Source organism: Typopeltis vanoorti, chromosome 24 (assembly GCF_054136105.1).
Source record: "Typopeltis vanoorti isolate ZY-2024b chromosome 24, IOZ_Tvanoo_1.0, whole genome shotgun sequence".
Classification (NCBI taxonomy): Eukaryota; Metazoa; Arthropoda; class Arachnida; order Uropygi; family Thelyphonidae; genus Typopeltis; species Typopeltis vanoorti.
In genome coordinates this window covers 14,381,787-14,525,965 of record NC_143572.1, presented here as the reverse complement: position 1 = coordinate 14,525,965, position 144,179 = coordinate 14,381,787, and the positions used below count along the sequence as shown (strand labels likewise).

General features: G+C 36.3%; 1 protein-coding gene across 1 annotated transcript; it reads right to left on the bottom strand.

Annotated features, from left to right (window-relative positions):
- Window positions 1-39,137: 39,137 nt before the first annotated feature.
- On the bottom strand, window positions 39,138-135,209 carry LOC150092936 (uncharacterized). The gene is made up of 12 exons (XM_090413396.1): window positions 134,928-135,209; window positions 115,548-115,822; window positions 107,496-107,820; window positions 95,525-95,601; window positions 77,022-77,114; window positions 76,844-76,933; window positions 68,159-68,206; window positions 62,553-62,611; window positions 60,487-60,555; window positions 47,749-47,833; window positions 44,754-44,862; window positions 39,138-41,456 (listed from the first exon to the last, which is right to left on the bottom strand). Exons 2-12 carry the CDS (start codon window positions 115,680-115,682, stop codon window positions 41,164-41,166), a joined length of 1,383 nt encoding a protein of 460 aa, XP_090269522.1. The 5' UTR covers window positions 115,683-115,822; window positions 134,928-135,209; the 3' UTR covers window positions 39,138-41,163.
- Window positions 135,210-144,179: the final 8,970 nt, after the last annotated feature.

Here is a 144,179-nt window from a genome sequence, read left to right as displayed (position 1 = left end):
AGGGCTGGGGTATTATTTCAGGATCTGCTGCATGGGGACTTTTTCTTTCTCTTCTTCCTTCTGACCTCCTGAAAGCCACTGGAGTTTGAATTAGGGATGTCTTCAGTTGTTGTTGCTGGCTCGCTGACGTTGTCATGTGAAGAGCGAGGAAGTTCAGAGGGCTGGTGGTCCTCTGTCTCCACTTCAAGAACCTGGTGTTTTCCGATTTTATCGGTCCATTTTGTGTTTAGTATGTTGCGTAAATGCCTGAAAAGAGTCAATAGTTCTTTAAAACCGAGATCGTCAAAAGGCAAACCCACGTCAAGGCGAAAGCTTTAATGTGGGGGGGGGGAAGACCTGCCTTGTCCCTTCTGACCGCTAACGGAAAAATTGCGTTACCGAAAAAAAAGATTTACATGCTCTGCTGAACAAGCACGCTGCTGACGCTACAGGAGAGATCAAATCTCGCGTATAATATCTATTCTCACATTAACATATCTATCATATCATTTTTTCGAGATCATAATCAAGAAGCACATACTAGGATACTACCCATAACAAGACTTGAATCAACTTACGGTATGAACACTCAAATTATTTATTCCCTTTAGGGAATAGGAGAGGCTTTTATACCCTATCTAGCTTTTGGAGACTGAGTGGGCAGTTCAATGTCCACCAGTAGCCAATCAAAGATAGCTGGCCCATGTCTATCACTAATTATAGGCGGCCACTGATGAAGAGAACCGGCAAACAAGTGCTGCCATCTCTTAGTACAAATAGAATCAACAATAAGTTTTGTAGTGCAAGTAACTACCCTAAATAATTATTTGACTTATAAACTCTTTGATTAATTTGAAAAAATCACTCTAGTCAATATTATGTTAAATTCTAATTATCATATATATTGGAATCCCCTCCTCCCATACAAAATACACAATCCAAAGAATATGCAAATAGCAGCTATGTACAGTATATAATGTGGATAGAGTTGTACAAGGTATATAAAAAATAGGTAAGTAAGGATCGCGTGCAGTCTGAACAAATTGACACGCAAACTACACAGTTAATAGCAAGTATAATAATATTAGTTCATATACGGCTATAGTTGGTGCTTAAACCACACGTTATTTAAAAAAGTCAAATTTAAAAAAATCAAATAAAAAATATAAAGATCAAATTAATTTAAATAACTTGATCTTTATATTTCTCGGATGTTCCAATACTTTTGGCAATATAGTGTATATACGACAAAACAATGTTCTAAATGCCGATATGTTTTTCGCCATGAAATGAACCAATAATGATGAGTGAATTCTCTCTCTCTCTCTCCAGATCACCCACAAATAACGAACGCTAGGTAGTTTAGCAATATGCTAAAGTTCATCGAAGGACATCTTCCTTATTTAGATTTGTCGTAGCAACAAATTACTACCGATGCAAAATTGAATGTCTGAATAATTAGATGATAAATCTCTGTGAACACCACACTGTTTACATCTCATTATTTTCTCACAGTAAAGAACAACTTTCTTCATTTCAATATCCACAATGTTATTTATGACTCAAGCTCTGAAACGTTGGTACAGTGCAAGGGGAGAAACTGGGCTAATCAATATTCAGTGTTGCGCTAAATGTTGCAAGGTCTGTCACTCGCAATCAAGAGGATTAAGGTTTGAAGGGTTATTTAACCTCGTAGTTACCAGCCACAAGTAAACTGATGGCAGATAATTGGTGCAAATTTAATTGCAAATTGACAGAGTTTCAGGAGTGTAAACAGCTTCGAGGGATTAGGGATAAGATTATTACAGCTGGGCATCATGTCATAACTTGGATGCTACCTTTAATAACGAAAGAAAATGTTTATAAATTAATGAAATAGTTATAAGACGGCTTATATGTTTATTGTACAATAAGTTTAATATAAAAATGTTATTATAATAGTAATCCTTTCATTTTGAAAGTTTTATTTTTAACTTTCACATTTAATTATTATATTCTTAATAAACAAAATAAAAACCTAATAAAGAGCGGGGCCCTTGTAATTACGAGGATAAGCCGAAATCGAATATTCCTTAAAAAAAAAGGAAAAGGTCATAGTCTTAAATTCTAAATGTAGAGAAATTCGAATTGTGAGTAAATTATAATACTGTATGCCCTTTGACACTTCTGCGCATGTCAGAAGAAGAAGAATCCATTCCGATAATAGGGTAATCAATCTGTCTTGTGGGATGAGTGTTTATTATTGTACGTCGGAAAATTAGCTTTTCTTTTATGAAAATTCTAGCTTTTAAAGTGGTAACTATTTTGCTGGTACAACAGTTAGAAAATTTACGTATAAAGCACGTGATTTCGCGTGTTGGTGACCAATTCGTACATCCTTTATTTCTTTCTCCCCTTTAGCACGAATTGACTCTTCTTGGAACATTGCCAGCCCCGGTTCTATGAACTGTGGGAGTACAATAATTATATTTTTTCTTATTTAATTTCTTTTATATTTGTTTCCTAACGTATTCATAATTGCATTAGAACACTGTGACCTCATTATTTTGGTTTTCTGGAACTCAAGTACCCATGTTCCCCTCCCCCCCATGTAGAAACGGTTTTTCCTAAATAGTTTTTTTTAATTAATTTTTCTTTCGTCTGAAGGTGAGTTATCCGATTCATGGAGTGGTGGCAGGGTGTTCCTCCAAGAAATGCGGGATTTTCACCAATAGTAATAGTCTTATTTGTTTCGTCAATAAATCAAAAACCTACAAGCCTAACTGGAGAGCACAAAATAATAGGAATCCAAGTAATATTTGATACGTTCCCATCCTGCGTACTGGAGGCTTGAAGTGGCTTGAAAAATGTTCATGTTTGATCTCGAGAGGAAGATTTTAGAACTACGTAAAGATAAATAAAAATGCTTAAAAAATGATAAACATATCCTTGAACACGCTATAGGTTTACATTTCATGAGTAGAATGCCAAAAAAAAAGACAAATATGTCACAATTACTTAAATATCTTACAGCTTAATTGGTCATTACGTTAACATTAGAAGGATCCCCTTAGAATAAACGCTTATTTTTCAAAATACGTTTCCTTCATCTAGAAGTAACGATCTGGATATATTCTCGAATGTCTCAGAATAACCAAAAGAAGATAAAAAAACATTTCTTACTTTTCCTATTTCTGTATAAGATTCTGAATACGCTATGTAAATAGTAAGAGACAAGACGATCATCTTTTTCTTTCGGATACTTCACAAAGCCATTTCCTCTGAAATATTGTTACAAGGAAGCTTGACAGGCATCGAAGCAGAAAGATTTCTTTTTCTGCTGTGAAAACACAAAGCCACGTTGCTATCAATAAGACTATCTTTCCGTGAAGATATGAAACACATCAGTGCTTCAATCCGTTTAAGAAACTTCACTCTACGGGAAAATCGTCAAGTAGGCAGAGATCATGACGATGTCATTGTTCTTAACATTCTTAGTCAGCCTTGTTTTTTCGTTTCCGAAACTACAATAGAGAAAAGATTGATTTATATTTCATACCTTCGACAGTAGTTTATTTTTATATATTAAATAGTTTAAGGAGGATTTCTAAGTGGTTTAAGAATGGTCCGAGTGAGCATAGACTGATTCCAAGCTTACTAGGATCAGCTAAAACACTCCATCTTTAAACAAATCGACATACCTGGCTTATTTAAGTTGTTTATGTTATTGGTAATGGCGTGTTTAGACTGTCGTCTGCATGAAGAACTGACGTCAGATTTATTACTGACGTAAATGGCAATAGGAGAATGCAATGTGAATTTGTATGACCTCTTTGAAATAGTTCAGAAATAACAGTTTCCGAATACAGAATGTTTTTCGATCTCAGTTCAATAATCAATAAAACTGATGCATTATTAAAGGTCAAGGCTAAAATGCTTTAATATTTGAGAATAAGTTGCAATCCAAATTCGTTTTGTGTGCATTTAGTGTTCAACTACATCACTCCTACAACCAAATTTTAAAATTTGGTTCAGAAGCGATTCAATTTTTTATGTAATAAGCGTCATTTTTGGATAATTTCATTTTATTTTGGTTTTAAAGATCTTTTAAAGATAAAATTCTTTAAAAAGATCTTTTAAAGAATTTTAAAGATCTGCGTTTTAGGCATGTTTTGTCTTATTACTCTCCTACAACAAAAAAGTCATGTTAAGTCCGAATTATTATTATCATTCTTCTTATTAGTAGTAAGCACCCTAGAGAGTCAAGGACTCATCGAGAGAGAGGCCACACAACACCCTTTCTTGACTGTATTCATTCGCATCTTCCATGGATGTCCTCTCCTCATCCTCCATAAAATGAAAAATTCCATATTTTGATATCATGTATGAACCCTTAAGGTCTCTCTATTCTATCATCCCTCTTTCTTCCGTTTTTTATCGTCTGCATTTCGCAAATTATCAGTCTCTCCTCATAATCTCCATCCACAATCCTGATATCATTTTTAGCACTCTTCTTTGCACTCTCTCCACTGTCTGCATCATCTCAGAAACCAGATCCGATCTTCGTACGATAGTCAAGGCGAGGTGATATCAAGCAGTTGTAAAGATGCAAAATGACTTCCTCATCTTTACCTGTCAATGTTCATCTCGCTATTGCAATTATCCCCAGAGTTGTATTTGAGATCTTTTCTACATGACCTTTGAACTTCAACTTCCTGTCTACGAAAATTCCAAGATCCCTAGCTTTATCTGCGTCTTCTAGAATAATCCCACTAATATAATATTGCATTGAATATCTGTTACACCAAAGCGCACGACTGCAGATTTGTTAACATTGAAATTACAGCCATTTTTACATGCCTACAATTTCAGCCTATGCCAATCATTCTGCAAGTACTGCATGTTAGTCGCATTCCCGATTACCCTGTCTCTTTCTGTATTATCAGCAAAGCGCTGTATATGTCCTATAATCCTTCACAGTGATCCCCGGACTACACTACGGGTCACCTCAAATCTTTCAAACTCACATCTCCTACACACCACTTTTTTATATTTGTCAGTCAGCCTTATAACGCACTCCCATATTCTCCAATTAAACAACAGTCTTCCATGCTGCAGTGTGTTAAAAGCCTTAGCAAAATCCCACATTATGATGGTGTATCCGTTCCTCCTTGTCTAATTCAACCGTAATATTATAAAATGTAAGTTACTCAAGCATGACCTTTCCTTAGTAAACTCATGCTGTCCATTGCAAAGTAGAGGTTCTCTGTCAACTCATTTCTGTCCGCGAGCTCTTAAAACGTTTTCCAAAATCTTCACAACTCCAGAGTAACGGATAGGTCGACATTTGGATACCAAACTCTGTTAAAGCCATAACCAGTTCAACTGCACACCATTTTTTTAGTATTTGTGCTTACATTTCATCAGTCTTGAAGCATTCTTATTCAGTTTGTGCAATACTTTTAGAGTTCTGCCTTAAAAATTTAGTTGGAGGTGAATATTGAAGACTACTGGATTAAAGACTGCTTGAGATTGTTACATTTCTCAATTGCACGATATAAAAGGAAGAAAATATCTCATTTTAGGCGATCAGTAACAATAGATACATTGAAATTTTAAGACTGCTGCACATCTCTGCGATTTTGATTTCAGAAAATCTTGTGTTCTCTTTATACCCAGCTGGAATGATGGATTGCGAGTGGAGTAGGAATCGAATAACTGAATTAATAATTGAGAAATTTTCACTAGATGGAAACGAGAAACTGTTTTTCATAGGGTTGAATAAGAATAGGAAATAACAAGAGTTCACAGTCATGATGTCAAGATTTATAAACTGCATAGTCGTGTGGTAAGAGAAAACTGAGGGAAAAAATTGTTTGCATGGAGAGGAGCGAGGAAGTAGAATGTATTATGGGTGAGTATGCAGGTAATTAAATAAACTGAAATCAAGTGTAAGAAATACTGTGCCTATTACATTACTGCCTTCGCTAAATCATCTTCTTCGATAACTCTTTGACTTCAGGAGTATTTTAATAACAATTATTTTAATAATAATTATTATAATAATTTAGAAATATCTTAGTCAGTCTGAAGAAATCATATAAATCCAAAAACAAAACAAAAAAAACACGATCCTATAACTTCGAAGATGGGACATTTTCTTCAGTTTCATTGGTGAGCGAGCAGTTCAGTCTTTGAGATATGGAATGCCATGAAATACTATATCAGTTAAAGAATTACAGATTAAAATGTAGCTTCAGTTGCTGCTCCGTAGTGGATCCCCGTGAAACCACTTCCCAGGGTTTCTCCGACGTATATAATTAAATACGAATGCACTTCAGTATCTTTTTTGAACATTTTTAAATTTCATTTTTAACTACGTGGATTTTCCGTTGCAGCTGAACCGTTACAAACTCATTCAACGACCTTCATTCCCTGTTTAGTTGTTTAAATTCGTTACGAACCGTCAGAATTCTGCAATTACATGTGCTCTTTTGAAAGAAACTACTGAAAGGAAGAGCTGATTACAGAATGTAATTAAAACGACCTCTTTACAAGAAGAACGCACATTCTCGAGAAATGCTGAACTTTATTCTTTTTTTTTTTTATCGTTATTACCACATGATTTCGAGTTAACCTTAATTAACATGGAAAATATGTTTAACTTTCCGTACAGGTACTTGCTGACTATACATGGTCCAGTAATTAATTAAAGCATCTCCTTAATTAGTTCATCTGTCTTATAATTGTACAGTTACAGATTCTGCTTGGATGCATTTTCGTCTCTCTTTCTGCTTCTGTCTCGGGGAATCAACGAAGTTTCTCTCAAATTCTCCTAGTTCAACTGAATCACTTGCAAAGAGAAATTACATGCTTAATTCTTTATTCAAATTTGCAATTAAAATAACTAGCTGCTGAAAATAATTTTGTCTGGACATGTAGATAAAAATATAGCAGAATAATTTGGCAAATGAATTAAAAAAAAAATGAATCCTTAATAAGGACTGGCTTAAAGGGCGAAGCAAGAATGCTTTTCATCTTCCCCGTTATCTGTAGAGAACAGTGGAGGGATAAGGTGTTATTGAGCTATTAAAGCTCTGATCATGGCAGGAGGGTAACAGCAATAGCTGAGCCTCAGTTAGAACTTCATTGGCTACGGCATTGCCATCCATTACCCTCCAAGGGTATTAATCACCGCATCTCACAGTCGATCATATATCTCTCCCAAAAAAATTGAATTGATGAGATGAGATCTTCCAATCCAATCTGTAAATTATAGTCCTTATAAGGACTGGCTTAAAGGGGCGAAGCAAGAATGCTTTTCATCTTCCCCGTTATCTGTAGATGATAGTGTAGGGATAAGGTGTTATTGAGCCATTAAAGCTCTGATCATGGCAGGAGGGTAACAGCAATAGCGGAGCCTCGGTTAGAACTTCATTGGCTACAGCATTGCCATCCGTTATCCGTTACCCTCCAAGGGTATTGGATTGAATGAATCAATCACCGTATGTGTAAGTAAAGGTGATATCTCAAAAATATCGGACGATCTCTAGGCCACTCATTCGTGGGCGAAAGACCGTCCAAATCTCAGCGTTGGTTCTACTCAGTGAAACTCGAGTACCGAGCAGAACCGCTCACTTTCCGAGGAAAATAATTCACCGGCAAGTACCCCTCAGCGGGCCGTGCCGGAGAACACTTTCCCCGGTAACTCAAAGTGCTCTCTTAGGGCAAAACCTAAGAGAGCGAACTCATTTACCCAGGATAACAGCAACAGCCGAACCTCAGTTAAACTTCATTGGTTCAGCATTGCCATCCGTTACCCTATATATGGGCATCTCATATAAAACCAATCATATATGGGCATCTCATATAAAACCAATCACCGACTATGTAAGTAAAGGTGAAATCTCAAAAATACGGACGATCTCTAGGCCACTCCATAGTGGGCGAAAGACCGTCCTAATCTCAGCGTTGGTTCCACTCAGTGACGGGCTCCCCGACCACTGAGCAGAACCGCTCATATTCCGAGGAAAATAATTCACCGGCAAGTACCCCTCAGCGGGCCGTGCCAGAGAACACTTTCCCCGGAGATTCAATTGCTCCCTTAGGGCAAAACCTAAGAGAGCGAACTCATTAACCCAGGATAACAGCAACAGCCGAACCTCAGTTAAACTTCATTGGTTCAGCATTGCCATCCGTTACCCTATATATGGGCATCTCATATAAAATCAATCACCGACTATGTAAGTAAAGGTGAAATCTCAAAAATACGGACGATCTCTAGGCCACTCCATAGTGGGCGAAAGACCGTCCTAATCTCAGCGTTGGTTCCACTCAGTGACGGGCTCCCCGACCACTGAGCAGAACCGCTCAAATTCCGAGGAAAATAATTCACCGACAAAGCCCCTCAGCGGGCTGTGCCGGAGAACACTCTCCCCGGAGACTCAAAGTGCTCCCTTAAGGCAAAAACCCTAAGAGAGCGAACTCAAAAACTCATCGCCCAAGTGGGTAAGAGCAACAGCCGAACCTCAGTTAAACTTCATTGGTACAGCTTTGCGTTGCTATCCATCACCCCCAAGGGCATTAATGAATCAATCACCGCATCTCACGGTCGATTGATTCTATGTTCAATCCTTCAATCTGTAAATTATACATGTAATGAAATTATAACTACAAGTTATCTGAGAAAGTAGAAGGTGTCTTAAAAATATATTTTGCAATATTAAATAATTTTAGATATAAACAAAATGTTCACGAAATTAGAGAAATCTTTTTAGATTACAAGTTTTTTTTATGAATTATAGTAATAGATTTATCGGTAATAAATTATTTTATTTAGTATTTATTAATGGAAGTTTATAACTAATTACTGAATCTTATTAAATACAGACCTATAGTCGATGTATATTTCATTTTCGTTTCATAATGCACTCGAGTTTCCTAATAATGGAATAATAAAATCCCTTATTATGGGGCACAAACCCTCCCCCCCTCTTCACTATCACTCGCATTTAACTGTTTCTCTACAGTTGAATACCATTGCATTGTTTCTCTTTAAGTTTCCTTTTCTCACTGGTAGAAAATAAAATCTCGAGAATTTATTTCATGCAATTTCCATCTTTGGGAAGAAGATTAGGCGCAACTCTGGATAATAGGCTTATTATAAAAATTTAAACTAGAAATAAATAAATAAATACACGAAGAAGATATTACAATAAACTTAGACGAAATTGATCTTCTTTTTTTTTTTCATACTTCCAAACTGTGAGAAATTAAATATCGATCAGCTGTAAATTGGATTTGAAAATGATATTTAATATCCTTCCTATTCAACTGCATTACCTCGCGTATGCAGTTTCAGTTAGCTGCATACAATGGTTGTTTCTAATTGTGCTCAAGTTACAGCGCACCGCTTTTCACGGCTGATTTAAACGTTTCTGTATCGCGGATCACATCGACATACAATAAACTAAAATATTAAACCGCAGCGAATGAAAGCATTTTAAAGATGTAGATTTGTTAACAGGTACAACCATGATGCGATAATACAAGTAAATGAAAAAATTTTAATATATCATCTCAAACAATGCAATGGTCTTCGATACAGTCCTTCACGATTTAATAGCTTTTTTTTTTGTCGTGTTTTCTTACCTCTCATCAATATATCTCGATCATTCTCCAAAAAAAATTGAATTGATCAGATCTTCCAATCCAATTTAAATTATAAATTAAAGCTCGGATCATGGCAAGAGGGTAACAGCAATAGCCGAGCCTCAGTTAGACCTTCATTGGCTACAGCATTGCCATCCATTACCCTCCAAAGGTATTGATCACCGCAACTTACGGTCGACCTCTACTTCTCCAACCCCAATCTAAATTTTAGTCCTTATAAGGACTGGCTTAAAGGGGCGAAGCAAGAATGCTTTTCATCTTCCCCGTTATCTGTAGAGGACGGTGTAGGGATAAGGTGTTATGCGCTATTAAAGCTCTGATCATGGCAGGAGGGTAACAGCAATAGCCGAGCCTCAGTTAGACCTTCATTGGCTACAGCATTGCCATCCATTACCCTCCAAAGGTATTGATCACCGCAACTTACGGTCGACCTCTACTTCTCCAACCCCAATCTAAATTTTAGTCCTTATAAGGACTGGCTTAAAGGGGCGAAGCAAGAATGCTTTTCATCTTCCCCGTTATCTGTAGAGGACGGTGTAGGGATAAGGTGTTATTGAGCAATTAAAGCTCTGATCATGGCAGGAGGGTAACAGCAATAGCCGAGCCTCAGTTAGAACTTCATTGGCTACAGCATTGGCATGCATTATCCTCCAAGGGTAATGGATTGAATGAATCAATCCTCTGCGATCCCAATCTAAATTATGCGTGTAAACAAATTATAATTACAAGTTATGTGAGAAAGTAGAAGGTGTCTTAAAAATATATTTTGCAATATTAAATCATTTTAGACATAAACAAAATGTTCACGAAATTAGAGAACTCTTTTTAGATTACAAAGTTTTTTTATGAATTATAGTTATAGATTTATCGGTAATAAATTATTTTATTTAGTCACAGCAGCAGTGTGTCAATAGCTTTTAGTTTGAGGTACTTTATTATAGCTTTGTATATATACTTTTCTTGATAGAAACTATAATAAAACACACGTGTGAACAATAAAAAAAATTGCTTAATAAATTAATTTATAACAACAATATAATTGCATGGTTCCTGTCGTTGTATTTTTTCTGCGTGCTGTTCCAGGAATGTCAGACTAATGTTATACTGTTTGGATCTGATATAAGTGTGGGGGGATTAAAAAATGAACGCCAGGTCTAACATGGCGGTGAACTCTGTATATATGGTTGATGTTTAAGTTTTCATATGCAGGACTGCAACTGCTTTTCCAAATTCCTTGCCATGGCTTCTGCTTTTTCGGCATCCGTGTGTACAAGACCCTAATCTTATTGGAGAGGTGGAAGATTTATAATTGTTTCTATGATTTTTTTAAGAGTTTCCAGATGGAATGATCCGTAAAGGTACTAGATGATAACTTATTTTCTCATTGCCGATTTCTGTGACTTTTGAGAGCTTCTCTGACTGAGCTATGCAGATTATTCAGAGGAGTTTTTTTGTCTTTAGGGGTGCGTGTGTTATGATATCCTTTCCTTGCTTTATTTTTCTCTCTTTCTGATTTCATTCATATCTTCTGGAAGACGATTGAGCTTGAAGACAGTTCTAGTTTTTGTGACTGCTGCTAGGGCTTTATTGATTTGATTGGTGAGATTTTCAATTGCTGTGTCAATTTCATGCTTTGATCTTATACAGGGAACAGGGCCAATATATTCAGGGAGTACTTGAGCCAATTTTTTTTCCAAGCTATGAAAGAGAGGGAAGGAGATAGTTGTTCTTGATTTCCTGAATGAAGCAATAGTGGGTTATGATCTGACGATAATTCCTTTAATGATTGGAGGCTGTACTGATATTTAATATTCTGTAGACGTGCAATATACAAGTTGAATGTCGGGTGCGCCAGCAGGACTGCGATGAGTTCACTCAGTGGGTCCAGCCACAATAGCGTAGTTAGTTCCTGTGTAACTGAAAAGGATGCGGTCGTTTTTTATCGGCAGTTTTGCTATTTCAAGCCGGATGTTTGGAATTCAGATCCCCAGCGGTGATGATGGACTTCCTTATGCCAAGTATGGCATCTAAACCAGCAAATAGTCAAGTTCTTGTGGGTGAGTTTTAGGCAGCATAGATTTTAAGCTTACCAGCTGAGTTGGTGTATATCCGTGGAGTTTATTCTCTTAATTTCGGATTATCTTTAGGTCTTAGATGGGTTTCATTTATTAATATAATGTCTGGGTTGTATATTTCTGAGAATTCTTGCTAGTTAAGCCGTTGTCGACAATTTGGAGTGAGTTTGGGAGAAGATTATTTCTGTTCATTAGTGAGGGCTTAGAATATAATGTGTTTCTTAAAGGAATCTTTTTGTAGAGGTTAGTGGTGGGTTTGATTTACTAAAATATTGAATCACAGCAGCAAAAGAAGCTGTAAGTATTGCAGTTAGATTAGACTGTGCTTGGTCCTGGTGTGATACCTTCATCGGGCGAGCCACCTTAGCATAGGTCCTGTCCTGGCGGTGGTTATCCACTCTCTTTACCTCTATCTGAGCTTGTGAAGATTCTGCTTTCTTTTGTTGAACATCTTGATGTTGGGGAAACTCTGCTTCCGTTACCTACACGCGAGGTTGAGAGGTGTACTGACTATTTCTTACTGTCATCCTGTTCTTCGGAGAGATGTCCTCCCCTATAATTGGCCGTGTGAGGGCTACTGCAGTCGGCACATTTGGCCGGGGTGGTTTAGACTTGATGCAGGTGTTAGTGGGGTGGTTTCATTTTAAGCGCCTTGCAAAGCCTTTGAGCATGACCATATTTTTGACATCTGTGGAAGCTCTTTTCCTCAAAGGTTCAGGTGTGATTTTCAGCCCACAGATCGATGTTAGATATATTTTTGAAGGAGTTTTGAATCTCCACGAGAACTAGTGTGATCGGGCTTTTGTCAGCTTGTAACATTCTGCTGACCTTACCAGGTGGAAGTATGTGGTAGCAGAGATCTGCTGCTATCTCCTCAGTGTTGATATCTTCTGCACTCCTCGGAGTACCACCTTCAGATTTCTCTCCGAGCTGAGGGAGAATGTGGTATTGGATATCCAGGGGGTTAATTGTTTTAATTAGGTGACGAAAATCATCCACTGTGGCGGGCTGAATTTTAATGCCGTCATCAACTTCGCAGGACAATCGGAGGCACCTTCTCTTTGGGAGAGGTAGAGGAGTCAGTACGGGGGGGTATCCTCCTCCATACCGTGGTTCCTGTGCGTCTGTACTATTTTGCGCAGATGCACCTCTTTAGAATCTGTGGGTAGTGGAATCACCAAGTCTAAATTTTCTTCCCCTGGTCCCATGTCTTCTTCCCCTTCAGTGTCATATCCTGTCATGGAATACAAGTTCAGAAATCCTGGCCACTCATTCTCGAACTTCTTCAACAATTTTTTGAGCAGTTCTAGAACTAGTTTTCTATCTAAGTTCTGAATAAGATCATCTAAGTCCATGCTACTCATTATTATTTTTATGGCTATTTAGCCTACTTTTGTTTAGGAGCGCCTTTTTATAATGTCATTGGCTTTTTACTCAAATTTTAGGGTATTACCGATATAGACAGATATGTGAAGAATATATAGGAGGAATAATTCGGACATACCTTTGTAGGATGTTGCTGACTGTCTAATCCCGGCATGTGGAGATATACATTCATCTGCTGGCATTTATTCAGGCATTTATTCTGTATCCTCTGCAGCTTTTGAACATCTGTATTCATGCAGGAGATGCGTAAGTGATGACTGGGCGTATTGTCATCTGTATATGAGTAGTTTGTTTCGAGTATCAGTTTGCTTCTTCTGTTGATTATGGGGTAGAGCTGTGATTACTTTGGATGTCTTCGAGCTTATGTGTTTTATATGACTGGCAAATTGGAATTTTTTGTCTAGCATCACCAGAGATATTTGACTTCAGTCTGCCATGGAATCTTGACTCCTAGCAGGTGCATGTCCTCCTTGGTCTGGACCTTCTTTTTGGAGAACAGTATGACAGAACTCTTCTGGGGGGGTTTGCTTGGATCCTCCAGTTCATCAGCCACTTCTCCAGTGTATTAACACTTCTTTGGAGTCTTCTGATAGCCAGTTTGGGGCTGAGAGAAATAAAAATTCATGGGATAAAGTCCTTAAAAGGACTGGCTAGATGAGCGAAGCAAGAATGCTTTTCATAATCCCCGTTATCTGTACAGGACAGTGAAGGATAGAGTGTTATTGAGCTATATAAAGCTCTGATCATGGCAGGAGGGTAACAGCAATAGCCGAGCCTCAGTTAGAACTTCATTGGCTACAGCATTGCCATCCATTACTCTCCCAGGGTACCCATTTTAGTCGCCTCGTACAACATGCATGAGCTACACTGGGCTCACTCATGGAATATATTTCTAAATATAATATTTATATTTATATTACTTTATAAAACTACAAATGGTGTATTCGATTTTTTTTATTTCTTTCTGACACATTTTTAAAATATTTATTTATATCTAAATATATTATGATAATAAATGTTTAATTAAAGTGTTTATAGTATTTCTTTCTTTTTGGCTATAAGGAAGTTTGAGTTGAATCAAAAGCAGGCGGCTTACATAATATAATCAGTTGCATTACTAGTCGCTAAAGAAAACAATGTCTTCGGATTCCTTAGCATAAAATTAATGGAAAAGTAGAGTAAATAGCAAAAACCAAAGGATTTTGTTAAGTACGTCAGATACCACCAAGGTTTTACTGTAATGAAATTCAAATCAGCCTGTTTAAAAGCATACAGGCGAAAAGCTATTAAGTTGAAATTAGAATTAGTAAAAAATGCGTAAACAAAAAATTTTACTTAAATTTGATTAATAAAGCTTTAGAAAATCCCATTGTTGTTTAACACTGAGTAATTTTGTATTTTTTAAGACCATGAATAGGCAGTAAATTTCATAGAAACAGAGTGAATGAGTTCAACTAATGATGTCAAAACTTTCAATAAAAATTCAAATTCAATGAAGAAGGCAAAATATGAAAATTTGCCAACAATTCGGTGATAACGAGGAGAAATGCATTCGTTAAATAAAAGTGTTCTGAATGCCAAAATAAAAAAAAATAAATAATAAAACGATTCTTACGGTTGTTGAAAGATGAGAAGGAAACATAATATTGAATATGGAACAAACGAAAGAAGCAGATGGAAAATTAAGAATTCTGTGCAGTACGTTGATGAGAACAGCAACAATAGAAGAGCAGGAAAACGGAAAGTCACCTTTGGGGTGGGGATTGTTAGGATAAAATCACTTGCGTCGAGGACAAAAGCTAAACGCTGCGCGTGACGAATAATAATTTAACTTCATACTGTAAGCAAAGTAAATAATCGAAGATTTGAGAAGAATTTATTCAAGACAAGTATGGAAACGATGGATTACACAGAAGAGAGCCTTGAATTAAAGTATAAGAAAAGAAAAGAAAGTAGCAATTTCTTATAATAAATGCTATTTGGATCCTAGTGTTAATCTGTGAGAATGATGTCTTTTCATTAACACTCTCAATCTGATCTGCTTTTTACAATTCACACCACACACTAGTCAACGCCGATTACTAGTAACTAGTAACATTACTGGCTTAACGGGTGAAGCAAAAGCTTTTCATATTCCCGGCTATCTTAACAGAGACTGTGAGTGGAAAGAGTTTATGAGCTATATTGCTCGCCCTGATTGGGCTAGGAGATTAATCCTCAGTGAGGGGATTTAGGATGGCTTTAGGTCTTTTGTGCTTAGAATAGTCCGTTGCATCATAGTCAGCGGCCAGTTTGATCAGTCTGTTAGGATGCACACTTGCCTTTGAAAAGAATTTGGTTGCTATAGTCTGCATGAAGGTGTAAATATAGGGGACCTCCGTGTCGCGGTGCAGTTGGACAGTTCGGATGAACCATGGAGCGCCCAGGATCATTCTAAGACACTTGTTCTGAATGCGTTGTAATTTAATGATATTTGAGTTTGAAGTATGGCTCCAGGCCGGTGAGGCATAAGTGAGTATTGGACGAACCATTAGTTTGTATATGAGAAGTTTGATTCTGGTGCTCAGTTTGCTGTTTCTGTTTATTAGCGGATAGAGCTGGGCTATGGTTTTTTGATGTGTTTGCACAGAGAGTCTTGATATGGGAGTTGAAAGTCAGTTTACTGTCCATTACTACACCATGGTACTTGATCTCTGTTTTCCACTGAATTTTTGTGTTAAAGAGGAGAATATCTTCTTTGGGAAGCACTGATTTTCTAGAGAATAAGACGGCTACGCTCTTCTGAGGATTCACCTGGAGACGCCATTTGGCAAAATATTGCTCTATTTGCAGTAGGTTTTCTTGCAGTTTCTTGATGGCTAGGTGAGGCTTTAATGATCTGGCCAATATCGCTGTGTCATCAGCGTAAAGAGCTTTAATTGAAGATAATGGGTTGTGTGGTATATCATGCAGGTATAAGGAGAATAGGATTGGTGCTAGTAAGGACCCTTGTGGAACTCCAGCCAAGATGTGTTTCTGTGAGGACACCACTCCACTTAGTCTCACTTGCATGCGCCTATCGCAGAGGTACGTCTTTAAGAGTTGAATGATTCCGATTAGGATACCGGATGATATAAGCTTGTATAGTAAACCATAATGCCAAACCTTGTCAAATGCACTGGCTAAGTCTAGGAAAACAGCCCCAGGGCATTGGCGCCAGTTAAAACCTGTGATGATATGTTCCACCAATCTGTGTATTTGTTGTGTGGTACTATGCAACTGTCTGAAACCAAACTGCTCCTCAGGCAGGATGTTTAACAGGAGTACAGAATCTTGAAGCCTAGTAAGAATTACCTTTTCAGCTATTTTTCCGAGATTAGAAATGAGACTGATTGGTCTGTAATTCTGCGGCAGAGTGGGATCCTTTCCAGGTTTATGAATTGGAACAATGTACGCCAATTTCCAGTAAGAAGGGAAATACTTGTAGTGAAGTATGGAGTTGATTATGTTTACCAAATGAACAATAGCTTTGCGAGGTAGAAGTTTTATAACTTTGTTGGAGATGCCGTCGGGTCCAGGAGCCTTTTTATTTTTGAATTTCTGAATAATAGCATATATTTCAGCAGGTGAGGTGGGTGTGATTTGAGTAGAATGTGTGGGAGCAGACTTGAGTGAATATCTGACATTACGGTGTATCTTGTAGATATGACTAATGTCAAGGTGATCGTATGCAGGTTTGCATTGATTTTCAAGATGATTCGCTATTGCCTCAGCTTTATCAGCATCGGTGTGGATGAGACCTGAATCTGTTTGCAGAGGAGGAAGAGGTTTATTTTTGTTCTTGATCTTTCGGATAAGATTCCATACAGAGTGGCTGTCAGCGGAGATGGAGGTCAGTTTTTCTTCCCAGAGTTGAGTTCTATGAGCTGCGAGTGCATCTCTCACTGCAGAATTTAACCTATTTAAGATCCGTTTACCTTGCGGCGCCCTAGTGTTATGGTATCTTTTTCTAGCCTTATTTTTTTCCCTAATCAGATTCATAGTATCTTCAGGCAGGTGGTTGGATTTGTGGGTGGTTGCAGGGGTAGTAACTGCTGTACAGGCTGCTGTAATCTGTTCTGTTAGATTTTTGACAGCTATGTCAATTTCCTCTTTTGATTTAATGATGGGAACAGGTCCAATATATTTCGGGAGCATCTTGGAGAGCCTTTCCCAAGGAATAAATGAGTGAGGGGGTGGGGATGATTTTTCAAGATTTCCTAATTTTAACCTTATTGGATTATGATCTGATAATAAATCATTGATTGTTATTAGATTGTATTGGAGTCTGATGTGCTGCAGTATGGCTATGTCCAATACATCGGCCCTACCATAGGTGTTATGATGGGTGGGATCAGCAGGGCCTATTACGTGAAGGTTGTTGAAATCAGCATAGTTCTGTAGTATCTGTCCATTTTTGTTAGTGGAGTGACTATTCCAGGTAGAATGCTTGGCATTTAAATCACCTGCCACAATGGTAGGCTCTCCAGTGTCAAATATGGCGTTCAAATCAGAAGGTAGTAGTGCTTTTTGTGGTGGATGGTATGCTGCAAAAATTTTTAATTTGCCTACTGAGCTCGTGAGAATCTCGATGCCAGTGATCTCAAGATTGGAGGTAGTAGGAATGTTTATGGAGTGATGAGAGATAAAATTTTTGATGAAAATTGCCGTGCCTCCACCTCTGTGGGTTGATCTGTCAGTTCTATACGACTGATATCCATAGATTTTGGGATTGTCTGCTGGTCTTAGATGCGTTTCATTTATTAGTAGAAGATCTGGCCTATGTCTGTGGGCAAAATTTTGGAGTTCTAGGATCTTATTTCTTAAGCCGTTAGCATTCCAGGCTATTATCTCTAGGGCTTCTGGTTTTAATTTTTTACCGTTCATTAGTGAGCGCTGAAATTATGACTTGAGTATCTTTTAGAAATCTGTTAGTAGAACTTTGTGAAGGATTAGATCTGCTGAAATCTAATAGCATATTTACCAGGGACGCAGTAATGATAGCTGTCATATTTGGGCGTGATGTTGACTGTTCTAGGGATGTCTGTTTAGGGCGGGTTACATCCGCATATGTCCTGGGCTGCCAGCTTAGAGTCGTTTTTTGAGGGACCTCAGTTTTCAACAGATGGGCTTCTGAGTTTTTATTCTGTACTTTAGGAGACTGTGAAGTAGCCGCAGATGTAGGCGAGCTGATGGAAGGAGAGAATGGTCCCTCTTCAGATTTCCTGTTACGTGGATTGTACAAACATCCTCTGTAGTTGGATGTGTGAGGACCGCCACAATTGGCACATTTAGCAGGGGTAGATTTTGATTTAGAACAGGTGTTGGTTGGGTGACCAACCCCACACTTCAAACATTTAAATTCGGCCCTACACATTTTCTGGGCATGCCCAAACTTTTGACATCTATGGCATTGCCCAGTAGAAGCTCTCTTTCTTAACGGTTCTACCGAGATTTTTAATCCACAGATGGTTGTCAAGTCATATATGTGTTTATAGGTTTGACTGATCTCGATCAGCACTAATGGCATTGGAGTCTTGTCCCTCCTGGTCATCCTGCTGACCTTGATTGGTGGTAAATCACTTGAGTGCAGGTCTGTGATGATTTCATCGGTGGAGACATCCTCAGGCACGCCTCTAATCACAACCTTGAGATTTTTTTCCGAACCGAGTGAGAAAGTATGGTACTGAATTCCTCTGGAATTTAGTTCTGCTGTTAACCTACGATAGTCTGTGACAGTTTTAGGGTGAATTTTTACACCATCTGTGATATTCTTTGCATTGTTATATGAGATCTTTAGGTTGTTCATTATGCTCTTTAGAGTCATCCATTTGTTCTTCTCACGCAGGATAATCGGGGGGATCTTTTCCCTTGCGGAGGTAGGTGAGTCTGGGGCAGAGCCATCTTCTTCCATGACATCTATAATTGGTGTTTCGGAGGTCACAGTTTTGCGCTTTTTGCTTGCGCGAACCTCCTGGAAATCAGTGTGGTCAGTACGGGAATGATCTTCAGCCGTTGTGGTTTTTTCAGTAGCGTTGTCTTGGAGTAGTTCAAGAAGTTGAACGTCGTCCGTATCAACTTCTTGGATTTCATGAACTACTACCTTACCTGGCCATTTTGTGTGTAGCAGATTTCCAATATGCTTAAAAATAGCCAGGAGCTGTTTGAAGGTGAGTTCCTCGTACGGCAGGTCTGTGGTTGGACCCACGTTTTGTTCTGGAGAACAGGACATGCTTTCCATTTCTATCTACCGTATTGTGATAATAGGTAGTGTCTAAAATAATAACTGAAGCAATGAAACAATGGCGATGCTGATGGCAGTAGGCCTAGCGTATCGCCGTTGCTTCCGAAAAAATGTTAACTTACCTACTGAATTAGTTTTTATGAGCCTATACAAGAACCAAACCGGTTGACTATACCAGTAGGACTATTCACTGTCAGTAAAAATATTTGTTGAGTTCATTAAATCACATTTTATATCAAATATCAGAATCGCGAATCAAATGTATGAGCACTAGGCAAAACGTCATTTCTACCACCAACGGCGATTACTACAAAAAAGTCTCATTAGTATCTTTATTACTTAAGATAGTGATTGGTGTTTTTTGTTTTCTCTGCGTTTTATAAGAAGCATTTTATAAGAAGAAAATTTAAAATTTTAAATAAATATTTTATATAAATATTTAAATTTTTTATTTTATAAGTTATTATAATTGCATATTTTGTAAAATCTATAATAAAATTAGAAAATATTATCCTCAAAGTTCTCATTGATTGTCTGCAGGAGACCTAACTTGAACTTTATCAACTATTAAGGACGAGATGATCAAAGCGAGAAACATGCGTACATGGTTTCTAACAAACTCTTCAAAGGGGACTTGCGAACAATTTTGGTAAGAGTATTTTGATCTATAGTAGTCGGAGCAAGCTAGCTCATTAAATGGAACATTCTTATTAGAGTCTCTGTTTACAACTCGAACGTGCAAACAGTCCGCTCATTAAACAAACAATTCCATAATGCCAAACTAAAAGCTGTTGTTGAATACGAATCCAAATTAACAACCGGGCAATAATATTAGTTGCTCTACTGTTTAAGTTGACTCGAAAGCAACCTTTCATCAATTATTTGAAAAGCTTATGACATGTTTAACGTTCCGTTGACGTCTCTGGAGTGTTTGGATATGATGTACACATTTCTGGAGTAGCGGAAGATCGCTTGATTGAAGACATGGAACCGTCATGCGTGAGTGACTGACTGACTGACTGACTGACACAAAGAACATGATAGAGAGAGAAGCATAAATGGAATGATTTTGATAACATCTAGCGTATACGAAATATTTGAAAGTATATGAAGTGGAATTAATAGCCAAGTTACTGTCATATGCTACATCCCCTCTTCTTTTTCATACTTACAAACATAACGTATTTTATTTACGTAATCTACTTAATAGACTGCAGAGGAGTACGGTATTTCCATGTTATTTTTCAAAAGAGAAACGCAATATTGAATTCTCTTTTGAGCAAGCAGTTTTATCTTGCTCCAAAGATAAAATATTGTAAGATTTGATCTTGCAATAAAAGTTCCTTGCATCCATGTTTGGTCGCTCAAGCAAGGGTTCCGATTTCTGTCCATCCCATTCTTTTCTCATGAAGTGTGTGATGCTGCTGCCCTCAGTAACATGCCAATCACACTGCAGGAGGAGCATATACTCCCCCATTCGGGAGCACAGCAGTAAACGGCTTCCGCAAGCCAGCAACTGGTGATTGATGTGACCGAACCTGTTAGTAACGAATATGAAGGCTTCTCGATCAGCTAAAAAAACACAAAAATCCAACAAAACAAACACAACCATTAATTCTTACCAAAGAAAAATGTTGCCGTATTAATTAACCTCATCAGCATTCGTGGCGTAAACTAACCAGCCTGGCTGGTCGAGTGGTTGGCGTGTTCGCTCTCCAGTCAAGAGGCTGTGGGTTCGAATCCCGCCGTGGGCATGGATCTTTGTGATTGTCTGTGAAAATACTAGTGGTGGCGGTCGGCGGTAGATTGCGTTGGTGTAGTTGCGGTCAATTGGTGGATTGTGAGAGTCTTTGAACTCCCCGGAGATGACAAATAATAATAATAATAAACAATGTGCATCACCACTACCAATAGTGATTTAAACCAGAATTACCGTCGTTATAGAATCCCCCCCTCCACAAGCTGGCAACTTCAACAATCACTGTCCACCTTTACCAAACTGCACATTATATAGTTCCTACTGCCACAAGGGCGGAACTTGTCTCAGAACTGACTCCCGTATCAGAAATTGTAAAACCTCAAATCCCCTCCTCTTTGATCTTCTTTGCCTCAGAATTTCTCTACCAAACCAACTTGTCTCTCATTTTCTGTCTCTATCGTTTCTCAAGTTCGGATAAACATTCTGACCTCTTCAAATATCTAATGCTCAATTTCCTGCAGTCAAAATACCCTAATAGTAGTGATGTCATCCTTCTTGGGGATTCTCTTCTCCAGTTTCACCTATCAAGTAGGAAGAGATGCCGAGATATTTGCCAGAGATTGTCAATCTCCTTACCAGTGAACCTCACAAACCCCCTCCAATCTGCCAACACACTTGATCTCTTTTCAATAATTTTCCCTTCGAAAATATACTGCGGATATCATTTCTCCTTTTGGTAACTAAGACCACAACCTCATACAAGTTTCTTTTACTGTGGAACAACCTTCACCCAACAGTTCTTACTCTCATGCCCTTTGACACAGCAAGGATGCTAAATTGGAGGGGATGAGATGATCATCGTGAAATCTACTCCTCTTTCCTATGGTCCGATTCTGCTTCAGTCCTCCTGGTCCAAACACCACTCAGACCGAACAACAGAAATCATCCTGACCAGAATGACCTTGTAATTCACCCAAAATCCCCGGTCGCCATGAAAGTCTTGATTTCAAAAACAAAATGTGTCAATACTGGAAAAGAAAACAAAATTTAGTTTATCACGAGTGACTTAAGACCAAACTTCCACTTGCACACTCCACCTATATGTCAGCTGGCAACAGACATAAGAGAATCATCAAAATACAAATCAGATTTTGAAAGGGTCAAACTATACCTCCTCTCAAACTGGTAGTCGAGCTTTCTGGTCCCTTGTCAAGACCACTGGGCGCAACTTTTGTCCATCCATGTTTCCACCTCTCTCTTTCATTCAGATGGTTCCATAGTCACCTTTCCCAAAGAGGTGACTATGGTTCTGGCATCACTTTTCTCTTCCGATTCTTGCTTGATCAGCAGGGCAAAGCCTCTCCGTACTTTACTAAGAACTGTTCGTTTCATGTGGTCCACAATCTTCCGCCAGAAATAAATCCGAAAAATCCTTAATAACCTGAAACAAACAAGGCATCTGGTTGGTATCCCACTTATTGTGTTACAAATTTGTGTCCTAGAACTAACACCTATCTTATGTTGCCTCTTATGAACCCACTTCTATTCTATTCAACTGGCATCTACTCTGTGGAATGAGTTTCCCTTCATATTAGCGAATAAATAGAAAACAATCTTGGTTCAGTGACCCTAATATTGTGTAATATAAATCACACGAAAGGAGCTTAATGTGTGCGTTATAGCTACAGCTTGCAGGGTTTAACTTCGACTATATGTAAAAAAATAAATAAATAATAAATAAATAAAATAAAATAAAATAATAATAATAATAATTTATTAAAGACGCTGGAAAAGTCATATATCTCTCATTTAAAGAGAGATATGTGACATTTACAAAAACATAACTATAAAGTTGAGCATCAGAAGCATAGTTTATAATTTTCAAGTATGTATTAAAAACGTCAAGCTCATTTAAGGATTGAATATACAACACTTTTTGGTTATTCATTTCTTGTGAGTTTTTTCGTTTCGATATTTGGGCATTTTTTCCATAAGTCTGTTATATATGTGTGTATAAATTCCTTCATCCATTTTGAATGTATTTATAGTTATTTTTATAATTGCCCTTTTTTATAGAAGAACAAAACTATTTAGTCAGAGCAGTGTGCAAGAATATATTTAAAAAGTACATATTAAAAAAAAAATAGGTATCTAAAAAGGGCCTAAACTGCCTCTCTTCATGTGGATGTTTAGTCATTATTATTGAGATGGAATAAATAGGAATACAGCGAAATGAGTAGTTAGTAGATGGAGACAGACCAAGCCTTGTGTGCGTGCGTGCGTGCGTCGGTGCACGCGCGCATACGGCAATTATCTGTCCTGCCAGCATTCACATGCATCTATGTTTGCCAGTGAGATCGCAAATAGTGTTCTGGGGAATGTCGAGTTGATTACACTTCCAACTGATTTGAATACTACTTTATTTTCAGAAATACTTAAATTACACACACCTCAATATCGTGTACTCCTTTTTGATCAAGATCACACGTTCTAGACATACTCCACAAGAGTGTAATAACATGAATCAAGTCTTTTCTTGATTCATGAACTATTCTTTCTTCAGCGTTATCAACAGTTAATGCACTATTATTGAACCGACTGGGTTTGATCTGCAACTGAGTTCGCCTTCCAAAAGGAGTTCTATTGGAGTTAACATCACAACCATGTGCAAGGCAGTCAAGTTTCAGGTCATTTTCCTCAAACCATGTCGCAGCAAAAGAGATGATGCATTGTCGTGTTCATAGAGACATGGATCCCTTCCATAAAACTGCCACAATGTAGGAAACACGGTATTATCCAGTGCGAATTGCTGTCGTTAGTCCTTCCTGGCACTCTAACAGAGTCAATACCAGAAGAAACATCTCCAGTCCATTACACCACCGTTACCATTTGGGATGATGCACTTCGCAAACTTCACATTTGGGATGATGCACTGGGATATAAGATGCTCCTCAGGTATTTATCTCCAGTCATAATATCATAGCACGCAAATTTTCTGATATCGGAAAAGAGTATATTATGTTTCGCTGCTCCTTCCACGGACTTCCATTCTCCGTGTAATAGTCACGACGTTCTTGATTCCAATATAGTTTGTGTAAACTCCTAATGAAACAGAGACAATAGTACTAATTATATGAAAAGCCAAAGGCTTCAATTCGTCGACACGAACTTATTTAAGTTAAGGGATATTGCATCCCATATTGTTTCTTAGCCGAATAAGAAACTGAAGAGTTTAATGCCGAATATAGAAACTATATAAAGTTCGGCTATTCCAAGCGTAAGCAAATACCTGGATAGTGCAGCACCTGACCCATTTGGTAGTACAAACTGAGGCAACTCATAGAAAGAGTGGAGCAAGTTCCGATCACTATTCTTGATATTTACCCATAATGTGAACTTAGCTCCTAGGAGCTGTAATACTGTTCTACATTATGAGAGAAGGTCAAATACCAAGAATAGTGATCGGAGCTTGCTGCACCCTTACTATGAGTTGCCTCAGTTTGCACTACCAAATGGGTCAGGTGTTGTACTATCCAGGTATTTGCTTACGCTTGGAATCGCCGAACTTTATATAGTTTCTATATTCGGCTAAGAAACAATATGGGTTGTAATATCCCTTAACTTAAATAAGAGACAATAATTTTTTTTTTTTTTTTTTTTTTTTTGTGCAGTGTTTGCTACTAACCTGAACCTTCGGTACGCTGTTAATTTCTAGTCGATCATATCCACTTCGAAGTGAAAATAATCAATCTGTTTTTGGCTGAGATGGCATCAATACGACGAAAGGATAGGCCACTGAGAGCATCTTATGACACAACCTCCTTTGAAATCTAAAAGTTCTGCATGTGCTGTTGGTACTATTCAGGAGCACAGTCGACTCTGTGAGAAAGGTATTATCCGTTTGCATTATTTACCAATACAGTAAACCCTTGATTTTGCGGACTTCGATTTAACGGACTTCGGATTTAACGGACAAAATTTCCGGTCCGTATGTCACGTGTGAAAATTAACACCCTGTTAATTTTAAAATGCTTTTAACCATGGCTTGCTTATAATTAAATTAACAAGTTATTTTTTGTTATTAATTCCTGTTATTTTTAACAAATTTTGGTGAATACGCCATCATATGTTGGAAAAACACTGTAGTAATTTAGCCGACATAAAAGTCACCGCTCATAAAACATGTTCGGCGAATGATTAGGACGTGATCACACCAATCGGCTGTAATTGGTTCTTTTGTCGCGTGGCGTGACTTTCTACGGCAGGTTTAACGCGTGCCGACCGATGTTCCGACGTAACAGTCGGAACATCGCTAAGCCATCCCCCCCCCTCGCCCGAATTAGTCCGAGGTTTAACGCGTGCCGACCGATGTTCCGACGTAACAGTCGGAACATCGCTAAGCCATCCCCCCCCCTCGCCCGAATTATCGAGGTTTTGCTGTACAGCCATACGTTTGACTATAAGAATATGCACATGACTATGTTTTCGTTTTGATATTAGGTACTTACCGATACTCATTTCAAAGCAGTGTATATGTGAGAGATTACATGAAAATGATTTCCGAATACTATTAAAAGGTTACTCGATTGGTTTGCGGTTCCAATTAAAGGGATCTTTTTCGAATAATGATGAGCACTGATTTAGTTGTAAGCGTAAAAATTACAAGCACAATTAGCGTTGTCAGAACACGACAAATGAGTCAAGCAAATTGTGATTTATATTTGTTCTCAATGAGCATGTTCATTATTTGAGTAACTTATTATCCTGTAAGTTACCAATCATATAATAAACGGAGGATTTCTACAGATTCAAGAATTTTATGTCCTTTTTGTCATAGACAATGATGCAGTATTGAGGTATTTTCCGTTATATATTGTTAATTCTTGTTTCTATAGCTTTGGATGTTCTGGAAATGATACTCCGTTCCTAATACACGGAAAAATCAACAACTAACTACAAAGAGAAAAAAAAATGTATTGGATATAATCTGAAATCACTTCAATACCTCGGTACTTTCCTGCTATGTACTATCTTCAGAAACACTCGACGATATAGAAACATAAATAAATAAATTCCGTGTGATGATACAGCATTCCCCCTTTATACGGGAGTTCATGGTACCATCTAGTCCCCCCCAAATATTATCTGGGCTCTGGAACCGGCATAGGCTGACGAATCAGACCTAGGGCTGGGTCAGTATTCCTGACTGTAAGCCGTGTGTGTCCTCGGACCGGTTTGCCTGCTTGTGGGATGAAAAACCCCAGATAAACTGGCGGAAAAAAACCTGCTGTCCACGCCCAAGACCGGCTAACTTGGCTATGGCAGATCCTTGAGCTCCTCACGTCGTTGACGGGAATCGAACCTAAGACACTCCTTCCCTAGGCATATGGTTGCGAAGCGCCAAAGCCACTAGGCTAACCGCGCAGACTATAGAAACATAATAAAATACAATTAGAAATTTTTGAAATACTACATCGTTGCTATTACAAGGAGAAAATTTATTGACTATACAGAAATCGTTTATTCCTAGAAAAACCACTTCACATTCTGCAATCACAATTAATTTACTATACGTGTCGAATCAAGCTTCATATCTTGATATCAGAGCCAGATTTATGGGTAACAAGCAACATGTGCTGGGTAATATAAACATCAATCGAACTATCCTTATCAGTTTGTAGTATTCTGGCAACAGACTGGTGGTGACTTTGTCAGATTTTTTGTGAAACTCTTAAAGAAATCCTCTGTCACCTTCCATCTTCCAAATGAACAGAAATCACTCTTTTAGTCCACTCTTTTGGAAACCGGATGGAGGTAGACTCTACTTTTCGCTACTGTTGTACTTGAATGCATTTCTGTCACGTGCTATATAGTGAAAAATAACGAGGATACGGTAGACAACTGATACAGTATCGTATTCCAATGCGAACATATTACTGTATGCCTTTATGTGTTCTACAGTCGATTTTCCCAAGTTGCAAGGTTAAACCCTTTTTCATTAACAAATACCTGCTTACATCTTCCAAAGATGAGCTCATCTCGAGAGGAGTCATCTGGAAAAAAAAAAACAAACTACAAAAACGTCCAAGTTGATGATGGAACCAAATGGTCTTTCATATTCTAGCCGAGCAGTTGAGTTACTACAAGAATATGCAGATATTTTAAAACAAAATTAGGACTTTTAGTTACTTGATAAAAATGTGTAGAAATTTATGGAGATCTTTCCGTAATAAAAAAAGCGTGTAACATTTTAATAGTTTGCATAAACTCCTACGACATGAGCATACATCAACAGGGGAACAAGGTAGAAAGATGTCTGATATTTCTCTATTTTCTGTGCTCATCTGTACTCAAATAATAAACATGCTGAGAATTCAGAGAGTCAGAGTTGTAAAAATATTTACTTTTCCAGTCTTACTAGTAAACAGAGGTTTCTAGGATATATTTCTAGGAAACGAAGTATGAGTGAAAGAGAAAGAGAGAGAAATTTGTTTACCTTGCTAAACACCACAAGTGACCGATGGAGAACATAACGAAATTAGTAGCTGTAAACAAGCATGTCGTCCTATAGTTTATTCTAACCAAACCAAACACACCATCTGTAAACAGATGGTGTTGGAACTAACATACCATCTGCTTACAGATGGTGTGAGACTTCTTTTATTTCTTCTTCCCTCTCTTTGGTTTATATTTCAATATTTTAACTTGTTTATATGGCTAAGACATCTGGACTATTGCACATCGGTTTGGTCATCTGCGTTTCTGGGTGAGAAGCAAGCTCTGGATAAAGTCAGAGGTGAATAAAAGCAATACCGGGGTTGTGGAATACTGACTATGAAGACTGGTTGAGAGAATGTAAATTACAGACGATAGTCAATAGGCGGAAGAGGGGCGATATGATAGAATCATATAAATCATTAAGGGGTGCTTATCAAATAGATACCGAGGATATTTTTCAAAGAGTTGGAGGAAAAGGGATAGAGACAAGAGGTCATTCTTGGAATCTGTATAAAGGCGTGGTGCATAAAAGAGTGTGGCATGACTTCTTTGCATGGAGAGTAAAATTTATTGCTAAATGAGGTGGTGAGTGTGCAAACATGAAACCAATTCTAAGATGAGGTACGATAAACATTATCTCTGTTGGAATGCATGTTAGTATTGCATCCATGGATGAGTCTTGAATCCAGGTGTTTGTATAATAATAATAATTTTTAAAAAATCAATTTTTTTTATTATTAAACTTATGATTATATATTATGAATTTACAAAATATATTGTTCTGTTTGTTTGTTTTTTAACAATGAAATTCATACAAATTTTCCGGTTGAATAAGATTACATTTTTACAGTATTTATACAATAACAATAAATTATACATATTTACAATTTTTGCTTTAATGTATTTAAGTACCATAACTATCAGCACTTATAATAATATATAATAAAAATAATAATAAGCTAACGTCTTTGATTCCCTTATAGGGAGCCTTTAAACCCCACTAGCTTTTGGAGACTGAGTGGGCAGTTCAATCTCCACTGGTAGCCAATCAGAGATAGCTAGCCCATATCTATCACTAATTAGAGGCGGCTACCGATGAAGAGACGTGCAAACAAGTGCTGCCATCTCTTGGTACCTAATCCTAACAGGATATGTTACTCTCTAAAATAATGTGGGTTCTACTGTCAATACTGAGTATCTGGGAAAAAAAACCGGCTGGCCTGCCAGTGATCGAGTAACTCGAGAACCAGTCGAAGAAAGGCTTAGAAAGAGTTCCTCCAGTTCGCAACTAGACTTCAACTATAAGTCTATCTTTGGACTGCCTAGCGTAGAAGATGCAAGTACCACTTCCACTGAGCTACATAGGACTACAACACTAACATGTAATAAATGGATAAATAATTTTGTTTTCTTTGTGTTGATCTCGGTTGAGATGTAATGTCTCAGCTTGCATCCTCGAAGCTTTCTAGTAAGCTTATCTGAGGATGACACCAGTTAGTCATTGTTTATTGGTTTGATTGCTCTGATGGAAGTAGGCTGATGTTTGATAGGTCTGATATTCACTACTACCATAGGATGAGAAATTCATTCACATGCAAGGACGCGCGCGCACGCGCACACACACACACACGCACGCACGCACGCACACACACACACACACACACACACACACACACACACAATAATTTAGAATGTCATGATGTGTCACTGAACAGGAAAGCCTGAACTAATATATTGCGTTTCATTAAGTTTGTAAGGTGTGTAGGATGCATGCTTCTTGCTCATAGTATGTCCTTAAGGCACTTTTCAGGCTATTGTAGTTTGTAAGGTTCTTGTATTCAAAAGGTAGTTTATTTAACGTGTTTGGTATGAAGAAGCTTCGAGTGGCCTTTTTATAGTGATTATTATATTTATATGTGATATAATTATTTGTCTGAGGTCTTGTTATACGGTATGTATTTCTAACTGTCCTGTAGTTGGCATCGAAATAATGTTTTGACAAAGCTGCATAGTGACATAAATGTTTTGCTGTCAGTATTTTGTGTTCTGCCATTGCAATGTTTATAAGGTCGTGATTTTCTCTTTGTTCACAAAAGATCAGTTTTATCATTTTGTACTGTAACGACATTAATCTATTTAGTTTGTAGTGTGCACAGAACGCATATAGCGTATCTTAGTACATTTTGGCATAGTGCTTTGTATATTAATATTTTCTAGTTTGTGGGAACTATGCCTTTTTTCCTGTAGTTTGCCAGTTATTGTTCGGAGTTTGTTGTGTAGATGGTTTATGTGGCTATTCCAGTTCATATCTGCATCGAAGAAAATTCCAAGGTATCGTATTGTTTCAACCTGAGTGATTGTAGTGGTTTTATTGTTCTGTGTGTTTTTATGTTGGAGAGGGGATGTTGGGTGGTTATATATATATATTATCAACTGGTTGAGGAGTCAGTGGATTTCTGAATATCATTAATTTTTCTTCTCAAAGATTAGATGTATAGAGTTATTTGGTGAGCAGTCAATGAGCAGATTTATATCATGCTGCATATTTCTTTGGGCTATGGTTGCACTATTATGGATGGATATTATAGCTGTATCGTCTGCGTATTGGAATATCTTGCCTCTGAGAGGCAGCTGTTTAATATCATACCTGTAAATGTTGAATAGTTGGGGAGAGAACAGCTCCCTGTAACCCAGTAACTCCACAGATTATTGGTAGCCCTCTACTGCGGTTTGACCCGATGCGTGCGATATGATTTCTATTTTTAAGGTGGTTTCTGTGCAGAGAACAATATATTCCAACATGTCTTAGCTTTTCTAAAAAGGTTTGATGTGTATGTCAAATGCTTTAGTCAAATCGATAAAGATTACAATGACAGTTTTCTTTTTTTTATCTAAGGCTGTATTAATTGTGTCCGTAAAAAGAGAGATGTTGTTGCCTTATTTTTCTGAAAACCGTATTATGTTTTGGGGATAATATGAAAGTTCTCTGTATATGCTGTGACTTTCTTTAGTAAGATCCGCTCCATAATTTATTTGAAAATTAGTAGTTGCTATGGGTCTGTAATTATTGATTAAATTTCTGTTTTCATGTTTGTATATGTCTTCAACATACTTGGTATTTGTCCGGTTTTAAATATTTTATTTATTAATTTTAGTAGGATAGGGTATTGGCTAGTTGCATGTTGCTGATATCCTTAAGTCTTATACTATCGATTCCGATTCCTGGGCGTTTGTTTGGTTTGATTTGTTGTATTACAAGAGAAGTTCTGCTTCTTTTATGGTTGGAAACCATAATGTTTGTTTTGCTGGTGGACCGATTGAGGGATTCTGGTTTTGTGATTGGCGGAGTATTTCTGTGCAGTTCTTGGATGGCGCCTTCAAAGTATTGGTTAGAGTCATTTGCTAGTTGTTGGATAGGTTTTGCGTCTTTCATGAAGTTGTGTTTTATGGTTTCAGAGGCCGTGGTATTGGGAGCACAATCTAGCATCTCATTGATCAGATGCCAGGTTTGTTTCATGTTGTTTTGTGCAGAGGTTAGTTTGTCTCTGTAGTAGCTTCTTTTTGCATTTCTGATTTGTGTTATAAGGCGATTCCTTGTTATCTTATATTCGGTTTTAAAAGCTGCGTTATTTGGATATCGCTTTAATTGTCTCCATAGGGCGTCCTTTCTGTGTATTTCTACGATTATGTTTTACGTTATCCAAGGATTTTAGCCTGTTTTTGAACGAATTCTGATTTCTTTGCAGCTTTCTTATATATTTCCTCCAGTGTGAGTTTAATGTTGATGAATAAGATATCTGTTGAATCTGGTGATGCCATGTGTTTTCAGTCGATTTTTCTTATTTCGTGGTTGACTATTTCTTCGTCTATTATTGTTTTCTGTCGCTTTTCTTCTGTGGGACATTGCATGGGTATTGTCTTGGTGTACAGGTTTAGGGCCATGAAGTCACGGTCTGCTACTTTATGATTGCTGCAGTGTAACTATTTGGTAGCGCGCAAATGTTTATAGGATCTAAGCAATTCTACTTTTTAAAGACACTTGTGACATTATGGTTAAGAATTATAGACACGTAAACACCAGATTATTTTAATATTTGCCAAATAGTTCAGTCTGAAAATATGGGAAAGTTTAATCAGGATAATACATTAATTTTTTATTTATTTATTTTTTTAATTTGAGACTTGTAATTCCTACATTAGTCTAATGTTATTTATAAATTAAGATTATTACATGAAATTGTGAATTAATACCTATAGTTTAATCATCACTCTGATGAAATGTTTCCTCTCTTTAATACTTAATACAGTTGTATAATGTTATGGTTTTCGTTTGCAATATTTATGTTTATATCACCGATTATCATTAGGTATTCAATTGAGCATAATTCTTGGCGTGAAAGTCAGCCAGCCAGCCTATAAATAGCACTTAGTATTATGGGATGCTGTCTATTAGTGGTATTAGTGATTTCGATGCAAAGGGTTTCAGCATGCTCAAACTGATAAATGGTTTCTTTTGCTATTCATTTATGTTCGATAAATATTCCACCCCCTCTTTTTGTTTGGCGGCATGATCTATGTTGTTGGAAGCCTGGAATTTGGAAAGCAGTCGCTTCGTCATTAGTTATGGATACTTCTGTTAGAATCAATATATCAATAACACTGGTGTAATTCTTCAGATAAGCTTGTAACATTAACCAATGTTTTCGGATGCTTCTGATGTTAACATGCAGGAGGAGTCATCTCGTTTGAACAGTGTGTTATTTCCATGCATCAAGTGAGTCGAAAGTACAACTGCTGATATATTCTGGTGTTATTAGATCTGTCTGATAGTTCACATTTATTTGTTTATTTTTATTTTTTTGTTGTGGTGGTGAGGTCTTACTTTGTTCTAATTAGGAGTCTTTTGTTTTCACTGTGGCAGCCTATCTATATCTTCCGTTGCTTTTGATTTGTATCGACTTTGCAATTTGTGACTTCCTCAAGAATATCTTGGCATCCCTGATCCATAAATATTCGTAACCTTTTTCTGTTTTTGCTTTTCTTGCTTGGTACAACAACAATGATAATCATGACAGTACTCAGATAGGAAGATTGGTGTATTGTCTTGCAATGCGTTCAAGTCCTTGGCCACTGGTTTTTTCAGTCTGCTGGCTTTTATGAGATTGTCTCTTGTGGATTTGCTTGTAAGTCGAAGTATGACTGCTGCGGGTCGTGGCAAGCCTTGTTTTTTGTTCTTCCTGAGAATCCGATTTACAGTCTAAATGTCGTTAAGCTGTAGGGGGATGTTAATTGAATGGCCTAATTTTAAAACTACGTTTCTGAGATTTTCTGTGGGTTCAGTTTCAGGAAGACCACTTATTAAAAGATCTTCTTTATGTTGTTGTTGATTTAAAAATTCGTATTACAGTTTTAGGGAATTAAGTTCTTGGCAGAGTTCGGATGCCTCTTTCATCAAATTGTGTTGCCTGTTAGTTTAGTACGTTAACAGTAATTTTGATGTCTTTTACCGTTTGCAAGACTTCTTCTTCCACCGCTAAATTTTTATATTAAAAAAAATCCTAATATTCGCATATTTTTTTTTATTTGTTCGTTCCTTATCAAAGAGTTCTTGGACAAGATCTACTAAGCTGACTTTTATAGTCTCTAGACCGTTATCTAGTAGTATATATGTAAAGAATTCAAATTATAAGATTCGCCTGTTCTTTTTTTTTTTTTTTTTTGCCTGTTCAGTTCTTCTTCTGCCGCTTTTCGCACTTAAGTGGGGTCACTGTTGATGATGAGTCTCCTCCACATCCTCCTGTCTTGGGCTGTCACCACATCCAAGTTTTGCCTGTTCAGTTAATTGTCTGATTTTGCCTCAGATATAATCGGCTGCACCGTAGGTGTTTCTTTGTTGTCTTGCAGTTTAGGATTTACTTTGTCAGGTTGTTTCTGAAAGGCCAGAGCATGTAAAGTGAAGATTCCTAAGGCATTTTCTACGGGTTATATGATTTCCGTCGGACGATAGATCCCTAAGGCACTTCTTGCACTTCATGACTCACCTTTCTTCCTTGAGCAACTGTAGCGTAAAGTAAAAATTGTAAAGATGACGACGTCCTTTGTGCTTCGCTCGTTGGTGACTATGGTCCATGCTGTGTTCAATTTTCAGGACTTAAAATTTGGATTCTACTTAGCTGATTTTGTTGAATTATATATCACTGTCTTCAGCGTGACAAGTGAAATTACTTTGCAACATTTTTAAATTAAAAACGGGAGTTAGAACCACTTTAAAATTATAAAAACGGAAACTCAAGAAAATCGACCTTAGAACCCACGCTATTTCAGACATTAAAAATATTGTGTTAGGATTAGGGACTGAGAGACGGCGACACTTGTTGGGCCGCGTCTTCGCTGCGGGATGCTTGATTAGTAATAATCTTGGGCAAGCTATATCTGATTGGCTACCAAGCGGAGATTGAACTGATCACTCGTCTCCAAAAGTTTGCATTTCTCCATTACTATTTGGTTATCAGCATACGCTTATGTATTATATCAGTACTTTGGTTCTAGCTGTATTCCTGTGGTTTAAGTATGTTGCTCTTTTAACAATTTCAATAACCTTCCATAATGCTAGACCTCCAGAAAAAATGTTATGTTGTGATTTTAATCACTGATCTGGAATTATTACTAAGACTTATTTTAGCCTGTTCTCGAATTAATCGAGGAGTGTACAAAGTAGGGATTCTCTTCCCCAGGAAAGATGTTTTAACCCACAACTCAGAAAGGGTTAACTATAAGGTTGGTCGATTGGTATGCATCGATGCTGTTGCAAATGTCGATTGGTATACATCGGCAATTTTCTTTCCTATGGCCAGGAAAGAAAATTGCCGTTCTAAAAAAAAAAAAAAAACTTTAAAAATCTCAAGTTTTGCGCCTATGTAAAATTAGCACCTATGGCCGGGGTCACATTGGCCTTAGCCTCACTATGCCTCTGATGTTCAACTACCAGTGATGATAGGTGGAATTGCCTACCTTCCAGGTTTTGTATATTAAAAAGTATTGTAAATATAAACGACCCTCCCTCTACTTTTACCCAGCCTCTAGTTGATCACTTTTAGTGTTTTTTTTTTATATATATAACCGTTCTGTTTTTTTTTAATATTTCTCTCACACATGAAAGGGAGAAGAGTCTATAAAAACAGATGCTTTGTGAAGGCAGGGTCAGGAATAGAGTAATCTGTTGATATTCTTCTTGAACTTTTGAAGATTTTAGTCCTTTGGAAATGCTTCATGAAGGAGGCTGTTCCACAGAATTGAGGTGGAAGGAATAAAAGATAGCTGGGAGTAGCAGGTTTGGTGAGCATGCAGTTCGATTTTAAAACGAGTCGAGCAGCTGTTGCTAGAGTTCCTGTAGATTTAGCAGAAATGGGAGGCATAATGGATGCTAGTTCTGCTGAACAATGGCCTAATGGCCATGAAAATAAATGTAGAAGAGACACAATGAAGAAACTGATCTTCTGTGATCAGTGGCTGAAGAGTCTAAGAGAAATGTAATTTATCAATCCGACTGATGATGCTATCGATGTGATATGACCGTGCCAGGAAAAATTTGGTGTAAGAATCAGTCTGAGAAGAAAGATTCGGTCTTCACTGTTGAGCTAAGCATTATCAAAAGTAAATGGAGAATATCTGATCTGAGGTTTTTTTTTTTTTTTTTTTTACAGGAAAACAAGAAAAAAAAAAGTTTTGGAAGCATTGAAGTTGACATTGCTTTCACCCCAATCAAGGATACTGTAGAGATCATTCAGAGCACTTATATGATCTTGGAGCTTCAGATGTTTGAGCATTGCAAGGCTTGTCATATGAGTAGGATGAGCTGAGTGTCATCACAAGCAAAGCTATGAATAGAGTTTGCATTTAATAAGAGCAGGTAATTTATACAAATCAGGATGATACTGGGTGAAATGACAAAGCCCTGAAGGACACCAGCATGGACTGAAAAGTCTGAGAGGATACCATCCAAAATTACACATAGCGGTCGATCTGAGAGAAAACTGCGATCCATTTACAAAAGGACAAAGGCAGCCGAATCTACATCCTATCCAAAGCCTTGGATATATATATCAAGAGCAATGGCACCGATTTCTTCAAAATGTTCTATGGAATGGATTAAATTGAGTGACGTAGCTAGGCGATCACCTGTGGATCTAGCGTGGCGAAATCCATACTAGTGGTCACTAATTAGATCAGTTCTCAAGGTGTTGAAGTTACCTAATGATAACCTTGTCCATTGCTTTAGACAAACTGGATGTGAGAGTAATAGGTCGGTACGAGCTTGATAGTAAACATTTAAGTCGTGTTTTGGGAACTGGTTGTATATCTCAGCTTTCTTCCATGCTGGAGGGTGCATGCCAGCTGAGTACAGTTTAGAGAATAGATGATAGGTATTAATTCCAGAACACCTCTTTGGCACAAATGGGTGGAATTCCATTAACAGCGGCTGCCTTTGTGGTACCCATGTTATTCAAGATTTCTCTCATGGAAATCACTTGAGGCATGAGATGTAATGTTCTAGGAGAGGAAGAGGTAATTTGTCATGTCATCTACATAGAAGTTGGAAAAGAAGAATGAAGCCAAGACATTACCTAAAAGACATGTCTTTTAGGTGATATTGCAATGTTACCAATATGGTGAGATAGAGGATGAAACAAAGATGGATAAAAGCTGCGCCCGACAGCACTAGCAAGGGATCAGAATGCGTGACTGTCATTAGCACAACCGAGTTTTCTACATTTATCCTTTAAATTTAGACTGCGCTTTTAATAGCAGTTTTACAAGTGTTGCAGGCAACTGTGTAGGCTGTGAATGAAGCTAGTATTTAGGTCTCAAGCCACTTGTGAAAAGTTCTTTGCTTTCTTGGACAGCTCTGGCACACATCTTTAGAGGACCATCGTTTGGAGAATTAGAACAGAGTGAGCAATGTTCAGATCGTACATACACAAGTCATTTACAACTCGGTTGTGTGACTCGTACTCTCCATGCTCAGACTATTGTTTGCATTCTTCGGATCCAGGAGTGCAGTTGGCAGTTAGATTATGCACCATTTGATCAGGAAGCACCTCCTAAAAAAATGCATTAGTATCTAGTTCAGTCTCATACATAAATGGCAGCCAACCTGAGGAACTATTTTACAACTGTACCCTCGAAAGTGGCTGCCGCCTGCAGTATGTTTGGAATGTCATCGAAGAATATCAATTACCTACATGTTGAAGGTTGGGGTGGATAGAGAAACCAGAACCACTGATCTGGGAACCAAACGTGGCAGTAACCACTTCAGGTCCCCAATAAGGTATTTAATTGGGCAATGAATCATTTACCACCTATGAATATACGGCATTTACTTCAACTAGGAAGGTATCCCTTTACAGCGGGAACACTCAATGTTGCCAGAGTCCCTTTAGTAGAAACAGGCCACACCAAGAGAAGACTGGGTTGACTTGACCAGGGGAAGCTGTATATCGCGCATTACTGGTAAATTAAAGGTCTTTTAATGAATATCTTAAAAGGTTTCTTTCTTCTTTTTATTGGATCAGATTTCTCCATATTCTTTGAATATGAGTATAGTTGAATCCTTGTTTTTCGAGGATTCAACTATACTTTTTATTTTAAAATAAAAATTGAATCAATACATGATTCAATTTAGGTTTACTTCAACAAGATATTTTGTATCCCGAATCTACCAAGAATTATTCCTTCATAAAATAAACATTTCATTTATCCCCTTTCTTGGATATAATGTAATAGTTTTCCATTGCATTACCTATTTGTGGAGTTATTCGAAATTTCCGAATTTTATTTAGTAGATTTAATAGTGTCTCCTATAATTCCACGTTGGTGTTTAAATTAAACTTACCCATCATTTTGTGTATCAAAAATATGGGCAAGAGTTTTTTTTTTTTTTTTTTTAATTTCAGAAAAACGTAGTTAATTCATCCAGGGTTATAATTCTTACTTCGTGATCTTTATGTATTATGTTAAGACTTAATATTGTTGTTTTTACCATAGTACCATTGTTACATGTTTTTCAATACTGGTAGTACAAAATAAAAAATTGCTAACATTTATTATTCCATATAAGGCTGTTTTAGCTTTAACTTTTGAAGGCTGGAAGGGAAACTCAATCTCCATCAGCAGCCAATCAGAGATAGTTGGTCCAAGACTGCCACTAATTATAAACATCCCATGAAGAGAAGCAGACAAATTAAAATTTAAAAAAAAATCTACTGAAACAGTATTATGTATTCTAATAATTATTTACTTTTTCACTTTTAATCTTAATTTTATTTTTTAAAACGACTAAAAATATAACTTTGTCATTCAATAACTACAGTTGTTTGTTTTGTTACCAAACGCTCCTGATATATTCCTTGTAAGTTTTTCCATTTCATTATACTATAAATTAAAAATACGAAATTATATACTGTACTTGGTTAAAATCCTTTAAACCAAGTTTGCACGCAAACTTTATTTGCAAAATTATTCAGGTCAGATAACAACTGACATCTCTTAAGAAATTGGCATCTTTTATCCACTTCCCTTAGACCTACCTGGAGTATACCAGGTCCCTTGCAGTTGCAAACAGTCCTACTACTGCCAAACAGGCAACACAGCTAGCATCAGGATATCTGAACATAAGGGCTACATCCAGTTCCACCAATACAGCAATTCAGGTCTTGACCAAGCATTGGATACCTACCACAGAATACGCTGGAAGAAAGCCACTTTACTACACCATAGCAAATATAAATATGAAAGATTATTCCTGAATCAGCCTCAGCTCTAAAAATCTTCAACAAATTTGGGAGACTGCCCCCAAATTTTGGAAGCTTACATTCTAAGATTGTCAGCCCAACAGCCAAGACAACCCAATTTGCCCACTAGGGAGCAGCTTTAGGACTGACTTCAGATGCCTTTCTTCAGCCTCATTTGCTTAGTATGAGTGCCTGCATGCACATATCGTTTTGTGATCCCTGAAGGCAATGTAACATTGCTGAAATACAGGAAGGTATTGAGTAAGGTTTTTAATTAGTATTCTAGCATATGTTGTCATTTCCTGAAAAAACTTAACTCATTCTGATTTAGATTGGGATAGACCATTAAGCATTTTTGAACTCTCTTGATAAACAATGATGCCTATACTACTTTTGAGTATAAGGTTTTATTTCTCCAAAGGATCCACTGATTAGGTATAACTTGATGCTGTGCTAATCCAGGTTTATGAAGTTTTATTAGCTGAGCATAATTCTGGTACTTTTCCATCTTCCCTTGGAAAAGTTATTCTGAAATATCTATTATGCTATATAAAATACTTTTATTTACTGTGTTAAATGCAGTGAGAGCTTGTATTCTGTTTACTTGTGAATTGAGAAGTACACAAAGTACTATACAATAACGAACTTCAAATACATCTGTATTTCGGATTTATAATTTTACAAAAAAAAACTACCACTTTTGAAGATATTGTGTTAGCAGAAATGGATCATCACAAATATATATATATATATATATATATATATATATATATATATATAAACAAAAGCACACTGGGTTTATATGCTCAGCAATTTTATTTATTTACTTTTTTTATCATTTCTTATTTATATTATGAAACAGTGCAACATACTGTAGTCTCCAGAAATGATTTGAGATAAGGAAACTCCACAACACCAGAGAAACACTAAATATGACTAATATGGTTGTCATGAAAACAATGACATTTGGCATAAAGAATAGAGATTATGAACAGATGGAAAAATAAACTACTAGCAACATTAACATGCAGTAATGAATCATTTATATATCATAAATGCAGGAAATTTTACTTTATACATTCAAAAAATAAATTCTATATATATTTTTTTTTTTTCACCTTTTGTAGAAATGGGCAAATAAGGCCAATGATGGCAATACTTAAAATGCAAAATTTAATAATCATCAACTCTTGCAACATTTTCAGTAACAATGCTTTCCAACAATTAACAAACAAAATCAAATGGACATTTATAATCCTTTAAGAACTTTTAATTTGAACAAACCCAATAATAAAATTCTTTATTTTACAAAGAAAACAAAGCTTTCTGAGTGAGTTTAAGGAATAATATTTTAAATATACAAAAAAAGTAAATCTAATAGACTGTTGGGATGCTCATCCCCAAAATACTTTAACGAGTTGAATCATGATTCTACAATTTAAAATCTTCTATTTACACATACCTCATGATATATAGCTGGATATGGCTTTCTGGGGGGGGGGGGGGAGGATTTGCCTGACTTAATTTAAATTATAAACAAGTAAACATAATAGAAACAAAATATTTAATTATAATAAAAAAAAATCAAATGATATTTATACATTCGAAAAAATTCTCTCTATATATATATTTTTCATCTTCATCAAAACACTGAAGCCATTATAGCAAACATTCAAAACAAAGGACACTAACATTAAGCTAACTAACCGAGGCAGGTGCTATGTGATAAAGGGGAAGGGGAGGAAATGAAAGTAGAAGTCAATGACATTTAACAAAAATAAATAGATTAAAAAATTAAATCAATTACATCTGCCTATGATAAGAATCTTCCAAACTTTTAGCATTGAGAAACCATCATTCTAATATTATTATAAGACCTTTGAGACCTCCTTGAATAAATGTTCATGCTTAAAATGGCTTCTGCAGATGAGCTGTATATATCATTATCAAGGATCTTGTGTTCTGTATCAATGCCATGCTATGACAGACTAGATATCTAAGCATCACTATAAGAGATAGAGTTTAGTACTCACTAATTCTTTTCTCCATAGAATAGCCAATTTCAAATCCAAAAGCCAATTTTAAAACATGAAAAATGATAGTCACACCAGACATGACAAACTCCAAATGAAAACAGAGGTGAGACCCTAATCCATGGTAATGGGGAGTATAACATAAATATACTTAAATATTTTGTTTCTACTGTGCTTAAATGTGTGTATAACACTATAGGTACCTTTGCAAGTTCATCTGACTTAACTGAATGGAAATATTTATATGAGAACTTTGCATTTTAATGTGTTTAGAGCTTTAAATCTATTTTGAGTTCTGTAATCTGCTGATGAAACTGGAACTAAAGACCATAATGCTGCAAAATGGACTGAATATGCAGTTAGTCTTCATCAAAAAAAGTTCAACATAAAAAATAATAAAAAAAATCTGAAAATTCATCAAACAAGTAACGATAAGATTGCTGTCTCAATACTTCAGCCATATTAAAATAAATTAAATAAATAATATTTGCATAACTAATATGTTGATCATCTTGCTTGATTTGGCACCAGTAAACCAATCAAGTCAGTAAAAGAGTTTTTTTTTTTACTAAAGTGATTGATTACTGATTACAATCTTGGCTTACAAATTTAACCAGATTTGTGATTAAGTTACCAAAAACTACTTAACTGTTCTGTTTTCTACAAAGAAAAATTTGATATTTGTGATAACTCATGAGAAAATTAAGTCTAAGATTAAAAGCACTTAGTGGCCCATTCCATTATGTTTAATACTTGTTTTGCATAAACGACTATGAAAGAGAGCAAAGTGTCAGATATCTTGTGGTAACTTAATCACCACCTCCTGCTGTTTAACATAATCAGATTCATTGAAGCCTTTTTTAAATTTTTCATGGTAGTTAAAATCCTCTTTTATAGTTGCCTCTCCATTATAGACAGAATAATCTGGAATATCTAGCAGGGGCTTCTTTGGTGCCAGATGAGAGTCCATATCATCTAAGTCCAATGGAATCTTCTCACTAGATCTTGTTTTCAGGATTTTGGAATGCTGGGGAATTTTTACTCCTTCCATTTCTTTGGAATACAGAAGATTGCGAGAACGGCCTAGCAAAGATTTTAAAAAACATTAACGTGTCTGATTATACTGTATCATGAAATAATTTCTCAACATAAGAACTTATCTGAAACAAGTCCTGGCCAAATGTCCATAAAATTAATGGCATGCTAAGGAAAATTCTATACCAAACTATTTCCAGACACCCCTCTGTAATTCGTAAACTAATGTCTAGATGGCACTACAACCTCACTTATCAGTATAAAAGAAGGCATGGAGCTGTGTGTTGTTCAGTGATACGAAGTACAAGCAGAATAGGTAGGTCAAGGGAGCTCAGTGACTTCGAACGTGGACTAGTTATTGGTGGCCACATCAGTAAGAAATCTGTCAGAGACATTTCAACTCTCTTCAAGTTGCCCACGTCAATAACTGGTGACGTGATTGTGAAGTGGAAACATGAAGGCACAACCACAGTCGAGTAGGCCATGTTTAATGACAGACAAGGACCATCGAGCATTAAAGAAGGTTGTTCATGGAATGAGTGAAATAATAACCTGGGAGTTCCGTAGTGCTACAGTGAGGAATGGAGTTCCATTATCAAGCAACTGCCCATAAACCAAACATTTCTTCTGTGAACAATAAGCACTGCCTGCAGTGGTGTAAAGAGCAATACCACTGGACAATGAACAACTGGAAGCATGTGATTTGGAGTGATGAATCATGCTTTACCGTGTTGCAGTCCGATGGGAGGGTCTGGGTGTGGCCGATGCCTGGAGAACGATTCCTACAAAGCATGTGTAGTGCCAACAGTGAAATTTAAAGGAGGTGGCATTACAATGTGGGGTGTTTTTCATGGAATGGACTTGGCCCTCTAGTAATGCTACACGGAAATCTAAATGCGGAAGGGTAAAAGGACATTTTGACCTGTTACGTACTGTTTATGGTAGAAGATCAATTCGGTGATGACTATTGTCTATATCAGCATGACAATGGTACCTGTCATAAAGCAAGGTCTGTGAGGCAATGGATTTGGACAATAACATTCCAGAAATGGACTGGACAGCCAAGAGCCCAGACTTAAAATTCCATAGAACACCTTTGGTATGAATCAGAATGCCAACCCCCCCCCCCCCCTCCCAACGACCCCACATCACAAACTGCTCTGGCTACAGCTCTTCAGGAAGAATGAGTTGCCATTCCTCCAGAGATGTTCTGACACCTGGTAGAAAGTCTCCCTGGCAGAGTTAGAGCTGTCATAGAAGCAAAGGGTAGACCCATGCCATATTAATATCCACTACTGGAAAGTGTGTCACAGGGAAAATCTGATTTGAGTTTTGAGTAGGTATCCGAATACTTTTGATCAGATAGTGTATATTATATCACTTACTGAGACAGAGTATGAACTGTTTAGTGACAATTAGCATAATTAGATAACCAGAATGAAAACAACCCAGCATAATAATAAAAAAAAAAAAAACATCTCCCCTTCTGCAGATGTTACACTGCATACACATGAGCAAAACAAAATTTGTTGTAGCACCAAAATAAGTGTATTTTCTTAACAAATAAATAAATTGTCATAACTTATTTCAAATTTTCAGTTGCTGGGTGCAGAAACAAAAAGCAAATTTCAAAAGCAAATAAAGATTTATATATGTAACTTGAAATCGAAATTGCATTTGAAATTTTCTATATCATTAAGACAGTTCACAAATTTTATTTTACAAATAAAATTTAACTGAAAGCATTCAGATTAGTTTGCAGTATATATCGAACCTGTTATAAAAATGTGCCCACCTAATATGGAGAGGACATAATATACTTTCAAGCAAGAAGTGAGTTTGTTGCTTGAAACAAAACATATGCAATAATTTGTCTTGATAGTGAGTTAAGATGCCAATGCTGAGTAAAAAGAACCTGGTCAGGAGCACTGTGATTTCACCTGCACTTCTCGCACAGGTTTGCCTAATACCATCACCAATATTTCCATCCAATCATGTGGTTATGTTCACATTGAGTCACTCCCATTAGACCACCTTTGCAAAGTGAATCAATTCATTTATTAGTGTGATCATTATTTCTTGTACTTACTACATGGCAAAAACTTTCGGGAATACTTGCCTGTGTTGTATTGATCATGAACTTGATCAAATTTCTCTTTATCCCTCCACAACACAACCCCCCCCCCCCTTTTGCAGTTCCTATTTAATGTTGGTACTCATCTATTTAACTCCCACCTGATTTATCAATCCCAATCCTGTACTTGCACAGCAGGATACAACTTCTCCCAAACACTCCTTGACCATTTCACAAGAAATGCACATTTTTATTTTCTTGCAGTTTAAGCCATGTTTACCAAGCTGCCTCCTGAGAAGAATAATCACCATCTGTGTAGTTACATATATAGTCTTTCTTAACTGAAAATTCTACATGCTTAGTCACCTCCTAGGATCACTCACTATGAACACAGGCAAAACGGTTACTTTGGTTATAGCTAAATCCTCTGATACCATCAAAAGATCCAGCATTCTCAAATCCCAAGTTCCCTTTAATTTGAATTTTAGGTAGTTCTCTCTCAGCTGAATAAATTATATTGTTCTTCCCTCCCCATACATCCTTTTTGTCTTCTGTCTTCAAAGATGGTTCTCCATAATGATTACCTGTCTTACTGACAGGTAATCATTATGGAGAACCATCATTATGACATTTGCCAATGCATGTCATCTATTTTTATTTATTATTTTTTTCCTACTGACTTCTCACACCAGGGAGCCTCAAAAACTGCTTTCATACTGAACTTCTACTCTTCTTATCTGAAGTTCTATCAACACCAATACCCACCTCGTTCCCTTTCTTCTCCATGAATATACAATACTTATATCTACTTCCATATCGTTACACATCCTTATCCTTCTTTCAAAATATTTGTGCCTGACAAACTTATTTTCTGACCTTTAAAAACTATACAAACAAGTCAATGCATCCATCAGAGTTCACTTATGCCTAAAACAATCAGGTTTTATAAATAAGGTTAAATTTGCTGAAATATGAGCTAGTTTCTCTTAGCCTAAGAACTTGTTTCACAAACAATAATTGCCCTAATCTCCTGATTAATCTCCACTTTAAATGGAAATTAAGTGTTCTACTAATGTCATTTCACCAGCAAGTACCACTGAAATGTCGAAACTTTATAATAGATTTTAAAATATTATTGGTTGTGTATGCAATTCCCAGAAAAAACATATTTGGACAATCATGCTGCTAATAGTTTGTCCAGAAGATAACAGATCACTAGAAAACACCCCTTGGAAATGGGAAATGACTCTGTATTTGAAAATATTTCTTACCTGCTACAGGAGGCATTTTGTTAACAGAAGACAATGAGAGCTCATTTGATTCTAAAGAATCAGGCCTAAAGCTGGGAATCAGCAAGAGTGCAAAGGACAAAAGAAGTACCTAGAGGAGAAAAAAACTTTCATGTACTTGTGGTTACTTTTTTTCAACAAATTTAAAAAAAAATACATAAATGCAATTTAAATGCACTAAGTCATGTTTAAGTAATCTGCAAACTTTTATAATAATATTACAGCCTAAGTTAGAGGAAAAGGGATATACTATGATACTTTTGGATTTCACTAAGGATTCTAAGGATACAGCATGGAAGGCTTTTGCATAAGCTGGAGGATATGGGGATTTGATTAAAAACCATCAGCTTGGATAAGAGGATGGCTGAATGATATCAAAAAAGTGGTGTATTGGGGATGCAAGTCTGCAAGATTTAAGGTGACCAGTGGTATACCCAGTGATCAGTCTTTGGTCTAAATTATGAGAAAACGGTTGTTCATTATTAACAAATGTAAAGTTATGCACACTGGTGTGATGAGATATCCAATGGCATATTATATTGATGAGATTATGCTAGAAGAAACTGATCTGGTTAAAGATCTTGGAGTTCTACTCAATAAAAATTGAAAGTTTTTTCACTTGGTTAAACTATATAAATCAAAGATGCCAAGAAATTATATTCTTGGTTTCATCCTTTATCCAAGTGTAAGCTAACAAAGTTTGCACATGAAGTCACTTCATGACTGGGCTACTTGTACACAGTGGCTAATGACTTCACATCAGCTGCCTTAGTATCCCATAATGCAAAACGCATATCCTTATGGACATGTATAATGCCTATGCATTATGGGAAGGGCCACTACCTAAACCAGTTTTGACCTTTATTGCAAGCTGACCTGCCATGGTGCATCGATTACGTTTTGATGTTATAACCAAAAATCGGTCTTCATGTTCAATGGTTGAGTGAAAGCAACCTCTTAGCAAACATGTGAATCACATTCCACTGGTTTGAAATGGTGCCCAGTGCCTGGATACAATGCAATGCGAGATTCCAAACTCTCTGGCAATCAGTAATTCTGCGATCTTCTTCAATCTTTCCAATAATTCATCCCCGTGTGAAATCATCTAGATGATGTCTTTGAAACATTACAAGACATTCAAGTTTGCAACTTTATGTCTTCATGAAAGGATAAAAGAGCTTCCTTCAAACACAATTTGCTCAGAATAGCCGTTTGCCAATACCGTTAAGGTTCATGTTTCATAAAAAGTACCGAACTTTTTATAAAAATTATGAAAAAAATACAGGTTTATAAGAAAAATTAATAAATTTACTGTTTGCATTCATAAAATAAAATACAAATTAGTTATTCTGCTGCACAAGGAGGTTCAAACAAGTTGGTTCTGATACTATTTGTATAAATATTAAGGAATTATATTTTGACAAGAGCATTTTATATAATGCTGTAGCTGATAACATAGTACAGATTATTTCCTCGACAACAACAGACTCCTCATCCATATTTTAAAAAAATGCTTTATGGTAACATCGATAGAACTTACTGGTAGGTTCTTACTGTGGTGCTGATACCAACAGGAACCACTTCTGCAGACATCACTGTATCAGCTGTAGGACAATACACTTAATGTCTAAATTTCTGATTTCATTCTTAATTTGACATATTGTGCAGGTTTAAAATTAAAATAGTTTGCCTTTCAACTGTGAAAGAATTAGCTATTGTTAAGAAATGAGCCAAAATCCATGATTTTATTGTACAATGACACCTGTGGAGTATTCGTGACTAAACACACACATAACCACAGTAATAAGGGTAGGTATTATTTCTGGGAAAATTCCCATGTTAGTAATAAGTTTTAGTAAGTGAATATTTCATCTTAAGTATCATAGGACATCATAGTACAGTTAATTCAAACAATACTAGGAATAACATACAGTTAGGCAAACGCATGATTACAATGGAATCCCAATAAGCATGCAGTAGCATGTTATAGAATTAAATTAAAATATATCTGGAGAAAAAAATAGATTACATTAAAATAAGATAACATATATAAAAATTATTTTATACAATTTTGTATGACGATTTCTCATACTTCAGGGATAGCAAGAACATCATTATGGTTCAGATTTGGTCTGTGAAGTAGGGCTTCGGCACTTTCTTTATATAGACGTTTATGTTTATATAAAGATCTATGTAGAAGTTTGGTCTTTTTTCAATGGATCCTATAGTTTGGATTTTCAACTGTGTTGTGCGAGGCCAGATTTCTGCAGTTTGATAAGACGGAAATTCATTTATTAACAGATCTACCTGTCTGTCCATAGTAAGACAATTTACAGGAATATGGAACCTCGTACATGCCAGGTAGCATCCGAGGTGACAGTTTGTCTTTAGGAGAAGGTAAGAAGTTATAGATCTGGTCGACTGGTTTGTAGGTAGCAGCAAGTTTGTATTTCTTCATAATTTTTGAAAGACGTTCAGAGATGCCTTTGACATAAAGTATGGGAATCTTACGGGCTTGTTCTTGTCTAGGTTGATGTGTGGGAAAGTGACTGATGATTTTTTGAGTTGTTTTCGGATTGTATCCATTTAGTATGGCTGCATTTTTGATTATTTCCAATTCTTTGTTCAGAGATTCTTCAGAGGGGCAGAATCTGTGGGCTCTGGTTACTAATGATTTAATAATGCCAAATTTTTGAGATGGATGATGAGCAGTAAATATTTACTTACTAAAACATTACTGTAGTTAAGTGTGACTGTTTAGTCAAAATCCATGATTATATAAATATCACTAAGCATAATTCTAGATAGAACTATTATCCATGAAGTTTTCAATGGTGATATCCATTATTAAAATTTTTTCATTTTTCTTTTCAGATCTTAGATTTTCTTTAATGACAAAAAAATATAACCTGGAGGAAGTATATACAGTATTTGCAAACTTCACAAATATAAAAACATATTTACAATCTTTGCTTACCATTGCACAAGTACTAGTTTGAACTGATTTTACTGTGGAATTTGTCACTATGCTCTGCAGCCGTTTCAGCTGATCTAACAGAGACCTAAAAAAAATTGTTACTTCTGAATAAGAAAATGTCACTCAGTAATTAGTCACAATTAATATTAAGAATTTTCTCAATTAAGAAAGTAGCTTCATTCCTTACACAGAGCTCAAACGTTTTTAATTTAGAAAATGAAAAAACAATTACTGAAATACAGAGCTGAAAGGCTTTAGCTCTCTGATAAATTTTTGAAACTCAAGTTTCTTTCTATATTTGGCTATAAAATATGGTTGGATCCATAATTTCCTCCATTTTAATCTCATGTTTATGCCAAATTGAGGCCTTTCAGTTCTATGCCTCAATAATTGATTATGCATTTATCAAAATGTTAATCATGATGAATATAGTATTACTAACGGTATTCAATAAAGTTTGTTATTTTTAGAGATAGGCCTTTTGCCCTCTTTTTTTCCCATCTACTCTCTGACAAGAATAATAGGCCCATACACATTAAATTTCTTGCATATGGTTGTGCAAGGCTGAGGATCTTTCAAAGATCATCAATTTCAAGTTATTTTCACATGGTGTCTGATGAGAACTAATGGTTAGAAACAGCTGAAAACTAATCTACGAGGGTGATCTGAAAAGTTCTTGGACTAACAATGAAAAAACTAATTTATAATTTCAAAATTATTTTTATTTTTCAACATAATTTCCATTAAGACTAATACATTTATTCCGGCGACGCTCCAGTGCCATTATCCCATCCCTGTAGTGGTTCTCAGTAAGATCTGCAAAATACCCCTATACAGCTGCAAACACCTCGATTCGAAGAAAAACACTGACCAGCGAAAAACAGTTTTAGTTTTAGGAAGAGATAGAACTCAGAGGGAGCCAAATCTGGGGAATGGGGTGGATGTTCCAACAATTTATAGTACATATCCCTTAATTTTCCCACTGCCAAAACACCTTTGTGGGTAGGTGCATTGTCCTGATGAGATGATTTTTCTTCTGCAAATCAGATCTTTTCTCACAAATTTTTTCGCCTAGTCTGGTTAAAAGATTGGCATAATATTCCCTGGGTATTGTTTTATCCTTTTCAAGATAATTAACAAAATACCTTTAGCATCCCAAAACACCAACTCTATGACCTTTCCTGCTGATGGAACCAACTTTGTCTTCTTTGGGAGCTGAACAATCAGCTTCTGTCCACTGTTTTGACTAATGTTTGGATTCTGGTGTGTAATGGTGAATCCAAGTCTCATCCATTGTAATAAATCAAAGCACAAAATCAGTTTTATTCTTGTTAAAATGCTCCAAGCACTGTTCAGATATTTTCATGCGAGTGTGTTTCTGATCTGCTGTGAGCAAACACGGCACCAATCTTGTGCAAAGCTTTTTCATTTGCAACTCTTCATGCAAAATATATCCTACACATTCTTTTGAAATGCCTATAGTCTCATCGATTTCACGGACTTTGACTCGCCGATCATCCGATACTATATCGTGCACTTGATCAACGATTTCTGGTGTTGTTACACTTTTTGGACGTCCTTCAAGTGGATCATCTTCAAGGTTGGTACGGCTACATTTAAACTCTGCAGCCCATTTCTTAGTTGTCGAAAATGAAGGAGAAGAGTGCCCATAAACCGTTATGAACTTCGAATGAATTTCTTTTGGCGTTAAATCTTCTTTTACAAAGAATTTTATAACTGCACGATACTCAATTTATCAATTTCAATGAGATACAGACAACACTTTTGCTTCAGACAGCTGTATAAAACAAACTACTTGATAGAATGACTTGCAATTTCACATGTGCTTATGACAGATGTAACAACTTAAAAAAAAAAATTGCGGATAGCGTTTGCCATCTATGGTCGAGGCCAAGAACTTTTCAGACCATTCTCATACAGTATGTAAAAGGATTAAAGGGGAAAAAAATCTGATTTGTCCTATTTGTATTTTTTTTAAGATGAAAGCGCCACCTAGTTTGGGGATTTCAATAGCAAATAAGGATAATTTGCTATTGAAATAGCAAAGTATGATAGTCTAAAGTTATAACAAAATACATTAGCATCTAGAAACTATTTATTCTTAAATTCAACAAGTTGATGTTATTTATGAGAGCAGTGTCATCTCATTTCTGTAGAAAACATAGGAAATGACAATTTAATAAAAGGTTAAGTAAGTAAAATTCTAGAATGTTATTCAAAATCATTCACATGTGTGTTATCAGGTTTTTTTTTTTTTCTTTTTTATTAAAGAGATGTTTTGTATATGAACCAATCTTAAATTGTTCAACTATTTCATGTGTTCCTGTTGTTTAATTATTTGGAGGTAGGATCTCTCTTATTTGACATATTGACTATTAATGTGCAAGCCACTGGTGCCAATAGGTTGTTTGTATTTCTTCAAAAATATTTAATGTTGATACATTTTTCACTTCGTCACTGCAGTTACATAGTTTTAATTGTAAGTTTTCTTTATTAAAATTCAGAGCTTACATGATTATATTTCTGGTTCAAAGTTTCTAGTACATGGATAATGAGTGGCCTGCTCATTAGAAGTAATACCAATGTTGCACTAATATCCCAAATGCGGCTACAATAAGCCAATTATCAATTTGCCAACCACAGCCAAAATATCAATTATTTTCTCTTCAATAATATGTAATTCCTGTTTGTTTGTTGTTTTTTGTCTACACTGTCATTGTGTTAATGTTCTTTTTTTTCTTAGTAAAGGAATAAAAATCAAATTATCTCGTAGTCAGTGTATGGATAAATAAGTCCTTTATGTATGCCATTGTTATGTCCTATTTTTCTTATTATACATCTATATGTCGTATAGTATACCTCTCCTTGGATGTCACGTGGTACTATTGAGAACACAAAGGAATTGCCTTAGGGACGAGCCAATTCAGTTAACAAAGCCTCTGAAATTTGCTTCTCTTAATGTTCTGGGAAAAATTGTTTTTTTACTGCTGCATCACCCAGAACCTTTAGATTAAGAAAAGAGTTTCTCATCAAGAAGTGAACTTGCAGATGTATCCACTATTAAACTTTGTTTGCAGGTCTCAAGTAACCTTAACTATCGTTTATTCTCTTCTGCTTAGATTCGAATAATTTATGAGTGGTGCATCGGATTCTTAGACACAGGCAATCAAATTAAAAATAGCAAAAGGTTTATTTAACACATTAGTTGTCATACAGTATAAAGAATAATCAATCATTACTATTAGAATGTTAAACAAATGAACTTGCATTTTAAACAAATATGAATATCATAGAAACTCTTCTCTAAAAGAATCATAATCTAGCTTTCTTAGATCATAAAACAAAATTGAAACTTCAGACTTTGATAAATTACTCAATTAAAGACACTTCAATATCTCTTAAGACATAATTATCAATTAGCACATGCAAAGAACATTCCTTTTCCTTTTGTCTAATGTCTTATTCTAATCAGTCCTTAATTCTTAAATTACAGTTAATTTCTCTTCCTCACACACATTACTTGACAAAAAGGTTACAACCATACTCTATGATCCTTTATACTTGTCATTTTGATTCTTGATTCTTTTTCTCCAAACTATTTACTTTCCATTGGTTTTATGGCTAGGATTCCTGTGATCGTTGGTTGGTCCACACGTTGCTAGTATATCGAGCCTATGTCAAGAACATTCCTGGCAAAAGGTGATTCTGTATTCGCGTAGCACGCTACAGAGTCGCTGAGCTTTCCCATGAGTTGCCTACTATCTGTGTAAAACGTCTATCCTTTCATCATAGGGCTTGAGACCCGCAACCTTTCCAACTACTATATGGCATCTCCGACTGCTACTACCAGGAGTGAGAGCAGAACTCCCTGCAAACTACACGTCCAGACGATCGAGAAGAGAAAACAAAAAAAAAAGCCTCCTGGGGGTTATCAAAGCACTATAGTCCTGTCTTATTCTAATCAGAGTCCTTAATTCTTAAATTACAGTTAATTTCTCTTCTCACACACATTACTTGACAAAAAGGTTACAATACCATACTCGATGATCCTTTATACTTGTCATTTTGATTCTTTTTCTCTAAACTAATTACTTTCCGTTGGTTTTATGGCTAGGATTCCTGCGATCGTTGGTTGGTCCACACGCTGCTAGTATATCGAGCCTATGTCAAGAACATTCCTGGCGAAAGGTGATTCTGTATTCGCGTAGCACGCTACTGAGTTGCTGAGCTTTCCCAAGAGTTGTCTACTATCTGTGTAAAACGTCTATCCTTTCATCATAGGGCTTGAGACAAACAACAACCTTTCCAACTACTACGTGGCATCTCCGACTGCTACTACTGGGAGTGAGAGCAGAACTCTCTGCAAACTACACATCCAGACGATTGAGAAGAGAAAACAAAAAAAAAAAGCCTCGTGGGGGGGGGGAGGGTTTCCTAACCAACCTACGGGTACTCTCTGTAACCTAAGTTGTTCACCCGTCATGTTTTTATTTGTACACGTTTGGGTCTCGCTTCCGTAGAGTCTTCTCCAAACAGCTTAGGTCTCCACGTGCCGTATGCGTGCGAGACCACTTGGGGCAACTTCTTAATCAGATGGTTTGCCCTTGTGCTATGACCTTGTGTTCTCACTTTGTTATACGCAATTTATACAGCAATTCATTGTGTATCAATCTTAACAAGTAATATAAAATTTACCAAACTTCACTATCTAGTAGAAATATTTTTACACTGAAATATTCACAATTTTTCTTCTTATTCACTGTATCCTATATTTGTCAAGATATATATAATATATACTAGGATGCAAGCATATCCTTTCAGGGTTTAACTTGTTAAATTGTGATTGAATAAATTCCTAATGAATTTTATTCATTCAAAATTCAACAAAGTTTCCCCCTTTCTTTTAAAATTTTTTTTCAAAAAAAAAAAAATTTTCTTTTGTGCCCTCCTTTCAATTCTGGGGGAGTCTGCCAAAGTCTTTCTGTTCTTTATTCTGTCATTAGCCATTACCAAGCCTTTCGACTTCTTTCCTTCTGTCTTTACTCTCATTTCGTACTGTGAATAGCTTCGATTATAAAAATAGCGTCTCTCTCTCCTTGGTTGTTTTTATCTTTATGTAAATTGCTGTGAACAAGTTTTTATCTCTCTCGAGTCTCTCCTCTTCCCCTTACTGGTGCGAATATAATTAACTTCTAGCACAGTAGGCTGAATATCATTCAAGTTCTTGTTTTCATCAACAATATTCTCTGATGTCTCTCCGATTAGTGAAACATTGTCTGTTGGATGACCTGTCTCTTTTGACAAAGAGCCCTCCTCTATGTTCAATTTGTCACATATTGAGTAATCGTCAGCTCTATCAACCTGTTTTTCGTTATTTCATCTCTGAGACTTAGATCTGAATAAGTCCTTGCCTACCTTGTAAGATCGTGTTTCGCAATTTTCCTGGGTGACTCGCCTTCTTTCTAGAAGACGCATCTCCCTCCTTGCATAATTACACTCAAATTTATACCTTGTCAAAAAATCATTCCCTAGAATCAGCCTTATGTGTGGGAGAGAAGTTCTGGACAAAACCAGAAACACACAGCTTGAATTCAGGTAAGTACATCTTTAGATTCACTGACTTGGTCGCGTGAGTTGTGGAGGCTGTAATTCCGGATATTCTCATGGAGTTCTTGAGATAAGTAATCTTTCCTTTTACATAGAGCTCCAACAATCTAAAATAATCCCCTGAAATGATGGAGGTCTGAGACCCAGTGTCCATTTAAGTGTTACAATACCTCCCATAGACACTACCTTTTACCATCATTCCATAGGATTGCCCTTTTACTCTTTGCCCTCTGCTCCAAGTTCTATTTGCGTATATATGTGATCTTGGCTCCCCATTGTAATTCCTATTAGAGCACTTCTTACTGCTGAAACAATTGCGGGCAAGATGCCCGACCTTGTCACAATTGTAACATCTGGGTGGCTCTCTCCTATCACTTTGATTCACTGGTTCTTCTAAAATCTGATGGATGTTCAGTCATTTCCTGGGAGGTTGCCGCCATCAGTTTTTGCATGACGGTATCCAGTCGGTCAAGAAGGGGGCCATTGTAATCTCTCAACCTGTTCGCTAATTAGCCTAGTGGTATCTTCAATCGTGTTACTAGTCAGCTCTGGGGTCTTCATGGATATTGTTTCCAGTTACGGCGTCTAATCGTTCCATGACAGGTTGCTGGAGATGTTCTACTTCCTACTTAACTATAGATCTCATATTGCATGTTTCAGGTAAAGTTTCTGTTAACTTATTGATTGTTTCAACACTGTTACCTTCATTCCCTTTTTAATCTTGGATCTTTCCTTTTTCTCCCTACATTCTTTCTCCTGTTCATGTTGTCTTATTGGGTTGCAATCTCAACAAAGTTAACAAAACCAGTAGCAGTTGCAGGACGGATGCCCCCAAGCATCTGCTCCCATTCCTTAACAGCATTGTAGCACTCATCCAGATTTGATATTCCTTTGTTGAATGCTGTCTTTCCTGTTAATTTCTTAATTCTTTGTTAATTCCTATCTTACTCCTTGTCTGAATTGCTGGAAGACAGCCCAGTCCAAGTGGGGTCTTTCCTCACTGAAGACATTCAAGGTATTTGCCACAGTAAGCAATCCATTCTAAAAGTTTTTTAGCATGTGTACAAATTGTACAAATTGTACACATGCTAAAAAAGTGAGCTTTCCGCATTACAACAGATCAACAAGATCTCCAAGATGAATTATTACTGATATCTAACAACCTCACCATGAATGGCTACCCTCGGAGACTCGTCAACAAGATACTTTTTTCTGACACCCCACAAAGACAACGAGATGACACACAGTATATTTCTACAATCGTCATTCCATATGTGGGGACAGTTTCTAATAAGGTTGTAAGACTCCTCAAACCCCATAGAATAAGAGTGACTTTTAAACCTACAGAAACGATTAGGCAACTCTTAAGATCTCCAAAAGATAGCCATCCTTTCTTCAAATATGCTGGAGTTTACAACATATCCTGCTCATGCGGTTTAAATTACATCGGCCAAACTTCAAGAAGGGGTCTTGAAGTCTGGCCTCCCTTTGTCTAATCTCAAGATTAGACAAAGGGAGACAAAGGATTAGACAATATAGAAGAAAAATCTATTTTATCCTTTCATTCCTCAAGAACTAATCATATCATAGAGAGAGATAAAAGCTCCATTCCTTACATAGAGAAGGATTTCCGCTCCCGAATTATTAAAGAAGCCACAACAGTTGCCCGTTCAAAACCTTAACAGGCACCAAGGATTAATCCTGCCCGAGATCTGGAAGACCCTTATTAGATCTCTAAACATACAAGAACTGAATGATAGTGCCAATTATAGAATGTTCCTAAATAACAAGTGAGATCATACACGTGCTATGCATGTATTGTATGCGTTCTGTTTTGTCAAATATAATTGGAATCAGTTGATTTATATTATTATTATTATTCGTGATACCTCCAAGGAGTCCGAAGACTCATCGCGGGAGGACACCTATTGTATAGCTCTCCGTCTCAACCACCACCGAACCTCTACTATCAATCAACTACATCAGTGCCATCTACCACCCACCTCTACTACAACAAGTATCTTTTGTTTGTAAATTGCATGTCTTCTGAAGGGCCAATTTGTCTGTATGCAGGATGAAAAACCCAAGTTTCCGGGAGAAAAAACCCTGCTACCTCCGTATGAGATCAGCTAACTCACTTTCGATTAAAAAAGTCCATATAAATATTCCTCCCGCCATGACAAGAATCGAACTCAGGCCTTTTCCAATTGAAGGGTGCAATGTACCGTCGTTCTTCCACTTGTGCTACGGAGCCGCTATAGTCTGTAACACTTTTTATCTTTAAGTGCCTTATATCAGTTATGTACCCTGAAAATGCTAACAGCCTCAGTTGGTGAAACTAGTTGGTATAACACAGTTGTTCTAAAAAAATACTTGATCAATAAATCCCAATAGAAGTCATTTCCATAGTTTTTGTGGTCAAGAAAATAACATTTTAACAAACTTTAAATGTAATTATTCTGGACATCAAGAATATCTTTCTTTGTAGTTTAAAATTACTATTATCATCTCTGATTCCTTTTGGAGTACTCTTTCCTCCAGTGTGAAGTTCCAATAGCCTCCAGAATGTTTTGCCATCCACCTGATATTTGTATTCTATACATTATTACCAGTCTTCTCATGAATTTTGTTCAGCTACTTTTACACATAGCTTAACTCGTACATTTTGATCTGTACTCTCTCAGGTCATCTGCTGACTTATTTGATAGGAACTTTTGATATTTCTTCTTTTCCACAACTAACTCCATTTTCTAAATAATGTAAATGTTGTAAATTGTAAATTTTAAAAGTAAATGATGTAAATTTTTCATGCAGTACTATCATATCCTGTACACTCCTTGAGAGTACATGTCAGGAATTTGATGATGAACTCCATTTTCTTTGGTCCACCATGGAGTTCTGATTTTTCAATCCTGTTCTTGATTTCAAACTCATTTTTTCTTGTATAATAACGGTATAGTTGAGTCTACATTTCACCTCTAATCTAAAAGCAGCTTGACTAATTTTTAAAACTTTCTTACATATTCTTTTTGCTAGATTTGTATACTACTTAGAACTACTTTCATTAGGTATATGACATTCAAACCACTTATTTCTGAGAGTGCATTGGCTGTTTGAAATAATCAGATATTTGGATGAGGGGTTCAATGCTCAAGTTAGTAAAACTGCAAATAACAAACATCAGAACAATTAACTTTCAGACTTTAGGTGTTAGATGGGAGTTTAGATGCTCATGTAATCAGTATAACTACAGATAATGACCTGGGTAGATGAGTGAATACAATCTTCACTCAAATCAAGATATTGTGGGTTCAAATCCCACTGTGTGGATGCATGTGAATTCTTTGATGGAAGATAAATTCTGTCACAGGAATGAAACAACTAGAGGCCTGGAGTTGAAAAAACATGTTTGGTTTCAAGATATATTTACATTTTTGTGGATAGTACACATAAAAATAATTAAAATTACACCCAAACTTTTTTTTAAAAAAGTTTGGGTGTTAGTAGGTTGGATGCCATGTACCTCATTAAACTTATCTTAAATTCAACCGCCTGGAAATATCATCTGCAAATGAAATGATGCACCTAAAATCATACTAAAACTTTTTTTTTTTTTTAGAAGGAAGAAGTTGACTACTCTCTGACTTCATGTAGATGCTTAGTTTGTGCTGCATCTCCCCCTCCCCTTTAAAAAAGGGAACACACACTTTCATGGGTAATAATGAAGTGGATCAACTTCTGTAACTTCTTAACATCTGTAAAAACAAGAACTGTAAGCAGTCACAATCAGTGTACATAACCCAAATTCAAACTCAAAGCAGGTTTTTATTAATTTATACTCTTTAGAACAATGACAGCAGTTTGTAGAGTTACAACTTCTAGGAGTGAGCCTCTTTCTCTTATATACTGAAAATTTTCTTCATCACATACTATAAAACTTCTTTAGTAACGTATGTGAAAAACAGAATATGGTAGAAATATGAAATTAACTTTGTAATTCACAAACCTTCAAATTTATATTCATAGGGAGCACTCTACAGAACAGTCACCATCTGGTCACTTGCTTCTAGATCCTCTCCACCATTACCTGAACCTCAAAAAACTCAGGACTACTGAGTTTGATATGCTAGATGTTGAAGGCTTTGATATGTCATATCAAAACTTTACAAGGAGGACTGATAACTTCCATATCCTTTATTTTGCTTCTCCTACTAAAAAAAAAAAAAAAGTTCCCTGAACTTACTCTCCCCACCCCATCACATCACATCAAACCTCTGGTCTAAATTTCTTGCAATCTACCTCCATTTATATACTACAAAATGTTTAGCCTTTTAGTCCATACTTTATACTTTATCACAATGAACTGGCAACTATTATCTTTCAGGAAACCTGAAAGCCTTTTTTTTAATCATCCTAAAGAATCTTTACAATGATTTAAAATTTCAGCTCTCCAGTTTAGCATTATCAACAAGGAACTGCATATTTTATTCTCAGATGATTCTCAATATTATTGCGCAAATTAAAACAAAAAAAGCCTAAGTATGGACTCCTATAGTATACCACTGGCTACTTGACGTCTTGATTCATTTCTGCTCATTTCATGCTACTCTGACAGATTATGTTCTTTTCTCTCCCTTTCCCCCAACCTAACATTTATGCCATTAATAGGATTCCATTTCTCTTTTTCCCTTTCTTAATGGTCTTACAGCTGAGGTGTACCATAGGTTTTTATAACATTTTATTTCAGATTACTATATATCAAGCTGAAAGAACAGACAGTACATCTCAGAGTCTCATACCCACATTAGGAAACAGTAGTAGTACATATGAAACTCTGAGTTTCTTATTCGGCTAAGAAATGATATGGGATATATATCCCTTAACTTAAACAAGTTATATGTCGCCGAATTGAAGCCTTTGGCTCTTCATATGTCTAATAATTTATTAGGACATCTCTCGGCAATACTCACAGAAGGGTGATAAGTTCTGTTCGCTACAAACTTGATATTAACTAGGTCTACCTACTCACTGATGAGACCTCAATAAAGGTTGAAACCGGTCTGGGTAGTGACCTTCTCTCATAATGTTGAACAGTAATACAGCTCCTATGAGTTAGTTAATTTAATTATAAGCAAGTCAGAGTCCAAGCGTAAGCAAATACCTGGATAGTGCAACACCTGACCTTTGGTAGTGCAAACTGAGGCAACTCATAGTAAGGGTGGAGCAAGCTCCGATCACTATTCTTGGTGCTTGACCTTCTCTCATAATGTAGAACAGTATTACAGCTCCTAGGAGCTAAGTTCACATTATGGATAAATATCAAGAATAGTGATTGGAGCTTGCTCCACCTTAGACAGGAGTTGCCTCAGCTTGCATTACCTTAAGGGTCAGTTGCTGCAGTATCCAGGTATTTGCTTATGCTTGGAATCGCCAAATTTTATATAGTTTCTACTATATTCGGCATGAAACTCTTTGAGTTTCTTATTCGGCTAAGAAACGATATGGGATATATATCCCTTAACTTAAACAAGTTATATGTCGCCAAATTGAAGCCTTTGGCTCTTCATATGTCTAGTAGTACATATTTTGAAAATTATTCTATTCTTAAGAGATACTTGTGACATTAAATTAAGAATATTTTAATATTTGCCAAATATTTCAGTCTGAAATTAACAGACTATCCTCAGTGGCTTGATAGGAACAGTTTTTAAAAGGTGGAATACAAACAATTGATCATCGAAAAGTAGAACGAGCCGCGTGATGTTACATCGTTAAGCACTAAAGAGAGGAAAATTTCATTAGAGTGATGAATAAATTATAGGTATTAATTCACAATTTCATGTAATAATCTTAATTTATAAATTCAATTAAAGATAACATTAGACTAATATAGGAATTAGAAGGTCTCAATTAAAAAAAACTAGTGTGTTATCTGGATTAAATTTTCCCATATTTTTGACAAGGATAGGCAATCATTTTGATTCAAGTTAGGGCGTTGAAATAAGGTCTCAGCACTCTCTTTGAATAGGCGTTCGAATTTATAATAACATCTGTGTAGAAGGAGAGTCCTGGACCAGAGAATGTTGTGGCTTGTCTCTATCCTGTGCTGCGCCCAATACAAACTTATTGGATTTGTTGTGAAGAATGTACAATTGATATTCTTTTTTCTATAGAGCATCAAGTTTGTCCAAAATACGACAGACTGCAGTTACGAAGAACTTAATATACACCAGGCAGCAATATAGTTGAACGTTTATCTTTAGAAGATGAGAAATATGTGGATATTTTGTTAATAGGGATATAAGTGGCTGTTAAATCATATTTCTTCAAAATTCTTGAAATCGGTTCCGAGATTCCGGAAATATATGGAATTGGAACTCGACATATTGATTCTTTGTTGTTCTGGATAGAATTGTAAGAATTGAACAGATGTTGTGTAGTCTTTTCAGAGACTGCATTTAATTTCATGTGATGTTTGATAGTTGAAAGTTCTTTCTGTAATTCTTGGGGAGTCGAGCAATTAGTTCTAGCTCATCTACACATATGTCGCTATAAATTTGAATGCCTATTCAAAGAGAGTGCTGAGGCCGTACTTCAAATGCCTAACTTGAATCAAAACGATTGCCTATCCTTGTCAAAAATATGAGAAAGTTTAATCTGGATAACACACTAGGTTTGTTTGTTTTTTTAATTGAGACCTTCTAATTCCTACATTAGTCTGATGTTATCTTTAATTGAATTTATAAATTAAGATTATTATATGAAATTGTGAATTAATATTCATCACTCTAATGAAATTTACCTCTCTTTAGTGCTTAGCAATGCAACATCACGCAGCTTGTTCTACTTTTGAATGATCAATTGTTTGTATTCCACCTTGTAAAAACTGTTCCTATCACACCACTGAGGATAGTTTGTTAATTTCAGACAGAAATATTTGGCAAATATTAAAATATTCTTGTGTTAATGTGTATATATTTTTTATATTTTGAAAATAACAATATGATACCTTTCATTTTCACAACTAAATAAAAATAAAATAAATTTCCAATATAAAAATCACACCAGCAAAACTTTGCTACACAAGTATATATAAAAAATAATACATACATATTTTGCTTTTCCAATATCTTTACTTTTTTCTGCAACTCAATATTCTGTGCAGTACAAACTTTAACTCTAAAAAATCAAATAACATTTTAAATCTTAAAAGTCCCATAGGCTCATAGTTATCTTAAAAATGGAAACCAATAAGTAAATAACATTTTTAAATTATATAAACACTTCTGTATAAGTTTATATTTATAAACATTTTTATATTTTTATCTAAGTTTTTATATAAATAAATTAGCTGTTAGCTGTGTAGCCTTGTAGAAATGTTCTCGATAATGATAGATAGTCAGAGAACACATGCAATTACCACAAAGACATAGTGAGAAGTGGGTGACACAGTGAGATGACAGGATCGCATAGTGTTTAATCTATAGTGACAGACTAAAAGGTCTAGGGTTACAAAGTTTATGTTTAATGTTTAGCTGACAGGCAAAAAACAGCAGATATGAAAGAAGATGCTGAAGAAATTCTGCAACAATCCATAAAAAGAGAGAGAACAAGGGTTATCTCTGGAGATGGTGTAAGGGAGTGGTTAGCAAAGCACAAGGACTAGATTTTGCATGGAATATCAAAATGAGTGGAATGGGTAATCATGAGTGCTCTGTCAATAAACAAATTTAAGGAGAGATATGACAGACATTGTAGCTAGCATGGCCTCCTACAATGAGTGAATCCATGGAGATACTTGTGTAATAATAATATATATATTCATCTGAATGTTTCCTTGGAACCAAGTTATTAAAGTTCTCATGCACTGCAGAACTTAAGTCCTTGTTTAATTAAACTTAAAACCTTGTTTAATTATTAAACAAGGATTTAAGTTCAGCAGTGCATGAGAACTTTAATAACTTGGTTCCAAGGAAACATTCAGATGAATATATATATATTATTATTACACAAGTATCTCCATGGATTCACTCATTGTAGGAGGCCATGCTAGCTACAATGTCTGTCATATCTCTCCTTAAATTTGTTTATTGACAGAGTACTCATGAATACCCATTCCACTCATTTTGATATTCCATGCAAAATCTAGTCCTCATGCTTTGCTAACCACAAGAAAGAAAATTAGTACTAAGTATACTATAGAATGTACCTTTAATATTAGTATTCTTTCCCATGGTACTAATGTACTATAGCATATATTTCTACTGGAGTTGAGGGTCAGGTCACATAATTCAGAAATCCTAAGGATCAATGGTAACTTTTATTCGTACCACTTCAAGTGTCCAAACCAGCAACGTGGGCAGTCAGATGCCAGACAATGCAATTCATCAACTACCTAAAATTATAATCTTACCATAACCATTTCACAATTGATACTCCAGCCTGAATTAAAACTAAAGTCATAATGTATGATTCATGTTATAATTTTCAGTCATTGATGAATTTCATCATCTGGTGTGAAACCACTACCTTAATTTTATGGAAGTTTTGTCATTTGGCTATGCTACTAATTATATAGTGGGTTTTATCCTTTATCCAAGGGTAAGCAAACAAAATTTGCACTTTAAGTACTTTCAGGACTGGGACAACTCGTGGTAAAGGTGGTATAAGTATCTCCCATAATGCAAAGCACACCTTGCAGACATGTATTACTTCCACCTTAATATCACCACCTCTGGGTCTGGCTCCCACTGATGAGACCTCAATAAAGGTCGAAATCGGTCTGGGTAGTGGCCCTTCCCTTAATGCATAGCATTATGCATGTCTGCAAGGAGATGTGGTTTACATTATGGGAGATACTAAGGAAAGTGATGAGAACTTATACCACCTTTACCATGAGTTGACCCAGTCCTGAAAGTACTTCATGCACAAACTTTGTTTGCTTACACTTGGATAAAGGATAAAACCCACTATATAATCGCTACCTTAATTGTTTGGAGGCTGAAGCAGCATGAAAAAAAAAAAAAGATGTGTGGTTCTTAGGATTTCTGGATTATGTAACTAACCAGGAAACATAACTGAAAATTATGCATCAATATGATATTATATAAGCGAAATGTTCTGTTTAAATTATTTCTGAAGTAATCATAATTTTACTGACTACAAAATAAGCATACCTGTTTTCTAGCCCTTCAACATACTCCTTCTTTCGTTTACGACTATCTTGGGCAGATTGCTGAAAATAGTAACATAATGCGCATGACAAATACTAAGTATATACTTTCAGATATTCATTTCATAAAGGGATTATAAATCTTAGCAAATGATGTGTCGGTTTAAATAATTATTAATAAGTAATTTCAACTTGACAAAGTCTTTAAACAACCTCAGCTTAAGCAATTATAACTCACTATATATATCAGAAAACATACCAACAAGATGGCAAATTTCTTTAGATAATTCAACAGTTTCAAAAGTAGCAAAAATGGGAAATTGTTCAAGCTATAAATGCACCATTAGCAGCTTAACAAATAACTAAAAGCTATAAGACTTGAAACCTTTAACGTATGTTTTTAGAGTAGTCTGAGGAAAAAAAAAAAATTAAGCATTTACAGATGAAGCAAACCCACAGAGACCAGAGAAATGGTTTGTTACAGCAGTAAGTTTGTTCACTATAATGAATTTAGGAAGAAACAAATCCCATCCCCAAACACACACACACACACACACATTCCATTCCTCAGAAACAGAAAGGAGAGTATGCATGCATTCAGTTCTTGGGTACTGACAATGTTAGTAATTAGGGCTTCTCAAACTTATTTTACACTGAGCTTTAGCAGGTCTGTTAAGATCATCACTTAACCCTACCCAAAGCACATTAACTGCCCCTTAATCCCCCCCACCCACTACCACCAATAACTGAAAACTTTCAATTATCGGTAGCTACTGATACCAAAGTATCTTAAACTTTGAATAACTAAAGAACTATATTCTTGTGATGACTTATACTTTCATATTTAGTACTCTACTTCATGTACTCATTTGTTACTACTAAACTATTTGTTTGCAATTTTTGTTGGTGTTTGTTTCACATTTCATATCATACTGCTTTTCATCAAATTGCATAAAAATTCATCATGCAGTCTGAGTTATTGGGATTATTCTCTCTGTTCCTTAATTTATTCCAGTGCATACATATGCCAGTACATGTGACATAAAAAGTGAGAAATTATAATGAAAATTATAAAGGTGGAGACAAGTTTGGGAAACATCTGTAGCATATTTATTCCCTCTATACAAAAGATGCCAGATTAAGCTTTTAAAGAAATCTGTTCAAATCCCATCTCAGACAAGGTGATAAATTCCTTGGACAAGGGAGATGCATTCAGTGGTGTACTTCGATTTTTCAAAAGATTTTGATAGACTACCATAAATAAATTGAAACAGATGGGATTGGACTTCTGCACTGGATCAGTGACTGGCTGTCAGATAGGTATCAGAAAGTTGTATATGAGGTGGGGGGGTAGTATCCCAAAAGAGGAAGGCCACTAGTGATGTACTGCAGGGACCAATTGTTGTTCAATTTGTATGTTAATGATATTCAGATGAGTTTAACTAGTCATATGCAGCTGCTTGCAGATGATACAAAATTGGAGAGAGAGAGAGAGAGCAATGCAGAGTCAAGCAGATGTTATGGTTTGAATAGAATGGACAGAGAAGTGGAACTATCAGTTCAATGTTGCAAAGTGCAAGGTTTTGAGATCTAGTAAGCAACGATGAGATGCAAAGTGTGCACTTGGTGTGGAAACTTTAAAGGAAGTAGAGGAGATGAGAGATCTGGAAGTGGTAGTGGACAAGAACCAGAAATTCAGGGGCCACATTGCAAAAGTTGTGAAGACACTCAGATAATAGCAATGATGCAGAGGACCCTGACATGCAGAAAAAAAAGGAGGTTATGATGCCATTGTATAAGGCCTTGATCAAGTCTCATATGGATTACTGTGATTTCACAGATTTCGTCGCTGGTTTCATGGTGACGAGGATATGTTGGAAAGGGTTCAGAGAAAATTCACAAAGGTGGTCAGTGGTCTTTGGAATGTGGAGTGAGAGGACAGATTGAGAGAATGTAAACTGCAAAGCTGTGGATGTGAGAATGGGGGGTGGAGATATGACTGAGACATAAGCTATCGGGGTTGCTATCAGGTTCACATGGAAGAGATTTTTCATAGAATGGGAGAGAGAGGGGGAAGGTAGAACAAAGGGGACATCGTTGAAAACTGTATAAGGAGGGTGTGAACAGAAGCGTGAGGAGTAGGTTCTTTGCATGGAGAGTGGTTGTGAGTGGAATGCATTGCCTGAGTGTGTTGTGAGTGTAGACACATTGAATCAGTTTCAGGCATGGTTGGATGAGCATTGTGTGCAATAGTGTGCACTTCCTATAATGAGTCTGACTCCATGGAGGTCAAATGTTAATAAAAAAATAAAAATAAAAAAATAAAAAATTGGTTTCACTTATTTCAACTCTTTTTGGACAGTAAGTTCAATTAATACAACAATTTTATCTCCTGTATTTCTGATATTCTGCCATTAGTAGATTTCTTTGTCTATGACCAGTTCTGCCAATGCAATCCCTTATCTGCAAACGAAGACTTTGCAGGAAGAAAGGGGTAGCTCCAATTTTATGAACTTCTGGAAATTACATAAACTATCCCAAAAACATGTTTTTTTGATTGTTACTTGAAACATTTTTCCAGCATATAATATACATATGAATATACACATTGGAGCACTATTATTAAAGATAAAATCCATTTTCCTCAGAGCTAGATGAATTTCCAAAATTTGGAGCTTCCTTGTTTTGTTTTTTTTTTTTCATGAAACTGCATAAAATATGCTAATTAAAATAAGTAATAAAATATTACAAAAATATTTATTACTACATGGGAATATCAGAAAATATCAAACATAGTTTTATGAAAATTACAATGAAATATTTAAGAGAAATCATGAATATTAGTCACAAAGTTGTAGTATGCAAGTACTATAATCATAACTCTGAATTCACTTATGCGACCTGTCTCATTCTTAGACCAATTTATTCAGTGATTTTCAACCTATAACTCAATTTTCAACCAAATATGGAGCTGCCTAGTTTCTGCAACAATGCCATCAAATGCTCCACACGTACTCCTGTCTGGTCACCTTCATATCCCTCTACTCCATATATCTCCTCAGATTCAACTACTCCCATGCATTCCAGGCCATCCTATTCCTATGCTGAACATCTCCACACATGCATTCATTACTGCTTCCAGAATCCATTCTCCATACACTGTCTCCCTGACCTCACCTTTCCCATTTCCCTGTCCAGCTTGCATTCCTGTTATCACATTCTCATCTATCACATTTCTCTCCTCTTTGTTCAAAAGATTTTGGTCTCACCTTATCCACTCTCCTGCTTGTTCACATCACCTCAATCTTCCTCTGATCCTTTGTTCAGATCAACTCATTATCTTCCTTCTAGCAAGTCTCTCCAGCTGATTCACACTAAATCTGCAACCCAACTCTTTTATACAATTCCATTTGTTCCTCAAATGCATTGCATACATCAAACTGCATCCCCTTTCTCTTCAACACAGATCTGCTAGCATACTATTCATGATTTTTGCTCACTATTTCATCATACCTGGGTAACACACCAACTACTCTTATGTTCAACTAATTCATTCATTCCTACCACTAACTCCCTCAGATGCTCACTTCTCAAAATCAAAGCATATATTACTCCTTCCATCCTCCTTTCCAGGAAGAACAGACCTTGTGTACTCTCTCAATTCACCATATCTTTAATAATAATCTCCAAACAGTACTACTCTTGAATCATTCACTACTTTTTCTCTGCTATCTTTCATTTTATTCTTTCACACTCTGTTTATATATGTCTAATCTCTTTTTGCTTACATCTCATCATATGTCTCATCTTAAACATCTCATCCTTCAACTCTTGTGTTCTGGCAGTTATGCTCTTTCATATTGGGCTATCATGTCTGCTTTTGCTCTGGCTCTCCTCTAATCTCACAATCGTTCCTGATTTCAGCCCACCTGTCATGCTCTCTTCTGTTCTTACAGTCTTGTCCATATCCACAATGATATTCTCTGCTCTTGCTCACCCTTCTGGCTGATATCATTCTCAGTCTTGCATCTCTCAGTACATTCTGCCTTTTGTCTAATACTCACTCCTTGGTCTTGACACATTTAATTCCTCAGTTCATTAAAATATCACACTTCCTGCGGACCAACAACCACTCACTTCTCTTGCTTAATCTCTCAATAAAAACAACTTCCACTTTCCCCAAAGCATATATATTGTACCTCACCACATTCAATTTTCATGCCATGCATCTAGTTGTACTTATTCTCACCATCATTTTATCTTCATTTAACTATAAGCTGTATTACACAAATTTCACTACAAAACCTATTAAATGACTTCAATAATTATTATGCATTCAATTTCAATTATCCAAATACAGTAGATTTTCATTAAAATGCACACAGTTTTTCACTAATATTACATAAAATAAAACTTATTTTTTGCTGGAGTAGTTCTAGCCCAATTCTCAAATATATATACACAAAGCTTACCCAAACGTTCAGGAATTTGAGCATAGAAAGAAACAATTACTTACCCTAACTTCTAATTTACACTGTCTCCTTTGAAGTAGTTTCCCTGGGCCTGTATATAGCGATGATAAACATGAAAATGTCACAAGGGGGGGAGAGATCAACTGATTTGGAGAAGGGGGTTGACTTGTGTTTGTGGAAGTCAGGAACTGTTAGTCTAGCTGACTAAAGTCTATATATTACTCAGTGGAAGAATGAGTGATTTGTAGGCAGGCACATTGTCATGTGGAGAATCCAACTGGTTTTCATTCACATTTTTCAGTGCCAAATGCTCTCCCTTAGCCACTTCAAAACTTGCAAAATTTGATTCAGATTCTCTGATCCTCAAAATCTGTCATTTCAGTTGAAGTAAATCAGCAAACCACCAAAACATGACATTACAAAACATGCACATAAAGCCTGTCAAACCTTTGCCAGCTGTTGGCATATCAATTCACAAAGGGTTCTACTGCCTGACCCTTATAGAGTGACAGAAGACTGTACAACAACCAGTTCATACACGTTGTTCAGTGGAAGAATGGGTGATTTGAAGGCAGCCACATTGTCATGTGGAAAATCCAATTGTTTTTCATCCACATGTCAGTGCCAAATGCTCTCCCTTAGCCACTTCAAAACCTGCAAAATTTGATTCAGATTCTCTGATCCTCAAAATCTGCCATTTCAGTTGAAGTAAATCAGCAAACCACCAAAACATGACATTTACAAAAAATGCACATAAAGTCTGTCAAACTTTTGCCAGCTATTGGCATATCAATTCACAAAGGGTACTACTGCTTGATCCTTATAGAGTGACAGAAGACTGTACTACAACCAGATCACACACGCTGTTCAAATTCCTCGAAAACTTTTGGGTAGCACTTCTTGTGTGTGGGTGGGTGGTGTGTCAGACACACACATATATTTTATGGATATGTATATAAACTATTATTTAAAAAAAGCAAAACAGATTAAAATATTATTTTTAAATTCCAGTACTAATATTAGATATTGGTTATCATATTATATGATTAACTTTAACTACAGTTTTGTTTGCAAACAAAACATGGGATAGCTATTTGACATTAATAAATATTATAGAAAACAGAAGTCACCAACATACCTTATTTCTTATTTTTCTTCTAATTCTTTTTAAATCTTTTTCTTCAGCCTGTGATATTAAGATTCTTGATTAAGAATTATTTTCTAAATGGTCAGTTTTTAAAATAAATCAGTTATGCTAACCAAAGAAAATGAAATTGTGTATTTCAACAATGACATGATGCACTGTAGGCTATAGTAACCCTTCAGAAAACAGAGTGCTATAGTATCAAAATAACATACACTGATACAATAACAAATATTTGTTGCTTTGTGGAAGATCACACATCACTAGTGTGATACAAGTTCTGCAATTCACTTGAGCCTACAGTTCATCTCTTTAAAACTTCCTTACACTTTTTATTTCAATATGATATTCAATTTGATCCTGCTCAAAACTCAATGATTGCACTATTTCAGATTTCCTGTATACTCTCCTGAACAAGTAAGAAGATTTCACTATTATGTACAGTCAATGAGACTATATCTTCTCCTCATGTGAAGATGTGCACAACTTTATGCTGGAAATGGTGTTTATAATGACTAGTCCATGTCATGAACAGAAATCCAAATAGGTACTATTATTATCAGCTTTACTCCAAATTTCTCCAAAACACTTCTATATGTCTGGTAATCATTTCTTACTCTTCTGTTTAAATCTCCAACAGGTACCAACTTTTCCTTTGTGTCATCTTCCTTCTTTAATGCCTCAAAAAATTCCTCCACTTCCTCCTTAGAAGAACCTTCTGTGGTACCACAGGCACATAGTTTTGTTGTCCAATTCTCCCCTTCTGATATTTGATCTCATTACGACTTGACACTGCCTACCACTGAAGATTATCTTCACATTTAGTGTTGAATACTATTGCTACTTCTTTTATCTGATCATTATTGTTGCCAGACAACTTTCAAGTAGCATGACAGAAGGAACTCGGGGTAAAGGAGTGTTAGATCTTATTATAGTGTCAAGAGGAAGTTTCAGTTAAAGACATAACTATTCTACCTATGGTTGGTGACAGTGATCATGTGGTACTCACTAGGGAAGCGGCTAAGTTTATGAATGTTTCATTCAGAAAAGGTTACATGCTGAACTACAAAGCAGAAAATTATGACCAACTGAGGAGTATACTGAGTTCAGTGCAATGGTGTCGGGTGCTGGATGGGAAGAGTATCGACATTGCATGGGAAGCATTTAAAAAATATTTAAATGATGCAATATCAGAATGAGTCCTGAGAGTTCAAAGAATAAATAAGGTAGGAATCAAATGGATGTGTAAATCTTATCAATCATAAGAAAAGGACTATGTGGAAGGAATAATGTGTATGTAAGGATGATGTCCATTATGAAAATTATAAGCAGCAGGCCAGAAGAGTCATAACTATTGTACAGAAAGCTAAGTCTGAGTATGAAAAGAAACTGGCTCTGCAAGTAAAAGAAAGAATGAGTATGAAAGAATAACTCTACTGAATGCAGATGGTGTGAGGGTGATGGATGCAAAAAAGGTTGTTCAATTAATGAATACTCATTTTGCTAACAGCTATCAAACTTGGTGTATGCAACATTGGGCTTACTGCTACCTTTTCACTGGATGAAGAAATCCAAGTGCATTAGGAGAAGGTATTAGAGCTGCTGCACAAACTAAATATGAATCTGAATTCTTAATAAGTTCAATAGGGATTGATAGGATATCAGCACAGGTGCTAAAAGAATGTTCGGCTGAAACCAGACTATAGAATTTCAGTCTCCGAACAGAGAAGATTCTGCAGGAGTGGAAACAATGTATGGTAATCCCACTGCACAAGGATGGTGCAAAGACCAATGTATCCAACTATCGACCAATCAGCATCTCAGGAGTGGTGGTGAAGATTTTGGAAAAGGTTAGGGCTTGCATTCAGAAATGGCTTGACAGAGAATCTCTACTTTGCAATGAACAGCATGGGTTTACTAACATAAATAAATGTAAATACAACTCAAAACCCTTAGCAAAATCCAAAAGTACCATAGTGTATTCATTCCCCCCCCCCTTGTCTAGTTCAGTGATAACATTATAGAATGGGAGCATGTTACTAAAACATGACCTAGACAAGGGGGGGGGAATGAATACACTATGGTACTTTTGGATTTTGCTAAGGGTTTTGAAAGAATACAGTGAAAGATTGTCGCATAAATTGGAGAATATGGGTTTAGATTATAAAATATTAGTGTGGATAAGAGGATCGCTGACTGACAGGTATACGGGGTCTGCAAAATTTAAAGTAATCAGTGGTGTGCCACAAGGATAATTCCTTGTCCACTGTTATTCAATCTGTAAATTAATGATACTGGGAAAGAATTGACAGGCTACATACAGCTATTTGCTGATGATGAAAAGATAGGTAAAGCAATCAGGAATGTAGCTGATATGCAGTACTTGCAGAATGATTTGAATAGGATGGAAATTGTGGACATGAGAAAATGGATGCCAGTTCAATGTCGTATTATATTGATGGGATTATGCTATAAGAAGTTGATCAGGCTAGGGATCTCAGAATGTTAGTAGATAGGAAGTTGAAGTTCAGGGCCACATAGCAAAGACTGCAAATACAACTCAAAAGATAGTTGAGGCTTATACGGTGGTTAAACATGATAACTAATATTTAAGGAATTGACAGCGTATACTAGAAATACAGATTAAATAAACTTTAATATATACTTTCCGATATTTCGGCGAACGTCACGTTGCCATCTTCTTGGGAACTTACTACAAAGACACGTGCACACAAGTACTAATAACAGCAAATGAGACTGAAGCTAGGAAGCTAGCGTTTTCCTAAAGTCCTGATGGTGCCCCCTGGCGGGCTATATTGGTAGTTCTTGGCCTTTGGGCTGAAGTTCTTCTGATAAACGTTTCCCAAATTTGGGGCAGTCTCATGCATCCAAATTTGTTGAGGTTTGGCATGTTCCTAAGGGCCAAGGCTGATTCCATGAATAGTCTTTCATACTTGAACTTGCTGCAGTGTATTACTGTGGTTTTCTTCCATCTTATTCTGTGGCGAGTATCCAGAGCGTGGTCTGCAAGCCCAGAGTGGCTGTACTGGTGAAATCGGATGTAATCCTTGTGTTCTGAGATTCTGATATTCATTGATCCACGGAGATCTCTTCGCACGCAAGTCCCGCCATTACGGCAAACTGAAGCTGAAATTATCCAGACAACTTAACCGTCTGGCATTCCTAAAACGCTGCCGGGATAATCAAGTCATCCCAAACTGTGTTAAATTTAAACACCGCTTCATCTCACAGAAAGCTCTCTGTATTTACAACCGTGCTAGCCAGGCATTACTTCGGGAGCAAATTACCGCTACACGTGGTTCCCTAGCCGACATAAACAGAGCTATTTCAACGCTAGAAAATGAGCTTTCACTTATGCTAAATCACGAGCTTTGGTCGGTCCTACATGACGTCTCGTGTACGGCAGCTAACAAAGAATTTGAACGAGTACGAAGCCGACATATCAACAAGTTTGATAAATTAATAAAGAACTCAGCGTCCAAACCTAAACTACAAACCAACACTGTTGTTAACCTTTCATCAGCTACCTTAAAGCCAGAAGCACTACATGCTCTGTCACGTGGTCACAACTTCGCCATTGCTCCTAAGAAATTACCGGCCGAGGAATTAATGATCCAAATTGAACGCGGGATTTGCCAACTTCCAAACCACATCGCCAACGATATTAGATTGGATGTAGCCTGTGTTCTCAATAAAGCAAAACCTCCAAAATCCAACATATCCATTAGTGAATACAAGGCACTACAAGAATTGAAGAGAAACAAAAAAAAATAGTGATTACCAAAGCGGATAAGGGGAACGCCACTGTGGTACTCAATCTTAAAGACTACACAGGTAAGCTCAAGGCTTTATTATTAGATCGTTCCACTTACCTCCCCATTGATTACAATCCCACCAACTCACAAATTAGAAAACTCCATAGGCTCCTTAAGAAGGTCACTTCTTGGCCTGTGGAGATTACCAACAGACTAAAACCCTATAACTCTAGACCCCCCCCGCATATATGGGCTCCCAAAAATACACAAAGAAAATGTGCCATTACGTCCCATAGTGGATGGCATTGATTCCCCCACTTACAAACTAGCCAAGCATTTAGCCAAAGCGCTCTCACACTATACTGGCAATACACACATCACATAAAAAACTCAGCCCACTTCAAAGCCAGTATAGAAAACCTTACACTCCAACATAATGACATAATGGTCAGTTTTGATGTCTCCTCCCTATTCACGAATGTCCCCCTCAAAGAAACCTTAGAGCTAATCCAAGCTAAATTTCCTCCCGATATCTCAGCCCTATTTCAGTTTACAATGAACTCAGGCTATTTCGTTTGGCAGGAAAAATTCTACAAACAGATAGAGGGGACAGCCATGGGTTCACCACTTTCCCCACCCTTGGCCAACTTCTTCATGGAGACGTTTGAAGAGAAAGCCATAAACTCAGCCCCACAAAAGCCTACCATATGGCTTCGCTACGTTGATGATGTTTTCACTATTTGGCCACATGGCCCGGATTCACTCCTCTCCTTCCTAACACATTTGAACAACCAACACCCTAGAATCAAATTCACCCTGGAAAAAGAGGAAAACAATAATCTCCCCTTCCTAGACACACTAGTCACCTGCCAACCTGATGGAACCTTAGTTTTCTCAGTTTATAGAAAACCCACCCATACAGGCAGATACATTCACCAACAATCCCACCACCCCCCCCTCACAACAATATGGAGTTATTAAAACATTATTCAACAGGGCAAAAATAATCTGTTCTAATGATCAAGCCCTAACCACTGAACTAAATCACATCCGTGACACTTTCTCAGCTAACAGCTACCCCCTCCAAAAAATACTTAACCCAGTTATCCACAACCCACCACCCCCTCCCCTTCACAAAAAAGATTACTCTAAATCCATCACCATTCCCTACATCCGAGGCACCTCGGAAAAAATCAATAAAATCTTAAAAAAACATGACTTGACCACTTGTTACAGACCACATAGAAAACTGGCATCCCTTATCCGCTCCACCAAAGACCAACCACTTCCCCTAGACCTACCTGGTGTATACCAGGTCCCTTGCAGCTGTAAACTGTCCTACTCTGGCCAAACAGGCAGGACAGCAAATATCAGAATCTCAGAACACAAGGATTATATCTGATTTCACCAGTACAGCTACTCTGGGCTTGCAGACCACGCTCTGGATACTCGCCACAGAATAAGATGGAAGAAAGCCACAGTAATACACCGCAGCAAGTTCAAGTATGAAAGACTATTCATGGAATCAGCCTCGGCCCTTAGGAACATGCCAAACCTCAACAAATTTGGATGCATGAGACTGCCCCAAATTTGGGAAACTTTTATCAGAAGAACTTCAGCCCAAAGGCCAAGAACTACCAATATAGCCCGCCAGGGGGCACCATCAGGACTTTAGGAAAACGCTAGCTTCCTAGCTTCAGTCTCATTTGCTGTTATTAGTACTTGTGTGCACGTGTCTTTGTAGTAAGTTCCCAAGAAGATGGCAACGTGACGTTCGCCGAAATATCGGAAAGTATATATTAAAGTTTATTTAATCTATATTTCTAGTATACGCTGTCAATTCCTTAAATATTAGTTATCAAACTCAAAAGATAATTGCAATGATGAAATGAACTTTGACATGTAAAGATAAGGATGTCACATTCTGCCTGTGTACAAGGCCTTGATAAGACCTCACTTGGACTATAGCGCACTGGCCTCGTTTCCGTTGTGATTCTGATACATGAAGAGAATGCAAAGGAGAGTGTTAAAGATGATATCAGGATTGTGGAATACTGATTATGAAGACAGATTGTGAATTTATATACTTCAGACACTAACAAAAAGGAGAAAGAGGGATGATATGATGGAGACTTACGAACTTCTGCAAGGGTTATACAGGATTTCAGTTGATGGAATTTTTTTATTTTGTGGAGGGTGGGGACAGAACAAGAGAGAATCCTTGGAAGCTGAGAATGAATGTCACTAAGGGGTGAGTTCTTGATTTTTTTCTCAGAGTGGTGCATGATTGGAATGGATTGCCATGGAATGCTATGTGCAAGCAGTGTGAATGAATTCAAGAACAAGTACGATAGCTGGTGCATGTAGTATATGGGTCCCTCGATGAGTCCCTGACTCCCCATATCTCTCTCTCTTAGTAATAATAATTATTATTATTGCCTGAATATAACATTTTTATAGTTATTTAGAAGAATCTCACCTGTGTTTTCTTTCTTTCAGTAACACCTACTACATTAATTCAGTATTCTTCAATTCTTCTACTAGTTCCACTTCTTCATTAACACTTCTTATGTTGACAGCGCGAATTTTGAATTCTGCTCATGCTGAGTGGAAGTTTGTTCTAACAGCTCACTTATTCACTTTTTGTCCTGTTTTCCTGACAAAATCAGTGAAGGAGAGGGATTGTTTAATCAAGCGATACCCTAGCCAGCATGAAGTTCCATCATGTTTTAACCATGATTTTATTTTGGTTTAAGCCAAAAAGATTACAATTTGGTTGGCAAATCCCAAACTGCCAACCCATTGTTAGATTGTGAATGGGAAACTTTATTTACAAAAGAGTCACCCATACAGGATCTAACAGAATATGCTTAACTGAATAAACATTCTTGCCCCTTTTAGCAATTAAACTTAAATTCACTAAGGAAATAATATCATATTAACATAGAAAGAATAAGATAAGAGAAGTATTAAATCTGAGATCTTATGCAATCTAAAACGACGTAATAGAAATAATGTAATTTGAATATATGAGAAACCTTAACCATTAGAATTAAAACTGTGCATGTAAGAAGGTTAACACACTGCCAACGAAAGGTCAAAGGTTGCAGAAATACCACAGTTATGATGCAACGACCGTAGCTGAAGAGTTCGTGGAAGACGTTCGGGGTCACGCGTTCCCGAAATTATAAGACCCCCATAAGGTGACAGAATGACGTCACCCAGTCAGAACGAATAAGGGGGTTCCCGTGTGTGAGTTTCGAAGTCGAAAAAAAGAGGGCGCTGAGAAATGAAATAAATACGGCAGCACAGGTCAGAATCTCCCCCGTTTATTTCTCTGTTCCGGTTTTCTCATTGTGCTGAGATGGCGATGTCAAGTCTCTACGTTCCCGTAGCTGACTAGCATAAATCCCGGCAAGGTGATGCACCTGACAGATCCAAACCAAGGGCCATCGGCGAGAGCAAGCCAATGTTAGATAAGAAAGATGAGCGCCAGATTTGTATCATGCATGTGATTCCCACATGGCGTGTTGTAACAATAGTGAAATTCCACTAGAAAGCGACAGACAAAAAGATCTCGATGCAGGCCGTGCAGAGTAGATAAGTACTGTGAAATTCTTACTGCATTGTTTAAATATTTGTGAATGGAAGAAATTTAGATCCTTTCTGAAGGGAAGTGAACTCTGATAACTTATAATAGTCAGGAACACTCGTAAATCTCATTGGACTGTTTGTCTGAGAATCCTAGTATCGTGTGATTGCAGCAATTATTGTAATGGAACTGATATTAGAACTTATATGATCTAAGAACCTGAATAATGTTTTGTGCCAAATACGCACCAGATAATATGTGATTGATGTAGCATTAGCTTAAATGATTTCTTTAATGTAACAACGACTTGTATATTTAAAGCGAGAGAGTTGTGCATGAAATTCTAAACAATTCTTTATCTTAGTATTGACATTAACATTGTGTTTTTCTTTGTAACCTTAAGTTGTTAAATAATTATATTTCTAATTTATACTTAGGTGTGTTCTGACCATGTTAACTGACTTCACCACTCATAAAATATTGAACCTATGCATGCAGGGAATATCCAAAGAAAGTTAAGAGTAAAGGGTTATGACTGCAAAGCTAAGGTATGCACAGCTCCCTGATCTAATTTAATATGATTGGTGACACTTGATCTCTGTGAACTTTCCTTAGGATAAGATATTTCTATCCTTAGACTTAGGCTGGTGCAGCAATTAATCAAACAAATTTTGCCTGAGTTAAAAGGGGGATGTCTCACAGGAATCAAGTTAGTAGATAACTTTAAAGGCCCTATAGAGTAAATAAAATAGATAAATTACGGAAGGTAATGACTTAACACCATCCTTGTTCATTTATATCCAGTTTACTAATTGCATCCTAGTTCTTTCTTGTCATTACAGAGGAGTACTGCATCGTCAGCATATCTCAAATTATTGATCAATCTACCACCTATCCTAATTCCTGTCTTGAGCTCATCCAATGCTACATGCATGATATCCTCAGCATAGATACTAAACAAGTGAGGAGAAAGTAGACATCCTTGCCTTACTCCCTTTCCAAATTGAAGCCAATCAGTTAATCCAACACCTGTTCTTACCATGGCTTCTTGCTCGCTGTGCAGGTTAGCTATCAGCCTGATAATGGCAAGAAAAAAAGAAAAAAAAAAGAAGGGGAGCATCCAGTCTACGGATAATATAACAGATGTATATTATCCATAGTGGCGGACCAGTATCAGGTTCACCACTCCTATACTCACTAAAGTGAGCCCTTGAGGTCAGATTTCATGCAATTTGCAAAAAATTAATATATTTTTATTTAAAATAGATTTAACTACATACGAATAAATTAATAAGATATAGAAATATTTACCTTTGTTAATGGAAGATGAGTAGGAATAACTATACCTTCTTTTTTTAGCAGTTTTTTTTCTTCTTCGGCCAATTTTAATAATTCTGGACCCTTAAAATTTAAAAATGGAAAAGAAATGAGCAAATTTATAGCTTAGAAACTTGAAAACAGAAAAATATTAACAGAGGATATTTTTTACCTGTGTTATGACTGAATTTAATCTACAATCAAGGATGCTTTCAGGAGAAGATGGCATATCAACATTTGTAGAAGGTGAGGATACAGGAATTTCCTAGATAGAAGGAAAAACAGAATTATTATGAGAAGAACAATTAGAGATTCAAAGTAAAACAAACTTCAAAATTTTTTTTTTTAAACTTTGTTTTTTTTTCTTTTTTTTTAATTGGACAATTTGAGCATCATGGCTATTTTGGATTAGCATAGATTATAAAAAATGTCTACCATACTAAAATTAAGGACTCAGATCAGACATGGAAAATATAATGAAAGATAAATTTAAATTAAGAAAACTCGAAGAATAGATCCAAGAACTGAAGGCCAGGTTAAAATTTAAACATTCCATTAAACAGCCCTCAGGGTCTTCAAGAAACACAACAAATTCCTTTCCTATTTCTAATCATTGCCCACACATGGACTTCTCATGTGTTGGACTGATTTTTGTGTGTGCAAGCATGTACACACACACAAACCTGGATTTATAACATAGATCCAGGCATAATATAATCGAACTTTTTTGTATGCAAATCCTATTTGAAAAAGGCTGCAAACCTAGTTTTGTTAAGTAACATGGGTAAGCTAAGAATTAAATAATTCCACCTATGATGTTCTTGTTGAAATGTGTATAATAAATGTCTATAATGAAACAGTTATTGTAGATGAAATACTGGATTAAAATGAATTTATTTTACCTGTTGTGTTAATCAAGACATTTATTCTTTCCTTCATGCTTACACAGTGATCAGAATACATCATGAAAGTTAAAAACAACTACTGTGTTAGAGTAAAACTTTAGTTAATATAAACCAAAATAAACACTCGATGTTTCGACCTTCACATTAAGGTCATCATAAATAAATATAAGTATAAATAAATTTAAAAAATTACTTATATAAATATACATATAAGTTACAACCAACTGGTATGGATAGTGGCCAATAAAAGCTGAAAAATTGCTTCGAGTCCTAAAGTCAGGGTTTGCTGGAAACTAAGTGAACGAATGTGTGTACCATCCAAATTCTTGGGATTTTTATGCTACCATTATTGTTAAGATTAGGGTGGTTAATCAAAAGTTCCCAGTATTTTTGCTATAGCCAAAAAAATTTTCATAAAAGTATTTTTGCTATAGCTAAATGGCTATAGCAAAAATACTATTAATAAAGTTCTTCATAAAACTTCAAAAAATAATATAGATTACAGTAAAACCATACTATCCCATACATTAAAGGGTAATCAGAAAAGATTAATAGAATCCAACACCAGTCACCTTTAAAAAAAAAAAAAAATAAAAATAAAAAAAAAATAAAAAAAAAAAAATTCAACTCCTCTAAGGATCCACTTCCCCCCCCCGCCACCCCCAATTGGCATATCCTGGAATTTATTGCATCTGTTGCACCTTACTTACTTATATTGGGGAAACTAGACATACAATCCCTACCCATAAAAAAAAAAAGAGTACAAATGACACATTAAATTTAACAATTTTGATAAAGCAGACCTCTCAGATCATGCTCTTAGCACCCTATGCCAAACTGATTGGAAAAGTACTTGCTCATTACATCATACAAAAACCTGGTATGAACAGAAATTTAAAGAAGCCTGTGAAATTTTGATTAACCACCCTAATCTTAACAATAACGGTGGCAAAAAATCCCAAGAATTTGGATGGCACACATTTAGCCCACTTAGTTTCAAGCAAACCCTGACTTTAAGACTAAGCAATTTTTCAGCTTTTATTGGCCACTATCCATACCAGTTGGTTTTAACTGATATGTATACTTATATAAGAAATGTTTTTATTTTTATTTATTAATTTTTTTCCTTTTTGTAAACATGTTGCTCTCCAGCTTAATTTAATTTTGTAACCTAATAGATAATAATAGGACTTCAGCTTTGATGTAATAAGGTTTTTGTTTTTTTTCTTTCACCAGAGGTCAGGCCAATAATTGTAACGGTTGGTCAGTAACTTTATATGCCTGTAGATTGCAATGCAGCTTGTTTATTTGGATATATGTGTATATTTCAGATGATGACCCCTTAATGTGAAGGTCGAAACATCGAGTGTTTATTTTGGTTTATATTAAACACAAGTTTTACTCTAACATGGTAGTTGTTTCCATAATTTCCATTTATTAATTAAGCCAAAAGAGTCATTTTGTCTCTTTACAAGGCCCTGATATAACTGACAGACTACTATGCACAGTTCTGGTTTCCAAAGCAATGTTGATACAGTGGAGAATATGCAAAGGAGTGTTAAAGATAATATCATGAATACGGGACATTCTTGATATCAACAGACTGAGGTGGAGTACAGAATGTTAGCAAACATGAAAAAGAGGGGTGACATGATATATCCCTACAAATTTCTGAAAGGATTATACAGAATACCATATATTTTATGGAGGGATGGGAAGAAGACAAGAGAGCATCCACAGAGAATTAATGTACTACCCTAATCCACCCCCATGATACTAACATGCCTATAGTTTGTCCTTTCCAGATGGAATGAGACTAAATCCCAAATAGGTTAGCAAAGCACATAAGCAAGAATATGTATGCAAAGACATGAGAGCCAGACCATTGGACCTGGCTCTCATGTCTTTCCATTCTATTATGATTTTAGGATGCAATACTTAAGAAAATCCTATGAAATGTAACCATAATGACTTAAGTTCAGTTTGATTCTCTACATTAGGGTTTCCCAAACTGTTCCGCAGAAAGTGAATAAGTGTTCCGTGAAAAATTATCAAAATTAATATTAGTCTGCAATAGTTGTAAATGCTGCGAAAGTTCAAACATGTTTGAAAATCAGGCACTCCTCATTTTGCATGAGGACTGTGCTATTAAGGCCAGTGCATGCTGGCCTTGACTCAGCCACCCATGGTTGTCGACACCTCCGAGTGCGAGTGAAGTATGGAGGTATCTATTCTAGTAAACATGCGGTCACAAGCAAAGTCAATACGATGTGATGCGGCCTAGCGCACCTATAGTGTGCGCCGTTGCATTTTTGCGATGCGATACAGCCTGCTTCAGCAATAGTATGGGCTTAGCTTTACATTGAATATGAGACCGATGATACTTGACTCTAACCAAGGTATTCCATTAAAATTTCAGGATTTGTGAAGTGTTCAGTCGTAGAAAAAATTTGGAAAACGCTGATCACATGATCAAAGACACGATTGATCGAAGATACTGAGCTTGGTTTTCATGCTACATATAACAAAGAATTGAATAGTGAATCATTATGATTTAAAATATAACTCAATTATCATGTTTCTACCTGAGTGGCTTTATTATTGACTTTCCTTGGCAAAATATCTGGATTTAAATCTCCATAGGTCTCTATAAAGCAGGCCAAACTTAGCAAAAAAAACTACCTGTCCCAGTGAAATTTATAACAATTTTTCTAAACCAGACCATTGGACCTAATACATATAGAAAAGTTTGTGTTGACAGCTGCTCATCTTTGATTTCTGCAGTTTAATTCACAACAAAAAGAAAACCAGATATTTAATTATTTAGCACATATTTCACTAGTTTTATAACTAGCACCTTCAGAGCAAAAACAATTTGTCACAGTATGCAAATAGCAACAAATAGTTACTAGTGGGAACATTTAAAATTGTAAGAGCCAACATAGAGAACTAAAGTCCTAGCCTGACATCTATTCGCATTATTGCTTCATAGAATAAATACCCCCAAGATGTGAAAAAATGAATTTGCTGAACTTAGAAATATTCACTGCTTTTCTATCCACCATCATCATAGTACAAATAACTGTGACAAGCACAGGCACTGCACTAAGACATTACAAACAATTCAATTTGTAACTGACACACAGAACTAATGTCCAACAAGGTACCCTCTATGGGCCAGTAAAAAGTAAAGTTAATTTGAAAAAGTCAGGGTAAAAATGACTCTCTCTCAGATCTTTGGCAAACTAATATAACCATTATTTTTATGGCTAATATAGTCTACTTTTGTTTACGAGTGTCCCTTTTTTTACAATGTCATTGACTCTTTACTGAAATCTTAGGTCATTACTGATGTGTTATAAAACTAATATACGAAGAATAATATAGGAGGAAAATTCAGACATACCTTTTTTTTTGGATGTTGTTGTTGTTGTTGTTGGCTGTCTCCTTATCCTGGCGATATGCATACATCTGCTGTTCAGCTGTTAAAGGAAGGGGGGTTTGGGAAAGTGGGGGGATAAAGTAATGTGAGGGGGAATTATTTGAAATAATTCCCCCAGATTACTTTACCCCCCCCCACTTTCCCAAACCCCCTTCCTTTAACAGCTGAACAGCAGATGTATGCATATCGCCAGGATAAGGAGACAGCCAACAACAACATCCAAAAAAGGTATATCCGAATTTTCCTCCTATATTATTCTTCATATATATTAGTTTTATAGCATATCAGTAATGCCCTAAGATTTGAATAAAGAGCAAATGACATTGTAAAAAAGGGACACTCGTAAACGAAAGTAGGCTATATTAGCCATAAAAATAATAGTTTACCTTAGAGGAGTAACATGGGAATTTTCCCAGAAATAATACCTATCCAGAAGGGTGACGAGTGTGGTAAGAAAAGCAAAAAAGGATTATGAAAGAACATTGGCCATGCAGGCTAAAGAGAATCCTAAACAGTTTTTTAGATATGTAGCAAGTAAAAGGAAAAATGTACATGGCAGATTGATTTTAAAGAATGCCGATGGTAGGGAGGTAACTGAACCAGTTGAGATAGTTGAGTTAATGAGTGAGCACTTTGCAAAAGTATATCATCCAGGTGGTGACATTGCAGAAACGAATAAACCAGTAGATTACACGGGAATTGTGGTTAATGAAGTGGAGGTGAGTAGTCTATTGCATAACCTCAATGTCAATACATCTGTGGGATTGGATGGTATACCAGCTCGTGTTGTACGAGAAGCAGCTAAAGAATTGTCAGTACCCTTGACCATTTTGTTTAATTTGAGTCTCGGGTCTGGGTTAGTCCCGAGCCGGTGGAAAGAGAGGAAAATAGTTCCACTGCATAAAGGTGGTTCCAAGACTGCTGTTGTAAATTACCGACTGATTAGCATATCAGGAATCATTGTCAAGGTCTTAGAGAAATTAGTCAAGAAAAGAATACAGGATTGGATAGATGAAAATGGGATATTGTATGGGGGACAACATGGTTTTGTGAAGGGTAGATCATGCCTCAGTAACTTGCTCACGTTTTATAACACAGTGACGGCTGAACTGGATAGGGGTAATGGGTTTACAGTGATACTACTGGACCTTGCCAAGGCCTTTGATAGGATACCACATGGAACCCTAATCAGTAAACTGGAGCAGATGGGTATAGATATAGGGTTGGTGAGATGGATAAGAGGGTGGTTGAAGGAGAGATATCAAAGAGTGGTTTATTCAGGAGTGGAGTCTAAAAGACGTCTTGTGACTAGTGGAGTGCCACAGGGCTCTGTTCTTGGACCACTGCTTTTCAATTTGTTCATCAATGATATTGGAAAGGATCTGAGAGGAAGTGTTCACTTGTTTGCTGATGATGCAAAGTTGGGTAGAGCAATTGTGAGTGCACAGGATGTCAAAATTTTACAGGATGATTTGGATAGTTTGGAGGACTGGGCTAGGAAAAATGGATGTCAATTTAATGTGGCAAAGTGTAAGGTTATGCACTTTGGGGTGAAAAGAATAGCAGCAATATATCGCATTGGTGGAACCATACTCCAGGAGATTGATGAGGCCAGGGATTTGGGAGTGTTGGTAGATAGGGAGTTGAAGTTCAGGGGGCACATTGCAAAAGTAACTAAAACAGCTCACCAAATCACTTGGCTTCTGAAAAATACTTTAACATGCAGAGACGAACAAGTTGTTGCTCCTCTGTATCGAGCCTTGATAAGACCCCATCTGGACTTCTGTGCCCAGCTATGGGCACCAGGGTTTCTTCGTGATGGGGAGGAAGTGGAGAGGGTCCAGAGACGAGTGACCAAGATGATAGCAGGTCTGTGGAATGAACCTTATGAGAATAGGTTGAAGATTTGTGGGTTGCAGAAATTGGACGATAGGCGAAGGAGGGGTGATATGATTGAGACATTCAAATTACTGAAGGGTTTCTATAAGATTGATCCAGAAGATATTTTTGAAAATATGACTGGTGGTGGGAGGACTAGGGGCCATGCATGGAAGCTGGGCAAGAGCGTGGTTGACAAGGGTGTTAGAGCTAGGTTCTTTACTTGGAGAGTGGTAAATGAGTGGAATAAGCTTCCAGAGTCTGTTGTGGGTGCTACGACCGTGAATGAGTTCAAGGCAAGGTATGATAGATACTGTGTGAATGTTGAATAGTTGTTCTTGACATGATGTTAGGGCCTCCCTCGATGAGTCTGTCGACTCCTTGGAGTTTCCCGGAACAATAATAATAATAATAATAATATAACCATGTTTGTTGAGGTTGGAAAAGTGTTTTATAGAAAACCCACACAAACACAAGAATAGTACTTAAATAAACAATCACACCATCACCACCACCTATCCCAACAGTATAGAATCCTCAAAATACCACCGAGTCAGGGTTATTTGTTCAAACGACAGCTCTTAAAACTGAGCTCAGGGATCTTCACAACACCTTCTTAACCAATGGCTACATCCTGTGTAAAATAGATAAAATACTACACAGCAAAAAATATTCCAATCCTATATATGAAGGACACATCAGAAAATATAGCTAAAATTCTCTATAAATATAATCCTCATACCACTTTTAAACTACTCATGCAGCTAGCTACCTTCATCTGCTCTCCTAAAGATCAACTTCATCCTCCTGCACATCCTGGAGTGTATAAAGTTCACTGTGCTTGTCAGATCAGTTATCACCTTGAAGAACACAAAAATTACATCCATAATCATCTTTATGACAAGTTAGGATTAGCAAACCATTATCTGGATATTCCTTCACATAGGATTAAATGGAAGAAGACATCAGTTTTACACAGAAGTCACTATAGGTCTGAAAGACTATTTAGAATCAGCATCTCCTATGAAGCACTCCCTAAAACTCGAGTACTGTTTTTCAAGATTTAGGAGATACTTATTTTGAGACCAGACAGACTTCTCCAAATTAATTTTATGGTTAACCAGCCCATAGAGAGTACCTTGTTAGGACATTAATTCTGTGTCAGTTACAAATTAGAGCCGTCAGACCAGCTAACTCACTTTTGACTAAAAGTGAATTAGCTGGTCTCATATGGAGATAGAGGGGGTTTTTTTCACCCAGAAACTCCGTTTTTTTTTTTACCTCAGAACAGGCAAACCAGACCTGTTTGTCTGTGTGAACAGGCAAACGGGGTGAACACACACACACACACACAGATCTACAGTCTTAAAATGCATACATAATCTCTCATTAGGAGGGCTCAACCAGTCCTATGGGATGGAGGATATAGAGAAACCCCACAGGAATAAATAAAAAAAAGTTACAAATTGAATTGTTTCTAATGTTGTAGTGCAGTGCTTGGATGCTTGTCACAATGATAATTTGTGCTCTGACAATACTGAGCAGAAAATGCTCAGTATTGTCAGAAAATGCCAATGAAATATTTGCAAGTTCAATAAATTTATTTTTTCACGTCTTGGTGGTGTTTATACCATGAAGCAACAGTATGAATAATCAACAACACCTAAGCCTTTCAATATGGTGATGCCATCTATTTGTTGAATAAAGAGAAGTTAAAGTATTAAGTCAATCTCAAAATGATCATTTCCTAGATTTTTGGCAATATAAAGAAGAAATTAATCAAAACTCTAAACTAGCAACATACTAGATGGTATTTGAAGCAATCTTGAGTGATGGATCTGGGAGCAGGTCTAAAAATAAAAACAGTTCTGATGATCATGGAAGTTAACCAGATGAAAACAATGGCAGAATCATTAAAAATGAAGATATTAGAAAGAATCTGACATTGTTAGCATTCAGGGATGGTGAGCAAGCTAATCTCAAGTGCTTCCTTCCACTTAAATAGAATAGGAAAGAAAACATTAGTAAATAGGTGTTTGATGCTGAACCAAGAAAAGATCAAGAATAAAAACCAAGAACCCACTGGAATGATGTAGAAAGAAATGCCTTAGAAAACAAAAGATTGTTATCTATCAAGACTCCAATATCAGACTAATTGGAGCAAAACTGATAGAAAGTTAGTAATAATGAAAGCTTTTCTTGTTGTACTATCATCATAGTATCCAGTACATCCCTTGAAGGTATCTATCAGGAATTTGATGACAGGTTCATAATCAAATTTCTGATGTTCCTCACAGAAGTTACCTATGACTTTTGTTTAGCTACTTTTACACACAGCTTAGTGTTCTTACATTTTTCCTATATTCTTTCAAGGCATCTGTCAACTTACCTGCTAGGATTTTGTTAAGCTTCCATCTTCTTTTCCAGGCATGCCTCAAAAAATTCAGTAACCCCCCCCAAAAAAAAAAAAATTTCTCAACAAAAGATAGTTGAGAAATTATGGTAATGTAATAAGTATCACTATTCAAGATTGTAAATCTGGAAAAGGCATATGTTGTAAATGTTACAAAATGCAAGGTTTTAAAATTTGGAAAACAAAAATGGGATGCAGAATTTATGCTTGGTGAGGATATATATTGTTGGAGGAAATAAGAGATCTGGGGGTATAGTGGATAAGGATCTGAAATTTAGAGGACACATAGCCAAAATTGTGAAGACAACACAAAGGCTTCTGGGAATGATGTGGAGGACACAGACTTGTAGAAGAAGGGAGATTCTTGTTCCTTTGTATAAGGCTTTGATTAGGTCACACATGGACTATTGTGCCCAGATTTGGGCACCTGGTTTTCAGAAGGATGAAGATATGTTGGAAAGGGGTCCAAAGGCGACTAACTAAGGTTTCTGACCTCTGGAATGTCGAGTATGAGGAAAGATTGAAAAGATGTAATTTGCAGAGTCTGGTGGACAGGAGGAAGAGGGGAGATATGATAAAGACCTACAAGTTGGTAAGGGATTGTTATAGGATCAATGCTGGAGAAGTTCTACAGAAAATAGTGGGAGAACCAGGAGGTCATCCCTGGAAACTGTATAAAGAGGGTGTGAGTAAGGGAGTGAAGGCAGGTTTTTTTCGTGCAGAGTTGTAAATGATTGGAATGCCTTGCCTGAGAGAGGGGTGTCTGCAAGGAGTTTGAGTGTGTATAAGACACGATATGATGAGCTGTGTGTGTGTGATAAAAGGACCTCCCAGATGAGTCTTTGTCATATCATTACCCAAAGACCTCATGGAGTCAAAGTACCAAAAGAAAATCTATTCAAAACGCTACAGCTATATGGTGTAAATGGGACATTGTATCAAGCAATACTTAGTCTATATTTGAATTATAAGTCAGCAGTATACTATTGCAATATCCTATACACATCAGAAATTTGATGGCGATTTCTTTCAAAGAAGTGTGAAAGGTTAGTCCAAGGAAAAAAATAAAAACAATCATAAGTGGCCTGAGACCAAAATCCAGCTTCCTTCATAGATGCACACATAGGTTTCTGTGGTTAAGCAGTTCTGTAGGAAGTTTTCAGTATTGAGACTGAAATATAAATATAATGTAATATATTTACAGGGGGTCCTCGACATGCATCATTTCGACTTTATGGTGGTAATCCTATAAATAATTTAAAAAATAAATTGCGACTTGAAGCAGTGCGACGTAAAATTCAAACGTCGCGGACGAACTTGTTTGGGAGCGCGGAGGAAAAATACGCCGTTATGTGGCGTTTGTTTGGAGAGTTGCCGTTGCTTGGGTCCCAGCATACACTCTTTGGATACCGCGTGCTTTGTTTACTTTGTCTGCACTCTCACTTTTATGTTTGTATTTTTTTGTGACTTTTTACCCTTCAATATGGCTCCCAAACATAATGCAGGCTCTTCCGGTGGCAGTGTGTCGAAGGAAAGGAAAGCCATTATTACATTAGAAGTGAAATTAGACATTATTAAAAGGGAAAAAAAAGAGAGAAACGCCAACGAACATCAGCCGCACATTGAACTTAAGTCGTACCACAGTCGGGACTATTATCAAGGATAAAGTTTGCATCCTTGAACACGTGAAAGGATTGGCACCCATGAAATCGACTGTGATTTTTAAAAAACGTAGTAGGCTCATGATTGAGATGGAAAGGCTTCTTGTTCTTTGGCTGGAAGACCAGCATCAACGCCGTATTCCAATTAGCCTCATGTTAATTCAAGAAAAGGGGAAAAGATTGTTTAATGTTTTTTTTTTTATTATTACAGTTTCATTTTTGTCATTTTTCTGTACTATACAGTAATTATGTTCTCCCTTTCATTTTCCTATGGCCTAGTTCTGTTTCTTGACATATATGACTTTAGGGTGTTTTAGGCTAGGTAAGTAACTTAGGCTATGGTAATTCCAACTTGCATCGAAAATCGCCTTACGTCAGTCCATAGGAATGGATCTCCGACGTAACTCAAGGACCCCCTGTATATTTAATATAAATAGAACTGAAGGAAGTGCAAGAAGCTGGTTTGATGTTAAATCAGGTGTGAGACAAACGTGCATATTATCTCCACTTTTATTCATCTACATGAATGAATAAAATCTACATGGATTATCAAGGAAAGTGATTAAACCATACCAAAATTGGATATTTAGTTAAAACAGTAAATTAGTTATATACAAGACAGTATTCAAACCAATTTTAACTTATGGATTTCAGTTGGGTTAGAAATAAAACACTTGATCAAAGAGTGGAAAACACAGATATGAGAGTTCTGAATTAAGGGAGTGAACAAATGACATCAATAGTATATCAAAAATGAGGATATTAGTGAAGAACTTGACATTGTTAGCATTCAGTAGTATCAAGTGTGTTAGCAGAGCTAATTTCAGGTGTTATAGCCAATTAAGCAGAATGGGAGAGGAAAGAGTAGCAAGACAAGTATTCTTTTCCAGGATGGAGACCCAGAGGAAGACCAAGATCTAGATGGATTGATACAGTAAAAAGTGCCTTAGAAGAAAAAAATATAAGATCTGATAATATTGGAGTCTTGCCAGATAAGATTAATTTGAAGGAAAATTGTTGATAGGAAGTTCGTAATCATGTAACTTTTTCATGTAGTACTATCGCAATATCCTATATACATCAGAAATTGGATGATGATTTCTTTCAAAGAAGTGTGAAAGATTAGTCCAAGGAGAAAAAAACAAAACAGTATCATGAGTGGCCTGAGACCAAAATGCAGCTTCCTTCATAGATGTACACATAGGTTTCTGTGGTTGAGCAGTTCTGTAGGAAGTTTTCAGTAATGAGACCACATTGTAATATAAATAAGGAGTTTATTAAAAATAAGTAATAAAGAAATCGGTAAGCTTCATGCGTCATAACACTTACATCATGAGGAGGTAGTGATACATAAAAGTTTTACACAACAAAAGCTTATTAACAATGAATTGCTCATTAAATATTTTTGGTAGCTTCACAACTGTTTAATATAACTGATAAACCAGAATACAAATGATAAATTTGTTACTGTATATGTGTTGGAACATTGCTAGTTGTTGCTATCACGTTCTGCGATATCAAGTGTGCTATACCTTAGCTCCGTGGCAGTTAAATTTTTGATGAAAGCAAACCATACTTTATGTAAAATTAAAACTATCATTAAAAGAACTAAATTTATGATAAGGTTAAATGAAGAAAATGGAACACTTGTGCCAATGAAGTCATGCCTTCTGATGTCAAAGCTGTTGAACATAACTTTTGTCCGTCTGAGCTACCTCTTCTTTCTCACCCTCATAGCATTGTATCAGGCTAATGACCTAGCTTCATTATTCTCTTCCCAATCCTCTGTAAATGACCAAGGCAAATTACCTAATCCTTTGCCTAGAGAACACTAAACTGCATGTCCCCTTCTACCATAGAGAATCAGAAGAATCTTGGGGGAAAAACCTGGATACTAAAAAGGTAGCTGGTCCTGATGGAATCCCACCTATTGTGTTCACAAGATGTGCTTCTAAACTAACACTTGTTCTTTATCATCCATATACTGTACTGTATACAGCTGGCATCCACCCTACAACATGGAAACAAGCCCATATATATATATATATATATATGGGCTTGTTCGCCAATTCCCATGATAAATGGCTACCATCAAGCTACTGACTTACTGCTCTCACTTGAGTTTTGTCCAAAGTAATAAAAAGATTATCAACAGTCAACTTCAACACCTGGAGAACTCTCAGCTAATTAGTAACACCAGCATGGATTTCACCAATCTAGATCTACACGAGATCTCCTGGCCTACATTACCTCTGGACTCATGTCATGGAAAGGTGTGGAAAAACCAGTACTGTTGCACTTGACATCTCTCCAAAGCATTTGATAGGATCTGGTATCAAGGGCTTCTCAAATCATCATCATATGAACTACTTTCCTCATTTTGTAATTGGATTGCCAGTTTTCTCTCATTTCAATGTCTATGTGTAATTATCATTATTATTACGTGCCACCTCCAGGGAGTCCAAAGATTCATCGAGGGAGGACACCTACTCTACAACTCTATCTCTACTACTGAAATCCACCAACTAGTATTTCCACAGACAATCGCAAACATCCATGCCCACGGCAGGATTTGAACCTGCAGCCTTTCAGCTGAAGAGGATATGCTAACCACTTGGCCAACCAGGCTGGCATTATGGAAGATACTCTTCAGATTTTCCTGTTAATGCAAGTGTCCCTTAGAGTTCTGTCATTTCACACATCCTCTTCATGTAAATCATGAACAACCTGCCCTCATTGACTGCAATTCTATTCATGGTTGTATTCCACAGTGCCTAGAATAAAACAAGACTTGCAGTGCACATGCATTTTAAATTTAAACATCTGTGATAAGCACCCTGAACACCATCTCTGTAGCATCCTTGATTGCTATGAAAACAACCTAGTTATCTAATATGCTTCAAAAATTCACTGGATTTCTAACAAAAAAGGCTTTAGGTCTCCACTTACTTTTGATAATGCTCAGCTCAACAATCAAAACTAAATCTCTCTTCTCAGACTGACTCTTATTTCAAACCCTTCCTGGCATTATCACATCACTTTTATAGTATCCTCAGCTTCCGAGAAATTTAGCAGCATTTTTCATTCAAGGCAATGCTTTTTTTTCTCACCAGTTACTTTGTATAAATCCCAAATCCAGCCAAACCTGGAATACTGCTTTCATATTCAGGTGGTGCACTTAAGACCTCCCTAAAATTTCTTGATGCTGTTCAGAAAAAAGCAGTTCAGTTAATTAATGCCATCTCTTAGACTTTTCAGCCATTTTCTCATAGAAGATGAATTCCTACATTGTGTCTCTTCTACAGATATTTTCATGGCCACTGTTAAACAGAAACAGCATCTATCATAACTATAGAATAATACATGACGCAGTAAATAACTTTTTTACTGTGTAAATATTTCCTCTTATGTATCATAAGACATCATCAGTACAATTATCAAGCAACAATAGGAATTCCAAGAAAATTCCTATTGTTGTTCCATTTATGCAACATATGTTGTATGTTTATTCATACAACAGCTTTAAGGTTGTTTGTGTTAAGGTTGGAATAAACAGAACAGTATATCTAACTGGAATGCAAAAGGCAATGATCATGAAATGTAGTTAATTTGAAGTAATTAAACCTTAGTATACCATAATGCAAAACACACAAAGACAATGTGAAGTCATTAGCCTCTATATAAAAATAGCATAATTGTGAAGATAATTCTTGTGCAAACTTTGTTTGCTTACATTTGGATAAAGGATTAAACAAGAACATAATTTTTTGACATCTTTAATTTATAACCAAGTGAAAAAAAATTTTCAACAATTAGAAAGATTGGAAAAGTAAAAAAGGTGATCTACCAGGGTATTTTAATTATGCACTGGAAAGAGTGGTAGCATATGAATCTTTAAATATGCCAATTGTGAACTATATAAATTCTCTAATCACGCGGCTAAGTTTCTTTCTCAACTACTGTGTGATCATATAGAATGATCTTGATTCTTTTTCCAAAATTCTGATTTTGGAAAAAAATCAAAGACCGGTCTTTGCAGCCTGTTGATATTATGATCAGTTTTGACATTGTTATTCACAAATATTCAACTGTCTAAAATTTCAGTTTTTATCTCAAAACATTCCTACTAAAAGATCTGACTATAATGCAATGTTAATTCAGGTGGAAGAACAAATAAATAAAGGGCAGAGAATTGGATGTCCTCTTTCACCCACCCTGACTCAGAAAACTCCCTATCCTCTTTCATCTGCCTGCAGCCTTATTTCTGGATCCACTACACAGATGACATTTTCGCAATTTTGATATATCATTTCTCTGCTTTCTACTGATCCTGTTAAAACCTGAGCAGCAAGCAGCCCACCATCCTTTTTTTTTTTTTTTTTCAGTCAACTGCAAACAAACCAAACCTGCTACTTCCCTTCCTCTTAATCCACATATCTGTCCTTTAAAACAGCTTTCTCATGATCCAACAATTACAAACCCAATATTTTCAAAAAAAAAAAAAAAAAAAAAAAAAACATGGCAGCACAGTAATGTGTTATACATTCCATTATCTTCATGCACGGAACTGATTAAAAAACCCTTCCATAAAGACCATCAAATCTCTTTCTTAGAATGGATTAATAACCTTCATCTCCAGGTGAAGTTCACCATGGAAAATAAGAAGTATAGAAAACAGTCATCCTAAACATCTTGCTCTTATAGTCTCCATCAAGTGATTTGGTAGATTGAAACTGAGTTTCACTATATTCAACATGACTCAATCTAAAAAAAAAATTAAAAAAAAAAAAAAAAGAGCACTGTCAAGATCTTACTCAAATGTGCTTACTTCATTTGTTCCTTCACTTCCTCTTTACAAGATAATTAAACGTATTATACTCCTCTATATCTCCAGATTTCTTGTAAACCCCTGTTTAATACAGAGTTCCTATCGCCTACATCTGATACCTCCAAACCTATCATTAGAATACTGAAGTGTAATCTTACTCTTACATTTTTTTTTCCCCTATCAACAAACTAACTATCTATATTCTTAACTACCAAATATAAACTATCACCACTGTCTCTGCTGGGTGTGTGCAAAGTACTTTGCAAATGCCATTTCATACTTTGGACAAAGTGGTCATTCAGTAGAGAAGAATTCAAGGACATCAATACTAGATTTTAATGGACACTTCACATCTATGCTTTAGTTAATGTAAATATGTCATGACAAATATGTTGCATGGTTCATCTAGAGAAGCCACTTTAAATACAGTTGATGATGATTGTACAGTTACTAAGAATTAAAATCTTTTAATTCTTAGTAACTGTACAATTCTTTAGACTGTAGTCCATGCCATGAAACTCAACTGTCAGATTCAGTACAAAGTATATGAAAGTTTCATATTATAAACAAACCTCTTTATTGTATATACTTATTTTGCAATTCAGAGGTAAAATATGAATGCAAAGAGTGAATTTCCTCAATCTTGAGAAATAGCCAACTTAAGCAGAATATGACATGAGCAGTGGAAGATTTTTGCTGAATATTATGAGAACCTCACAGGATGTATTTATAAATGAAGCATTGATAAGGCCTACTAGTTTGTGAGTGATCGTGAACTATTGAATTGAAAGATGGCTAAGCAAGGGAAGGTTTAAATAAAAAAAAAGGGTACATGTAACTGTTGGATTCTGAATGAAGAGAAATTTAAATTATTAATACTCACCTCAAAATCCAACATAATCCACCATGGCAAAGGCTACATTTGTAAATATTATTTAATGTAAATCACTTGTTTATAATTTAATATTCATATAACTACCTTTAATTTTATCTAATATTTAATTATTTAATCAAGAATATATGTATTAATAGTAGAAAAACTCTGTGTTAAAATATTATCAAGCTATTTAGCTTATTTCTATGTTAACATAGAATTTATATTTGATAATTTAACTGCGCATTAATTGAAATGTAAATATTTTTTATTTATTCCTATTTGTAGAAATTTAGCGTTATGCAATACCTCAATTTTATTATATTTTGTTTGGTTGTCATGGAGACGTATGTAAGTGAGCGAGCACGTTTTGGAACACCACGTGAGGAGAAGGTTTATTGAAAAGAGTTTTAGAAAGAAATCATGAGAATAATTAAGGCAGGAAGAATGGATATAAAAAGGGAAGAACGCTGAAAATATACAGAGATTAGATAGATTAAGAGAGAGAGAGAGAGGATTGGCATTAGGTTGGAATCTGAGCATTCGGGAATCACAGTGCAATAACAGCGAGTCGGCAAGTCACTCAAGCAGCTAATAAAGTCTACTAGTCGAGAAGCAGTTAGCTAATAAGTTGTAGAATAACAATTATAGCTATGGAAAACAGCTGAGAGACTATTAATTAGACTAGCGATATTTGAATTGAGATAATTTCAGGGCCGACCTGTCAAGGACACACAGAATCTTGAAATAAAGCAACTAGTAACTAGAGGATAGTAGAGGCTGTAGAATTGAAGCTTACCGTTAGCTGTGTTTAGAATTATAGTGCCTAAAGAATTATTTGAATGCAGGAGGAATGAACAACTGTGTGCATATAAAATCTCAAGTTAAGAATTATTGTGCGTTGCCTTATTTCATGAGTGCTCAGTAGTACTTTATGCAACGTTTGTTTATGTGTATTGTGACCGATGATTAATTCAGTCATTGCTTAGGAGAATTTATTTAATGAGTGCCGTTTACTGTTTAAAGTGTTTACAGTTGTAAAAATGTAAAAGTAGATGAAGATAGAAGATTATTGGTAAGATTATTCCAACCATTAATATTCCTATACAGAGAAGTGTGCGAGTTTCATCCTAGAATTTCCTTATACTAACAATAACTATTGAGGAAGTTAGCTAAAGTGTAAATTTAAAAGTGTTTGCTTGTGAAGAGGTATTACTGCAATTTTTATTGTATTTGAAACTTAAAGAACTATGAGATATTGATGTGAATGATCATTAAGGAACTTTATTAAATAGTTAAAAGGAACTGTGAGAAGACAGTATTATAGAGATAACAGATTTACCATTGTATGAGTTGTATGATTGAATTTATCTGAGAAGTTAAAATGTTTGTGATATCTTAATTACTGATTTGAATTTAAGTGTAAAATTTATGATTCTAAAATTAAATGTTTGTTTTTGTTAATCAAAAGATGTATTTTGCCTGAATCTCTTTTACTGCACCATTCATAAAATATTCGAACCAAAGCGGGTGAATTAAATAAGTTAAATATACTCGGCCAGTATATATAATAACAACATATAAAGGAAAGGTAGTTGAGAGTTGGTTTATCTTCAATTCTTGAACTAATTCAGATATAGAGTGGCACAGTCTATAAATATAAATTTTCTCTATATTTGTATTAGAAATCAACTAGCAACTTAATTTTAGGTTAAGAACATCGTAATAACTAAATGTCGGATCCAAAGTATAGATTGAGAAGAAGTAGGATCAAACATAACTATCAATACCATGAGATGAGATGATGAGCTGCAAGGAGAAGAAGTTGATAGAGAATGAAAGTTGATTAAAACAAATTTGATATACGCACTATACAACTGTAACAAAACAAGAGTGAAGTAAACAAATTAGGTAGAGTGAATTAGAAGATATTGTATAGGGGGAGGTGCTATCTCCACTATTATTCCTAATCTTTATGGATGAGATTAAGTGGCATTAACCTGTCATTCAAATAATATTATTATGTGACACTTCCAGGGAGTCCAAAGACTTGTCAAGAGAGGGTACCTACTCTACAACTCTGTTTCTATCATTCAATCCACCGACTACAACAAGTTGCAACTACACCATGCTATCTACTGCCCACCACCACTAGTATTCTCACAGATGATCACAAACATCCATGCCCACAGCAGGATTCGAACCCACAGCCTTTTGGTTGGAGAGCAGGCAGGCTAACTATTCGGCCAACCAGGCCCGCCTATATATATATATATATATATATACACACACACACAACTTAATAGTTGTGTATTATATACAGATGACATTCTCCTAAAGAGAATGAAGAATTTTGTTAAAGAGAACTCTAACAAAGTTGGAATAAATGAAAATATATAGGGGGGGGAAAAACTATTCTCAGAAGTGAACCTATAAATTTTATTACACATTTCACGCTATTTAGGTAGAGATTTTAGCAAAGTGAGCCAATTAAATAAAAATTCCAAATCACTATCAGTTGCAATGAAGCCCTATGGTTGGAAATATCTGAAATGACACTACTTATGAATAGTAATTCAAATGCACATAATACATTATAACACAAAGAGAAATATTACCTACTAAATCAAAACATTACATTTATTAATCTAATTTAATAAAAACTTGTTTCTACCTGGACAATAACATCCGAGAGGTTTTTTGAATGTACAGTTTCTTCAGATTCTGTTGTTGTAACAACAACATCTGCTCCTGTAACAATAATTTACATAATTAAAATATAGGGAAAAAATTATATTAATCCATTGTTAAAGAGCAAAAGATCTGATAATAGTGAAAAGATTTTGTATTTGAATAACATAGCAGAAACAAGTAGATTTCACATGGGAAGTGTTAGCTTACAATTTTCCTAAAGCTCTGCAGACTGCTTACACTTTAGTTGCATTTTGCAAAATGCAAAAGTATTAGATTCTTCTTTCCACACACAAATTATTCTGAAACTGGCAGGGATTTTATTAAATGTTAATATTCTTACAAAAATTTATCAGCATTTCCATTTCTTGTTTCAGTTAGACTATTTTCAGAGCACAAAGAAAATGTTTAAAAATTACTAATTATATGAAGAGCCAAAGGCTTCAATTCGGCAACATGAACTTATTTAAGTTAAGGGATATTGCATCCTATATTGTTTCTTAGTCGAATAAGAAACTCAAAGAGGTTTCATGCCAAATACAGAAACTATATAAAGATCAGCGATTCCAAGCATAAGCAAATACCAGATAGTGCAGCACCTGACCCATTTGGTAGTGCAAACTGAGGCAACTCATAGAAAGGGTGAAGCAAGCTACGATCACTATTCTTGGTATTTACCCATAATGTGAACTTAGCTCCTAGGAGCTGTATTACTGTTCTACATTATGAGAGAAGGTCACTACCCAGACCGGTTTCAACCTTTATTGATGTCTCATCAGTGAGTAGGTAGACCTAGTTAATACCAAGTTTGTAGCGAACAGAACTTACATCCCTTCTATGAGAATAGTTTGCAAAAACCTAGTTTGCATACCAAGTGGGTCAGGTGCTGCACTATCCAGGTATTTGCTTACGCTTGGAATCGCCGAACTTTATATAGTTTCTATGTTCAGCATGAAACTCTTTGAGTTTCTTATTCGGCTAAGAAACAATATGGGATGCAATATCCCGTAACTTAAATAAGTTTAAAAATTATATACTATTAACATAACTCCATTCTGACTATATGAAATTTAATAAAATTTGGAATATACACGAAACAATGCCATTCAGATAATTTTTATTAACAAAATTATTCAAACTGATAACTATAGATTGGCAAGATAAAATTTAATGAAATTTAGTATTTAAGAACTTATTAAAATTTGTCAAACTATTTAAATACTGGTTGCAAGCAGACCTTCCATAGCAGCAAAATTAGGCAAAACGAAATATGTATAGGGTATGCATAAGCTAAAATTTCCTTGTTTGATGTGTGAAACTAAGATCTGGAAGGATGGATCTATCTCTATGGGAACAAAGTTAAGGATTTTGGAAGCAGTTGTTTTTCTAACAGCGACTTATAGATGTGAGACTTGGAACCTAAAGAAGTCAGATAAGAAACAATATCTGCTTTTGAGATGTGGTGCTACAGAAGGCTGTTGAGGATATCATATACTGAAAGGCGTACAAAATGAATGGATGTTAGAAAAGATCGGTAAAACTTTAAGGCTCCTTAAGGATATTGACAGAAGAAAGTTAAAATATTTTGGACACATGGAAAGGATGGAAGGGGAGACTTCTCAGAACAGTAATAGAAGGTAAAGGTTCTGGAAAAAGAGGAAGGGGATAGACCACCAATGAGATGGATGGATGGAGTGTGTGGAGTGACTGATCTGAGAGATGAGGCCGCCAGAAAAGCAAACAGGACTACATGGCGATGCCCCTGGTGTGGCACATCACCGAGCATTCGAGTGACCATACAACATCTGTAGATGCCCAGTGAACATATAGATAGATAGATAGGTAATGTTATGCACAAATTAAGTTTTATTATGTTATTATGTTGAATTTGTGTTTTACTTACAGGTCAATTTGTGATAATAACCCTCCTAATATGAGTTCAAGAAAAAGAATCGAAGAAAACAGAGGATTCACTAAAATGTGGATAGAGAAATTTGAACTTATAGAAGTAAATGGAAATCTGCAATGTTTAATTTGCCATCTACAACTTCAAAATAACAAATCGCGTAATGTCGAATGACATTTTCGAGGAAAACATTTAGACTTCAGTAAAAAATATCCTGAGGGTGATAACAGAAAAAAAGCAATTGAAGAATTACAAAAGAAAACATTGCTTCAGCAAAGAAATTTGTCAACTTGGACGAAATCTTCGTCGAATACTACTGAAGCAAGTTTTTTGTTATCCCTTGAAATAGCAAAAGTGGGAAAACTTTTTACCGATTGTGAATTTCTAAAAAATTGCACGTATAATTTCTCTGAAATTCTATTTAAGGATATAAAAAATAAGGACGAGATACGTAAAAAAATTTAAGATTTACCTCTTTCGGCTGAAGAACCGTCAAGGAACGGATTGTAACAATTTCTGTAGAAGTTTCAAATATGCAAATTATGGATATTAATTCTGCCGATTTTATATCTATTGTGGAAGATGAATCAAATGATATTTCCGATATGGCACAATGCTGCGTGATGGTTAAATATGTCACATCTTCCGGTATTTGATAAGAACTTCTTGATCTGCTAACACTTAATGGACACACTACAGGTCAAGATATTTCATAAAACCTTCTAACAAGTTTACAGAACAAAAATATAAATATTAATAATATAGTATGCATTGTGACCAATGGTGCACCTTCTATGATTGCGAAAAATAAGGGATTTGTTAAATTATTCTCCATTCATATTCCACGTGGAGTTATTTCATTTCATTGCATTTTGCATCAAGAAGCTTTAGTTGCAATTTTTTGGGATTATTACCAGAACTAAAAAGAATGGTGGATGTTGTTGTGCCAATGATTAATTTCATCCAATTTCAGGCATTGAATCACAGAGTTTTTCCACGCTCTATGAATGTATTGTATGCGCTCTGTTCTTTGTTTAATATAATTGGAATCGGTTGATTATAGTTTGTAACAGTTTTTTACTTTTTAGTGCCATACATCAGTTATGTACCCTGAAGATGCCAACAGACTTAGTTGGTGAAACTAGTTGGTATAACTTAGTTGTTGTTATATGCACTTGATCAATATAATCCCAATAAAAGTATTTCCAGAGTTTTTGACACATTTTTAGAGGGAACTAGGTAGTCAACATAAAGATTTAGTGACATTTACATCTGTACGATGGTTATCAAGAGGAAAAGCATTAAAACGTTTTTCCAGTGCTTAAAAGTAATAGTTTTCTTAATCACTAAAAATTATGACGTAAATCATGTGGAACTTCTCAGTAATCCCGAGTGGATACAAAATTTTTGTTTTTTTGCTTGATATGACAGAACATTTTAATAAGCTAAATATGAAGTTGCAAGGGAAGGGAAATACAGCCTTACAATTACTAGAGGAAGTCCTTACCTTTGAACAGAAACTAAGAGTTTTTCGAGGATGTTACTGAAGAAAAATTTATATATTTTGAAAATATAAAAAATTATAGATTGAATTTAAATCAAAAAAAAAGTTGATTGCAAAATATTTTCACTGAAATGATTACTGCAATTTTAGATTCATTTACAAGCAGATTTCAGGATTTTAAAAAAACATCAGGAGATGATGAAATTTATATTACATTCGTTAAATTGCAATTTAAAATTAATAGATATTGAAGCTTTTTCTGGAATATCAATTGCAGAACTGCAAATGGAACTTCTGGAAATTCAGAATAAAAGCATCTGGGTACAAAAACTTCAGGAAATGGTAGCACAAATTGAAGAAAATGAGGAAAGTATGGAAGAAACACCACAGGAAATTATATTTAATGTTGGAATTCTTTCCCAACTAATTATTCAAATGACAGATGACTTGCCTTTGAGGTTTTGACTCTTTTTGGTTCAACATACAATTTTTTCTTCAGTGAATTACATTAAAAATAAGTATAGGAACAAATTGACTGATGAAAGTTTGAGAGCCAAATTACTATTATGGTGCACGACATACAATCCAGATTTAAGTAAATTGGCTGAGAAGATGCAAAATCAAAAGTCTCATTAGTGAATTTTAAATTAAAACAATCAAATATCTATTAAAATATATAATGTATTTTTGTTTGGACTAATTCTTTTTGCAATACAAATTCTGACTTTTTTTTGCAATGTTATACTTACTTAAACATGTTTGTGATTAAAAACTTAATCAAACTTAATGTTGTTTTATTTATTGAACATATAAAAAATGTATATGCAAACATAAAAGTGGTATTTGATATCTGGAAGTACTGAATTAAAAACAAATTTACCTAAGTTTGAACTAACTTTGAGTCACCAGGAAAAATTGAATTGAAGTTCAGCTCCCAAAATTTTGTTTCAATTAATTTTTTTTGGTGGAATGGCTCTTTGGTTCAAAAAGGTTCCCAACCCCTGCTCTAGATGAAGCATTTTGAATATTGTTCTACTGATGCTGCTCTCAAACTTTCTATCTGGCTAAGACAGACTGATGAGTGTTCCCCATTTGGCCACATGTTTCACACACACACTCTTTTTTCCTTAATAAACAGCACCTCACAATCCAGTTCACTATAAAAAATGTCTTTTCTAGACATTAATCACATCATCTTTCTCAATTTATAGATAACCTAATCACACAGGCAGATACAAAATTTCCCCATCATTCCCCACCCCCTGCCAACAATATGGTAGCATAAAATCCCTGTTAAGAGCCTCCAACCTCTATTCCCACTAAGCTTCCCTCACAGCTGAACTCCTTTATTCATCATACTTTCCTGTTCAATGGCAATAACCAAAAAGATGAACAAAATAGCTGTGCTTTCAAGTCATACCCCTCTCAACATACAGATTACAGAAATACTATTATTCTTTATATCTGAGGCACATCAGAAAAAATAGCCAGAACTTCAAAGAAATAATGTCTGCACTGTTTTCAAACCTCATAAAGCTGACTAGTCCAAGGCATGGTCAGCTACATCTGAGTAACCATAGTTATGGTAATGAATACTGTTAAATTATGAATGAATACAATTCACTAAGGAATGTTTCATTCATAATTTGACAAGTTAAAACCCTTGAAATGGATATGCTTGTATTTTAGTACAAGTTGTATATAGCCTGACAAATATTGGATACCGTAATTAGTGTAAGACTTGTGAATATTCCCATGTAAAATACCTACTAAATTGTATATTAGACAATGAATTTGTTATATACATATTTTCAGTTAGAATTGATCTAAAAGAATTACTGTGTAAATTGCATATAACCAACTGAGATTATAAGGTCAAAGTACACGGGCAAGACTTAGTAAGTTGCCTGGATTAGTATTTTGATTAGTAAGTTGCCTCAAGCGGTCACGTGTGCATACGGCACGTGATGATCTAAGTTTTCGGGGAAGACGCTACAAAAAGAAGACCGACAAGTGCAAAAAATAACATGTCAGGTGAAAATTTAGGGTTACAAGGAGTCCCGGTAGGGGTTGATATAAAAGGGCTGGACCCCCCCCCCCCAGGAGGTTTTTTGCACAGAGTCTCTGTTCTCTCTTGGTGGCAGAAGTCTGAGGTGTCAGGTCATGATTAGAGGGATCACGGATTCCAAGCCCTACGATGAACGAATAGAGGATTTTCGAGGGCAACTCCCGGAAAAGATAATGGCCAGGTAACGTGCCTTATGGATGCAGAATTGCCTCATGCTAAGAATATTCTAGGCATAGATAATTGGTATGCAGTTTTAGCCTTAACACAGAGGGAAGAAAATGTTTGGAAGGAAGGGAATCCAAGAATCGAAAGGACAAGCATGAGGAATCCTCGAACTCGGTATAGTAAACCTTTAATCAAGTAATGTGTGAAAGGAAGACAATTTTAACTTAAGAATCACAGACCTTCATAAAGTTTTGAGACCATCTAAAATTAAGACAGAACTGTGATATTTTATTCGTAGTCGATGAACAATATGTGCTAAGTATTATAATTGTACTTGTGTTGATTGCTAGCTATGTTTAAGAGCTGTAAAGATGTCTAATCCAGACAGCTTGATTAACACCCAAAAGTCATTATTGGTTTTATAATCTAAGAATGAGAGCTTTGAATCTTTGAACATAATGTTTTTGTAGTATTAATTACTGTGTGATGTACACTGATTAATTTTACTTTGTAATCTAGTAGTACAGTGAATTTAAAGCTCTTTATTCTGTATGATGATCATTATGTTAATTAAACCTTTTGCTCTTATTAATTTGGTTGCCTGTGTCTAAGAATCCGACGCACCACTCAAATTATTCAGATCTAAGTGGGAGATAATTGTTAATTAAGACCACGACTGCAAACATGGTTGATTATAGAAGGTACTGATAATTGATAACTTAGTATAGAAATAGATTATATTAACCACATGCATATCTGAAGGTTCACTTCTTGACTGAGAAGTTTTTCCAATCTAAGGGTTCTGGGTGGCGCAGCAGAACAAATAAATTTTCCCAGAACCATAAGAGAAGTTAACTTCAGAAGTTTTGTTACCAAGGAGTTGGCTTAACCTTGAGACAATCCCTTTGTAGATCAGACTCGCACACGTAATAATCTGAGGGGCTCAAGTATATAATAGTAAGACAAAGAAAGACACATTATAGGCGCTGCTGAGATAGGACAAATTATTCAAGAGATAGTTAAGTAAAGGAGATAAGCCATAATAAGTAAACATTACCTACTACGACGATGACACACATACCAATACCTTGCACAGAATCAGCACTCCCTATCTCTCTCTCTCGTTTCTTGCCCTTCCTCTCCTCACAAAAAATCTCTTTCTATTGTTATTCAGGTCAGGATGTTATTCTCATCCAACCAAGCTTCACTTATTCAAAACAGTTTCAGGTGAATGAACTAACAATTTCATATCCCTTATTTCTGATACTCCTGGTTTTTGTAAACATGCACAGCAATTCATTTATTTGAATATAACCAGTCCTATCCAGGTCACTCCTCACTGTGAGTTCTAATCCTGCTCGTCTGTTGACCTTTACTCTTTGTTCCCATATATCTCTCCAGACTCAATCCCACTCCAATGTTGACCATCTTCATGCATGCATTCATTACTGTTTCTTGAATCTGCTCTCCCCATACTGCCCCCCCCCCCAACTTCTCTTATCTCGTTTTCCTGTCCAAGTTGCATTTCTGTTCTCACATTCTTATCTCTCACACTACTCTCATTTCCATTAAAAACACTTTGGTCTTGCCTAATCCCTCTCCTGCTTGTTTAAAATCATCTAACTTTCACTAATACCTTGTTTGCTCACATTACCCCTTACACTTCCTTCTATTAATAGTCTCTTTAGCAGATTCACAAAAAATTCATTTAAATGTAATCCATGTCTTTTATATAATTCATCTCTTATTTTGACTATTTCAATATGAAAAACAGCAAAAAAATAAATAAATTGAAGAAATACTTTCAGTCAATTAGGTTTTATTTTTTATACACATTTATGAATTTTGTTCTTTTGTTCCTTGGTAAAGTACAAAATATCTAAAGGCTTATCTCCTTTAGATATTTTGTACTTTTAAAGAGTTGCACCTCTCCCTTTTAGACTTCAAAATTTCATTTTTTCCCCCCAATTCCCCATATTTTCTCAATCTGAGTGATTATTTAACTTTTCCCCCCCATTTGCTTTTTTTTTTTTATGTCAGTTTTACTCATGAAAGCCAAGTCTGTAATAACAAGGAAATTGTTAAAATATGATACACTTACCAGTGTCGCAACTAAAATAGAACTAGCAGCTTCATTGGGCTTAATAAACATCAAAAAAAAAAAAAACCATTAAGCATTTTTGCCCACCAGTTCTATTTTAGGTGGCAATACTAGTCTGTGTATTTTTCATATTTTAACAACTAATAAATTTCCTTGTTGTTACTGAATGTTTTTAGTCATAAAATATTTCTCTTTAAATAGGCACTATAGTACAAAATTATCTTTTAAGACTAAGACATTAGCATCATGGGTGGGCTACGGATATTTTTTCTGTTTTTTTTTTTTTTTTTTTTTTCCCCCTTATACCTGGTCTAGAGGCAAAACATGGACCTTTTTTTTTCAAGACTCTAATAAACAGAGCAACTGTCTTGGACTAGGCAATGAAATTCATCTGCCACCTGAAAATAATCACATACATTCATGTCCACAACAAGATTTGAACCAGCACCGTACTAGTTCAAGAGGGTGTACTAATCACTCAGCCGACAAGATCAATAAATCATATCTTTGTGTGCGTGTGTGTGTTGGGGAGAGGTACAGTCATACCTTTCCTAGAAATTATATTTTTCAATTCAGAAATGTCTATTGCATCATTTTTTTAAATTTTTGGAAAACAGCCCTAAGTTCACAACTTGACTCAAAATCTAAGCTCTAAGTTTTTTTTTTTTTTTTTTTTTTTTTTAAGATTTTGGATCACAGCCATTCCCAAGCAACATATGAACAGGCCTTTCAAAGTCACTCAACATGTTCAAATATTGAAATTGCATTTTAAGTGTATACTGAGCATCTGATTAGCCAATGTGATATAGCATCATGAGGAACAGTAGTCTAAATTTGTATCTCCTTGCCCCTTTCATCATATTTCCCAGATGTTTTTGTATCAACAGTTTAAGTCTAGCATTTCTGATTAATGAAGCAACTTATTTCTTCATTAGAATAACAGCACTACATTATTTATTGATAACTCTTTAATATAGTGAGATGAATGGTCTACAGAGATTATAACATTGGGATGGGAGCTAATTGGCATATATCAGACCTCAAGATTTGACAAAGTATACAAGCTCCCTGCTCATAATTATAATAAAAAAAAAAAAAGCCATCTGAAAGCATAGTTTGCATTTGCACAGCAAACTTGTGTAAAAATTAGCAAATGAAGGTTTTATGATATTAACACTGCCCATTTTGTTAAATTAAATATTCTTTTTAATATTAATATATTATTATTTTCTTCATTTGTTGCTCATACACATATGTAGATATTACTATATGCCAAGTAAGGCATTTTTAAGTCATAAACATTAAATTAGCTTAAAGATTCTATTTTATTATTGCACCAAAATTTATGATCTTTTCCACTAACTTTTCCTGCTGCTATGATAAGTACTCTAACATGCAAGGATAAAGAAGTGGCTGTGCCACTGTATAAGGCGCTGGTCACGCCAAACTTGGACTATTGTTTTCAATGTGATGTGGAGACATTGGAGAGGGTCCAGAGATGAATGACTACGACAATATCAGGAGTTTGGAATGCTGGCTATGGAGAAAGTTTGAAGAAGTGTGGATTGCAGAATTTGGTGGATAGGAGAAAGAGGTGATATGATAAGATATTTAAGTTAGTGAGAAGATTTTATCAGATTATTCCAGAGGGGATTATAAACAGAGAGCAGAAGGTGACAGGGGAAGAACCAGAGATCATTCCTGAAAGTTATGTAAAAGTGTGGTGAAGAAGGGTGTGTGTGTGGAGTGGATTTTTTACATAGAGAATTGTCAATGAATGGAATGCATTACCAGAATGTGTTGTTAATGCAAGGAGTGTTAAGGACATCTTCCTTTTTTTTTACCCTCTTTTACCTTGTGGTATCGAAGGTTTATTAATCATCAGACCTCAAACCGTTCACAGGATAAGGTGGTCATCCCTACGCCCCGGTGTATCCCATGTCCATAGTGTTGAGTTCTCAAGGCCGGTTTGCGGGATGAAAAACCTGAGGATAAACTGGGGGGGGGGGGGCCTACTGTCCATGCCCAAGACCGGCTAACTTGGTTATGGCTGAGGAAGATCCTTCAGCTCCTCATTTCTCCGACGGGAATCGAACCTAGGACACTCCATCCCCAGGCATATGGTTGTGAAGCACACAGCCACTAGGCTAATCGAGCAGATTTGGTGGGATTGTAATCTCAAGTCAGTAGGTAGAGCAATCTCTGAGAATGAAGTCCATTTTTCTATCGTACTCACTAGCATTAAGAATGACAGTAGCACTCCTCTTATCACCAGAGCAGATATGATTGCATTAAACTTCCCAAAATATGGGAAACACTAATACTTCAAGATCCCAGTTTACATCCTAGTCTGATAACAGGTGCCCCACCTAGTCAGGACTCTAGTCCATCACATGTTTCACTTAGTTTTGTGTTGTGTGTGTTACAAGTCTCATATTGTACTCCCTAGCAAAATCTGAGTGACAGACAAAATATTGAAAGAATGAAATATTATTTTTAATCCTTTTTTAGTGCTGTTTTGCTTCATTAAGCCTCTAACATGGATTTAAGATTTGCTTACCTCATTATGTATCATTCATCTTACCGTTTTCCCAATTCTGAAAATCATTCCGATCTCTTTGAAGCTATATTTCCTGCAATCCAAATTTCCCAACAATGAAGTCATTTTCTTTGGCAACTAATTTCCACAACTATGGTTCCCTTTTTTCCAATTCCCTAGACCAAGCTGTAAGAGAAGCAAAAAAAAGGTATTTGTTCTAAGCAATGACCTAAGGCACATCAACCAGAATTCCTGGCAATCATCTCCACTCACCCACTGGATCTTTGCTTAACCAGTTCACTTTTGGGGTGCACAATTGAGATAACCACTCTTGGTAATTCAGATTGCAATCTCATCAGTTTCATCTCTACTGGAGCACCCACCCTTCAGTCATTCATAATGTGGTGTACTTTGGCAACATAATGCCAAGTGGGAAAATTTCAGAATTTTACTCCTCCTTTCATTGGTCAGACTGTTTCTATTCTGCAGATCCAGATACTCTATCTTATTAGAGAAACTCATTGGAATGGAGGCGTTCATTCCACACACTGTTCAAAATTACTAGCATAACCGCATCACTTCTATAGAATCTTTTTTTCATTAAATGCGTTATTTTTCATTCTCTGGTTATTTTTGTTATTTGTTATTTCTCACTCTGCACAAATCCCAAATCCACTCAACCTTGGAATACTGCTCTCAACATTTGGGATGGTCAGGGCTCTAGGCTTAGGCACTGGCCTAAGGGCACCAACATCATAAAAAAAAGTAATAGCATTAGTCGAAGTTGGTGGTACGAGCAGCGTCCCCCAAAATGCTCTATACGCACTTTTTTTGGCAATAACTATAAACTGCTTTTAACAATAAAGAATTTTATGATGTCTGTCTTGTCTTACAATGCATTGATAAAACTGGTCTAGGAGCGCCACATACCCTCGAGCTAGCACTGGGGATGGTGCACCTAAAACTTCCATAAAAATTCTTAATATTCTTCAGAAGAGGAGCTAGGTTAAATTACAACTTCTCTCACACACCCTTCAGTTACTCATGGTTTCTGCATTGTCTCTTCTGCAGATATTTCAATGGGCATTGTTCAGCAGAACTGCCAATCCGTTACATCTCCCACTTCTGCTAAACGTACAGCAACATGAATTACAGCAGCCCAATATCTTTTACAGGTGAACTGCTGACAATGAAACTGCTATTCCCAGTCATTTATTCTATCTACTTCATTTCTATTAAACGAACAGTCTTCCCCAAGGACTATGACCTCTAGCTCTTCAAAGAGGAATATCAACATTACTATGCTCTTAGGCTGCTAAGTCTGCAGATGGCATTTATTTCCTATAAGTCTTGAAGCTTCTTGTGTGCAAGAGTGATTAAAAAATTAATAGAAAAAAAAAAACTTTTGCATCTTCCTCCTCTCTCTCATTAACACTCTAGTAAAAACAGCCACTAGTAAATGTGACATTTATATCCTTTATGTATCATTAACATTTAAAAATGAATTTTAATTACTTAGATCTGAATATAATGGTAAACACACAATGCAATTGCTGAGGCAAACGCATGCAGTCAATACATGATGACTGATATAAGAAACATTTTGCATAATATGACAAATTAGCAGATTCTTAGAAAGAATGAGATAGACAGGGGGGGGGGGAGACCTACCAATTTCAATAGAGGCACAAGGAGACACTGCATCTTCTATATTACACACATCTTCAGCTTCTTCAGACTTAAAAAAATTAAAATTGATTGTTTCCATCTCATATCCAGACGATATTGGAGAATCACTTTCAGAGTGGTCACTAGTTGATGTGGTAACACTATGGGGTGACATACTATCACTTTGAATATGCGAATGAGAGTCACTGAATGATGTACTATCTAACATTTTTGAAGCTGAAGTATCATTTATATATATTACAGACTGTCCATTTTGTTCCTTTTGTAAAAAGGAACTCCAAAAATTTTCATCTAGATTGTAGTCATTCTGAAAGGAAAAAACAGAAATTAAGATGTTACCATAGTTATGAGTAAGAAAATTAAGATGAACTAAAGCATCTCATGCTTTAGTTCATCTTAATATAAAGTAATCCACTACATATTACACTATATGGAAATAGGTATTGAGACATCTATGTTTTAGAACAAAACACTGATATATATTCCTATTATCAACACACATGACCTATGCTTATTTATTTAGCATATGATACAATGACTGTGAAGCCCATACAGATAGACACAATATAATCATATGAAATGAGTATAATACTATTAGTTGTAACATCATTTTGTAAACAGTTTATTCTCTAGCTGGTTTGTTGCTATATAAAGCAAACAGATATACTGCTCGAGTTTACTTTAATGAGCTGATGAACTTCAAAACAGGCATTATTATAGGATACTACATTAGCAGCTATCCATTTGTGATATTAGATTTATTAGATTAGTAAAAGGCTGCATCACCCACAAAGGGACCAAATGGAACACTGAGAACAGTAGAGAAATATAAGCAATCTAATGTGGAAACTATGTAAAGAACCCCAGAACATTCACGGATAGCTCACATAACTGGTCTGTTGGAAGTTTGTGGTACAGAGATGACTGTCTGCTCATTTCTGATAAGCACATGTGAGTGACAGATGCCTAGGGAACAAATAGTTCATGCCCAAATTTATCCTTCCAACTGAAGTTTGAGGGCAGAGGTGTAATGGACTGAAGCTGTTTCTTCTGATATGACCTTTGGACCTCTGTAGTACTTAGGAAATAAATGCCAATATAATACTTCTGAATAATGTAATGCATCATAAATTACGATAGTTTTATAGGGCAAACATCTTTCTACAAAATAATGCACTTATATCATCCTGCAAGTGACAATGAATCATGGTTTTAGAGAAATGATGTGGAAGAACTTGATTGGGCTACACAGAATCAATCTCAACCCAACAGAAAACTTTCTGAAAGAAGTGTAATGATAGATGCAGAGCAAATAAGCATAATCAACAGTAAATGAAGTACAGTTTTGAATACACTGGTTCAAAACATCTAACTTGTTATCACAAACTGGGAAGGGAATATGTGTGTGTGTGTGCATGCACACACACATACATGCCCAGAAATGTGGAAAGTGTGATTGGTTTCAAAAGAGGTCAAATTCTATTCAGATATCTGTGCAATTTATGTTTATCTAAAATACTTATTTCAAGGTACTATAAAATTAATATACTTACCTTCAGCTAAGCATCATCATCATCAAATTCCTGCTATATACCCTCAAGGGGTGTACAGGATAGATAGTACTACATGAAAAATTTACATCGTTATTAATTTCCTATCTACAATTTTCCTCCAAATCAGTCTGTTACTTGTCAAGACTCCAACATTATCAGATCTTATATTTCTACCGTCTAAGGCACTTTGTACCGTATCACTCCACCAATATTTTGGTCTTCCTCTGGGTTTTTTCCTGCCAACCTGGCAGAGAACAATTGTTTTGCTAATCTTTCCTCGCCCATTCTGTTTAAGTGACCATACCACCTGAGATTAGCTCTGCTAATGCATTCCTGGATGCTGACAATGTCAAGTTCTTTCCTAATATCCTCTTTTTTAATATGATATTGCCATTGATGCCATCTGTTCACGCCTCTAATCTTTCTCAGGACTCTCATATCTGTGGTCTCTAGTCTTTGGTCAAGTGTTTTACTTCTGACCCAGCTCTCAGATCCATAAGTTAAAACTGGTTTGAACACTGTCTTGTATACAGCTATAGTGTTCCGACTAATTTCTCTCTTATTCCATATGAATTTATTCAATTGGCTTCCCACCATACCAGCTTTGCTGATTCTGTTGTCTATTTCTATACTGAATTTACCATCTTCACTAAAAATCGTGCCTAAATAGCCGAAATGTTTTACTCGTTCCACAGGTTCTCCATTCACAACACAGTTGACATTTTCAATGATTCTGCCTATATTCATTGTCTTTGTCTTTTTATTGCTGACCTTCATACCATATCTATTACAACAGCTATTCAATTTAGTCAGAGAATCTTGTAGACTTGTAGAGGATTTATTTAGAAGTATAACATCATCTGCATAAAGCAAAGAGCTGACATTAACATCTCCAATTTTGATATCATGTTTAATACCACTTTCCTTCATAATGTGATCCATATAGATAATGAATAACAGATGGGATAATGTACATCCTTGTCTCACACCAGATTTAACATTAAACCATCTTCCTGTACTTCCTTCAATTCTAACTGCTGACTTACAACTCAAATAAAGACTAAGTATTGCTTGATATAATGCCCCATTGACACCATATAACTGCAGCGTATTGAATAGCTTCTCTCTTGGCACCTTGTCATATGCCTTTTCCAAATCGACAAAACTTAAATACAGATCTTTGTTATATTCCCATGCTTTCTCGACTATTTGTCGTAAAGTGAAGATCTGATCCTGACAGCATCTATTTGGCCTGAATCCAGCTTGTTCTTCACCAAGCTTTTCTTCCACAATTCTTCTGAAACGTTTCTCAAGTATACTTGCATAGATCTTGCCAGGAACACTCAGTAGAGAAATACCTCTGTAATTCTCACATGCAGATTTATTTCCCTTTTTATATATGGGTACTATGAGAGCTCTACTCCAATCATCGGGAATTCGTCCCTCTGTCCAGGCCTTCTGAACTATGCAGTGGAGCCACTGTACGACTCTTATACCACCATACTTCAGCATTTGTGGTCGAATATCATCTACTCCTGCTGCCTTTCCACATTTCAAGCCTTTGATGGCTTTTTCTACTTCAAGTATGGATATGTATTCCTGACTGCATGCCTGGTCAGTGTTTTTTAGCACTGTGCTGTCATCACTGCTTGTTTCATTTAGAAGTTTTTCAAAGTAATTACTCCATACTTCAAGGATATCTTTTTCTCCTGATTTCATGTCACCTTTATCATCTCTAACTCCTTTTACAGCACACTTTCCTCCATTCCTAAGCTTCAACATCCTCCAGAATATTTTGTCACCTTCTTGATATTTATTTTCTATATTCTTGCCAAAGTCCTCCCATGACTTTTGTTTAGCTAGTTTTACACAGTCTTTGCCATTCTTGCATTTGTCTCTATATTCTCTAAGAGCACAAGCTGACTTATTTGACAGGAACTTTTGATATGCTTTCTTCTTTTCCTTCACTGCCTCTTTAACTTCCTGTATCCACCAGGGAGTTCTGATTTTTTTATCCTTACAGACAACCTCACCACATGCCTCTCTGGCAGAATCAATCAATGTTTTCTTCAGAGTTTGCCACTGAATCGACAAGGTTTGATTCCTGTTCTCAAACTCTTTCATTTTCTTTTCAATAATCTTTGTGTATTTTAGTCTACAGTTCACATCTGAGAGTTGCTCAACTTTTATTCGCTTTAAAACTTTCTTACATGTTATTCTTTTCAATATGAAATTCAATTTTATCTTGCTCAAGACTAAATAGTGATCACTTCCAATTTCAAATCCTCTGTACACTCTGGTGTCCTGCAACAGGGAAAAAACATCACTATCAACAATAACATTGTCAATGAGACTTTTCTTATTCCTAGCCTCTTCTCTACATGTGAATTTGTGCACATTTTTATGATGGAAAATGGTGTTAGTAATAACCAGTCCATGTCCTGAGCAGAAATCCAACAGATATTTGCCTTTATTATTAGCTTTGCTCTTTTCTCCAAAATTTCCAAAAATATTTTTGCATGTCTCACAATCATTTCCTACTCTGCTATTTAGATCCCCAACAAGCACCAACTTTTCCTTTTTCATTGTGTCAGTTGCTTTTTCTAAAGCGTCAAAAAATTCCTCCACTTCTACCTTAGTAGAACCTTCTGTGGGACCATAGGCACAAATAAGTCTCATTGTCCAGTTCCCCATTCTCATATTTGCCCACATTACTCTACTTGAGACTGACTGCCATTCAAGAAGATTAGCCTCGTATTTTGTGTTGAATACTATGGCTACTCCTTTTCCTTGATTGTCATTGCCTGAATATAACATTTTGTATTTATTGCTCAGAAAGATCTCACCAGTTTTGGTCTTTTTTGTTTCAGTCACCCTTATTATGTCGATCTGGTACTTATCTAATTCCTCAGCTAGCTCCATTTCTTTGCCATTCAGGCTTCTTACGTTGATAGTACCGATCTTTAACTCTGGTGATGTTGGGTTGGGGTTTGTTTTCAGATTTGTTCCAGTAGCTGACTTTTCGCTGTTCGCCCTGCTTCCCTGGCGAAAACAACAGGGGCCTTGTTTAACCGGGCGACGCCCCAGCCGGCATGAAATTTTGTCATGTCGTACCATCATTTTTAATTTTGGTTTAACCAATAAGAATACAATTTGGTCGGCTAAATCCCAAATTGCCAGCCCATCCTTGTTCGTTCAGTATCCAAGTAGATACCCAACAGGGTGCACCACGAGAAGGTGAGGATTGGACATTAGGTCAGAAGCCCTGGTTGGTTCTCTGCATTCCTTTAAAGACTATGTGGAGGTCTCCTCTCAGTTATACAGCTTTGACCCTTAAGCACCCCTTCAGCTAAGCATGTTATACAATTCTCTTTATTTCTTGAAAAAATATATGTCAGATAATTCTGGAGTCATTTCAAGAGAAAAGTAATACAAATAAATGGTGTAGAACTGATCAAATGAACCAGAAGAGAGAAAAATTTTCCACTTTGTCCAGTACACTTGATTGAAACAAGAAATTACATTCTTGTTTCAAATCTTACCTAAGTGTAAGCAAAGTTGGTTTGTGCATGAAGTACATTCCCAACTAGAATACTTGCATAAGCGTTGAATTCACATCATAAGGAGCAATAAAGATAAATCCAAATTGGTTTCAGTTTCAAAAAAGTAGCAATGAATACCAATGCTCTTAGGAGTTACCTACCTACCAATCAGTGAGCACTCTCCTTGATAAAATGGAAAGAGGTAAAACAGTTGATTAAGAGATGCCATCAGTGAATCAATGTGTGTGTATAACTTAGCTAATCAATTTAAAGATTAAAAATTTGTTAATAAGTACTTCCACACTACCAAACTGTTTATTTGCATCCTTATTATGAATATGGCAGCTCCAAAAATCCACTCACCTACTCATCACTGAGGTGTTACCAGAAACAAATAGTGAGAGAATTATCAGCTTCATTCTGAATTAATTCAAAATATATCAATTTTATTCATCTAGTTTACACTTTTTTTTTCCATTTTAAAAGATCTGATTCTAACAAATTTATTAAAGAAGTTTTATTTCCAGCAGTATGGAAATAAAACTTCTGGATTTGAAATCATTAATTTGAACATTACGGTGTTCCCTTTTAAAGAGTCACAAAACAAGTGAAATTTTTAACTAAAATTTCACTTGTTTTGCGACTCTTTAAAAAGTCAATATAAACCAGTCATCTTCACTTCCTTCCATTCTTTTATTATTCTTTAAGGTTCAAAACATTATACTTTCTATTTGAAAGATTATGAAAAAACAAACAAGCATTTTAAAATTCGGCCTGCTGTATCTTCTTCCCACAACAGTTGTCCTATCATCATTGCCATTTTAAACATTTTTCTTTCTATATGAAAACCTTATACATCTTCTTCCTTTTTATAGTGCTTTTATCTTTTTGCTTGTTTGGTGCAGGGTTTGCTCTATGATTATGCAACTGTGGGAAATCCCAACTGGCTTGTCACAGTCTGGCATTAGGAGGAAAACAATTTTTATGACTGTTGAAGTGTGTGTTCACAGGACCGATTTGCTTGTTCTGGGGGATAAAACACCTGAGTTTCTGGCTGAAAAAAACCCTTATCTCCATATGAGATAAACTAACTCACCTTTAGTTGAAAGAGACCAGATAAAGGTTCCTCACATCTCGGACCAGGAATTGAACACAGCCCTTTGGTCAGAAAGACCCGAGTTCAATTCCTATCTGAGATGTGAGGAACCTTTAAATTTCACTTGGTCTGTGATAAGGGGTTTTTTCTCCCAGAAACTCTGGTTTTTTTATCCCACTGAACAGGGCACTGTATATTAATTCCTTAATTACATCCTTAGGAAATTTGTAACTTTTGCCAAAAACATATTGCAATTTAATTTGTAGGAAATTTATAACACATCTTTTGCATAATTTATTAGAATGTTGGCAATAAATTTCTGTCCACATTTGGCTGTTGTCATGAAACTTTTTTCATATCCGGGTAAAAATGTAGTTCATCCTTAGCTTTTAAACATTAGTGTGGTTAATCAAGACAATGTGAAGAGCTTGCAGAACGACTTAAATAGGCTCTCAGTACAGGCAAAAGATAATGGGTTTCAGTTTAAATGTGAAGAAATGTAAAGTTATTTATTTTGGGATAAATAGATTAAAAGCTGCATACCACATTAATGGGACCATACTCCAGGATATGAAGCTAGAGATTTAGGGATGGTAATAGATGGAAAGTTACAGTTTAGAGGACATATTGATAAGTTTGCTAAGGTAGCTCATAAGATTGTTTAGCTGTTGAAGAACAGAGATAAGTTGTTATTCCTCTTTATAAGGTCTTGATATGTCTGCAACTGGATTACTGTGCTGAGGTTTAGTCTACTGAGGATGAGGAAGCAGTGGAGACGAGCAACCAAGATGGTAAATGGTCTGTGGAATGTTCACTATGAGGACATGTGGATTGCAGAAGCTGGTTGATAGAAGAAGAGGAAACATGATAGAAACATTTAAGTTACTTTAGAGGATTGATGCAAGGGAAATGTTTCAGCAGTTGGCTAGAGGGGTCACAACTAAAGGTCATCCCTGGGAATTGAATAAAAGTGTGGTTAGTAGGGGTGCGAGGACAGATTTTTAGCTTGGAGAGTTGCGAATGAGTGGAATGGGCTGCCAGAATCAGTCATGAGTGCTTTTTCTGTTAATGGGTTCAAGGAGAGGTATAATAGATTGTATGTGTTGAGGGTTAAGCTGTGAGGACATCGTGTTGGAGACTTAATGGAATGGATACAGCACTCTAAAAGGATTAAAACTGATTTTTAATACTTCCAATATTTTCCAAGACATCTTCAGGGATTACAAAAACTAATGTAACATACACTTAAATACAACACAATACTAAGCTAACCATGTGGATGACTATAAAAGTCCTATCTAGGTGGTACACCCTCTATGGGCAATTGTACTAATGTTACATTAGTTTTTTGTAATCTCTGAAGATGTCTCAGTGACTGAGATGAAATACTGGAAGTATTAAAATCAGTTTTAATCCATTTCGAGTGCTGTATACATTCCATTAAGCCTCCAACATTATATAATAGATTGTGTGGATAGTTTGGGTGTCCTACATCAAGTCTTTGAAGTTGATGGAGGTGCCCATACAATAAGCCTTGAGGACATACACAAGAAAAATGAGCTCGGAAAACAAAAATGAATGAATAACTTATTTCCAGCACTTATATGCCAACTATACTTCTAAAATAAAGAACATAAACCTCAGCTTATTTTCATGCTTCCATGGAACAATCACATGAAGGATGATGTCATCCTTTCACATATAAGCCAAAATCATCCATTTCCATTCCAAAACACCTTAATACATTTCCTTGACCATTCTGTACAGTTTTAAAAGCGTTGCATATTTATTATCAAAATTATTAATGACAACACAACTAAATATTGAAATAAAGGATACTTACAAGATTCAGATCAGATGATGAATCTTTCAACATATCATCACTGATGTCCATTATGGGACTAAAGTCTCCTATCAGAACAGGATCCTCTTTATCAAAGAGGATATCTAAAACCTCAAGTGATGACATTATAGACATAATTTTCAATACTAAATGTTGATAAGTCAGCCGTAGAAATAAAAATCTGTTAGCATTCTTAATCAGTCCGAAGTAGAATTGGCAATAGCTAGGATATAATCATCCTTTTATTTTTTTATTTCCATTTCTTTTTTGTTCGTCTGTAATTTAAAAAAAAAACAGTTAAATATAGCATGTCTTTCTTATACATAAAAATGAGTTTATATCTTGCATTATTATGAAACTGTCATGTTTTGCAGAAGATGAGATGACTCAGGTCTCATAAGACTCCATACCTATATTTATTACCTAACATTAAAGAAGCTTATATATTGCAATGCTTGGAGGATTAGGTTTAAGACTATCTGATGTGAGGTAGATACAAACAAAACAATATCTGGTAGACTGTTATATGCTTGAGGTGCATCAAGGAAGATGAATGCAAAATGTATGCATGGCAAATTAATAAATAATCGTAATGAGACATGTTAACTGGTGGGGGGCTAATAATATAGTAGAAGGAAAAATGAAAGGGAACTTACTGAAATGACAAGAGATAACTTTAGAGAGGAAGACTGTTGCTATGCTGAGGACAATGACTAGTAGAAAATAACACAGTTCCATCCAGAGTCTTGTTCAGACCAGATCTGGATTATAATGAATGGTATCTGTAGTGTTCACCAAAAAACAGTTAACCCAAAGACAATTCATTGAATGAGAATTTACCGAAAAAGCAATTCACCGAATAATCAATTCATCGAACAACAATTAATCGAAAAAGCAATTCCTCGAAATGCAGTTCACCGATCAGCAGTTAATCGAAAACACAGTTCACACCAAAAAATGAATTATAAGGCATGTGAGGTGAAGATGTGCAATTTTTTTTTTTAATTGTTCTGTAAGGGATATATCTTTCAAATCACTTATGTACGGTAAACTACCATTTATCCGACTTCGTTAGGAAAGCGATTTTTTTGCAGGGCATACTGGTTGCAGTGAATGATATCCACTGAGGCAGATATAGTCGAGATGTTAAATGAAAAGGATTTTATACTTGTGAAAATAACATCCTACAGAACTTGAGGTCAGTGGGGAGGGAGGAGGAACACTGATGGTAAGTGAGGTGGAAGTATACATGAAGAATTTAGTAAACTCTATATCAATCAGCATGTCGGACTCGTTGATATATCAACATGTCTTTGCAATATCTCAGAAGAGGAAGTCACTAGTGTGTGGTGAAAGGACCAGTTGAAAGTAACAAGCTGTACGAGGGTGGAGAATGAAAAGTTCTGATAAACACCTAGAACAAAAGACAACTGGTCTTTTAAAAAAGACCAGTTGTCTTTTTTAAAATATTTGTCTGTCCACAGTTCTGTGTAGTAATTTAGAAACTCTTCTAATTTCAATTCAGTGTTTAATTTTATGTTTTCTTTGGTATATTATTATTATTATTATTATTATTATTATTATTATTAAACAAGACCTCATGGAGTCAAAGATCTGCATTTAAGTGTTTCAAAATCTTATATACATTGGGTCTTATTTTATATAAATCATGTTCTAAATTAGAAACAAATTTGTTCCATGATTCTCTGTCTTTTTCTAACTTCTCTTTTAGCTATGGCTCTTATTCTTTTATATTCTATTTCAGCTTCTAATATTTTACTGCTTAACCAGTTGTGATAGACTTCTTTTTTCTTTTTGATTATTTCTTTGATTGTATCATCCCAAATCTTCAGTTTTTTCCTTTTATTGAATTTTTTGGTCTTTCCTAAGCTTTCATTTGCTGCTGCATTTAGTATCGTTTTTTTGTTTTATTTTATCTAGATATTAATTAATTCTTTGTTCATATAGCCATTGTGCATTTGTGTCATTCAATAGTCTAGTTTTATAAACAAATGTTTCAATTTTTCTTTCTGTTCTTGTTACTTGTAGCCATTTAGGTGGTAATCTTAATTTTATTTTAAAAAGGAAGTGGTCAGTGCTTATTTCATATCCTCTGTGAACCTCTAACATCTAGTGAAAATTTTGATGTCTTTTCATGTAATATGAAGTAATCTAATACTGATTTCCATCCTCTTGCTGCCCAAGTATATTTATATATGTCTTTATGTTTATAGAAGGAATTCATTATTTTTAGGTTATTATAAACTACAAAGTCAATCAATTTTTTTTACCATTCCTGTTTAGAGTATGTTCTCCATGTATTCCTATATTATTAATTTTCGTTTTTCCAATTCTTGCATTTAAGTCTCCTTAAAGTATGATAAAAGTATGTAATCATTTTTATTTATTTTATTATATATTTTGTAGCCGATTATAAAAAATAAATATTATCCTGTTCTCTTCCTTCTTCTGGGGCATATAAACCAATTATTGTTAAATAACCTCTATTTTTATTTTAGCTTCTATTATTCTTTCATTCCATATTTCATGTTTTAACTGTTTTGAAAGGGAGTTATGAATCCAAATCATGACTCCTGCTTGTGCTCTTTGGTCTCTGTCGACTCCACTGTATATCGCATTAAAATTTTCAGTTCTCATAGTTCCTTTTAATTTTTTTTTTGTTTCAGTGATTACTGCTATTTTAAAATTTCTTTCATTTAATAATTGGTCTAATTCTGTTTCTTTATATGCTATTCTTCCTCTTACATTCCAGTTGGCTATGTGTATTATATTTTGTCGTTTCCATTTTTGTTTTACCTTTTCCATTCCAGGGTCATTTCCCATAGATTCAATCCGATTATCTTTTTCTGTCAGCTTACAAGTAGGATTATGTTCTCCATGTCAGGGGACTAGCCTGATGATGGAATAGTTCAGTGGTAGGGCAGCTACCTTAAGGCTTCTGAACTAATAGTACTCTAATAGCATAAGGGTCATAAAATAAGAAGAGTTGGTTGATAAGGCCTTATAGGAAAGATTAAAGTAAGTTAATCTTCTTCAAAGTAGAAGGAGGAGAGATCTAGCTAGGGGTCCATGGGAGTGCCGCTTCCCTTACAATCAAGATGATTGTCCCTTATGGCCCTGTTGGTCCACGAGTCCTTATTCAGTATATTCGGACCACCCCACCATATACATACACACACGGTGGGCTCCACTATCCACCACCCAGGGGACGTGTTCTCTAGGGGTTACAGGGTCCTCCGAGAGGATTGTTTTTCATTTCATCAAAATCACTAAGAAAGCGTGTTAGTGGTTTTGAAGAAATTCAAAGACACAGAGGTGCGGGCCATCAGGTTTTTCGTGCTGCAAGATAAGTCTGCAACTGAGATTCACCAAACATTGCGTGAAAATTTAGGGCACTGTGCCTTCCAGTATAACCAACAATTGAAAGCTGGGCATCCTGAACTGGAGACCTTCCACAGCGATCACACCTGAAAACTTCGATGCAGTGCATGCCATGATCCTTGATGAAAAAATACCAGCCAAATATATCGCAAAGACTCTGGAGACATCCAGGAAACGAGTTGGTGTCATTATCTATCAAAATCTGGAAATGCAGATACTCTCAGCAAAGTGTCCCCAAAGGTTTGAATGCTGACCAAAAGAGAAAACATGTGCTGTGTCATCTCAAGGGATATTTGATCATTTTGAGAAATCAGGTGCAAATTTTTTAGCTCGTATTCCGACTGTTGATGAAATATTGCTGGCTTCGTCATTATGACCCAGAGAACATACAACAGTCAATGGAGTGGAGACACAAGGGTTCTCCATGGCCAAAGAAGTTTCAAACTAAAAAGTCAGTAGGGAAGGTTCGGGCCATTGTCTTTTAGGATACGGATGGTGTAATCCTTACCAAGTACCTCAAAAAAGGTGAAACTGATACAGCAGCACTGAAGGAGGTACTGAAGGAAAAACGTTGCGAGAAACTAATCAGGTGCATGTTTCTTTTGCAGAACAATGCATCTGCTTATGAAATCCAACAGACAATATACAACTTGGGATTTCAATGTCTACCTCAAACACCATATTCACCACACCTGGCCCTAAGAATTTTGTCACCCCATGCAGTTGCATATTTTGCTGCCACTTCCCCTTTAAAAAAAAAAAACTATTTTAAAGACGTCTTAAAAATGACGTGGTTTGTGCAAAAAGGGAAAGACTTTTTTAACAGAGGATTCAAAATGGCAGCATCGTTGTAACAAGTTTATAACAGTTTGTGAGGAATATGTACAATGATGTGTAAGTTATGAGGTTCTACCTCAATTCCTCCTCCACGTACATCATTCCGGAAGACTGATTGTGCACAGATTCAATTTTTGTTCTAAAAATCTTAACTGAAAAGCAAAGAGAAAATTTCTAAACGAAACACAGATGGGGCCATCATTGATTATGAAAAACCCTTTGAGAAAATTAATAGAGAAGCCTATTTAAGATGTAGCCAATCTAAATATATTAAAAAAACTCTTACAGCTTATTCACGAAATATACACAGGAAATAGAATAGCAGTCAAATTAGAACAAATAATAGAACATAGAATAAAAAGACATATATATATATATATATCCATATCGTGGGATGAGTTGTTTATTATTGCACATCGGAAAATTAACTTCTCTATTATGATCACTGTAGTTTTTAAAGTGGTAACTATTTTGCCTGTATAACAGTTGGAAAATTTTATCTATAAAGCACGTGATTTTGCGTGTGACCATTTCGTACATCGCCTTACTTCTTTCTGCTCTTCAGCATGAATCTACTATTCTTAGCACAAAGCCAAGCGAAGCTAGAAAGTGTGGGCATACTATAAATAGAAAGTTTGTTTTTTTTAACATGGGTTTATTATACATTAAAGACACCAAGAAATTTTATAATTGGTTTATATAGACATCAAGAATTTGGCCAGGAGATCCTTAGGATGGACTGGCGGTTTATTGCTGTTGCTCATTTAGCACCACCCAGAGAAACGTATAGCTTAAGGATCGCTATGGACACGAGCAACAATTTTCCCCTAATTTTTTATCCTTTTCCCAAGTAAGTAAAACAAACTTTTGCGCATGAAATATATTCACGTCTGAGCTACGGGTATAGGGAGGGGACTAATGACTTCATATTACTTGCTTTAGTATGTATCCCATAATGCAAAGCACACCCAATTTCTGGCGTGCATAATGGAAAGGGTCACTACTCGGACCAGTTTCCCTGCTTAAGCAACCTGAAGGATGATTTAACTCGGCGGTGCCTCTGCTCAGTGACAGGCTCACCCTACTACCAAGCAGAACAGCTCATATTCCCAGGGAAAAGCATCAACCAAGGAAGCCCTAATACAGGCCACCCCAATGGATCCAAATTCATGGATGATCAAAGCTCCCTAAGGCAAAAACCTTAAGAGAGCAAAAACTCTGCTCCCCTGGAATCAAGCTACCAACCGGTTTCGATCTTTATTGAAGTGTATTTTAGTAAAGACCGCTCTAAAAATTAGGCGATCCCCCAGACCACTTCCTACGAGTGACCGAAGGATCATTCAACTCAGCGTTGTTCCACTCAGTGAGAGGCTCACCCTGTCACCAAGAACTACTCAGCGTTGGTTCTATACGGTGGCAGGCTCACCCCCACCACCAAGCAGAGCCATAATCTCAGTGGTGGCCAATTCAGAGACAGGCAAAAACCTACCCAAAGCAGAGCCTCTCAAACCTCAAGGAAAGGGACCACTTATGCACATCAGTGGGAACCGGGAAGAGATACCAAGGTTGAAGTAATGCAGAAGTCATATATATATATTCCAGGAAAAAGCTTGTATATATATATGATATAGATATAAGTAGACAAAAGGTACTTGATCTTATTAATAAAAATTCTCTGGATGAGAGAAAGATGTAGAAAGTTTTTTACCATGAGTTTATTATATATTAAAGATACCAAGAAATTTCATACTTGGTTTTAATCCTTTTCCCAAGTAAGCAACACCAAGTTTTGCTCGTGAAATATATTCAAGTCTGCGCTACTTGTACATAGAAGCTAATGATTTCAAAGAATCAAATTGTATTAACTACATCAGAAGATGATCTACAGAATTTTCAGTATGATCATTAAATGAAATTTCAGAACAGTATAATATGGAAATATCCAAGTAAAGACAAAAATAATGGCTTTCAAAATCAAAAACCCAATAATATGAACTAAAATAGTGACAGATAAGAAAATATCTGAGCAAGTGAATACTTGCAGATATTTGGGATGCAAATGAATATAAAAAAATGGACATTTCATTAAAGTAAATGGCATATTCATTAATATATTTTATAAGCTATCCTTGAGATAAAAACACATCAGAATCACCCTATATCATGTTCTATCTAAGCCAAGTTTATTACATGGAAGTGAAACATAGACCATAGAAAAGAAGAATGAAAAACGGATTGAACGCAAATGAAATTTCTCAGGAAAAGAGCTGGATATACCAAGTGAGACCATAAAACAAATGAAGAAATTTTTCAATCTCTGAATATAAAATCAATTAAGATCTATATAAGTAAATATAAACAGAAATTATTAGAACATATAAATCGAATGGACAATAGTAGATTGCCAAAAATACTATATGGATATAAAATAAATGAAAATAGAAAGAATAAAAAAGAGGAAGAAGAAGAATGGGAAGACAAAGAAAGCGATGACATTGGTGGGCCCGGAAAAGACGAATTTGTCCAAAATCCATGATACGAAGAAGAGCAAGAATTAATTTGACTTAAAAGTAACCTAATAAGGAATTTTAAAAAAAAACCTGAATTTCAAGAAAGCAAAAACTGTGAACAGATAAGTGATTTGAATATGTACATTCAGTTTACGTAGAAAGTGTATCTAGTGGTGTAGCTAGAGCTTTTGCTGCCCAGGGCGGCCCCTGAGTTTGCCACCCCTCTCAACACACACCAAAAATACTACAAAAAAATCAAAACGACGTATAAGGAAAAAAATTAAAACACTATTTTTATTTCTGAAGTAAAACTTTAATTTTAACATTCTAAAATGTTATTCTTGCTTTTCTGTTAGTAAAATCGATGATATTGGCCAAGTCTTTTATAGTAAAGCAGGTAATTCTTAATCAATTTTATTTAGAAAAACTTCTCTCACAACTAGCAACACTTACAGCAATTGTGAGGAAAATTCTCAGTAGTATTACAATATTTGGAAATGAGTTCGAGACTGTATTTTAGAATTAACTGCAAAAGTTCAAATAGGTTCAAAGTGCCACCCGGGGCAGATCACCACCTCTGCCCCTCCCTAGCTATGCCTCTGAGTGTACCGCTAAGAACTTAGAGAAGCAAAGGGAATAACACTACGTTGGAGGTTTAATGGATTTTTTACAACACTCAAAGAGAATTAAATTACAATTTAATACTCCTATATTTCGTCCTAGTCACTAGGACATCTACGGGGATTACAAAAACAATTAATGTAACATGCACACAAAAACTTACAATACTAAGCCCAACCACGTGAGTGACACTAAAGTCCTATCTAGGTGGAGCGCCCTCTAAGGGCGGTAGTAGGTGGCCTGGAATGTAAGGTGGGACCTCTGGTGATGAGTGTTTCCCAAATCTTCGGAAGCTTAATGCAACCGTATTTGTTAAGATTTGGTTGGTTTCTGAGAGCTGTTGCTGCTTCTAAGAAGAGTCTCTCTTTCTTGAATTTGCTGTGGTGGAGCATGGTGGTTTTCTTCCATGATACTCTGTGGGTGGTGTCCAAAACATGGTCAGCCAAGCCTGAATGGCCATAGTTGTGTTTAACGATGTACGACTTGTGTTCCTCCAGGCGGATGGATGCTGATCTGCCTGTCTGTCCCAAGTACGCAAGCTTACAGGAACAGGGTACTTTGTAAACTCCAGGCAGAGAGAGAGAGGGGGGGAGCTGATCTTTCGTAGAACGGATAAGGGTAGCAAGTTTGCGGTAGGGCTTATATGCTGTGTGTAGGTTATACTTTTTTAGTATCTTGGCTATTTTTGCCCTACCGCAAACTTGCTACCCTTATCCGTTCTACGAAAGATCAGCTGCCCCCCTCTCTCTCTCTCTGCCTGGAGTTTACAAAGTACCCTGTTCCTGTAAGCTTGCGTACTTGGGACAGACAGGCAGATCAGCATCCATCCGCCTGGAGGAACACAAGTCGTACATCGTTAAACACAACTATGGCCATTCAGGCTTGGCTGACCATGTTTTGGACACCACCCACAGAGTATCATGGAAGAAAACCACCATGCTCCACCACAGCAAATTCAAGAAAGGGAGACGCTTCTTAGAAGCAGCAGCAGCTCTCAAAAACCAACCAAATCTTAACAAATACGGTTGCATTAAGCTTCCGAAGATTTGGGAAACACTCATCACCAGAGGTCCCACCTTACATTCCAGGCCACCTACTACCGCCCTTAGAGGGCGCTCCACCTAGATAGGACTTTAGTGTCACCCACGTGGTTAGGCTTAGTATTGTAAGTTTTTGTTTGCATGTTACATTAATTGTTTTTGTAATCCCCGTAGATGTCCTAGTGACTAGGACGAAATATAGGAGTATTAAATTCTAATTTAATTCTTTTTGAGTGTTGTAAAAAATCCATTAAACCTCCAACATAATGTCCTCACAGCACTTAAGCCTCTACACAAGAAGAGGAATAACACTACGGCTACCCAAAATAATGAAAATAAACATTATATTCCCCACTTTGCAGTCTGTAAAAGCAAATGGCAGTGCACATTGTTTATTACCTTCAAGAACGGTTGTAGTTCAGATATGAATGACAAGTACAAGATGTCTACATTGTTTGTGCAGGGAAAACCATGGGAGGTAGTGGTGGTAGAGTAAATCCAGTGCGCCAAACGAATGTCTTATATAATATATAATTAGTCACTTGACTGAAGCACTGTCTATTCCAATTCATAAAAAAAACAAAGGAAATAAATGACAGATTAATAAGAAAATAACATTATATATCTTGATCAGTGTTAGCAAGAGAAGTGTGTGTGTGTGTGTGTGTGTATATATATATATATATATATATATATATATATATATAGTTGATGGGTGGGAAAATAATTACTTGACTTGCAATAACTATATGTGTATTAGTCTACTAAATGCAGGGTACAAAACATATTATTATATCCCAAGACCTCATGGAGTCAAAGACTCATCTGGGAGGTCCTTTTATCACACATCTCATCATACCATGTCTTAAACACATTCAAACTCTTTGTAGACACCACACTCTCAGGCAAGGCATTCCAATCATTCACAACTTCGCAAGAAAAAAACCTGTCTCTCACTCCCCTACTCACACCCTCTTTATACAGTTTCCAGGGATGACCTCTGGTTCTCCCCTGATCTCCCACTATTCTCTGTAGAACTTCTCCACCATTGATCCTATAACACCCCCTTACCAACTCGTACGTCTTTATCATACTCCCCTCTTCCTCCTGTCCACCAAACTCTGCAAATTACATCTTCTCAATCTTTCCTCATACTCGACATTCCAGAGGTCAGAAACTACCTTAGTCAGTCGCCTTTGGACCCATTCCAACATCTCTTCATCCTTTTGAAAACCCGGTGACCAAATCTGGGCACAGTAGTCTATGTGTGGCCTAATCAAAGCCTTATACAACGGAACAAGAATTTCCCTACTTCTACACGCCAGTGTCCTCTGCATCATTCCCAGAAGTCTTTATGTTGTCTTCACAATTTTGGCGATGTGTCCCCTAAATTTTAGATCCTTATCCACTTTCATCCCCAGATCTCTTATTTTCTCTACTTCCAACAATATATTCTCAACAAGCATAAATTCTGCATCCCATCTTTGTTTTCCAAATTTTAAAAACTTACATTTTGCAACAATGAGCTCACATCCCCATTTCCGTGCCCAATCACTCAATTTATTCAAGTCTTCTTGTAAGGCCACAACATCTTCACTACTCTTTATGATTCATCCCAACTTTGCATCATCTGCAAACAACTAAATATCTCCATCCAAATCTTCACCAATATCATTAATATACAAGTTAAACAGTAATGGCCCTAAAACAGATCCCTGAGGCACTCCACTAGTGACTTTCCTTTTCTTGGATATCGCACCCCCCATACACAACTTGTTGATACCTATCAGATAGCCAGTCTCCAATCCAATGCACTAATCTAATATCCAACCCCATCTGCTCTAGTTTGACTGTCAACTTATCATGAGATACTCTATCAAAAGCCTTTGCAAAATCCAAGTATATTACTGTGCATCCTTCTCCTCTGTGCAAAGAAGCAATCACTTTATTGTAATAAGTAAATAGATTACTAAAACATGACCTCCCTTTAGCAAATTTACCATTGTTGTCAACCCAACTCTGGATCCTAGTTCTCACAAGCTTCTCCAACAACTTAACACCTGACACACAGATAGGCCTATAGTTTGATGCTCGAGTTCGATCACCTCCTTCATGAAGTGGAACAATCTTGCCCTCCTTAGGAACTTGACCAAGTGCAAGACTCATATTAAAAAAATATGTCAAGGCAGGTGTCAATTCCCTGGCACATTCCTTCAGAATATGGTGCAAGACTCATATTAAAAAAATATGTCAAGGCAGGTGTCAATTCCCTGGCACATTCCTTCAGAATACGCAGTGATATATTATCAAGTCCCAATGATAAACTAAAAACAGTATTTTAAAGACAAACTGCTAGAATAACAGAATTGATTCTGAAAAGGCTGATCTTGCATAGACTTAAATTTTAGTTTAAAATTATTAATCAAAAAGAATGTCAAAAAGAAACATCACCTTTGATAAAATTAACACACAAAAATTGTCTGTAAAATTTAAAATATTAACTCATCTAAATATACTTAAACTAGCCCTTATAGTCTATTCAAGAAATGTATAAACATAAACAAGAAAAAAAAGGGAGATAAAATGGTTTCATTGATTGAGTTTATTCATCCAAAATCATTGGAATAAGTGAAACATGGATGAATGAAGATGATATTCTAACAGGAATAGAAATGGAAGGAAACAGTATTTTCTGCAAGGATAGGAAGGACAAACCTTTAAAAGATAAGACCTTAGAAAGGACTTTTAATACCATGGATCGTACATCAGCAATACAGAAAATGATATCAGAAAACTTAAACAGCTGGCTCTAGTCTTCCATAACAAACTCTGCCCCATCTGGAAATCATCATTAGTATCATTAAAGACAAAATTAAGACTATACCATGCAACCAGTAGATCCAACTTCTTGGATGGTTCTCAAACCTGGACGATAAACACCAAAAAAAACTACAGATCTAATTAACTCCTTTGGAACTACATGGCTCAGACTGACCCTTGGATACACCTGGATGGACCGTGTCACTAACTCTGCTGTTCTAAATCTGGCTAAGCAAGAATCACTTGTCAGTATAGTCAAAAAAACAACTCAGATGGCTTAGGAATCAACTCAGACATCCTGAAGTCTCACCCTTTTTGAAATCCCTCATCCTGTACAAAACAGAAGATGGCAAACGCAGTAGAGGAAGACCATGCAAACAATTTTGGTAATACATATGTGAAACCATCAGTAAGCTGAACTGCAAAACTCCATCTGACATCTACCAGTTAGCTCAAGATAGAGAGACTTTGAAGACCATAATTTGCAATATTTAATTTTTAATATAAATCTCTTTTCCCTTTGTATCATACTGTGAATAAACTATGCATGTAGGAAGGACAAAGGAGGTGGGAGGAAGTGCTGCTGATGATAGCAGGGGAATTATGTCCACATAAGGTAGACATGAAAGAGGGAAATAGTGGCAATAGCTATGAGGCAGTGTGGTGTAATGTGGAGATTGACAGGAAGACATTCTTAGTTGGATGTTGCTATAGGCCTGGGAATGTGGAGGATGATGATGAAGAAATGTATAAAACAATTTGGATTAGTGAACAAAAGGAAAGGTAATTATTATGAGTGATTTTAATTATGGTGATATAGATTGGAATGAAGAGATAGTATTTGGAAATAAGGAAAATGAACTTGAGAGATACTATCTCAGGCAGCACATGAAGGAGGGCATGCGAGGTCAAGAGTTCCTAATCTGATCATTTCATCAGAGGATGTAATTGTGAGAGAGGTTTCACACTTTTCTCCAGTTTGATAAAGTCATCATGAAGTGATCACCTGAGCTGTGGCTAGCCATATGCAGACTTTTGTGAAGAAAGGATATATGTGGAATTATAAGGCTTCTGATTATGACAAGCTTAGGAGACAGCTTGGAGCTATAACATGGAACAAGGAGTTGAGCAATAAGGAAATAAATGCTGCATGGAAACTGACAAAGAAATACATAACAGCATCAATATGTGAATGTATTCTGAAGTCCAAAAGGCAAGTGTAAAATTATTATTATTAATAGACACCTCCAGGTAGGTGGAACTGCAGTTCTAAAGGAAGTAGAGAAAATGATTGATCTAGGGGTGATGGTGGACAAGGACTTGAAATTCAGGGGCCACATTGCATAAGTTGTGGAGACATCACACTGGATAATGGCAATGATATGGAGCACCCTGACATGCAGAAATAGAGAACTTATGATGCCATTGTATAAGGAATTGACCAGGCCTCAAGATTACTGTGCACAGATTTGGTCACCAGGTTTTCATGGTGACGAGGATATATTGAAAAGGGTTCAAAGAAGATTCACAAAGGTGGTCAGTGGTCTTTGGAATGTGGAGTACAAGGACAGACTGAGAGAATGTAAGTTGCAAAACCTCGTGAATAAGAGGAGGATATGACTGAGACATAAGCTAGTCAAGGGTTATTATCACATTGACATGGAAGAGATTTTTCAATGAATGGGAGATGGGGGTAGAACAAGAGGACATCGCTGGAAACTAAATAAGGAGGGTGTAAGCAGCAGGTTCTTTGCACAGAGAGTGGAATGCATTGCCTGAGTGTGTTGTGAATGTAGACATGTTGAATCAGTTTATAGCACAGATGGATGAGCATTGTGTGCAATAGGGTGTACCTCCCACCCTATTGCACATAATGCTACGAGACAACTTCCAGATTAACCAATCTCTTGTGGATGAATTCCCCTGTAAAAGACATCTCAAGAGAAACAAGGATGTAATCCATAACTTCCACACACACACACACGTTATATATACAATATATATATTGTATTTTTTGGAAGGAATGACAGCATAAGAAAGGAAAGGGCATGCTGCTAATGATATTGGATGACATCTAGTTAGTGTTGAGAACTATGATTGTAGAACTAATAACAGAATTTCATGTTGCAGTGAATTTGAAGCCTTCTGGTGTGAGGTGAAATCTAACAAGATGAATCACATAGTAGAGTGTTGTTACAGACCTGGTGGATCAGTTGCTAGTGATGAAGAACTGCATCACTAAATAGAGAAACAATGGGAGACTTTAATTATTCAAATATCGATAAGGTAGCAGTAAAATCTCTTGAAAAGAGTGAAACTGAGAGACAACTTCCTCAAGTTGTCTTTGAGGAAGTTGTCTCTCAGTTTCTACGAAACAACTTCCTCAAGCATCATGTGACAGAAGGAACTCGAGATCAAAGAGTGTTAGATTTGATTATAGTGTCAGAGAGTGTTTCAGTTAAAGACGAAACTATTCTGCCTCCAGTTGGTGACAATGATCATGCAATACTCACTTGGGAAGTGACTAAGTTTATGAATGTTCGAGTCAGAAAAGATAATACGCTGAACTATAAAGCAGGAAATTATGACCAACTGAGGAGTATACTGAGTTCAGCAGCATGGTATCGGTTGCTGGATGGGAAGAATATCAACAGTGCATGGGAAGCTTTTAAAAAGATACTTAAATTAAAGATGCCAAGAAATTATATTCTTGGTTTCATCCTTAATCCAATGGTAAGCAAACAAAGTTTGTGCGTGAAGTAACTTCATGACAGCCTCTATATACGAGTTGCCCTAATGACTATTATTATGTGACACCTCCAGGGAGTCTAAAGACTCATCAAGGGAGAGTGTGCCAACAGCATCGAACAATTGACCCTTCCAACTATTAACCACGCTCAAACTTGCTTAACTTTCTGCCTGGAGTCATCAGTAGCAGAGGTTCTACCAACCGATCAACCTTTGCTGGCATAAGCTCAATTGCCTTAGCACTACTGGGTTACTTGTATATGGAAATATGACTTAAATCTTGATATCACTTCTGGATCTGAGTCCCACTGATGAGGCGGCCTCAAAGATCGAAATCAGTTGGATTTCGATACATCAGTCATGTATAATGTCTGGACATTATACATTCAGGATATGTATAATGTCCTGATAAACATTATATATGTCTGTCAGGATATGTGCATTGCATTATGGGTTACTAATGCAATTCATGTGAAGTCATTAGCCACTATATATAATGCAATATCAGAATGGGTCCCGAGATTTCAAAGCATAAATAGGATACAAGTCTAGTGGATGTGTAATCTTATTAAGCAAGAGATCTGTAAGAAATGGATAATGTGGAAGGAATACCGTGTGCGTAAGGATGATGTCCATTATGAAAATTATAAGCAGCAGGCTAGAATAGTCAACTCTTGTAGGAAAGCAAGGTTTGAGAACAAAAAGAAACTTGCTCTGCAAGCAAAAGAAACCCACAAGACTTCTATAGATATGTTGCAAGGTAAAAAAAAAAATAATGAATGTGAAAGAATGATTCTTCTGAATGCAGAAGAGGTTGTTCAACTAATGGGTACCCATAGTGCTAAAAGCTATCAACCTGGTGTATCCATCATTGAATTCAATGCTACCTCTTCTGAAGAAAACCTCAGGTGTGTATGAAGAGCTGTTAGCTGTATTAGAACTGTTGCACAAGCTTAATAAGAATTCAGCAATAGGGAATGAAGGAATATCAGCACAGGTGCTAAAAGAGTGTTCAGCTAAACTGGATATTCCTTTGACTGGGCTATATAATTTGAGTCTCAGAACACTGAAGATTCTGCAGGAATGGAAAGAATGTATGATAATCACATTGCACAAGGATAGGGCAAGACTGATGTATCCAACTATCGACCAATTAGTATCTCAGGAGTAGTGGTGAAGATTTTAGAAAAATTGGTTAGGGATAGCATTCAGAAATGGGTTGATAGTGAATTCCTACTTTGCAATGAATAGCATGGGCTTACTAAGAGAAGGTCATGCTTCAGCAACTTGCTCACATTCTATAATAATGTTACACCTGAACTAGCCAAGGGGATTGGATACACCATGGATTTTGCTAAGGTTTTTGACAGAATGTAGCAAGGAAGACTGTTGCATAAATTGGAGAATATGGATTTATATTATAAAATACAGTGCAACCTCGGTTGTCGAACATAATTCGTTCCTAAAGGGAGTTTCAGTTTCAGCCAGCTGAGCACGTGTTTGCCGGTTTGCCTGTTCAGGAACTGAAATTCTGTTCGGAAACCGGTGCATTTTTTGTTCAGAAAATATGTTCGGGAACCAATTTGTTCGAGATGAAAGTCATTTCACAACCAAGGTTCCACTGTATTTGCGTGGATAAGAGGATGGCTGACTGACAGATATCAAGAAGTGGTATATGGGGAATGTGAATCTGCAAGATTAAATGCAACCAGTGGTGTACCACAAGGATTAGTCCTTAGTCCACTGTTATTCAATCTATACATTAATGATATTGGGAAGGATGTAACAAGTGACATACAGCTACTTGCAGATGATGCAAAGATAGGTAGAGTAATCAGGAATGCTGCTGATATGCAGTACTTGCAGAATGTTTTGAATAGGCCAGAATTGTTTGTATCGGAAAATGGCTGTCAGTTCAATGCTAATAAATGTAAAGTCATGCACTTTGGTGAGATTAGATATCCAATGTTGTATTATATTAGTTGGATTATGCTAGAAGAAACTGATCACGCTAAGGATGTTAGTAGATAATAATGTTGAAGTTCAGGAGCCATGCAGCAAAGATTGCAAATACAACTCAAAAGATAATTGGAATTATTATTACATGACACCTCCAGGGAGTCCAAAGGCTCATTAAGGGATGGCACCTACTCTACAACTCTCCATCTCCACCACCCAATCCAACTACAGCAAACATCATCTACGCCAACGCCATCTACTGCACACCACCACTAGTATGTCCACAGACAATCACAAACATCCATGCCTATGGTGGGATTCAAACCTGCAGCTTTTTGGCTTGAGAGCGGATATGCTAACCAATTGGCCAACCAGGTCAGAAACAAACTTTGACATGTAAAGATAAGGATGTCATTTTGCCTCTTTACAAGGCCTTGATAAGACCTCACTTTAACTATTGTGCACAGGTCTGGTCTCTTGGTTTTCATTGCGATTCTGTTACAGTGGAGAGAGAGAGTGTTAAAAATGATATCAGGATTGTGAAATACTGATTATGAAGACAGATTGAGAATTTGTAGCCTGCAGACACTAGCAAACAGGAGAAAGAAAGGCGATGTGATTGAGACGTAGATACTGCTGAAAAGGTCATACAGGATTTTAGTTGATGGAATTTTTCTTGTGGAGGGTGAGGAAAGGACAAGAGTGCATCCTTGGAAGTTGAGAATGAATGAATGAATGCTGCTAAAAAGGGGTGAGGGCTAGGTTTTTCTCACAGAGTAGTGTGTGATTTGAATGGATTGCCATTGGATATGGTGTGTGCAAGCAGTGTGAATGAATTCAAGAATAAAGTATGACAGTTGGTGCATGTAATATGCGGCCTCCCATGATGAGTCCCTGACTTTCTAGATGTCTCTCTCTTAATAATAAATTTATATATATATATATATATATATATATATATATATATATATATATATTAGGATAACCAAGCTATTTTATAAACTTGGCTATTTTAACTCCTAATCCCAAGTATGCAAACAATTAAGTTTGCACCCGAAACAAAGTTCAAGTCTAAAGATGGTGCAACACCAGGGCAACTCATTGTAAAGGTGGGTAAAGCTCTGATCACTATTCTTAGTATTTTCCCATAATGTAAAGCACATCTCACTAGAAGATGTATACTGCGCTACATTATGGGTGGGGTCACTACCCAGACCGGTTTCAACCTTTTTTGAGGTCTCCTCAGTGAGTAGCTAGACCCTAAATACCAAGGTTATAGTAATATGGAGCCTTATCAACTTTACTTATAGAAGTTGCAACAAGGTGTTTTTATTTTTAATAAAAATCTCTGTAGGAGATATAGATGTAATAAATTTTTTAACTTGGGGATACTGTATATCCTAATATACAATATCCCCAAGTTAAAAAATTATACATACACGCATATATATATAAAATTATAAAAACAATCTTGAAACAGCTTAACCCATTTGGTATCCAAATAAACCCATAAATAAAGACAGACACTATGATTTGCAGATGATAAAAGTGTATTAGTAATAATGATCAGTAAAATCATTAAATGAAATTTCAGACTAACATGTTATTATATGGGTATCTCCATGGATTCAGAAGACTCATCATGGAAGATCTGTTATTCACATACTACTTATCTCTCTCCTTAAACTCATTCACTGATGAAGCATTGATAACCACCTGTGGCAAGCCGTTCCACCTGCTCACCATTCCCCAGGCAAAAAAATGTAGTCCTCACACCCTGGCTAACCATGCTGTTACACAATTTCCATGGACGATCCCTCATCCTCTTCCTCATGTACTGACAAAAGTCTTCAATTTCAATCCTATAAATCCCCTTTAATAACTTACAGGCTTCTGTCATGTCTCCTCTTTTTGCCTATCAACTAGTTTTTGAAGCACACAAGCTGCCAATCTACTCTAATAGGGTGCATTCCATAGATCTGTAACAATCTTTGTCACTGGCCTGTGGACCATCTCCACCACATCTCCCCCACGAAATCCAAGTGACCAGATCTATGCACAGTAATCGAGATATGACCTTATTAGAGTCTTATTTAGAGGAAAAATAATTTTTCTATACACAACCATCCCGAAATCCTTGGCCTCATCAGTTTCCTGCAGCTCAAATCCATCAATATAGTATACAGTTGTGATCTCTTCTTCCCAAAGTGAATCATATTAATATTTAATAATATATGAGCATATCATAATAATATATGAGCATAAGTAAAGACAAAATTAATAGCATTCAAAGGAGAAAACCCATCAAGTAAAATAGTGATACAGAATAAAATATTAGAAAGTAAATACTTTCAAATACCTGAGACTTAACATATGAAGATGAAAAAAAGACATTAAAATATTAAATTTTGTTAAAGTAGACATGTTTAAGCCATCCCTGATAAAAAAACACATCAGAATATGTAATAACCTGTCTAAACCAACTTTATTATATGGAAGTGAAAACTGGAGCATAAAAAATAAAAAACAGATTCAAAACAGCAGAAATGAATTTTTTCAAAAAAACGGTGGATATACCCACAGGGGCCATAAAACAAATGAAGAAATTTTACAATACCTGAATATAAAACCAATTAAGTACTCCAAAAAAATACTATACATAAATGGAAAAATGCGGAATCTGAAGTTCAGGAAAGCGATGGCATGAGACCGGAACAGGCCACTAGGCCTAATATCCGTGATAGGAAGAAGACAATGTTTGTTAAAAACAAAAATCATTTAAAAATATTGTCCTAACTGAAACAGCAAAAAACGTCCTCTGGTCTCAGTATGTGTATATCAATTAATACTATATGAAGTTGCAAATTTTTGAGAGCACTTTGCTAACGCAATAATTGAAGTAGATTTTCTTTACAACTTTACCTGCAGTTGCTTGTGACATACCGGATATATGATGAAACTGCAGTTGAACATCGATCAGATTTAATAAGAAAATAGCATTATATGAATCGATAGTGTTAGTAAGAGAATAAATTTATTTATAGACATGATACTGTCCGTATATCTATATAGTTGAGGGGAGGGCCAATTACTTAACTGGGCAATATTAGCAGATTTTCATCACTCCTACACATACTAGGAGACGAGGAAAAAAAGGCCCGAAATCTACAAACGTGTCAACCTTTAACAACCGCAAACACCACATAATGTACTCGAAAACTGAAAAAGAATTATGCAACAAAATAGAAAATGAAAGAAACGCTCAAAAGGAGAGAGGGAGGGGGGGGGGGGGGACGGTAGAATTAAGAGATGCAGTGCTTAATAAATGCTCGCCCACGAAAGCATAATTTCTTGGCATATTTCAAGATTATAAGATATCAAGCCCTATACTTCAACTACGATATATAACTGCTGCCTTCATTAGAACCCAAAATGGTACTCACATTTTTTTGTATCGGTGTGAGGATGTTTACATCCATTGCAACTCAGCCAACGTGAATTCTTCAAAACAGCTGTTCCCAAAACCTTCCACCGACTTCGTGTCAACAATATCTTTATTTCTTCAAATATCACATATAGAAGACTTCATATCATCAACAGTATGTAGCAAAATACGCGTATTCACATGCACACATAATTATTAAATGAAAATTCAGGAGCAACTAAACTAAGAAAATCCGCCACTTTCATTTCGTATGATTCACATCACATTTTCCCACCAGCAATACATCTCATGACTAACACTTCCAGCAAGACGAAAATGACGTTTTAAAGTCTACGCTTACTGGGCGCTATGCTATTGGCTATAAACGTATTTTGACCAAGTTTCCGTCAAAGTTTGAACAGCAGAATTATAGCATTGCAAAGATTACTGAAATAGGGAGCCAAAAGGCTTCACTTCGGCGATGCAAAATGATTCAAATTAAGTGGATATTGAATCCAACATTATTTCAAAGCCGAATAGAGAAACTACAAGAGTTTCAGAGAAACTGCAAGAGTTTCATGCCGAAAATAGATAGAAACTATAAAAATTTCGGTGGATCCAAGCGTAAGCAAACCTTTTCATGACAGGGGCAACTCGTAGTAAAGGTGGATTCCTTAGTACTAGTATTTTATCCCCCCCCATAATATATAACATCATACTTATATAATATATAACAACATTTGTGGCAAAGTGTAAGGTTATGCATTTTGGGGTGAAAAGATTGGCGGCAGTTTACTGCATTGGTGGAACCGTGCTCCAGGAAATTGATGAGGCACGAGATTTAGGAGTGTTGGTAGATAAGGAATTGAAATTTAGGGGACACATTGCAAAAGTGACCAAAACAGCTCATCAAATCACTTGGTTGCTGAAGAATACGATGACAAGCAGAGACAAGCAGGTTATTGTTCCTCTGTATCGAGCCTTGATAAGACCCCATCTAGACTACTGTGCTCAGATTTGGTCACCTAGGTTTCTTCTTGATGGGGAGCAGGTGGAGAGGATCCAGAGGCGAGTGACCAAGATGATAGCAGGTCTGTGGAATGAACCGTATGAGAACAGGTTGAGGATTTGTGGGTTGCAAAAATTGGTTGATAGGCGGAGGAGGGGAGATATGATTGAGACATTCAAATTACTGAAGGGTTTCTATAAAATTGATTCAGAAGATATTTTTGAGAACAGAGCTGGTTGTGGGAGGACTAGGGGACATCCATGGAAACTGGGCAAAAGTGTGGTTAGTAAAGGTGTTAGAGCTGGGTTCTTTACTTTTAGAGTAGTGAATGAGTGGAATGCGCTCCCTGAGTCTGTGGTGGATGCTGTGACAGTGAATGAGTTTAAGGCGAGGTATGATAGATACTGTATGAATGTCAAATAGTTGTGATGAATATGATTTGGGGCCTCCCTCGATGAGTCCAATGACTCCCTGGAGTTGCCCGTAATAATAGTAATAATAATAGTAATAGTAATACATCTCCTAGGATATGTGTTTTACATTATGGGAAAATACTAAGGATAGTGATCAGAGTTTAACCCACCTTTACTACGAGTTGCCCCTGTCATGAAAAGGTCTGCTTATGCTTGGATCCGCCGAAACTTTTATAGTTTCTATCTATTTTCGGCATGAAACTCTTGTAGTTTCTCTGTTCGGCTTTGAAATAATGTTGGATTCAATATCCACTTAATTTGAATAAAACAGCATTGCAAAGATTTATACTGGATGCATAAACCGTTACTTATAGAAAAAAAGTACTTTTGAACAGAGTTACTCTGAAGATATATATAGGATATCTAATAGAACTACAGAATAGAAAGTAGCAGAAAGTTGTACAAATTCATTGGCAAAGAAGACGATCCTAATGAAGGATTTTTAATTATTGACATATGGATTGGAAAGAGAAGATAACATACGGAATCAAAGAGTGGATTTCTGCAGTCAGGGATAACTACTTAGGCAGCAACGATAGGCTTCAGGTTGAATTTCGCGATATTCTTACAGTATGAACTAACATCAACATTGCGACTGATTAGTGAGAACAGCCATGATGTATTTACTAGCTTAGACTGTTTGCTTCTTTCTTGAATAGACTGAGTCTTCGACTCTTAATCCCTGCATCTGTAATAGCTGCTTTGAATGGGAGGTGGTGGTGGATGCGCATTCGACCCACTCCTTGTGAGCTTTTGGCGATTGCTGATGATGTGCTAGCCTGGTTGACTGAGTGAATAGTGTATCTGCTCTCCAGCCAAAAGGCTGCCAGTTAGAATCCCACTGTGAGCATGGATGTTTGTAATTATCTGTGGAAATACTAGTGGTGGTGGTGGTAGGCAGTTGATGGCGTCGGGGTAGATGATGAGGTTCGCTGTAGTTGATGGATTGGCTGGTGGAGACGGAGAATTATAGGGTAGGTGTCCTCCCTTGATGAGTCTTTGGACTCCTTGGAGGTGTCACGTAATAATAATAATAATAATAATATGTCTTCTAGAATGGATTTAGGTCTTCTGTATTTAGAATAATCGCTACGGTTGTAATTAGCAGCTTTACATATTAGTCGGTTGTAGTGGCTGTCGGTAGTTGTAAAAAACATTCCAGCAGTGGTTTTTAGGAAAGATCACATGTCTGGTATCTTGGCGTCGCGATGCAGCTGGTTATTCCTGATAAACCGAGGAATGTTCAGTGCCATTCTGAAGCATTTACTTTGGATTATTTGTAGCTTCTTGATATCACTTTAAGAAGCATGTCCCCCAGACTGGTGAGGCGTAAGTTAGGAGAAGTCTTATCATAGTTCTGTAAAGCAAAATCTTGTTGTTCATATTTAGGTAACTTTTTTCTGTTCAAGAGGGGATAGAGCTGACCGATAATATTAAACCCTGGCAAATCTCAACTAGGTATTTAGCTGAGGTTTGCCACGGTATAGGTTTGTTGAACATATGCACAGTTTCTAGTCGATTTGCTAATCTTCTAGTGAAGAGTACTAAGAGCTTTTTTTCTGGACTGATGGAGATTTACCATCTTGCGAATCACTTTCCAAGTATATTGGTTGCGATTTGGAGTTTCTTGAAGTGGTCTAGCTGTGGCTATCATCTGCATACAGAGCAGGGATAGTGGGAAGCATTTTAGGAAAGTCTGCAATATAGGTGGAGAAAAGTAAGGGAGACAGCAGAGTGCCTTAGGGGACTCTTGATGGAGATTTCATTTAGTTTATTTTTACTTTGAAATTTTAGTTATTAAGATAGGATTTGATGAGTAAAATGTGAATTTTGCTTGAAATAGATTATAAATTAGACCACAGTGCCAAATCTTGTCAAACGCTTTGGCCAAGTCTAAAGAGATAACATGGGAGTGCTGTCGCCATTGCAATCCTTGGTTGATATATTCAACAATTTTGTAGATCTGCTGTGTTGTAGAATGCCCTTTTCTGAATCGGAATTTTTCACCTCCGAGCTTTTTCCTCCGCTTCTTGAAGTCTCAAGAGGACTATGCGTTCTGCGACTTTATTTATACTAGAAAGCAAGCTAATGGAGTGGTGATTTTGAGGGCATTTCTTTTCCTGATTTGGGAATTAGAAATGGATCTGTTATTTTCCAGTGTGTAGGAAAGTAATTGAGCCACAATGTTGCATTTATAATGGCTACAAGATGCATGATGCCTTTGGGTGTGAGGTGGGAGTTTGAGTAGTTTGTTAGAGATCCCGCTAGTCCAGTTGCCTTTATGGTACAGTTTCCCAATGATTTGGTGCAATTTGACTGGTGATACGAGTTTAGTGCTGTGATTTCTGTACATACGCGACTGTAGATTTTTACTATGAAGATTAAATGTACATATTTATAGTTGAGAGTTCATTGTTTTTCTAAACCATCTGTTTATTGGCATCACTGTAGGCAATTCCCCCTTTTCCACTAATAGGGGAAGGAGCCAGCGGTTAGTTCGGGGAGCATTCATGCATTTCCAAAGAGCTTGGTCTTCAGTATTAGGTGTTGAAGTTTTTTTATCCCATTGTTTGTTGCAGAAATATTTTAGTGCATAGCAAACCTGGTTTGTAGCCATGTTAAATGCTTGGCGATCATTCGGGGCCAGAGTTTTGTGATACCGGTGTCTTAATTGGTTTTTCTCCCGAATGAGAGCTGTTTTATATCATCGGGAGGCCAGTTTGGGGATGTGCATGTAATCGTAGTGGTGACTGAACTCAGTGATACTAGTATTTGAATTTATAAAGGATTTATGACATTTGGGATTTCTTCAGTTGGAGTTATGCATGGGACTGTTTCAAGACTCTTTTGAAGAGCTGGGAAGATGATTCCAACTAATAACGATGGTGATATATTCGATGAAAGTATGTGCAGTGCTTAACTGTAATAAAATGGGATTATGGTTTAAGCTGAGGTCATTAACTGTGTATCTGATAATTGTATACTACATTTTTCAGTATAGCTGTGTTTAGTACGTCAGGGCTGCCTACACCGTTCATAATAAGTAGGTTCCATGGAACCGACCACTGCTATGGAGGTTTTGGTTTTGGAGGTGATTGACAATTGACAGTGTTGGTAGTCGGGCGTTTTGTTTTAGGGTGTACCTGATTGAATTTTATATAAGGTTTTTCAGGAAACTCACATTGCAGTGGAACTAACACAGTTTGAAACCTACTGTCTCTCCCTCTGCATAAAAAATGCAGAAGGTCTGATGGGTGTGTAGGCCCCACCCGAAACTAGGACCAGTGGTGGATGTATGGTATATTAAGGGGGTTAGGTTTTCACCCTGTGGCCAAGTGAGTTCTTGACACTCTTTTCCCATTTATTAAGATATAAATTACTACAGGGGTGCTTAAGGGTCAAAGCTATATAACTGAGAGGAGACCTCCACATAACCTTTAAAGGAATGCGGAGAACCGACCAGGGCTTCTGACCTAATCTCCAATCCTCACCTTCTTGTGGTGCACCCTGTTGGGTATCTACTTTGATACTAAACAAACGAGGATGGGCTGGCAATTTGGGATTTAGCCGATCAAATTGTATTCTTATTGGTTAAGCCAAAATAAAAAATGATGGTACAACATGACAACATTTCATGCCGGCTGGGGCGTCGCCTGGTTAAACAATGCCCGCGTTGTTTTCGCCAGGGAATCAGGGCGAACACTGAAAAGTCAGCTACTGGAACAAATCTGAAAACAAACCCCAACCCAACATCACCAGAGTTAAAGATCGGTACTATCAACGTAAGAAGCCTGAATGGCAAAGAAATGGAGCTAGCTGAGGAATTAGATAAGTACCAGATCGACATAATAGGGGTGACTGAAACAAAAAAGACCAAAACTGGTGAGATCTTTCTGAGCAATAAATACAAAATGTTATATTCAGGCAATGACAATCAAGGAAAAGAATGAGTACACATAGTATTCAACACAAAATAAGAGGCTAATCTTCTTGAATGGCAGTCAGTCTCAAGTAGAGTAATATGGGCAAATATGAGAATGGGGAACTGGACAATGAGACTTATTTGTGCCCATGGTCCCACAGAAGGTTCTACTAAGGTAGAAATGGAGGAATTTTTTGACGCTTTAGAAAAAGCAACTGACACAATGAAAAAGGAAATGTTGGTGCTTGTTGGGGATCTAAATAGCAGAGTAGGAAATGATTGTGAGACATGCAAAAATATTTTGGGAAATTTTGGAGAAAAGAGCAAAACTAATAATAATGCCAAATATCTGTTGGATTTCTGCTCAGGACATGGACTGGTTATTACTAACACCATGTTCCAACATAAAAATGTGCACAAATTCACATGGAGAGAAGAGGCTAGAAATAAGAAAAGTCTCATTGACAATGTTATTGTTGATAGTGATGTTTTCTCCCTGGTGCAGGACACCAGAGTGTACAGAGGATTTGAAATTGGAAGTGATCACTATTTAGTCTTGAGCAGGATAAAATTGAATTTCATATTGAAAAGAATAACATGTAAGAAAGTTTTAAAGCGAATAAAAGTTGAGCAGCTCTCAGATGTGAACTGTAGACTAAAATATAGAAAGATTATTGAAAGAAAATGAAAGAGTTTGAGAACAGGAATCAAACCTTGGAGATTCAGTGGCAAACTCTGAAGAAAACATTGATTGATTCTGCCAGAGAGGCATGTGGTGAGGTTGTGTGCAAGGATAAAAAAATCAGAACTCCCTGGTGGACACAGGAAGTTAAAGAGGCAGTGCAGGAAAAGAAGAAAACATATCAAAAGTTCCTGTCAAATAAGTCAGCTTTTACTCTTACAGAATACAGAGACAAATGTAAGAAAGCTAAACGGTGTGTAAAACTAGCTAAACAAAAGTCGTGGGAGGACTTTGGCAAGAATATAGAAAATAAATATCAAGAAGGTGGCAAAATATTCTGGAGGTTGTTGAAGCTTAGGAATGGAGGAAAGAGTGCTGTAAAAGATTAGAGATGATAAAGGTGACATGAAATCAGGAGAAAAAGATATCCTTGAAGTATGGAGTAATTACTTTGAAAAACTGTTAAATGAAACAAGCAGTGATAACAGCACAGTGATAAAAAACACTGACCAGGCATGCAGTCAGGAATACATATCCATACTTGAAGTAGAAAAAGCCATCAAAGGCTTGAAATGTGGAAAGGTAGCAAGAGTAGATGATATTCGACCAGAAATGCTGAACTATGGTGGTATAAGAGTCTTACAGTGGCTGCACTGCATAGTTCAGAAAGCCTGGGCAGAGGGACAAATTCCCGATGATTGGAGTAGAGCTCTCATAGTACCCATATATAAAAAGGGAAATAAAACTGAAAGTGAGAATTACAGAGGTATTTCCCTAATGAGTGTTCCTGGCAAGATCTATGCAAGTATACTTGAGAAACGGTTGAGAAGAATTGTGGAAGAAAAGCTTGGTGAAGAACAAGCTGGATTCAGGCCAAATAGAGGCTGTCAGGATCAGATCTTCACTTTACGACAAATAGTTGAGAAAGCATGGGAATATAACAAAGATCTGTATTTAAGTTTTGTCGATTTGGAAAAGGCATATGACAAGGTGCCAAGAGAGAAGCTATTCAATACGCTGCAGTTATATGGTGTCAATGGGGCATTATATCAAGCAATACTTAGTCTTTATTTGAGTTGTACGTCAGCAGTTAGAATTGAAGGAAGTACAAGAAGATGGTTTAATGTTAAATCTGGTGTGAGACAAGGATGTACATTATCCCATCTGTTATTCATTATCTATATGGATCACATTATGAAGGACAGTGGTATTAAACCTGATATCAAAATTGGAGATGATAATGTCAGCTCTTTGCTTTATGCGAATGATGTTATACTTCTAAATAAATCCGCTACAAGTTTGCAAGATTATATAACTAAATTGAATAGCTGTTGTAATAGATATGGTATGAAGGTCAGCAATAAAAAGACAAAGACAATGAAAATAGGCAGAATCATTGAAAATGTCAACTGTGTTGTGAATGGAGAACCTGTGGAACAAGTAAAACATTTCAGCTACTTAGGCACGATTTTTACCGAAGATGGTAAATTAAATATAGAAATAGACAACAGAATCAGCAAAGCTGGTATGGTGGGAAGTCAATTGAATAAATTCATATGGAAAAAGAGAGAAATTAGTCGGAACACTAAATTAGCTGTATACAAGACAATGTTCAAACCAGTTTTAACTTATGGATCTGAGAGCTGGGTCAGAAGTAAAACACTTAACCAAAGACTAGAGACAGCAGATATGAGAGTCCTGAGAAAGATTAGAGGTGTGAACAGATGGCATCAATGGCAATATCATATTAAAAATGAGGATATTAAGAAAGAACTTGACATTGTCAGCATCCAGGAATGCGTTAGCAGAGCTAATCTCAGGTGGTATGGTCACTTAAATAGAATGGGAAAGGAAAGATTAGCAAAACAAGTGTTCTCTGCCAGGTTGGCAGGAAAAAGACCCAGAGGAATACCAAGATATAGGTGGATTGATACAGTACAAAGTGCCTTAGACGATTGAAATATAAGATCTGATAATGTTGGAGTCTTGACAAATAACAGACTGATTTGTAGGAAAATTGTAGATAGGAAGTTAGAAATGATGTAATTTTTTCGTGTAGTACTGTCATATCCTGTACACCCCTTGAGCATACATGGCAGGAATTTGATGATGATGATGATGATGATTATAAATTACTGTTGCTTGGCTCGTTTTTCTAACGCTTGGTTTTGCTTGCAGTCTTTTGCAGCTGCAGGATTCTCTTTGCGAGTAGACCACTGATTGAGACTACAGGATATCTATGCAGACTCAAGGATCCACGATCTTAAGCAGTGATTTCGCGCCTTGTTCTCTCGGTATGAATGAGATTGACGCTGACGCCCTGGTAGAGTCACTGGACAGAGGACTAGCCATAAATATACTAAAAAAGATCCTCAAAAAAGTTGAACTTAATCTATACTCTATGTCGGGGATGACGATGACAAATGCTCTAGCACGTAAAAAAGCAGGACTTGGTGATCTCCGCCCCCTCGGGCTTCACGGAGGTTTTCTCGCTTAAGAAGCGCAAAACCACAGTCTCAGAACCACCAAAAGAGGGTGGAATGGAAGAAGACGGTCCTGTTTCGGATTCCCCTACATCCACTAGAGAAAAGATACTTCCGATTATTCAGCGTGAAAAAAAATGGATGTCTCTAAGGGCTACCATGTCCAATCTACAGACCTCTTATAACTACTCAAAAAAATGTCACTGACGGCATGAAGATTCAGCCCGCCACAATGATGGACTACCGACTCACGGGTCAAATGAATGCCAGAGGCATTCATATCACATCTTCTCACTTAGTTCAGAGAAAACTTTGAATGTAATGCTCAGAGGAATGTCTGAAGACGTATCCACAGAAGACGTGACTGCTGATCTACACCATCAGGACCCATTGAGATCAGCAGAATGACCAAAAAAGACAAGACTCTGATGCCACTAGTATTAGTAGAGATCAGTCAACCTTACAAACATATATATGACCTGACGTCCATCTGCGGACTGAAAATCAGCCCAGAACCCCTAAGGAAAAGGGCTTCAACAGGTCAGTGCCACAGATGTCAAAAATTTGGCCACGCCCAGATAACGTGTAAGGCTGAGTTTAAATGTCTAAAATGTGGGAACAGCCACCCAACCAATATCTGCACAAACCCCGGCTAAATGTGCCAGCTGCGGTGGCTGTCACACAGCCAACTATAGGGGTTGC

What these genes read in the sequence shown, in the direction of transcription:
- LOC150092936 (XM_090413396.1), bottom strand. Translation starts at nt 115,682, where the DNA reads ATGTCTATAATGTCATCACTTGAGGTTTTAGATATCCTCTTTGATAAA. An exon ending in CATCATCTGATCTGAATCTT is followed by an intron (nt 107,821 to 115,547) that starts GTAAGTATCCTT and finishes TTTTCCTTTCAG; the next exon opens with AATGACTACAATCTAGATGA. An exon ending in AAACTAGTACTTGTGCAATG is followed by an intron (nt 44,863 to 47,748) that starts GTAAGCAAAGAT and finishes TTTCTCCTCTAG; the next exon opens with GTACTTCTTTTGTCCTTTGC.